Source organism: Cebidichthys violaceus, unplaced genomic scaffold (assembly GCF_023349555.1).
Source record: "Cebidichthys violaceus isolate CVI_PGR_0920_01 unplaced genomic scaffold, fCebVio1.0.p SCAF_3, whole genome shotgun sequence".
Taxonomy (NCBI): Eukaryota; Metazoa; Chordata; class Actinopteri; order Perciformes; family Stichaeidae; genus Cebidichthys; species Cebidichthys violaceus.
The window spans coordinates 6,395,060-6,536,025 of NW_027176483.1; the positions used below are offsets into that span (position 1 = coordinate 6,395,060).

The window sequence follows — 140,966 nt, forward strand, 5'->3', positions numbered from 1 at the left end:
GGAGACTGTGAAGCGGTTCACCCTCACAGCCACGTTGTGAAGACGGCGAGGTGAGAGACAGAGAGAAAAAGGGGGGTTGGCACTTAGCTTTTTTTTTTTTTTTTTTTTGAGAGTGGTTTTAAAAAAGAAAATGTAAAAAAAAAAAAAAAAAAAAGAAGCTGAGTTTTGGTTATTAGAGAGTGAATGCAGATGGCACAGGGGAGTTGAGGGCACAGGCTATGCACGGGCTCCCTGTTAGGTAGGGACACAGACGGCCTGCTCCAGAGGCCGCTTGGCCCACATTCCCGTTAGAGGAGGGCTCCCACTGGCCCCGTCCTGCTGGAGGAAAAATTTTTGCTGAACCTCTGTATCAGAGGATAGAGCACTGCCTAACCGCGGGGCGCCGGGGCTTTGGGAGATCGTGGCACACATCCTGAGCACTAGGGTTAGACTCTTACTCACAGTGCCACTGTGTGGTACCTACAGTAGCTAGCCCTAACATGGACAGCCACCAAGTAGATAAGACAATGATGGACGAGGATATGTCAAAAAAAAAAATACTAAAGAGGGTAGCAACAGGGTGAACAGGTCCCTTTTGTTCGACCCACGAGGGCTTAAACGAGGCCTTAACATGGACAGATGAGAGAAAGGAGTGATGGGAGGAGGAGTCTAGCGTCAATGATTGCTGAAAAAAAATATGCAATATTGTATGCGACTGTATGTGAGTGTATGTCCCAAAGTAAGGTGCTGCAAGACAATACCACGTACTGTAGTAGTGATTTAAGGAGCTTTCAGCCTTTAGGATTCGAGATCGACCTCTCCGACCACCGCCTTTTTTTTCTTTTTTGAAGTCTTAATTCTGATCCATATTCGCTCTGTCTCTCTTTCTCTCTCTCTTACACCCCCCCCCCCCTACCGAACCCCGCCCCTCCTGCTGTTCCCTATTTAACAGTATTTCACAAAAATGAACAAACTCATCCAGGAGAAGCCAACACAGAGTCCTACAGTGGGTTTTAACATGATGTTGCGCGGGGGGGAAAAAAAACGAAAACAAAATCGAGGCGCTTAAAAGGAAGTGAACTGTCCTCTGCAGGTCTGGAAAAATGAACCTTAAATAAAACTGAAAACTCAGAGCTGGTGTTTGTCTGCTGTTGTGTTCTCAGCACCCTGATTCAAACATGTGCACTTATAAATATTTAAACTTTAAAGTACTCACCACCATACTTTGTAAAACCCCTCAGGAAGGTCACTATAAATCACTCTTTCTGGTTCCAATGTCTTCCACTAGGGGGCAGAGGACTTTCTGTCAGTGATGAAGCGCTGCAGTCGAGCACACACACAAGGTTACACAGTGACTGATGCTACAGTTTCTCAAATCTACATGATTATTCACACTAGATAACAATTTCTAAATTTTTTAAGTATTTATTTGGCGCAGTAAATGCAACAATGATGCATGTAAGAATGAGGTGTTATCACATTGTTCGGTGCCATATGTTTGTCTCTCCAGTGGGAGCCAAGCATGTGTGCATTTTGCCGCTCTGCACTCTCTCAGGCCAATGCAGCAGTAGATACCTGCAGCACAGACTTCTTTTTTTGTCCTGTAGGTCTTCTGGCAGACGCAGGGAGGAGCACAGTTGATACTCGTATACAGTGGCCTCACTATTTCTACTGTTGGATATCTGAATCAGGTGACTCAATATACACATGATTTAAAATGTATTTATTTTTCATCTTTACAGGAAGCCAATCCAAACTTACTTCTGTTTAGGGCTGCAATTTAAATTTGTTTTCAATATTGATTAATATGCATGTTATTTTTCTAAGTAATCATTTAGTCTAGTCTGACTAATATGTTATTTGTTAATATGTTTCGGCTCTGGCTTTGATGTAGCTCGGCATGTGGGCAAGATAGACGACCCAGAACTGCCCCCTCTAGTTTCATTCCCCTTAGTTTCAGTCCCTCTGGTTTCAGGTCCTCTAGTGTCAGGCCCTTTAGTTTCAGCCCCCTCTAGTTTAATTCCCCTCCAGTGTCAGCCCCCTCTAGTTTCAGCTTCTCTAGTTTCAGCCCCCTCTACTGTCAGCCCCCTCTAGTTTAATTCCCCTCTAGTGTCAGCCCCCTCTAGTTTCAGCCCCTTCTTGTGTCAGCCTCCCTCAGGCCTCTGGTGCCAGGCCCATCTGGTTTCCGTCCTTCTAGTGCCAGGCCCATCTGGTTTCAGCCCCCTCTAGTGTCAGCCCCGTCTAGTTTAATTCCCCTCTAGTGTCAGGCCCTCTACATTACATTTTACATTACATTACATTACGGTCATTTAGCAGACGCTTTTATCCAAAGCGACTTACAATTCAGTATTTATCTACACACCGTAGACGGGAGCAATTTTGGGGTTAAGTGTCTTGCTCAAGGACACATTGACATGAGACTAGCTGAAGCCGGGGATCGAACCGCCGACCCTCTGATTGAGAGGCAACCCTGCTCTCCACGGTCACTTCTGTAGTTTCAGCCCTCCTCTGGTTTCAATCCTTCTAGTGTCAGCCTCCCTCAGCCCCCTCTAGTGTCAGTCCCCTCTAGTTTAGTTCCCCTCTAGTTTAGTTCCCCTCTAGTTTAATTCCCCTCTAGCGTCAGGCTCTCTAGTTTCAGCCCCCTCTGGTTTCAATCCTTCTAGTGTCAGCCCCATCTGGTTTCGGCCCCTCTAGTGCCAGGCCCATCTGGTTTCAGTCCTTCTAGTGTCAGACCCATCTGTTTTCAGGCCCCTCTAGTGTCAGCCCCATCTGGTTTTAGTCCTAGTGTTAGCCTCTCTCTGGTTTCAGGCCCCTCTAGTTTTAGGCTCCCTCTGGTTTCAGGCCTCTCTAGTTTTAGGCTCCCTCTGGTTTCAGGCCTCTCTAGTTTTAGGCTCTCTCTGGTTTCAGGCCCCTCTAGTTTTAGGCTCCCTCTGGTTTCAGGCCTCTCTAGTTTTAGGCTCCCTCTGGTTTCAGGCCTCTCTAGTTTTAGGCTCCCTCTGGCTTCAGGCTCTCTGGTTTTAGGCTCCCTCTGACTTCAGCCTCCCTCTGGTTTCAGGCTCTCTAGTTTCAGCCCCTCTAGTTTAATTCCCCTCTAGTGTCAGGTCCTCTAGTTTCAACCCCCTCTGGTTTCAGGCCCCCTAGTTTCAGCCTCCCTCTGGTTTCAGGCTCTCTGGTTTCAGCCCCCCTCTCCTGGTTTCAGGCCCCTCTAGTGTCAGCCCCATCTGGTTTCAGGCCCCTCTAGTTTTAGGCTCCAGGTGCAGAGGAGGCTCTAGCAGAGAAAGGTGAGTGTGTGCGAATAATGCAAGCAGGCAGCAGATTCAGGAGCTGTGACAATGAGTCAGCAGCAACACAGATGGGGGGAGGGGGGGGGGGCTCTGCTGAGAGTGTTCCCAGACCAACACACACTCATGCAGACGCTGCACTGAAACATAATGGAGGTGTCTTTGCGATGATGCATACCTGACAAGAATAGCATCTGTTTATTTTTCTACGGCTACAGAAAAATAACTCCTCTTTTGGCCAAACTCTGTTATTTAGTGCACTGTGACAGCCAGTGGTGCCTTGAACGAATGATTAGTTTATTGATTCCCTTGCTTTGCTGAAACTGCATATTCATGCTCATTATCATAAGGGGAAGGAAAGGACTGTGGAGTGAGGATGAATGATGAAGCAAAAGAGGTTCGATAGAATTCATTGAGACACACCATCTTTTATTTGCATATTGCAAAGACTAAAATTAACTAAACTTGACTAAATTATTATTTTTATTTTAAAGCAGCAGAATTGGGATTGCCTTTAAATGTCTAACTAAATTATGCTGAGTATTTAGAAATAAATGTCTACAAGCAGCATTTAGCCATGGCCAGGTGTTTCATCAGAACAAGCAGAAAAAAACCCTGATTTTTCACTCTGTCCTCTGCAGGGGTTCAGTCTGTTAAACTGCTGAAATCTTGCTTTCCTTGAGGACTGCGGCTATGAGGGCATGTGGAGAGGGCAGAGAAGCTGAAGTGGCTGCCTGTAAGAGTGAGCTGCCTGTGCTGAGAGGCATCGATGGATTATGAGATAATACATAACAATGTATCGCGTGTAGGCGTTTAGCGTCTCGTTCAGTGACATTTTGCAGGAGAATCAGAACTCTCAGGTGCTGCTGTATTTTGTTCACACTGGAGATGAAGAAAGGCTGCCTTCAGCTTCTTTCCACAACAGATCCACACTACCACTCCTCTGCACATATATTATATACTAAATACTGCAGCACACTGTACAAAATATTGTGAGGAACAGTCAAGGAAAGCCTGAGTTGCAGTTTATACTTTCTTAAGGAACTGCAAGAAAATGAATTGTTTTGAAAGACGTTGCAAAAAGCAAGCCTTAATCATATTTTCTTTGGACTCCCCCCTTACACTTAAAAAAAACAATATAACCTTGTTGGTATCTCAATCAATTACTTTAATTATTTGACGAGAACTGACATTGTTTGCCTCTCCAAACTCTTTTTTGTATTTGTTTATTTCAAATGCACTGACTGTTTAAGGACTTTCCATCTTGCTTATGAATATGGACAGCGATGTAAGCAACTCTGAGACTTTATACACGCACAGCAGGGCTTTGAGCTAAATGCTAACATCGCAGTGTTACAATGGCAAGCTAACATGCTAATGGCATGCAGATATATTGCTTCCCAGGTAATTTAGCATGTTAGCATGCTAACATTAGCTAATTTGCAATGAACACAAAAGTATGGAAGGTAAGAACATATTACAATGTATTTGAGGGGGACAGGAATGCCAACTAATCACAACTTTTAACTCAGCTTTGTGACTAAATAGCGAGCAATGTTAAAAAAAAAAACAGAGGCACAGGCCCTGTGCAGCTATTTTTCTTTATCGTACCCAAACTGACAAAAGTTTTTTAGGCAAGCAATCAGCAATCCAGTGGTTTAACTCCAAACCTTCATGAGTGTCCCTGAGGACAACCATAACTTACATTTTGAGGTTATGTGGTGTGGTTTTCATATGTCAATATCATGATGGTCTATGAGCATATATATGTATATGTGTATATATATATATACGTATATATATATATATATACGTATATATACGTATATATATATATATATATACGTATATATATGTATATATATATACGTATATATATATATATACGTATATATATATATACGTATATATATACGTATATGTATATATATATATATATATATATATATACGTATATACGTATATGTATATATATATATATATATATATACGTATATATATATATATATATATATATATATACGTATATACATATATATATACGTATATATATATATACGTATATATATATATGTATACGTATATATATACATATATTTTTATATTTATTTATATATATATTTATATGTATATATGTATTTATATATATTTATTTATATATATTTTTATATTATATATATAAATCACTGCCAGTAGGCAGAAGGGGCAACTCTCAGCAGAAAGCACTCTCTCCATTTATCAGCCTTTGACAGGCTCTCTCACCAGTGGAGCTGCCTGCACTGCAAAAAAAAAATATTAGCAAGAAATTACCATTTTGACAGGTTATGTAGTCTCATATTAAGCTATTAAAACTAGAGCTGTAACAATTAGGGAATTCATTGATTAGTTGGTGTTTTAGTATCTGATTTATCTTTGTTTGGTTTTTTGGTTAACAAAAACTGAGATTGTTCTGTGGTTTCAGATTATTTGTTGAGAATGTGCTGCCTTCCATCCTGTTGAGCGCTTTTTTTAAAGTTTTCTTATGTTTTATGAATTTAATTATGAATTGATTGTCCACGAAAATAATCAGTTGCTTATGATTAATGGAAAAACTGCAGTTAGGTTAGTTAAAGCTGTAATTACAAGAAAAAAACATAACTGAAAAATGCTAATAGGACTAAGGAGCTTTTTATCTACATTTTCCTAAACTAAAAAAACATTAGATTATTTTGCGTTATTTAAAGACTGACTGACTCAATAAGGTGGATATTTTTTGCAGTGTGCACACAAGCCTTTACCGTAAACTCCACCATCAATGCAGTTAATGTGTCCTGACCAGGAAAACTGACATGCTTCTCCATCATCATACAATATGTAATGGTTCTGCTGTATGTAGTGCAACATGGACAGTGGGTTTTGTCCAACAATGTCTCTGTGTCCTCAGGAGAAAGACATATCCCATGCATGTTTTATTTTCCTTTTTTATACCTTTTCCCTAGAAGACGTGTTTTATATCTTTTCTTTAATCTGTACAAAAACTGAATGGCAAGTTGTGGTTTTATGGGTTATGTGCCACAATCGTTAATAAGTGTCAATTAGCTCTTTAGACTAAATCAAGCTAGCTGTTTCCCTCCTGTGTCTGATCTCTGTGCTATGCTAAGCTAACCTGCTGATGGCTGTAGCTTCATATTTAATTTACAGACACGTGGGTGGCATCAATCTTCTCAAATAACTCTTGCCAAGAAAAACAACTTCCCAAATTGTCGAACTAATCCTCTAAAAGATCATCAGTAATTTTGACTTCGCATCAACTACTCTTTCTAGCATTACAGTGACCTTTGTTGGTGCTGCAGACTACAGTCAGCAAGTAGCAAGGCCCTCGTGCCTCATGGTGATATCCTTTTGTGGTTTCCTATTTGCCAGTTTCCTCTGCGCGCTGTGCGGTGATGTAATTGAAGCAGGAAGGTCACAGTGCCGGTTTTTGTTGATGTTAAGTTTTGAATTTTCTCCCCCAGACAAGCACGCTGACACTGCACACTGGGCAGGAGGAGCATGTAAACTGAGATCCACATCGCCTGATACCACAAGGACACATCCAGACTGAGAGCTTTGATAACAGATTCTACCACGGCCGGAGAGATGGTAGGAAAGAAAATGTCCATTAACAAGTAATTAAGTGTCAGTACGTAAAGGAGCTGTATACAACATTTTCATTAATATAGCAGCAAACAACTATCTGATATGTAAAGATATAGTGGAGAAACATCTACCTGAGCAGAGAATGAAGTCACTCTCCCTCTGTGTGTGTTATCTGAGCTTCCCCCTGAGGTGAAATGTTAATTAGGAAACACCGGCCATGTTGAGAGCCGTCAAAAGGAAATAAAAATGCTCCCAATCTCGGATCTTGCATCTTTAAATCTTAAACCAACTGAACAAATCTACAATTAGGGTGAGATGTTTGTGCTTCTTTAGTTTTCTGCTAGATGATTGGTTCCAAAGATGTGCGTTGATCTATCCACCACTTTGAGCCAGGCAGGAATATCTCAACAACTATTGGATGCATTGCTGTGAAATATTGTACGCGTAAACGTTCATGGTCCCCAGCATGGATGTATAAAGAGAAGTGGATACAGTGTTGGAGGTGGGCTCCAGTTGCTCAGTCTTGCATGAAATCAAAATAGCTCGACTGCAGAGTGATAGAATTCACCTGATCTTCCACTGATCTTCTTTTTGGTGTCACGGTATGGCAAACAGACAACAGGGGATGGACCCAAATGCAGACAGACACCGGGAGCAGAAGGATGATAAACAGTAATTTTAATAAAGACATGTCCAAAACTAAACGTATATGCCAGGTGAGTCCAAAAGTTAGAAACTGAAATCCAAAAGACAGGAAATCAAACAAACACAGGACATAAGAGGAAGGGAACTTCAAAATAAAACAGGAATTTGGGCCCAGTGGCATCACGTGACAGACCTGGACGTTCTACACTTTGGCCACTATGAAAATGTGCTCTTCCTGTGGGCTTGGTCCCCAGAGGATCCTACTGACTTTGTTGATCCTCTGACTTTTCCTCTAGCACTAATATGTGGTTGACATTTATGTTTTTGAGTGTGTCTCAACAACTATTGGCTGGATTGCCATCAAATTAGGTCAAGACATTCATGTTTCCCTCAGGATGAATTATAATACCTTTGGTGATTACTAAACCTTTAATCTAGCATCAAATCATAATTTGGTTTAAAAACCTGCAAAACTAATATTCAACAGCCTCAGCTGTACTTTGTGTGATGCGTATTAACAAATGTTAGCTTTCTAACACACTGAACTAAAATGGAGAACATGGCAAACGTCCTACCTGCTAAACAAGTTGGCATTGTCATTATGAGCAAGTTAGCATACTGATGTTAGCATTTAGCATGAAGCGCTGCATTCCCATAGTACAGCCTCACAGAGCTGCTAGCACGGCTGTAGACTCTTGTTGCAGCGCTGCTTCTTTTCATGGATGAATAGATGGTCTCATCAGTTTATAGATTGACTGTTTTATGGGCACATGGAGGGACGTTGGACAATCAGACATATCAATGCTTGTTTATAGTTAATGTACTCGGTCATGCATTATTCCTAGAACACGATGTGATGGCAGCCACTACACCACAGGATGTGTGAGTGTGTCTACGTCAATGGAAATTGGATAAACTGATAAAAAGATGAGTGGGTAATTCAGGATGAAGTCATTCTTTTTGATCCTTCCACCAACACCTTCGCCGGATTGTATCATCTACTCCGAATCGCTACAGTGATGTAGGGCTGAAGAGGTACATTTAACTGGCCTGAGTTTCACAGAGACCATTTGTGGACTTCCACGAGGATGAGGAAATTATGGACGTGCCCTTAATTATTAAACAAGTGTGTCAGCAGCCTGGCCTGATGGAGGTAATGCAAAGAGGAAGTGGGCCAGAGAGAGGGCCTCGGGGATCGGGGGGGATAAGAGAGGCGGGTGGGCTTGGACCTGGGGGTGGGGTAGTGTTAGGCCCAAGGGCTTCGGCTCAAGCATGGGAGATCCAATAATGCTGTCAAAGCTATTCTGCACATTGTTAACATTCAGAACCCACTCTATATGAGGCGGTTAGAGGTGGACTACTGTGCATTTGGTTTTACACAACGATAAAGCCAGCACCAGAGGACACTTGTGATATGATATAGAGTAATGATATGATACTGTGCATGCACAGCTGATCAGGCCACAGTGAAAAGGCCCTTGAGAAACTTTTTGGATGACATCAACAGGAATGGCATGGCATTTTGTACCAGGGATATAGGATGGGTGTCTATCTTCAAATAAATCGATCGGGGAATATCAAGTGAGCCTGACGCCTGACGCAGGCAAATCGGCCATCCTTTTTGTGTGTGTGAGAGAGAAACAGATTGAAAGACAGAAGCAGTGAGGGAATGCGCACATGCAGCTGCTGTACATTTGCATGCAGGCACGGCTGTAAACATTCATTCCTTGATTACAACACACAGCTGACGGCTATTGTGTTCAGGCAGTTGTAAGATAGAGCATGGAGGGCGGAGGGCATTAAGCTCGATGGAGGCCTACTGCACCACTGACCGACAGCACCTCAATTAGTCCAATGCGCTGATCAGGAGCTACCAAGACAGCGGCTTAAGCCACAGTTTCAATTACATTGTTTCTCATTTGTGTGTGAAGGTTGACACCTGGGTGCACAGGTTGTCCCGAAACGTCCAATGAACGTGTGCAAAGTCAACTTTGAGTATATGTGATATTCTGTTTCTTCTTGTTGCAAAATAAATCCATCAAAAGAACCATGGATGATCCCATGTTTAATCATTGATCTGACATGCTTTATTACCACTTTATCACTGTGTCTTCTGTTTTGGTGCTTGGCAGGTAGACTGAAAACAGCTGTTTGCTGCTGCTGGGGATGGTGTTGATGAGAGCAGGGAGACTGAACCAACGCAGGAAAGTTGAAAACAAAACAATGAGCCGAAAGACGCTACAGCTTCTTAGAGCTGAGTCTGGTTGTATTTCTCTGCGGATTTGACTTTCACATCACACAGTCATTTATTCCTATGCTGATATCAAAATAGTGATTAGTGCAGCTTTAAAAAAACAAAACAAAAAAACTACAAATGGTCATGGAGGACATGGAAGAAGTAAAATGTATGCATGTAGACTGCTGTCTGACCGGCATGGTTGGATGTTTGAATCCCTGTGTTTGTGTGTGCATACAGGTAAGTGAAAGATAACAACACAGAGAGAGATAACTAATAAAAGCAGGTGTGACATCCTCTATAAGACTGAGCTCCTCTTTTGTACGATGCTCTGTAATATTACGGTCCAGTGAAGCTTCACAGCACTCAGGAGAGGGAGAGAGTGAGAGACAAAGACAGACAGGCTCAGAGAGAGAGAGAGAGAGAATGTGTGTGCAAGAAGAGTGGGACCGGCGCCAGCTCACCCCACCCTTACCGCTGCTGCCTGCAGAGTGAGGAGTGCTGCATTTCCTGAGGGCAATGCAGAGGACAAGGAAGAAGAAGAGGCTCACTTCTGTTAAGGTCACCGTACAGCGAAACATAGAGCCGGGCTGCAGACAGCAGAGAGCCTGCGGCGGACAGAGAAACTGAGAGGGACAGAGACAGATGGACAGATAGAGAGAGACACATGAGCTGCAGCATTCAGCGCGAAGCCTCTGCTGTCCAATGTTCTCCACAAATATTCAGCTTCACGCCATCACAGGACAGAAGTGGGAATGAATCATTTTCACAACCCAAAAATTGTGCCCACTTCTTTCAGTTTCATCGCTCGACTGCTCTGTGATTAGATGAGTTTGTTGGTTCGCTGTCTCAGGGTTACTGCCCTCGACAGCTGCATGTATTTAATATAAAATAGAGACCTTCTCGTGTTGCGACTTTATCTGACATGTTGTCAAAATCACACTCTTCTTAGTGTACAAGATGTTTTAGAGTATGCTTGAAAAGGTTTTATTTTAAGTAAATAGATGGCAAAAAACTTAACTCAGTATCTCAAAAATACTCAGAAGCAACTATTTTGCTACTCAATTTCAATAATTTTTTTAAGCAAAAATCCCAAAAGTTCCCTTACCAGCTTCTCAAATTTGAGGATTTGCAACTTTTGTTTGTCTTATGTGATATATCTTTAGGTTTTAGAAGAAAAAAAAAAGCAGTTTAAAGATGTCAACTTGGGCATTGAGTTATTGTGATGGGAGTACTTCACTATTTTTTATAGCCCATTAATGAAGTCATTGTTAGTTGCAGCCCTAATAACTTCCTAATCCCACACTTAGCAGATGCACAGCGCCTCAGAGTCATGCTCTAATGTTTTTAAGCATGTGTCCGTGTGACTACAGGAGGAAGCAGAGAGTGGAGCGGAGCTCTTCGTGCCCCTGAGGTGAAAAAACTCGAAGGGAATGACAGAGGTAAGCGGGCGTCCCCTGGGACAGGAGGATTAGTGTGTAACCATTACCTTTGCCCAGTGAATCACTGCTAATGGCTTCAGTGAGAGGGTACTGTAGCACAGAGGTAGGACACATTTAGATTGAGACCTCAAGTTCTGCAAGAATACACACTGCAGCATATTTCTGCAGATGTTTTGATTTGTGTGGGAATTTTGTGCAGGTATACACCCCCAACCCGACCCGAAATGAGCATACACCAGCAGATCCTTAAAAATTTATTGAAGTTAATGTAAGATGAAATCATAAGTGATATAAGAAAAAATAAATAAATAACCCTTGCATAGATCACAGACCATGCCTTTGTCATCATCTGACAAACTGAACACATTGTAGCATAATCCTTGGTAAACACAACATGACAATGACGGCTGGATTAGGTAACACAATCAGAGTTTGGTTTGCTTGAGGATGAAAAGAAGAGCAGAAGAGTTCAACAGTCCTTTTTGCGCTTTGCTCCAAAACTTCCCCTACAAGCAATTAAATGTGCATTCTTGACAGGAAAGACTAACTCATAGCCATCACACTTCTAACACAAACACAATCTTCTCATCGACAATCACCTTTGGCGAGTGAGGTACGCGACATCCCAACATTTGATCCTGTTCAGTGCCTCCTCAGCAGGCAGAAAGCAGTCCTACATCAATGCCTTTAGCAAACAAGAATGCCTTGAAGCCAATGTAGTACAGAGGAGGGTGTGTGGCACAGGCCCTGTTTAGACATGATGGGCATGTTTCCAACAACACAGTATCACTACAGTCTAGACTGAGATAAGAATGGGCAAAATGTCACTTGAAAGAGCATTTCAGTCCAAAAATAGAGATAGAGTTTGAGAAACTAGCCCTTAATGTCCTTGCTCACATTCAGAGCCTAGCGAGCACAACCCGAAAATCACACACGGACGCTGAGCACGGCTCGGATACCCAACGCCGTCTTAGTGATGAGGTCAGCGCTAAGGTGCTTTTAAGAAATCCAGCAGAGGACAACTTTCGAACAGGGCCTTACAGGAAGCCTTGGTGCAGATGAAAGCAAGGGTTTCTTTTTTTAAATGAGGCAACTGTACTAAAGTTGATCCACAGTTTGAAAGGCAAAACTCATGCAGTCTTCTATCGACCATGCAGTTTTTTGCGATTAGTAGGTTTCTGTAGAGATACATTATGCAGCAGGTTCAGCAGTGGAGATTGGAAAAATGTGAACATGGTGTTTCAATGAATCCTTTTTTTTTCTTAAAAACAAAAAGACAAACAATGAGTTTTTTTCTATAATACTACACTTCTTGTCCATACCATTAAGTGTATAGCAGTTGATCATAAAACAGTAGTTTCATTATCATGGCTTGCCAGTGGAACATATTGTCTTTGATATTCCAGTATATGGCATGTTCTTCCTAAATCAATCATGTTACAGTGCCACCCAAAAAAATGGAGAAAATAAAAACATACATTAAAATTGTTTTTCATACGTAATTGCAGTATATAGTGGTTACTTTTTTCTATCTTATTGTAGCTAAATTGCATTTTGTTGTCATGACATTTCATGTTTTTTCTTATAGTTTAATTAGGTTAATGTCGTCATTTTATTTTTTTTAGATCTTCTCACTCGTGTTTGTTTGCAGAAGCATTAACATCTAACAGTAAGCTAAACAAATTAATATGTAAAACAATTTAGGCACCTTCTCTGACTTTCTCTCAGACAGCTGATCAGTCCAGTGAACTGACGATAGATCCTCTCTAAGTGCATTATGGGCTGTTCCTTTGGGACTGTGTTGTACGTTCGACTGAACGCTTCAGCAGCCTTTGTTCCTGACTGCAAAACTACTCCAGTCCGACCCGGGTGGTTAATGGGGACTGCCACTATTACAAAGACTATATTTGGACTTTTCACGGGTTTCTCTCAATAAAATGTCAGCCTCTACATTTGACCCCACGGACCGTACAAAATCACAGAACAGAGGGTAGTTGGTTGGTACATAAACAGCCCTGTTGTGAGTTATCTGTCAAGTGATCGCAGTTTCTACCACATTCAAAATAGATTTGTTTTCCTGTGTCATTTTTTTTTTTACAAAAAGCATCTAAGAAACAGTTCAGTTCAGTATTTGTTATTCTATTGCTGTTAAGAATGCATGTTTCTGTTGGGTAATTGAATGCATAGCACCTTTCACACATGCCCTCACAGCGCTGCTAATGTGAGGGGTATCATTTGTATTTTCTTCACCTCAATTTCAGCTGTTCTCTGCAGGACATGTTACACACATCACTGCTTTCAAACATCAGTTGTACAAGAAACTTGTGAACAAAGCGAACAATTTCCTGATAGCTGCATTAATAAGACTACTATAATTTTCTTGTATCTATATATAGTAATATAATATATGGTATTGGGTATTATTGATGTCCTTCTGTATGAGAAACCCTACACAAATTGAAGATCCCTGACACAAATGTGTATCTTTTTTGCTCTCATGATAAGTGGCTGACATCTAGCAAGGCTGTTGAATTTTTACCTCGCCTGAGGCAGACACTCTTCAGCGGTACAGTACAAAGATCAACCAAATAAAATGACAGTGCCCTAAACTAACTAACCAGCCACCAATAACAAAACAGGAACAAGGATTAAAGAATGGAATAAGTCCAAGATAACATGTGATGGTATCAAGACAACAATGGTAGTCCTGTACTAGCACCACAAAGAATAGCCATTGCACCAACAGAAACAACTATATGACATTCAAGTAGCACTGCAGTGGAGCTTCTTTTTTTTTTTTTTACAGGACCTTGTCAGTAGAGTGCTAGGTAAATAAATAAAAAAAATCATACAGTACATTATAAAAATCTTACTATCATTTGGGTGCATTCATCTCAATAGTGAGTGTAGATTGATGTACAGTAGCTGGAGATTTTCAAGTAGTCATTACAATTTTTACAAATCTATCTGCAGTCAGTCTGTTTGGAACAATATGCTGAGAAACAATGCACTACATATGAGTAAGCACAGTGAAAAATAAATATCTCACTGGCAGAAAAAGAAATGGTTCAAGCATCAAAACAAAATGATTGTGCAAAAAGACGGGCTGCACTTTGCCGTGCATCATAATGCCCAAGGATTGCAGGATGACAGATTTAAAAACAACAACAAACGTTTCCACTGCCTTATACACATATCTGTTGGAACACATTCAGGTGACACAACAGTAACTTTAGATACCATTGTTTTCAAAGAAACCAACATATAAAACAGTCAACCTCATCTCGATAGGAGAGTCAAGCAATCTCTACAAACCCTCTACATATGAATGTTCTGATTGTGCGTAGCTTTAAGTGAACTGAAGGAGCGGGGTTGTGGTACACTACTTGCCCTAAGTGCTTGTGTAAAGGCTATGCTTTGGGACTCTCACATTCAATGTTGCATGTCTGCAGTTTACACTTAAGGTTCCATTTTGCATTATGGTATAGTAAGCCCTGCATTGAAGCTTGCAGCTCTGCAGCAAGTTTGCAATGACCTCACTGAGGTAGAGACCCTGAAAGGATGCATGGTGCACGAACAAAAACTATAGACATAAATAAAATATGTTTAAAACATATGGATATTCCCTTTTGAATTGGATTGGTAAACATGCAGAGTACAATACATTGCTGCTTAAGGGCATAATTAAGTGCGTGACGGCATGAAAACTGGGTTGTGCATAACAGCCATGGATCATCTTTTGTCTTTGTTTTTTACCACAATCACCTGCTGTATCAACCTTGTTCATGTGGCATCATTAACATCATAACCAACAGTGTATCAACACTAGAATAGAAGGTAAACCAGCTCTGCTCAACCTCACAAATCCCATTGTACACAGAGGCACTTTCACTGGTCCTGTTGGTGAAAGGGATAAAGGCACTAGCAACTAATGTCAGAATAATTCTCTGTAATATGAAGTGAAACTTGGTATTGATCCATTTTTAGTGGATTCCAAACCAATATGTACTCAAATTTGATGTGGAAATGGAAGCATGAGTAATGATATGTTAACTTTTCTTGTTCAAAGAAGGTCCATGCACTGCACTATTGACGTAATACTGTAATTGGTGCTTATTATAATTATATGCATTTTTGATAATATTTATTTAGTTTCTTTGACTACTTTTAAATTAGAAACTCTGCATCCTCAAGGTGGGTTTGGATATATTTGATCGCAATTTGGAAACATCCAGAATTTGATTTCCTTAGCTTCCCTGACAATAGGGCACTGCAGAGTGCCTGAATTGCAACAAGCTGAATACTCATGTCATGCATTAAATATACCAGGATACAAACGTACCTTAGTCGATAGACCATAATGCAGGTTACTTTTTTCATGCTATGATCTCATTTATGTACTGTTCCCTTAAGATTTAACATTCAATTTCTATACTTCTAAATGATTAGCATTTTAAATGAAAAACTCATCCAGTGCACTTGTATGAAAACAGATGAGAAAGGGGGGGAAGGGATGGAGGCAGGTATCCAAAAGAACATCCTTTCCATTATGTGAGATATGTCTCGTGCATGCCGATATCAAAATGGAAAGTCTCTAATCATGCTCGTGTGAAGCTCACTTTAACATTGTGCTGTGTTGCATCTAAAGGGCATGGCATTGAATCACTTGGTGATATCACAATTACAGCTTCTGCTGGAAAACAGCAGCATTGCGGATGTCCGTGAAGCGAGTAGATCACCATCTGTTTACATCCAAACCAGAGAGATCAGTCTTCCTCCTATAAGGTGCTTTGCTGAATAGTAGATATCCTTCGTAGGGAGAGAGGAGGGAGGAGGAGGGAGTGAAGGTGGGGGGGGGGGGTCACCTAACTTCTTGGCGCTTACCACTTGGCTGCAGGTGCTTGCATGTCTCTGCAGACTTTTCTGGTGCATTGTGCAACTTGCTGAAATGTTATCTGTACTCCATGCATAAGATTTTAATCATCACTCCGTCGTCTGATGAGACAGTGTGTGCTCTGCGTCCTCCAGGGAGCCGTGTATATGCGTAATAGTTGATGTTTTCTTTTTGATGTAACTATATAGTTGTAGGATCAGAAGAATTAATTATTCTATCTACCTGTCATATACTCTAAGAGCTTTGATTTCTCTGTTTCCTTTCTACGTAGCTGAGCATAGTTGTCGGCCTAATGCCATAGGGCGCTTTGGGGAGGTAAATGAAGCATTCCTAACTGATGGTCTACTCCACATATGACAGTCCCATAGAGATCCCAAAGTTCCTAACTAGTGTCTAAACATCTGTAAGCAGCTTGCTTTTATTTACACAGTTTTGGTTGGCTATAGTGCAATTGCCAGTTCTGAGGTTTGCCTCCCTAAAGTTGTCGATGCTATTGTTTATGTCTCCATCAATCTCCATGTACTCTGACTTGCTGACGGTGGATGAACTACGGCGGCTGGAGTTGGTTTCAGAGGGGATGTTGGGATTGCTGACGTTGAGCAGCTGGGCCTGCTCCTCTCCCTCAGTCTCCCTGTGGTAGAAGTAGTTGAAGTTGGACACAATGACAGGCACTGGGAGCGCAATTGTCAACACTCCGGCGATGGCGCACAGAGATCCTACAATCTTGCCTCCTATAGTGACCGGGACCATGTCCCCATAGCCCACAGTTGTCATAGACACAACAGCCCACCAAAAGGCATCCGGGATGCTGCCAAAGTAGGATCCTTGCTCCTCTGCCTCAGCAAAGTAGACAGCGCTGGAGAACAAGATGACCCCAATGAACAGAAAGAAGATCAGCAATCCGAGCTCTCGCATGCTGGCCTTGAGGGTCTGCCCCAAAATCTGCAGTCCTTTGGAGTGTCGCGACAGCTTGAAGATCCTGAACACCCTGACCAGACGGATCACCCTGAGTATGGCCAGAGATGTTGCCTGCTCCCCCACTCCCTCTTTTTCTGGATCTTCGGCCAGCTCGGTGCCGAGCGTGATGAAGTATGGGATGATGGCCACTATGTCGATCATGTTCATCATGTTCTTGAAGAAGGCCGGTTTGCTCGGGCAAGCCAGAAAGCGTACAATCAACTCAAAGGAGAACCAGATTATACAGAGAGTCTCAATGACGAAGAAGGGGTCAGTGAGGATATTTGGCTTATAATAAACAGTGGTGTTCCCAACTGCCACCATTCGGCCCCTTGGGTCCTCTTTCAGCTGTGGTAAAGTCTCTAAACAAAATATGACTATTGAAATCAGGATTACCATTACAGACACTATGGCAATCCCTCTCGCTGTTCCTGAGCTTTCCGGGTGCTCAAAGAGGAGCCAAATCTGACGCTGGAACTCCTTCTCAGGTAAAGGACGCTCTTCCTCCCTGATGAAACCCTCGTCCTCACGAAACTTCTCCATCGCATCCACTCCCAGCTCGTAAAATTTGATTTCTTCTGAGAACATATCCAAAGGGACATTCACTGGTCTTCTCAGCCGCCCCCCAGACTGGTAGTAATATAGGATGGCATCGAAGCTGGGGCGGTTTCTGTCAAAGAAGTACTCGTTTCTCAGAGGGTCAAAGTACCGCATCCGCTTTTTGGGGTTGCCCAGCAACGTCTCTGGAAACTGGGAGAGAGTTTTCAACTGTGTCTCAAACCGGAGGCCAGCTATGTTGATGACCACCCTCTCGCAGCATTCGTGGTCATTGTGGTCTGGGGGGTAGGTGTCCTGAGGGTGTCCCGGGACAGCCGAGGTCTCGTCCATGTTATCTCCTGCTACCACGGTCATTTTGGGAGGAGGGAGAGGCGGAGGGGAAAGAGGAAGAGGAGGAGGAGGAGGAGTTGTGGATCCCGGTTAGTCTGACTGAGCAGGCATTCAGGTTCGGGACAAATTTTCCACTCCTCAGCTTCCCACACCCCTTAAATTGTCAGAGACGTCCCCAGATACGAGGGGGGCGGTTGGCTGCTTTGCCTCAGTGCGGCTCCACTGCGGTTCTCGCTGACTTGACCATTGCTGCTCTCCAGTGCATCTGCTGCTGTTGTTACTGCTGCCTCTGTCACCCGGAGAGAGGGAGGGAGAGAGGGAGGGAGAGAGAGAGAGAGAGAGAGAGAGAGAGAGAGAGGAAATAATGGAATCAAACAGCCAAGATATTTGCTGGCTCAGCATTTTTTGCAGTTTATTTATTTATTTACTTCTCTCAACCTGCCATTAGTGTAGTTAGCCAGTAGTAAAGGTAAAAACACTACTCCTAGGAAGGAATTTCTATGACTTTTATATAATAAAGACATTTATTATATTTCTGTTATACTAGTAGACGTGACTATGATCTCCTTGCACTATAGTATTTTCTACATTCCTATAAGTCATTCTGGATATTTTATCCTGTTTTTCTGATTCACATATATTATATTTATGCACTTTAGTTTAAAATATTGTGGTTTTATGTCTTAAAGGAGCATGACAATGGTTTATCCTACGCCCTCAAAGCATCCTGAACTATGATGTGACGCATAACATCTGCTACAACTGATGTTTATACATGCATACAGCCTATAGGCCCACTGCGGGGCAAACATAAGTAAATTACTAGTGGATCTACGAGATAAAAAAACATTGCAGTCGCTGTTTGTTATCTTCACGTCAACAGCAGCTGTCGATTCGAAAATGTTCTAACCGATATCATTATTGTGCAAGTCAGCAGTTTCGAGGCTTACCGTGGGCTGATCTTGAAAGCTCTTGAATGCGTCCTTTCCTCGAGTAAAATCATCCAACAGCGGGGCAGCAGTGGGTGTCATGTGGCAACTTTACATTGCACCTATACTTAAAAAAAAAAATAAAGCCTAGAGCCTTACTTTGCTCATCGCCAACCTAACTGTGCCCTCCACAAAGTGCCCTTTAAATACAGACGGTGAAGCGAGATGAGATAAAACAAGATGAAAATCAAGTGAGTAGTGAGGAAAGCCTGAGATTAAAAGGAGTAAAAAGAGAGAAAGGCAAAGCTGCAGCGTCGGTAGGTGCTTGCGCGGCGGCACGGTGGTGTGAACAGCTTACAGTATACCGCAGGAGAAAAATCTTGCGCTGCAATTCAGGGGGGGGAGATACATTAAGGGGCAATAAGCGAGCCCTTGACATTTCCAGACATCACTGCATCAGCAGAAATCTGCCGCTTTTTGCGAGTAGACAAGATGACAGGCGGGACGCGTTTCCGCGCGGCTCGGAGGGCAGAATAAAAGAAATCAAAAAATGGATAGTTGAGGGACAGTCAAGTGCAGCAGCGAGGTCCAAATGTTTTCTCCACAATGTCAAGCAAGTTTTGCTGTGCATTTTACATGCAAGTGCAGGGGAGGTGAGGGAAAAGAGAGGAGAGGGGAGGGAGGGCAGCAGGAGAAGGAGGGAGGAGGAGGAGTTGGAGGGTTTCGACGCAATGCAGACCGGCTCTACTAAAGCACGCCGCCAGAAGTTCTCCACACACCACAAAAACAAGAGCGCTTGTGTGCCAGCACTGGCGCAATAAGACTGCAAAGATGGACAGTTGGTAACAAATCCTCTAAATCTACATTGGATAACATTTGAGATGTTTAATAAAGCAGCCTCTCTTAAATTGGTGAGAGATTAAATCAGCTTTTCATTCCATCACTCCAGTTTCTTTTTGATTTATGACTTTTGCGTCGATATCTGAGTCTATGTGAGAGGTTGAATCGCTTTACTAGTATGCAACGATGAAGATAATATCATCCACAATGTGTTTGCAGCCCGCATAGCTATGACACATAACATCAGGGGAGGTTGCACACCCAGTGTCTGATACTTTGTGATACTGACTAAGTTATTGTGTCTTCTCAGCCTCCACTCATCGCTGCATGTGGCTCCAGAAGTCCAACAGATCTAAGACGAATGCAGGAATTCTGGCATAACGCTATGCAGAGGACGGGAGGTCAGCTTCAGCACCACGGACAGCGCAGATTGAGTCACCTCATAAAGAACTATCCCAAAACAAACAGCAGAATATACTCAAGTCATTACGATACATCATAACAAACAAGTAGTTTGTGCATATCAGACTTCTAGGGGCCTGTCTGAAGGTTGATAGTATTCCGGGGCCTAAAGACGTCTGACTTTCTAAAAACACATTTTTAACACAAAATCAGGTCATCAGACCTGTCAGACTGTCTAATTCGTTAAAATGTGCCTCCAGCCAAATAAATCCCCCTGCATTTGTCACGATGACAGTTTATTAAGTTAATTGGTTTTGTGGCAAGACAACAGAACGTCTGGTTCTGCGCCTTTTTCAATCATTCAGCATGCACCAAAAGTGATACAGTGTGGGCCTATACTAATTATTTGGTAATAGATTTGTATTTATTTTCTTTTTTTTTAACACAAATGACTTGTTTGCCTTCAGCAAGTCTGATCTGTGGAGTGAAAAACAACGAGTGGTATATTTTCTGATTCATAATTTATTTATAAAATGATTAAGTTAAGTTCACATACATGTTTAAATTAGAAAAATAAATATTTTATTACATTTAAAATTCACAATGCATTCGTGTCATGCAGACGTTGCATTGCAATGTCTTGGGCTATGTTGTCGTTTACATCGAGCTGCAATGCAATCCGAATGACTGTGACAACACATAGGCAAGTTGCGATTCCAACTTTGCACTAAAAGCTGCATTAGGAGAGGGGAAATTCAGAAATACAAAATCGCAGTATACACAAGGCTTTTTATACAAAGAAAGCGTGGTCATTAATAAAGCCTACACAAAAAGAATGTCGTTTTTTTTACTACTGATAAACACATTGTCCATTAAGGCAGACTAAACCGTTTCAAAGCGTTTCCTCATGAGGTCTCTGTAGGCTACAACACTGGCAATAATGCACAAATATCAGCGAGAAAATGATCCAATAGAGAAGAAGAGAATCCCACGTTTGTATTTTTGTAGCGACTCAGAGGGGAGAAACTTCAAACCATCCTCTGCCTCCTGCAAGTAAGCAGAAAACAAAACCCACTATCCTAACAGCGAGAGAAAGCAGCCAGACTTCTGCTGAGCTTTGTTAACCATCACAAGCATCCGGATGCATACAGAGTCAAATAGCATGATCTCAGGGGCTTATGCCTAAACCAGCCAATGCCAGCTGCAACAAAGATACTCATGCTGAAGTATTCATTTTGCGTACAGTAGAGCCTGAGCAGAAGTGTTGTCTGCAGGGATGTTTGTCCTCCACAGAGTGGCGCTCGGAGCTCATTTGTTCTGATTAGATTTACATTTTACAAGCTCCAAAGAAAAGTTAAGTCGGAGAGGTTTTCTATCGCTCATTAGTGAGCTGTGTCTCATGAATATGAAATAATCGCAGTGCGCTCCTCTACGCAGAACTGGTCGTCTGGTGCGTCATGTGCCCTTTGCCGCACGGCTGATCTCTCTACTTCTACTTCATTCAAAGCGTCAGTACTTTAGGAATAGGTTATGTGATCTTCTCAACTGTAGAAAGGCGAAGTTGGGTTCGTGCGTTAACACCAGCTTTTTAAAAAAAAAATGTATAGATATATTTGTCTTAACTGAGAAATTAAAGATGAAAACATCTCCACATTTATTTTTCAATTTCTCTTCAAAGATTGAGAAGTTTGTTATCGTATGGCTCAATCACTGCTGATGGTATTTCAAATATTCCAGGTGGGGGTTCTCAAATGCTTTCATGTGAGGACTCACACGTATGACGCTTTGGTGCACAGCTCCCCAATTGATTTTTACCCAATTGATTTTCTCTTGCCATCTAGTGAATTAAATTTCAGGGAATTAAAGCCAATCCTCATCTTGGTGGGGGTGTAGGCTTGAAGATCTGGCGTTCCACTTTAGCAACCATTGTAGACAGCTTGCGTAAAAACAACTGCAGCATCCAACATGAAGGAGCCTAACTTGTAGGCTGTGTCCACCGGAAGACAACTCACCGGTAATAAGTATTCCAAGGTGTTATACATCTGACAGTCTCCCTACGTATGTCTCCACTGGGGTTACGTTTGGATATGTCAAAGCTTCCAAGTCGTCGCTTCCCTGGGAGGACTCCGTTTTGGACAGCGACTCGCTACTTTTGATTGAATCACATTCACTTAAGGAGGGCTGCTGCTGCTGCTGCTGTCCACATGTCACGTGCACGTAATTAACATTTTCCTCGTCCTCGTTCTCTCTGTGGTAGAAGTAATTGAAGTTTGACACTATGACAGGGACAGGTAAAGCTATGGTTAGCACTCCGGCGATGGCGCACAAAGATCCAACGAATTTCCCCCCAATAGTGGTGGGAAACATGTCTCCATATCCAACTGTGGTCATTGTCACCACAGCCCACCAAAACGCATCAGGTATGCTTGTAAATACAGACTCGGGGTCTTCTGCTTCTGCGAAATAAACCGAACTGGAGAATAAAACAACTCCAATAATCAGGAAGAATATGAGCAGTCCCAGCTCCCTGAGGCTGGCGTGCAGCGTTTGGCCGAGAATCTGGAGACCCTTTGAGTGTCTGGAAAGTTTAAAAATCCTGAAAACACGGACCAGGCGGATGACCCTCAGTATGGCCAGAGACGCAGCCTGCTGACTGCTGCCCTGATGCTCTGCGAGATCGAGGCCCAGGGTGATGAAATAGGGAGCTATAGCCACAACATCGATCAGGTTCATGATGTTTTTAAAGAAAACTGCTTTACTGGGACAGGAGAGAAACCTCATGGTGAATTCAAAAGAGAACCACACGATGCAAAGGGTCTCCACCATGAAAAACGGATCCGTAAACGGACTGGGCTCTTGGCCGTGTGCGCTTCCATTGACGGGACTGTCCTGCACTGGGGGGACTTCTCTAAACTCCGGTAAAGTCTCCAAGCAGAATATAATTATGGATATCAAAATAACCACAACTGACACAATGGCAGTTATCCGCGCAGGTCCTGAACTCTCTGGATACTCGAACAGGAGCCACAGCTGGCGCTGATACACGTTGTTGGGCAGCGGGCGGTCCTCTTCCCTCGATAAACCCTCATCCTCTCGGAAAAGTTCTATGACCTCTTCCTCGAGTTCGTAAAACTTTAATTCTTCCAGGAAAATATCCACAGGCACACTCACTGGCCTCCGAAGCCGCCCTCCTGACTGGTAATAATAGAGGACGGCATCGAAGCTCGGCCTGTTCCTGTCGAAGAAGTATTCGTTTCTCAGCGGGTCAAAGAAACGCATCCGTTTACGCGGATCTCCCAAAAGCGTGGTGGGGAAGCGGGAGAGGGTCTTCAACTGCGTCTCGAAGCGCAGACCTGAGATGTTGATGACCACCCTCTCGCTGCACTCTTGGTCCGCTGGTTCCAAGTCGGCGGCATCTTGCAACAAAGGAGTTACGACCACAGTGTCGTCGTGGTTCTCCTGGGACACCACAGTCATCTTTTTACCCCTCCGAGGGTAAATCCGTCACTCACCTCCTCTGTGTCTCCCTCTTGCCCTTTCGCCTGTGCGTCCTCCCAACTCTCTGTCTCATGCAGCCGCCTGAGACTCAAATACGCAAAAGTCCCCTCTCTTGTTTAGCTCCCCAACCGTTTTGTTTGTTTTGTATCCAAAATCGTTGTGCTGTTGTTGATTTACACCGTCCTTTTGTCAGATTAGTGCCTCTGAACTCTCAACTTTCAATGGTGCAGACAGATCTCCACTTGCTTAAGCTATTCCGATGGCTATGGCTATCATATTCACACCATTTTAAACTCCAAAGCCCTCCCCAAGTTGGAAGACCAGATGACATTTGCTGCTGCTGCTGTCCCTCTCACATTGGCTCGCTTCACTGTAGCAGCGCAGTGTTTTACAAGTAAATGGATAGCCTTACACATTTAATCTTTTTCATCTTGATTGCAAGTTAATATCCCACATCAAAGTCTTCAGTCTTGTTTTGTTCAGAGCAAGGTCCAAATACGCTTTCCAGATCCCGAGTGGAGTCAGTAATGAAGTCTCTCACCCTGCAGGTCCCTCATTCATGAAATCATGGGGCTATTCTCGTCACAAGGGGAACCTCCAGGACCCCACCGTGTGGGTCACAGCCCCCAGCCCTCGGACAAAGGTGAGAAATAGATCCAGCTTGTTAAGGTTAGCGGGTTGTTTTCTTCCACAGCTACACATTAAATGTGTCTTGAAATAAATAAGATGAAATAACTTGAATGCACTGAAGCACGGGGCCTCGTATAACCAGGAGCCCTTCTGGACCCAGCCAGTGGAAACTGCTGGCTTGACTGACACTTGAGTATACCAGAGAGGATGGCATCTTCAGGAAGCCGCATCCAAAATAACACTCACCATTCATAGCACTTAAAGGGCTCAATTGTACAACTTGGAAGATGGGGACCCCCAGAAGACCAGTGACCCGGCCCGGGGGTCACTGAGATATACTGAGGTGTAAAAAACAAACAGCTGCAAGTACTTCAAATCTTATTAGTTCCTTATCAGTCCCTGCAAATCCTCTGCAGTCCAGATGTCCAACACAAGTTATATTATTCTACTCCTGAAGATTGAATGATAAAAAGCTTAGAAGAAGTGGCCCGGGTGTACAGAATGAAGTTACCACAGCATTGTGATCTATTTATAGCCAGTTTCATTGCCTTCATAAAGCTGCATCAGGTATGTCAGTCACTGCAGTTGTAGCACAACAACAATAGCACAAGGGCGCTAATCAGTGTTGCTAAAACCAACCTGGACGGTTTGCATTATTACGTTGATGCATGCAATTTTTGGCGGGTATAACATGCCATCACAAACTTTATGTCAGAGAGAGTTTTTGTTTTGTTTTGTTTGCGGTCAGGTTAACAAGCACGGGTCCCCCAGAGGAGCACAGTTGTTTTGGCCTTCCCATTACTGAACAAAGGGTTGGATGTCAGAGTCAAATGTCAGTGTCAGGACACTGTGCCGCCTGCTGCTAATGTGTTAGCATATAGCCTTCACCAAATGGCATTCTGGGTCAAGCCAAGGTGTCAGGCCTTGACAGTAACCGAGGAAACAAACAATAACAAACAAGCTGAGGAATGGACATGTGACTCTTATTTTCGGTCAGACAAAAAAGTAAAATGCTCAAAGGATTTAAGCTTCATTGATCTGTCAAAATCCAGTAACCTCCCTGTGCCACCTTTATTCATCATTTTTCAAAAGGAATTCATACATCTCATCTTTGTGGGATCAAAAGTCTTATTTGACTGCATTATTTATATAATCTCTTGATTATTTAACAACAACATATGCTGTATACATCATGTGTATTTGTGGTTGGGCTTTGCAGTTGTGCCTTCCATAAAAATCCATACATTTACATATGCGGATAGATATGCATGTACGTGCATACTTTACACTGCATGTAATGAGACGTAGCCTGGGAGACACATGCCATAACGTCTGCAGGATGCATGAATGCTGACAGCGAGGAACCTCCCTTCGTTATTAATGGCACGGCCGATGAATGCAGGAGACCCCCATGGAAACAAGATACTCTGGCTTCACTCCCACCAAGGAATCGTCTGCTTTCTCTGCGTTCTTCAGGGCGAATGAAAAGTTGAGAAAATCAGCGATTTCAACTGACATTTATCTCATCCTGACTTGATAATTGTGATGATGATAAACACATTAAACAATCTCTACTTGTCACAATAGCATACTTAAAAAGATCAATTATGATAACAAAAGTTGTTGACTTCCCAATTATCAATTATGTCAACATCATAATTAATTATAATATGAAAATTGTTCTAACAATGTATCGTTTTATGCTCAGACAGTAGGAAACACAATCATGTTATTTCTTTTGAAGCCGATGTTTATTAGCATTTTGATGAATTGCACGTATTCCTCTGTAGCTTGTGTTTGTCTAAAAATAGACAGAATGAGGTTCCTTCTTAACTCATTACAGACGTGAGGTAATCACAGTAGCAACTTGTGTCAGTGACTCCCCCTTGGCTTTCCTCCGCCCGAACCCCAGGCCAAATATTTACAAAGTGTGTGTGTATTTCTGTAAGTGTGTATCCGGCTTAGCCAATAGTACGATTGGTGAATGAACGCATGTGCGTATAATGTGTGTGTGTGTGTGTGTGTGTGTGTGTGTGTGTGTGTGTGTGTGAGAGAGAGAGAGTGTTATAAATTGAAAGAGGAGTTTTTAGAAGGTCAGCCGTGCTAGTCAACAGCTCCTTCGGATCACATCGTTCTAGTGCCAACTACTCTGCTCAAACTGAAATAGGGGGCGTTTGACCGTACGCTCTGTAGGGCTGGTGATGACAGCGTCTCAGACACTGGAATGAGTCTATAAAGGTGGAGCTATAACTGGAGGCCTCTGTGATTCAAGAGGCTTTATATTAACTCTACAGACTTACAATAATCCAAATAACATATTACAAAAAAGACTAATTAAGATGTAAGATGGAACATTTGTCAGTGATTTAGTGATTGTCAGGTCAAATGATTTCTAAACAGCGAGGTTTGCAATATGTTTGCAAAATATGACGTCATACGCCATGAGGCTATATAAATCTGTCTATAACTGTCACTATCTCTGGGTGTGTTAGTACTCTGTGGTTGTGTGTGTGTGTGTGTGTGTGTGTGTGTGTGTGTGTGTGTGTGTGTGTTGCAAATCATTGAGTTTTATTACATTATTGAATTCTACATGATTCTTGCATCAATATGATGAAGTGCTTTTATTTGTCAAGAATTCAAATTGCTCGATTAGACAATTTATTTTATTTTATCCATTAATTAATTTCTCCACAGATGTTTCGTAAAAAAGTAATTTATCATTGCATTAGCCGAATTGTAATCTTGGAACCCACCGTCTGATGATTGGATAGCTTTTTATTCGCTAAGAAATAAACTGTTAAATTAATGTAAAATGGCCCCCAGAGGCTAAATCATCATCACAACAATAGCTGATGGGTTCTTAGATTGATAATACAGTCAGAATTAATACATCTTATCAGAAAATGTAAAGTTATACTGTAGAGCGAACTTTATTTGGATTACAGCATACATTTTAGTCTTCAGTCATCAGCCAGTGCATATGGCTGAGACGTGAGGAGCGCGTGCAGCTAAATCTAATCAATAGCATGAAAGCTTTTGCCTAATAGAGCCTATAAGCAGTGTCTATGCGTCCTCATTACTCGCTCTGCGACTGAGAGGAACACACAGTCTCCTCACCCTGAGGTGTCTGAACCCAGGACTTCCACTCTAGAAAGTGGATACCTCATGCAGCCAAGCTCCTCGCCAGTTACTAGGTTTTGATATCAACCAATTTTAGCCTGCTGCCATCTGAAGTTAATGTTCATGTTTTTGCTGATAGGTAACAGGACATGAGGCGAGAGATGAAACTGGATACCTCAGATCCGGAGGGCAGGGTTCCTTGGAATTACCTCTGCATGTCCACATCGGCGCCTACATCGGATTATCATTTCACTCCTTGATCAAGCCGTTTCCTTTTTTAGTAGACAGTGTCGTCCAAAATCCATGCCGGGAGCAACTGCAGGGGGGATCAGTTCACAGGAGAACCACACATGGGTTATTAATCAAGGTTGACTAGAAAGGCCACAAAGTTAAATTTTTATTGGTAACTTTGTGTTTACTCTCAGACTCTCCTCTCGTGTGGCATTCGGCACCAAAAGCCATGAGGTCCTGTCGACCTCTATCAGTGTCGATTTATGTGTGTGTAAACTCTCGTCATTCTCAATGTGCTGTGCAAGATTTAAAAATACACAAGGATAAATACATATATTCTATCTATTTATTGTTGAAGTCACTTATCAGGTATTTATCTGGTTCTCAAATGGGAGGATTTGCTGATTTTCTCTGTTTAAAATCATTGTAAATTAAACAGTGTAGATTGGACAGAAAGACATCAACTTGAGTCTCTGGCAAGTTATAGATAAATTAATCAATGGCATAGAATAATCACTAGTTTCTGCCCTGCTCCCTCATGCTGCTTTGAGTCAGCACTTACATGACTGGGTCCATGACACTAACTAGAGCTTTAGTCAATAAGATAAACAAACATTTTTTTCCAATATGCTAAATTTGTAATTTACACTACTTATTAAAAACACTATTAAACCTTACAATAAATGATTTACTGTGGTTTTACCTGCTTGATGAAAAGCTATAAATACCAAAGGAACCAGGTGATGTTTGTGATTTTTAATAACATACTGTAACTATACCATCACTGTCACACACAGTAGTCTCCTACAGATATGAAATAGATTTTCATGCTCTACTGCACTTCCTGACTGGTTTCTTTTTTTGGCAAGCTGCTGAAGACTTTACAGCCAAATCATCCTAAAACATTATGCCTATACAAATAATTTAATTCGAAGTAAGAGCAGGTTTTCCTTTTTTTAAATTATTTTCTTTACAGGAAGAACCATATTTACACTGGCACTTACAAGGCCTCCCTTGTTCAGAAGCTCAGAAGTTTACTCAGTGTTAACTCAAACATTTTTTATTTTTTTGTAGCTCACCTGCCATGTTCCTACATGTCACAGTGAGCTCTACAACGTAAACAGACTGCTGAACCTTGATATTAGGTCACGCTGAAGCCGGCGCTGACCATGGTGTCTGATAGCGTTTCTCAACCCATAGCTTCCTAGAAATACTTGTGCCTGCTCATTAATAAATCTTTTTTTTCCCCTAATGATCTCAGACAAGGTCAATTCAAAGCACATGGGTGGATTTTTAAAAGAGCTGAAGTTTAAAATTAATTTCTGATTGTTTATTCTCAATAGCTGCTGCTGCAGGGGACTTATTCATTCTTTTTTGTTGGGCAAAGAGGATTTGTGGGTTCCCATGCATCCACTGGTTAACTGGTTTCGTGATGATGACAGCACATGCTGAGTTGAACTTATAATAAAGGGTGCTGCTGCCAAAATAGTTGTCATACTTTATTTTTCTTCATCCACAACAGTTATCTTCCATAAGGTCCCTACATTTCAGTCAGCATACAAAGAAAATAAATGAGAAGCCTACATGAATATTCAAAATATAGCCTTAATGTGTTTATTATTGAGATCTGTATTTCTCTGGAGAAATCTTCCCCATTATGTGCTTCAACGACTATAAATCCAGCACATTATTGATTTATATCAAGAAATTGTACTTGTGTTTGTATCTGTATAGATGCTGTATTTTCAGCTTTCACCAGAGCTGTAATTGAATCCCGCTCAAAGAGCAACCCTCTGCTGTGGAACCTTAGACTCCTATAAATAAACAGGCAACACTCCTTCAACACTTGCCTATATGGCACATGGAATGATTAGCTCATGGCAAGAGCCCTCTGATCTTACAGTATGTAGCCACAACTATTTTCTGTCAGCTATGTGCATTGCTTAACTCGAGTAGTGTGTCAAGAATCTGGTCTCTTGAGAATTCACAAAATTTAGTTAGCCTATACTGTACATTGACCTTATATACATTTGTTATTGACTGTTGCTGTATATAGTGTTGAAGTAGCTAACAGGGTAATTTGTTAAGAAAAACACATGTATGTAAAGGTAATATGTAGGTAGGTCTATAAGGATGCAATAGTAACCATAAAATGAGAATTTGGCTCAACCACTGGTTGTGGTGCACTTAAGGCCTTAAAGAAAGAGAGAAAAAACAATTATCTTATCAAACTAAATGAAATGTATTTACTGTTCATAACTATACAGATAGTTGTATTGTAGTCTACACTTGTTGTACTATTTGAAAGGATTGTCATGTCATTTCTATGGAATAAAGTACCATTGGTTTCATTCATATTTCTGGCCACCTGATGAATTTTGTCCAATATTCACCCACTTGTCTCTTGGCATCAGAAATGTAGCATAAACCTTAACTAGCTTGACTCTATTGGTAGATTGAGGAACCAAAAGAAGAAGCTTAAACATGCCAAAACATGCCAGAGACGTTGCTGGTTTATTCTAATGTTCTGTCACTGGTCATGGTGACCTTTGACATGTCGGCTCGTGCCATTAAAGGCTGCGTAAAACAGTGAGTGCCCCTCTGGATCGCAATTGCGCTGCGATAGAGGTAGCTTAGCTAGCTAATGTTAATCATTTCAAGTGACTAGTTAACAGTTAGGTTAGCTAAGTTAACGTTTGTGTTTTTGTATGACTAAACGTTGGTAAATGTTAGCGATAAGCTAGCACTGCTGCTAAAAACGGACTGAGATTTGAAAGAAGACCTATAGTTACTTCCGAAATGGACCTGAGGACAGAGGACGAAGTTGGCGAACATGTGAGAGATGGACAATGTCAGTTGAGTCGTCTGTGGTGAAATACCTCAAGCCCAGTGGGGATATATTATGGTATGTATTATGTTGCTTGCTGAAATGTGTGTGTCCAAATGGAGCTGCCGATGTTTGTGAACACACACTCGGCATCATGGACAGGGCTTGCCAAGGTGCTTGACACATTTGGAATTCATTATTTCACACCATTAGTTGTCACCATTAGTTTGTTGTTGTTTAGTCTGTACAGAGGTCTAATAGTAGTCACTTGTTTGAATGTCTTTGTCCTTGGCTCGGTTTTTAAGATGGGCTGTGTAATCGATGGGCCGTGAGTGTGAAAATTGGAAATTGAAAATTGGTTTTAATGAGTTATTAGTTTAAAAAAAAAAAAATGCTTCATTCTTTTTTGCATTCCATGTCATGTATTTGATACATTGCTATACCTTGAACATGCTTTTAAAAGTATTCTGTTGATGTAAAATATAATTCAGTACTGACCAATACTTCATATATAAGAGCATAATAAGCTGGATAATAGACATTACATCATATCTTTATGTATCTTTGTGATCTGTGTATTTGACATATCACATATCGTGCATTTGATACAGAAGTTTCACTCGGTTTTCTTTTGAACAAGCAAGTTTGTGATAACCAGTCTATACTGAAAAAAAAACAACAACAAGATTTCTATGATTAGAAGACCTCTGCAGTATTAAACACATGTCCTCTAAATATCTAAATATCTACTTTAAGAGGTATACAACCACATCCTAAAAGAAATGGCCTGGTATGAGGTAAATTCATCAATATCCAACGTATCTCAATAAATGGATTCATGAGATTGTCTCTCAATTCAACCAGTATGCTATATGATTTTGAATATATATTGCAATGCCATAGACATAGCTAATTATATCTTTTCTATGAACACTGCAATTTCATTAGCATCTACCGTAAATCTAAATGTGTTTCTGAAATGGCAAGTATGTATACATTCTCATGTATAAGCAAGCAACTTACCTCGTGAATTAAATTCCTCAGGCTGCATATATTTTGATGTGAAATTTGTTACCCTTTAGTCATGATAAGAGTGATGATAACTCATTCTTATCAGTGTCTATACAAAATGAACAATCACAAGTATTAAACCTGTTAAACAGATGATCATGCCTCGGGTCTCTCCACATCTGTCCTTGGTTTCACGATAAGACGATCATAACTAATAACTGCATAGTCCCTCTTGCTTTATCTTGCTGTTAAAAGAGCAGCACGTCTGTGGAAATCTTGTTAAAGATGTGACTATTTTTAAGGTTTTCCTTTACCTTAAGATGCTTTCTTTAAGGCACAGAAACTGAACCACAATTGGCCTTGGCATCAACCCTAAATCTCCCATTGCTGTGTGCACATTTGATTTCTATGCCGCTTGCATCCAGATTGAGCTTTGAGGAGAATAGCTCATGGACTCTTGTCTAGGTCTCATCTACATTATCAGGTTTTAGGCCTTCAATGACCTGGTTGCTCCTCAGAGTTTATTTATTTAGAACATCCAACTTCTCAGAGAAAGACAATCCATTTCATGAATTTGTTTTTGGAGATTAATCGCCTCTTTTACTTAACCAAATTGCTCTTGGTGTGATCTGTGTCTGATTGCGAATATTTCAAATTGATATTTCATTTTTTAATTTCATACAGCAGAGACTAAAATAATTCAGAACCAAAAGAGTCGTTCATAGGGTGGTTCACTTCGCTAGCACCAGGTGAACAAAAGAAACCAGGTCTGTCCTCCCTCTTAAAACTAAACAAATGAAATTAACAAATGACTTTCTGCCTACAGACTGATGTAGTTGTACCTCTTTGTACAGTCAGCACACATTTAAATCTCCAATTTTAATTCTGCATATTTATAACATGTAATGCGTGTATTACAAGGAGAGGAACAATGGTAATATAAGTACCTAACTATCTTTAGCAAACATACACATCGTGGTGTCTTTAGGGTAGAGCCAACATTTGGGCTATAAAAATAATATAAACCCTCTTTATTGAGCATGATTAAACTGTACCAACATTGTTGAAAGAGTACACTTTACACACTTTACACTGTGCACTTTTGCTTATCGGATAATACATTATAATGATGCACAAGAAAGTGTAGTGATTGTCATTTTAGTAAATGTCGATCTGTCTCAGAATGCTGCTTCATGTAGTCGATGCATAGGGTCCAGGCCAAGGAGTTTTAAGCAACAAAGTAATTGAATTAGCCAGCAGACCCAGCAGATATTTCTCCGACCATTATAGAATTTGTTTAATAGTTTTCTTTGCTGGGTTTTCCTGACTCAAAGGTATTGCTGGCAAACGCTGTCGTAGCATCAACTTAATAAAACTCTCTCAAGGAACATGATGACTCAAGATACTGAGGATGTGCAGGCCCAAAGAACAGAATATTTAGTATCTGATAGTTTGATTCATTAGGATGCTACGTACATCACCAGAAGACATCAGCGATAATAGACAATTACTCTGCTGCCACCTTGAAATTCCCTCCACATGAATCGGTGTAATGCAAAATTGAAAGTCAGATGATGATGACCCACTTCAGCAAAGTGAATTGGTTTATTTTTATTGTTATAAAGGATGCAATGAAACATAAATCAAATATAAAATCATATTACCTCAGAGTATTCAGAGGTAATGGATAGATGCCTACATCACTCAAGAAACATCACATGATTATTGCTTTAATATCACTTGGTTATCAATTGCTACACTCTGAAGTACATTCAGTAGGTTCACTTAAAGCACATGTTCTTTATTGCTTCACCATATCCGACACGCTGATGGTCTACAGATGACGGTCTGTATGAGTCAAGCCAGCTGTGCTTGCTGTACGCTAAAGAGAAGGCCAAAAGTCAGGGGGCAAACTGACAAAGGGGGGGGGGCAAGTTGTCTCCTATTACTGCAACGGCCGCCTGAACTCAGCCAGACTTCTTATTCCCTTTCCCAATCTGTTTGCTTTCTGTGTAACAACAACACTTGCGCCATGGCCCTCTACTTACTCCTCTCCCACTCCGACCTTTAGGCTTATAGCTGCCTGAGAAAAAAAAAGTGGGAAGTCAGGTGCGTGCGGCTAGTGAGCAAAGAATGGCACACTGAAGCTAGTGGTGTTGCTGTTGATCCACCCAGGGGACAGCCACCAGGTCCTGGGGGATTAAGCTAAATAAAGAAGCAGTCATCCCTAAAACACTTAGTGTTGACGGGCCATTTGTGTTGTTTTTTTCTAATGTTTGATTTATTAAATAAGCATGTTATAGAGCCAGCATCAATATCTGACTGGGTGGTGTTATGTTATGTCCCATTGAGTGCAGCCACAATATCATAACATAAAAAATATTATATTCGGCTGTTAGGAATTGTAACTGTAAAAATATAACTAAAAGAAAGCATTAATAACGGTATTTACAAGAGCACCGCCCAGAGACAGAACAACTGTATTTAAGGGAAATATCTGAACAAAATCACACTTACAGTCCCTGAATTATAGTTGACTCCAACAATACATTTACAGTTCTTGCATTACAATTGTTAATTTTTCTGATGATCCTTCGCCATCTCTTTACTTTGCATGTATGCTCTTGCGCTTGTATCTTGCTCTAAAATTACATTATTACTGATCAATGTGAATAATAAATAGAAAACATGCAATAATACACTGAAACTAGCACTGAAACAATCACACTGTAAGCAATCAGAATCCTGGCATTCTGGCCAGTGTCGTTGAAACGTCACTTTTGATGGCTCAATAAAATGGTATGAAGGCTGAGAGGCTGCAGCTTACCCCACGGTTTATCGTTACTAGTTATGTAGTGTAATACAAGTGGATCATATAGCTCATATTTAATGGCCGCCCTCTGCCAAGGTGACTAAACCTACTGAATGATTTGTTGTTGCTTGAAAGAATAACTACCCGGGGAAAGTTTATTTGTCATATGAGTATTTGTGTGTTTTTTTGTGGCTGCGCTCAGATTTTCAAATATGATGGAACATTGCAACACAGCGTAGTACAGCTTTTAAATGTACCGTTGGTATGAAATTTACTCAGGAATAGGAATATGTCAGTAGACCCACGTCTTTAATACAGTAAATGAACACAACGTCAGATAGACCTGCTATCCTGTCACGTAGCGCAAATGTCAAGGATTTTTTCTTGGTGGCACCCATGAAAACACAAACGTACTCAAACATATGTGACACAAAGACACCAGAACCTCATATATTTTGTAAATTTAAACACAGCACAAAGAGAAACGACTACTAAAACTACTCCAGCATCAAAATGCAAACATTTGGAAAGTACAACGTTGTATTCCTGTTATTGTGGAAAAAAAAATGTATTAAAAGAAAAAGTCTGTTTTGTGCTATAATAACAAAACTCTCTTGCATTTGATTTTGCAGTGATTTTTGACATTCAAATAACATGGTTATTTTAAATGATTACAATAATTGTTCCCCCAACAAAAAGGAATTTATCCAGCTACAATTGTCTCAGAAGACTAAAAACATTACTTCAACGAGCTCTATACAGAATTCAGAGCAGATCTTTGATTTAGGGATTGCCTCTACACAGCTCTCAACATAACAATGGCTAAGCCGGCAGCTAGCAGCTAATGTTGCTAGTAGTTATCGTTGCTTACAGCAGGAAGAGTGCAAATAATCTGATTTCGACATTTATACCTCAGATATGTTGGTAAAATCTGAAAGTAATCACAAAAACATTTGTATTATTGTATAAAGCAATTGATTTGTATAGACAATAAATATAAAAGAGTGTCCCTAAATGTCACCAACTCATTGCTCGGCTGTCTTTAAAAGCTGTCTGTGGCGACGCTGATGACCTGTGGCTGCACCCTGTTCCTGTTACAGCTGAAGAGCCAGGCTGCCCTCCTGTGGCGGTAGCGCTTTGACAGCAGCACATAGAGCACAGGGTTGATACAGGGGTGCAGGTACTGCAGCACAGTACAGATGAAGTAAAACATCTCCCAAGCCTGTCCGTGGTGATACTGCCCCAGGTACACACACAGCTCCAGCACATAACCAGGCAGCCAGCACACTGAGAAGGTAGCAGCAGCCAAGAACACCATGACAGAGGCACGGCGGGTGTTCCTGGCACTGGACACCGACATTACGGGGCTCTTGTGGAGAAAAAGAGCCAGCCGGACATAGTTGAAGGCGATGACTAGCATCGGAACAAAGTAGTAAAGTACAAACTGGCTCAGCACCACTTGGTAGTGGTGCTCATGAATGGTTGGAAGGCAGAAGGTGAAGTTGGCCAGGCTCGGGCCCAGGCTTTCTTTTGTGGCAAACATACGCAGCGGCAGGCTGATGAAGAAGCTGAGGGCCCAGACCAAGACAAACATGAGGATGACCAGGTCCATGGTTGGCGGCTGGTACGGGTTGGTGATGATCATGGCGCGGGTCATGGACACGGCACACAGCGAGTAGGTGCTGGCCGCCAGGCTGAAGGCCAGCAGGAACTGGTAGACCTTGCAGGAGGTGTCGCCTAAAGGCCAGGTGTAACTGACGGCGGAGTGTAAGGTGAAGGGGATGAGCAGGAGGGTGAGGAAGTCGGCCAGAGTCATACTGAGCAGGAGGATGTCGAGGCGGTTCTTGCGCAAGGTGTTGTACTTTGCAAACAAAGAGAAGACCAGCAGGTTGGCACAGAGCCCAATGCCCAGGATCACTCCACAGGTACAGGCAAAGATCAGCACATAGGTATTGGGAACAGCCATATTATCACTTGGCATCACCTTTGCAATATAAGAACAAAAACAAACATTTATTCATTCATGTTTAAGATTAGTTGATTGTCAAAATAAATTGGCATCTTTTTTAATATCAATTGTTTCAACAAAAATTCCAAACTTTTGCTGGTTCCAGCTTTTCAAGCTTTTTTTTTCTTTGTCATATACGATAATCACCCTAATATTTTGGGTGTTTTGGCTATAATTTGAAAAGCAAGACAACATATGTCATATTGGGCTCTGGAAAAAAAAGGTTATTTTTTGCTATATTTTGTTGTAGCCAAAACAATCGTTTCATTAACAAAATATAAAAAATTAAAAAAAATCATTGTAGCTCTATTTGTGTTATGAGCGAAAGAGGAAAGTTACATTTGTGTAACATGTCCGCTTTGTTTCTAGCATGGCTAAAATGATAAAGAAATATTCTGTATGTATCATACTGTCACCAAAATACACATGACGCAATATCACCAAAATAAAAGATACATGGTTTTTACATAGCAACAGAAATATAGTAGTCTGCTAAGATACAAATCTTTATTTAATTAACATTTTGACAGCTACTCTTGTGTAAATATCTAGAACAGGCGTGTGTCGTACTAAAACGGTGCCAGCTGTAATAGTTCTCCATCATTTGGACGCACTCACCATCATCGTTCCAGTGGTACCTTCAGGTTCATGTTTGTGAGTGAGCTATCCTCATAACGTAAACTTCTGTTTCACTGGTGTCCATCCTGTTGAACTGGACTGACAGAGGGAGAGGTGGCAGCCTCTCAGGACTCATTACAAAGTGTGATAGGTGAATGTGGAGGGAAGGAAGGCAAACATCACTTGGGTCAAATTGATTCTGGTTGACTTGGTTTAAAGAGAAACGACCTTAGACCAGCTGCTCAGGAAACAGTGATATATTATACATGCCTGTTTTGTTATTGTTATTAGAGAATGTGTATATTTTAGTAACTTTAGTAACAGCTACACCTGACATAGGGAACCTTTTGTTGAACTATATCAGTCTTTTTAGGACTAAAAAAAAACATATTGACCGAGACTGTGTGTCTATTTGTAAATATTGTACTGACCTTTCCTGATCTGTTAAAGCCTCTTTATTTTGGGGGATTTCATTCACACTGTATGAATTATATTTAAAAAAAATGATCACTCTCCAAAGAAAAAGGGACAAATCCATTGATCCCGATTACTGTTCCTCCCCTTCTCTGGAGATATTAATGTCTCTCTCCATTGTTTGATTGATTTCTTCAGCGTGCGCTTCGGGCTCCTGACAGCGGCTTTATCAGGCTTTCCACAGCATTTATGACTCTGTGTCAGCTAATGGCCTTTGGTGTATACTGCTGCTCTTAGCACAGGATATAGCTGATGCTGATGCATCTGCTAACCCCTCCATTACCAGTGTCTGTGCCATTCAGTTAGCAGCTGTTAAAAATGCCACATGTTCTCAAGTGGGACATTAACAGCTTCGTTGTGCTCTGTCCGCGCCCCAAAAGTGAACAGAAATATTGACATTGATATTTGCCTTTTAATAGTCAAGTTAAAAAAACAGTTTTGACCCAAATCTTGAACTTCTTATTTATTTCTCTAGAGCTCTTGGTCAGGCTAAATGTCATGATGAAATACACAAACCAGGACCTCAAAAATGTTAAGGATTCAATGATTTTCTCAAAGACATATCAGCAGGACAGATGGGGATTGAACTCAGGCTCATGGTCATTACATCCCCGTTAGCCCTTTTCTAACCTTTTCTATTTTCAGCCACTGATTCTTCATGACGAGGCACACAGGTCTCCTCATAATCAACTTAAGATTTTAGGGATACAATGGGTATTTGACCATACTGCAGATCAGTACTTTTTGTATTACCTTGTCATTCATATACTTTTATGCACAATAATGCTGAAATAAACAGCCTTCTAATCGATTAGTTGCTCTACAGGAAATTTAACTGTCACCTTTTTTGATAATCTATTTTCAATCCAGTTGTTTGAATCACTTTTTAAGCAAAAATACCAAACCGTTTACTGGTTCAAGATTCTTAAATGTGAGAATTTGCTACTTTGTCTGATATGATTGAATACTGAATATATTCAGCTTTTGGACTGGACTGTACAAGTTATTTGAAGAGGTCACATTCTGTGAAATGATGATGGACAGGCATTTTTATTATTATATAGATAAAAGGATGAATCAAAATAATCATCAGCCTTAGTCTCTTCCATATCATTGCCAGGTTTGTGAGGTAAAATAGGCAGTTGACTGACTGATTTGCAATCAGTATATTGTTGCACTACATCATTTTATGGATATTGCTCTAGTAAGTAATAACAAACCTTGCATTTAGTTTATCACAAAAATACCAAATATGCAATCATGGAGAGTGAAGAATTCCTGACTTGTCTTTTGGGTTACAAGGCTAACTATATATATATATCTTATTGTATTATATTATTACGACATGTATTATATTATCACAAATTACAATCTAAGTGATGTTTAGCATTTTTGCTTGACTTAAAAATCACTAAAAAGGATCAACCTATAAATATTTGCTTTTAATAATTGTAGCCCTACCTGTCGTTTGGCTTGCTGCGGTATTCAGTGTTACCAATATACCGATTACTTTAGGCTAATAAATCAAATAAAAAAACTTTTCATTTCTAAAATACTAAGCTGATGTCGGCAGATGCTGCGATTATGAACTGAAAAGTGTCTGCTCCGTACAGCAGAGAGAGTAGCAGGAGTCACATTTCACTTATCACGTGAGAGTTAACCCTCAAGATGATGGTGGAGGAATTGGTGTCAAAGTGAAAAGCAAAACCCTCTGTTTGGCAATATAGTAGTAGCAGAGCAGTAGTAGTAAGAGCTCTACTGATAGTGATCGTCATAGACAAATATCTTTTCTTGAAAAAAAATCTGGTGTTTTCGGTAACACTAATGAAAATGTCCTCACAGTGACTTCTCTACCTGTCATAAATCATAAGCGGCACATTTGAGCCACATATGGCTTGTGAACAAAGACGCCATGAGTAGAAAATATTCTAATGGCTACACTTTTAATGTTTGATTAACTGGAAACATGTACAGTATGCCCTCAGTGCATGGTGAAGAACATTAAATGAGTCTGACAGCCCCTGACTTGGGCTTGTTCTATAAAAATAAACTATGGTATGAAATGGTGAGAGTGGATTTGATGAAGCATCGAATAAGTTACAAGTCCATGGGGATCTAAGTTTGGAAAGGAAAGCAGGACCATCAAAAAGAAACATCAAAATAGAACTCAACCACAAAAGAACATGTACAGGTTATAACTAAAGTGCATTATGGAATTTAGTCAGCAGCACCATGATACATTCATAAAATAAATACACACTTTCAAAGTGAAATAAATTATTGCAGAACAGTTCGAACAGATGTATGCAGTGAACAGTTTCTATGTACAATAACTAAGTTCACGATAGTCAACACGAGAGCCAAAACAAAAGTAAACCATTTTGAAGTTACATAATATTCAGGCAATAAATATTTCCTCCAATGATCTACTCGTGCACACGGTTGGTTAGAGATGACAACATTATGGCTTTGTTTTGAAGTCAATCAAAGTTACAGAGGCCTACAGATGTTCCAAAATAAATATGGACCTAAGAAGATGTTATGAAGATAATTCACAAAAACTTTGTGATCAAAAATATAAACAGCAAAATATTATCATACAAGCACAAACCTAGGGCGTATAATGAAGTGACTGAGTCAGCCATGAGTAGAGTCTCTCAGATCCCAGTCTGGCTGAACCTATGTCAGTGTCTTAGTGCAGTACCATTCAAAAGCTATTAGGAGTCTCTTAGCCAGGGCGCTGCGTCCTTCATGGCTCCTTTGTTGTGACAGACCGTGCCCGCCTCCGCTTCTTCTCGCTGTCTCTACGTCGGCCTAACCTCGCCTTTTTTTTCCTCTTGGTGGCCACTTTAAGTGGCTGGTCCTTATAGGCCAGAGCCTTGTTGGTCTCCTGTGGCAGGTTAGGGCCCTCACTGTCCAGCCTGAACCCGTCGGGGAGGTCCTTTGTGGCCCCTGGGGGCTTCTCATGCAGGGCATTCCCACTGAAGGTTTGACTCTGGGTTCTGCTCTGCACAGGTGGAGCTCGCTCATCGGCGGTGTGCACCTCTTCCAGCAGCTCATGCAGCCACATGCGTCGCTTGAACTCCTGCAAGGAGCGGCCCTTGTCATGCATCAGCTGGGCGTGGCTCACTGACCTCTTCCTTATTGCATGAAAATGAAGAGACAGATTGAGAGTCAGATTAACAAGGGAGGTTGCGTTAAAGATAATAAATAAATCCTAATGCTACATTGTGCATGAGAGGAGAGCAGCACCAAGTTCTCTTTTCCCTAAATCAGTCAGAAATCTATTTTAATTCTGATTTCTCTGAAACTATCTGTGAAACAATTAAACCAGAAGTCCTCATTTCAAAGTTTGCACCAATAAAATCTGACGATTTTCTTTTCTGTCTGCATTTTTTTGTAATTTCACGATACACCACAGTGAGCTTTTGTGTGGAGCCGTGTTAGAAGACGTGGAAGCTTAAATGTGGTCAGGCTCCAGGAAACCTCAGTACAGTAGGTGGCAGCATAAACAAGTTTGTTAGAGCCACCACTAATCTTAGCTCCAGACCCCAAAAAGCCAGAGTTGAAACAGAGAAAACCTCCTGTACCTTAATTTAACATGATTAATAAACTGTAGATGTGTTTTCTAATCCAAACAGAAATCTTTCAAAAGTATTGCTTCGGTACTTTTAATTATCCATTTTAAACCTCCATATTGCCTAACATTTCTATCACTTTTCTATTGTCGTCAAACTTGATATAAAGGATAACTCACGTTCTGCTACTAAGTGCAGCAACTGGTCTCCCATCAAGAGTCACTGGGGAGCACAGCAAGAACACAGCCAGACTCCACTGATGAAGCATGACTATAGAGCACATCCTGAAGCACAGGATCTGAAGAACACAAGAAATAGTACATCAGTGACTTCAAGGAATAAAGTGAAACTTTGTTTTATGAACTGTCTACTATTCAATAGATTGTCAGAAGCAGTGTAGGCAGCTGGAAAATGACACAGTTCCTGAGTACGTGAGATGTCCAAGGCAGCATTACTTGTGCCAACAAATAGTTCATTAAAGTAAAAGAGAAAGTTAGACTTACATATTTACAGTGAAATCCACAAAAAGGTCAGTCTGGAAGCTATTAAGAGATGAGCTTGTTGCAAAAATTGATTTACAAAGTAAAAAGAAAAATTATTCTTCCAAATACAATCTGGCCAGTTCAAAACGTGTGTCCAGATCGGTGTGCAGGCAGCCTGGGGAAATCCCCCTTCACTCAGCTCCATTCATTTGCCTCCCAACAGGGTGGGTTGAGCTATTTATTTCTCCCCAGCGTCCCAATTGAAAGAGAGATAAAGATGGAAAGAGCAGCAGCAGCAGCAGCCCATCAGCTGCGGAGCTGCCACTCCACCCAGTGTTGCAGTAATCTCATGTAGCGTAATGATGAAGCATCTTCTCTGGTGGCCGGAGCCGGAGAGCAGAGCTGAGAGGTTTTTTTTTACAGTCCAGCACTGTGTGAGTCTGTCTGAGAAAGGCACAGTGAGAAAGTCAAACTCCTCTTTGGGTGAAGAAGAAGGCACTACCTTAGCCCCTACCCATTAAGTCCAGTCCTAACACCCTCCCTCTCTCCCTCCCCACAGACCTTCACACACACACACACACACACACCTGCTGTGACAACAAGGTGGCACCCATGCAACATCCAAAACACCCCACAACCCACAACAAAGAGTATACTTTACACAAGTACATTTTTAATCAATTTCAAATCATTTCAACTAAATCAAGTCCACTAATTATTTAATCATAAAGAGGTCAAAAAATGACAGGTGTGCACCAATGGAGGTAATCATGGGTTACCAAGCAGAGCGTATAAGGGGAGGGGCAGAGTTACTCCAAAGTAAACAGCCAGGCCTGACCACATTCCCAGGGGAGAATGACCATAACCTCAGAGAAACCCAACCCACAGATTCTCACTGCAGACCATTCAATTCACCTCCACTCCGCCTCAGTAAACCAGCTCACCACCGAATGGTTACAGTGGGCTCTGAGGCATCTCTCATATCCAGCTAATAAAAAAAGTGGAGGAGTTTGCATTGAGACAGCCATACACACTCCCAGGTTCACTGTATGTTGTATGTTTAGGTCTCGAGCATTCAGCAACATTTGTGAATTTACTAAAAACGTAATAAATTCACACATTACAGGTCGGTAGTCTGATATAAGAGGTAGCTTGTGTGTGGCTAAAATTGTTTGTATTTTTAGTAGCACATTGATTGACAGCACTACATGACCAAGTGTACAAGTATATGCAGCAAGGGCAGGGCGCTTTTCTTTTTTTGTAATATCTTGTAATGCTTTACAGTTGAACAGGAAATTAATTTCAAGTATTGGTGAAATTTGAAGTTTTTGACATGTTGGTGGCAACAGATGTAATCACTGAATTTATCACAATTCGTCCTGGGGGGTAACATAAATATATGTACTAAATTGCATGGCAATCTGTCCAGCAGTTGTTGAAACATTCAAGTATGAACTGAAGTACTTGACCAACCGACAGCCTGTTACCATCCTTAGAGTCATACTGCTAATCAATTACAACCTGCAATGTTTGATCTTAATCATTTTTTTCTTGAACTGACGACCATATTTTGCTCCACTTGCGCAACTTTGTGATCTTGAATCTCACAATTGACAAATAATTCCCACATCTTTCATGGTAGGTACAATACGAACACGTTGATCTGGAGTGTGTTCAAAATGATCCATCCGCAAAATGTAATTGGACTCAAATGAACAATAACAACAAGAACATGAACATGACAGTCCCTATGTTGTGGTTAAAGTTAATTTAGGTCTGGCAGCAGATTGTTCTCAAACCAGTGAAATGTTCCTGTGATTAATTGCTGGGTCATGACCCATCAGTTATTCTTCAACTGATGGCTCATGACCCAGAAATGAATCAAATGATTCTATCAAATGATAGTACAGCCTGTGCTGATTCAGGAAGTACTTTTGCAAGGAAATTCTGCCTCTGTATAAACTACCATTGTTCTCTTGATTTTACTCAACACCATTTCTTGTTTGTGTGGCTCTAGGATAAGCGGTGCTGGTCTGGTCAAGACTGAAAAAATATATCAAGAATCATTTGATGGATCGCCTTGACATTGTGTACAGACATTCATGATCCCCAGAGGATGACTGACTTTGGTGATCCCCTTCTCTCTTTGTTTGTGCTACCAACAGGTTGACTTTAACTTTTAGCAAAGTTTGTGGTCCCCGGAGGTTGGATCCTGACGAATTTTACGATCTTCTGACTTTTCTTGTAGCGCCATCCACAGGTCAACGATTTCACTTAGCATAGCTCAAAGAAAGCACCACGGTGCCTATGTACAGTACATAGCCATTTCATATCTTTAAGGTTTTTTAAACTTATGAATTAATGTATTGCTGAATATTTTCACTCTTGATTATTTTGATTCTTGTCATGTAATACTTAGACATAGTTATACTTATAACATAGATACACTGTGTCTTTGCCTTTTTTTTAGGGAGTCATAGTTAAAATTGTTTGTGAGCTGACTAAAATGAATACAGTCCATTCAAAAATCCGGAGTCATTTATGTGGTTACTGCACCTACTTACACTGTTTTACTGGATGGAATAACTTGCATTTCTCCTCATGAATAAAACCCATAAATTATTTCTGTGAGCGGTGATGATTAGTAGAATCACTTCAGGCTAGACTGTAGACCAGTTGGTGGTAAATTACTTAATAGAGGGCTCAGTATTTTACAAGCAGTCATGATTCAATTCAGCAAGAGGTCCAGAAGGGGTTTGGGGCAAATATATGGCAGACCCCCCTGCTGTCTCCAAAACTCAGCTTTCTTCTGTTTCCAGCGAGTCTGCCTCAAACTTTGAACACTTTAACATTCGGTAGGGAAAGAAATACCTCATTTGATTCCATTCTGCAAAGACTTTACCTGCAAAAAAATATTAAAAAAAAAAAAATCCCATTTCCTGGCAGACAGCAGTGAAGGGAACAGGAGCCAGGAAAGCTGCTTTTGATTCATGCTAAATTGCACTCTCAACACAGAACAGTATTCCTGTCCGTTTTTCATCCTTTTCACACTGCACCTACTTCTCACATACAGAACATATACACACCCACCCTCCCTCCTCTTCCAAGCATCCAGCTCACACACACACACACACACACACACACACACACACTCTGCATCCAGAGAAACACCCTCATTTCATTTATAATTTCAGAGTTTGGCATCTATTTTTGGATGTGTTGTACCCATTCCCTCTTATTGGCCCACCCAATTATGTCATAAATCTTAGCTTTAGTTGCAGCAACAGTTCCTGCTTTTGTTGTGGGGTAAAATTCAGAGTGACCATGTACTGGGCATGTACATTAGTCAGTGTTAATTTCCACACAAGTCACATTCTGGTGCTGTCAGCATTCTCTATTATTTTATTCCTACAGCACCACTCCCCTTTTTAATTCTGAACACCATTCCAGCTCTAAGTGAAATTTACGGTAAAGTGAAAAGTGAAGACATGTACACTAAAAACATCCAAAGTCTGTTTAAATAAATAATTATTCACAGGCGTACATGTTAAACATGAACGTATATAACACCTTAAATATCATCTGTAACAATATATTTAGCGGCAAAGAACAGAATCCGAGGTTTTACAGTGTATTTGATAATGGTCCCTTTATGATGCACTCAGGGCTTTGATGGCTTGGCCATTTGTTCGCATGAGAACTTCAGGTTTGTTATCCTGGAAAACCTCACTTGAAAAATGACTTCTGCAGAGTTACTTTCCCCTCATAATGGTTTTTCAACGATGAGTTACTGTACAGGCCGTTTCAGTCATTTCATTTGAGGCATGCTTTATAATGTCGTATTGTGGGCAGTTGGAAGAGTTTTTTTTCTTCTAATCATTCACACCTTCCAATCATAACTGTCTTCCTAGAAATGCTCTTTATTCGTCTTTACCTTTTTCTGGTTCAGCTATTTTCAACAGCTCTCCTACTGAGGCAGCGTTTTCTTTTTTCATAAAAGCTCAGGAGATGAAATGTAAAATTGATGCTCTCTGTTTTCTTTTCGGTTGGTGGTTTATTGGTGCTTAAAATGTGTCACATTAAAGTTAGACGCTCCACAGTGACGTGAAATCAGCAGTGGAAGAAAAGAGCTTTTCATCAAACTAACTTTCAGACACAGCAAAGACCATGAGATGTGATTGAAAGCTTCAGAAAAAACTAAAAGTAAAAGTAAAAGAAAGTCATGATTATATATTTAACATGCATATTGTGACAATGATTACATTTAAAACGTATACATATATTCTTATACATTTATTCGAGCAGCTGGTAACAATGAATATTTGGCATTTTTGTTAGAAAAAGTATTGAAATTATTCATTGATTATCAAAATAGTTGCCAATTCATTTTCTGTAGTTCAAATAATCAGTTAATAGTCTTAATTGTTTCGGCTTTATAATGTTTAAAGAATTCATAAAGAATCTGTAACCCACTGAAATTTTGGATATAGCTCTAAGCTATTGAGAGAACATATTTCTCACAGTTAAAAACAATAATGTTTAGTACAACATTTTACATGTTCACATCCATTATATTGCACACATTTAAATTCACAAGTTTTGAGTCGATGTTTTCAACTGCAAAAGCAGACTGCCACAATGCACAATGGATAGTTTAGTCAGGATGTCAGAGAAGGGTCACCGCTCCACACTTTAAGAGGCATACATCCTGAACATTACCTAATTCCTGCTCAGGGTTACCCAAACATGCCCTCCTCCGTCACGCATCTACTTGATCTGAAAGTAGCTGCAAGATTTGTCTGTTTCTGTTTCTGCTGCCTGATATATGATAATCCTCCTCAGGTAGCGCTTTGGGGCTGATTTCTACTTTATAACTAGATTATGTTTAAACATTAACCATAAATGTCAAGCTCCTGGAGACAGTGAGACGGGGAGGTCCTACTAGGACAAAAGCATGTTGTCCAGACTCAGTCTAGAGCACAGGTACATTAAATCATTATTTTTCAGACAGGAAATATCTGCCACTGGACATTTTGCCTGTAAAATGTATTTCTAGGATGAAATGATTCCTCCTTGCTCTACTCTGATCGGAACTGCGAGTGTTTTTACACTCATCTATTCAATGTTGGAGCTTGTTTCTAGTGAAAACCAGTAATGTTGTTCATCTTATGTTTAAACTGTGTTTGATCATGCCCAAGATGTGATTCAGAGTGATTCAAAAAGCAGAAAAACAAGTCCAGAGCCCAAGTCTTTGACCTGGCCTTATAAGGTGGCCACCACATTAGCATTTCTCTCTTGGCAGATGTTTATGGTTTGGTGTCTGACTGTGGACGGCCTCTCTGCAGTGGCCCTGTCCTCCAGGCTCTGGGGAAGGGGAAGGGGGGGGGCTAATTTCTTACCCTTTAACCCCCCCCCCCTCCCAACCTAAACCACAAGCTACCCCGTGTCTGATGCCCCCCCCCCTCTCTCTCCTGACCTCAGACCAGCTGAACACAGCCTGCAACCCCACACAGTTACCACACAGCCACCACCAATGGCCGCCACCCTCCTGCCCCTGACCTATCACCCAAAACATTACCATAAACTTCTGCCCCGCTGCCAAGCAACACACACACAGCAGAGCTCACAGTCAGACTCTGCACTGCTCGTCCATGTAAAGATAGCTCTGTCTGAGGGCAGAAAGTGGAGCTGGTGTAGAGGGGTAAACGCTCTCGGTTATGATGGCGTTTTACACGCAACATAAAACCTACTGTGGTGTTTTATGTTTTGTGGCTTGTGGTGATGCCGTGGCATTGCCTGTGGAACAGACTTCTGCCCTCTGCAACAACTGCTGTGCAGTATTTGAGGCTGATGAAAAATGTGTCCGCCGGTGTGTCAACCGCTTTGAAACACGCCACAAGTCTGCGTGCTCCATGTCTTTTACACGCTTGACAAACCGTGCCATTTCGCGTTGCCTCAGCCTCTGCGAAAATTGGAGAATCAATAGAGGTCTGATTGAGAAGACCACACACACATGGTGTTACGGTAATGACGGGCCGAGCCTGTTTGTTTGCACAAGTGAAGAGCAGGCTCAAATCGTTAATGAGTGCTTTGCGTCCAGCGTGCAACCACAGCTAAGCCAGTGGGTCAACAAGGTTGGCCAAACTAACCACTGTGTGTGTGTGTGTGTGTGTGTGTGTGTGTGTGTGTGTGCGCGTGCGTGTGTGTGTGTGTGTGAGAGAGAGAGAGAGAGAGAGAGTGTACATGTTTCTGCATGTCCTTGAAAAGTTAAAAAAAGTTTACATACAGAAACTGAAGTAATATTATCTGAATTTTCAGACTCCCCTTGTTTTCTTTGCGTGTGTTAAGTTGTTCTTACATCATCTATAAGCACTCGCTGTAATGTTTCTATATTTAACATCACTCTATATTTACTTGTGCTCTGACACACAGACACAGTTTTGTTTTCCCATTGAAAAAAAAAAATGCTTCACTTGAAATTTCCAAATCGTTATAATGCGCGGTGTGAGCCAAGTGCACTTCACCAGCTCAAAGCTGATCCATTTACTGTAAACGAGCTTGTCTCTGTTGGTTTCCTGACCAATTACTGTACAGTGAACTTAGGTCCTGTATTTATTTATCCATAGGTTATTTTAAATGGACTGCACTCAATGCAGAGGCCTTGTTGAGCGGTCTTGTCCTCCCAACCTACCATGGGACATGCTAGCAGTGCTTGGCAGACTGACACGGATGCTGAAGGCAGCCTCTGGACAGCCTTATCCTGCGTGGAGCGAGGCCACCCGCCTAGTGCTCACCAGGGCACAGTGACTGGCACGGCGTTCTCCGGCCTCAGTTTTTACCTCTCGTTTTTCTGTTGCTCCAGGAGAACTGGAGAACACTGTGGACTTTTTTAAAGCTGTGTGAACATGAAAGGATGTCAAGGCCAACAAGAGAATAGGAAGCCTCATACTATGCTTGATACATTATTTAGCAAGAATATCTTTAAAGAGACATCCCAACGAGGGGATCATTAAGTGAGTTATGTCTTCATCTTTGTCTTACAGTGTAGACAAGTGCATTTCTGTGGGTTTTGACTTGGTCGGACAAAACAAGTAATTTCACTACAACTTCTACAATCTTGGGCATTTTCGGACTATTTATAGACTGAACGAGTCATTCAAGAATATAGTTAGATACATCAATAATGAAAATAATTGAATGAAAAAATAGAACAGTTTTAAGATGTCTAGGATGTCCTAGTGCCACAAAAGTTGATAAATCCTCTTACAGGTGAATCCTAAAAACAAGATGAGAAATAACACAATGAAACTGGGACACTAGCAGCTAGTGGGATAAAGAAGTACAGCACAATGTAAGTGTTGTGGCTGTAGCAAAGCAAAAAGAAGGAGCCAGACTCACTGGTGCTAAATAGAGGAGGGATATGTCATCTTTCATCATTTATTATTAATTGGTATTTTTCACTGTGCGGTCTCGTTTAGCAGAGGTCTCTTTGTAAAAGGAACTGTTACATCTGCACTATTCAAAGATGGGATTTGTTATTTTATTGAAAATGCATTCCAGTCGGTTTATAAATGTGGTGAACAGTTACATCATGCTCTTTTACAGAGTGACACATATTTGTTTTATTGAAGACTTCACCAAACACAGACAGACAGACCTTTAAAATGACATGAGGTCTGTCATCGAAATTGTGTTTTTTCCTGAGAGACATAATAAATTAGAGCAGCACTTAAAGCTTGACCAAATATGAGAGGACACGGTTTAAGGAGTATCTATGGCTCTTCACATCTACACTAGACATAACATTCTGTAAACAAGCTTCTTTTTTTTTAATGGCTAAAAAAGCTTCATCTGAAAAGAAATGCAGTGAAAAAACTCTTAGAAACAGAAACAGGAAAAATAAAAAATATATCGACTTTTATGTCTGACAGTAAAGTGGGATAACGAGTTAATTTTTACTTTTATATCTTGTAGCTTTGTATACGTTTGTATAACTGTACTACTATAAACATTGAGGGTCAGGCTCAACAGTGTACAGTAAAAGCACACAACATACAGGTCAAACGTCACGTTCTGTCTGAGGAGCTGGGAAAAGTACACTGAGCTTGTGGGATGATAGTATTTCAACACAGGCCACAGCGCCACATTTATGGATTGGTCCTTCAAAATTGTCAGTAATGTTCCCTCTAAATCTTAACAAGGCACAGTTTTAAGAGGTGTTGTGATGAAAGTGGTTCTGTAATTCTATATTTTTCAGAATGGGTTCACACAGAGAAAAATATCCCCACCCTCTGAGCAAAAACTCTAAAATAACTTTTTCTTTCATAAATTGAAAACATGTGCGCGGCCTTGATGATGTAAATGTTCAAAAGTGTTAATTCACTAATGAACACTGAGTCCATTAGACATTCGATTACATACTAGATAAATCAACACGGAGTGTAATTCAAACACGGGTTCTGGCCAGGAGGCTTGTTTTCTGTCCGACTGTGGTTTTCCAACAGTCTAAATCCATGAAGCGGATTTGCTCACAACAGCCAACATATTTCTCCAATCTGCATCCCCTTGTAAAGCAAAGGAAGGAAGGAAGGCAGAGCTCACAACTGTTGGTTTTGTGCTGCCCACGGTCTCGCAACCCTGTAACATAAGGCCAGGCTTTCATTGCCTCTCCACTGCGTGAGCAAAAGGGAATTAGCTTTTAAAAGTTTGTTTTGTAAGAGTTGTAAATAAAGCGGCACTGATTCAGACCTAGATCCCCCTTTCTCTCAGATGGGGTATGGCTTATGTGGGTGGCTTTGGAAATACTGAGGCATGCTGAATATGTTTATATTACACTGTCCCCAAGGAGAGTTGAGCTTTTTTGGTGCAGATGAATTACAGGGGGAAAAGAGCTGTTGTAGGCCTTTTAAAGTTCAGTGTTAATGGTGGGAGTGAAGTGGCTGTGTAGGTGTGATGTGTTCATTTCACAGGTCGCTGGTATTTTTGTCCACGACGAAGAAGGGTCAGGGGGATTCCCACACCAGCTCAAAAATGATAGTGTCTTTGCTGAAGAGTTTAAAGTTGTATGTAAAAGAGGTCCTGATTCTACAGAGCGTTGCAGCATCTTCCAGCTCATTGTTTTGGTTCTAGGGCCGACAACAGCTGAAAGTTAGTTAGTTTGTCGCCTGGCACATAATTCCTGTATAACCGCAACATGCTATTTTTGCACAAACAAACAAGATATAATGTGTTCATTATTGAGCTTTAGAGGTTATGATAGGAGGATTTCATTATCTTTGAGTCGGGCTAGCTCTTCCCTGTTTCTAATCTTTAAACTAAACTAACTGTAGCTTAAAATGTACTGTGCAGACATGAAAGTGGCATCAATCTTCTCATGAAAATGAATAAGCATATTCTCCAAAATGTTGAACTATTCATTTAAGGAGTTGGTGGAGAACAAAACAGAGCTAAAAGAGAGGGAATAGTGGACTTGGAAGGTGCAAGATCCGAGATTGGGAGCATTTCGGTTGCCTCTCAACGGCTCTCAACATGTCAACAGCGAGCCGGCGGCTCATAGCTAACAGTGCTTATAGTGCAAACTACGGCGAAAGTGCCGACGGAGCTAACAGCTTTTACCTGAGGTGGAACCGGAGGTTGTTTGCTAGGATTCTGTGACGGTCAGGGGCGGCATTATCAGCTGTAACCGCCGTATGAGAACAGTGCAGAGCAGCGGCCAAGAGCTAACCATAATTAAAACAAATTAACTTGTTTTTATTTGCATTGACCAATCCAGTCTTTCCCGTTAGTTACCTACAGTCTAGGTAGATCCACATCTGCCCGGGAGATTCAACTCGGCAGATCAGAGACGGCCGTTCGGTGTGAGAGGATCCTCTCCCCTCGTGTGCCTGATTTGTCACAGTTGTGTTTACACCTTGCGTCAGTGAATGCAGGTTAATGGTATTTTTTATTAAACAAAGGCCAGAAAAGAAAAAAGTACAAGGAAGGTTAAAACAGTAAAAGATGTTGATGGATTTATTTTAACACCTCGGCAGCTGTAGATATCTGATCCCAATCAGGACTTTTCATGTAAGAGCACACCAGCTCCCTTTCTCCAGTAATGAACCACAGAGAGAGCAGTTCTGGGCTGTTTGAATGGGAGCGTGTGTGTTTTTGTGTGTGTGGGCGAGCATGCCTGAGGTTGCTGAGCCTCGACCTTCTCCTCAACGTTAATAAGGACTTCCTTCCTACCAGACAGAGTCAAACACCTGATCACTTACCGAGGAGGACATGCCCACGCATCCCTGAGAGCTGGCATCCTTCAGCCACTAATGGACCCTTTTACAGCCAACTTCATCGAAAATATGTGTGCGCATGTTGGCAAAGGAAGGTTTTGACCCAGCCGTCCAGACGAGTTAGCTAGCTTTAAACATTGAATTAAAACTGTCACAAGCATCAAAATGTCTGGTTGTTGCATGTTCGGTTGTCGGAATCGATATTCCAACAGCGGACTCAAGTTCTACAGAATTCCAACAAGAGTCAGCTGAAAGTTGCTCATAGTAACTTAAGTAAATGGTTGGCTTCGATAATAAACACAGAGGAGTATGTATTTAAAATTGATTGAAGGCTTTTGCGAGGATACCTACATGTTCTGTTCGTGTTGTCAACAGCTGCCGTCAGACGCATTTGGTTTAGAGTCACCAGTTAACACATTCACGGCGGCGTCAACTTGTTTAGGTTGGATTCGCAATCTTTGGCGGTTAATTCCCTTGATAAGCTATTGCACTCCGCCGTGCTTCCTTTACCAAACGGCGTGCGCATGCTCGCTTACGTCATTGTTGTTTATCAAACTGTAAAAGGATCTCAAAGGGTCGGCCTGTGTTCTCTATCTACCCATCAATCAGAAGTTCACATGCCGGACGTCCACACACAAATCATGTTTTCTCTCCGTACTTCACCCATAATGTGTGAGAGTGTGTTTATGTGTAAGATTAGGAGTTCGATATAATGGGTGGCAATTAAATCCAGAAATAATCGATCTCATACACACACCATTTCAAAAATTACAACTTTTTCTCCAATGGCAAAACAGTTTGGCTTCTTTTAAAAAGTGTTGAGCCAAGATACACCAGGTGAAATGTGCATTTTCATGATGGGCATAACCTCTTATTTTTTCTCCTTACATATCCGGTTTTGAAATGTTTTTCCCCTCAATTGATTTAGAACGGCTTGTCTGAGATTTCAGCCCAGACGCTGTCAAAGAATCACTTGGGAAAGCAACAGACAAGTTTCTGATGCTCATGTCAGGCATGAAAATATTTGGCTTCTTAATGTCCCATTTTAGTGTTGACATAGCAGTTGTTAGCTCTTTATTTTAAGGTAACACTGTACATTTACTGAAGTACTCTCCTAAAATTCCTTGTTTTTGTTGTTTGTGATCATTCATTTGGCGCAGCGGTCACTGCTGTGGGCAATCTGTTACTAACATTTGAGTTTCTGGTGCTGCTCCTGCTTAATATACATTTTCTTCTTGTATTTGTTACAAATAATCCTCTGTTTTGTCCTCCAGTAGTACAAAAATCACTTCTCTGTTTTTCCTCATAAAAGACCATTGCCTTAAATCAACAAGCAGCTATGTGGCGAACTGGAAATGATCACATGAAAATGTCATGGATTAGATCCCTCCCATTTTTCGTCATGGGGCGGGTGAAGCTACGCGTGGTATAGAGCTCCGTAATCCTAGGGTTGGTGTTTTGATCCCCGGTTCTTCGTGTCAGTCACTGAGCCAAGACCCAAAAAAATAAAAAATGTAGGCAGCTTTTGACAAAGTCTTTGTCTGCCAAATGAATGTCATATAATGTAATGTAGACATCCTAAATGTGACATTTGGGCTGCATTTAGGGAAAGCATTCAATACCTTTAAAACTGACTGGTACTTCCTCTTCTCGACCTACAATGGAGACATATAGTATATTACAGCAAAATAGAAAGTTTATTTACTTTCTCCAGTGAGTCTAGAGAAAGCATGTCGACACTTTGGAAAGCATTACAGACCATACACATGGACTGAATTTCGAGTGATTCCCTTTAGGGGGCCTTTACACTGCAGTTGGTTAATCCTGTTTGCCCCAGGCTTGGTACGTGCTCCTCTATGTTACAGCTAACACCACAAAGCTCAGTGGCACGATCAAAGACAAACAAAACTAATCTTTATCGAGCTCCAATTCGATAATGCAGTTTCTTTTTGAATATCCCCCTGTGTGGGTTTTCCACGGTACAAGTCTGAACAAATTCAAGCCCGTCTATTCGACAGTGCTCAGGTCCTCAGCTCTGTTTGATTAGGGCAACACACAGGAGGTCCACTGCCACGGTGTTTTCTTTACCTGGGCCCATAACTCTTAAAAACACACAAACACTTGGGTTGTAAATGACCTGTTCATCACACAGTGACAGGAGAGGTGATTCTGGACTCTTGGTGGGCCAGGTGTGCAGATCAGGACAGCTGTGCCGTGCCAAGACCTGTTGGCATGGCGACGCGGGACCATGGAAAGTTCTGGAATCTGTCGCTGCTGGCAGGGCCGAGCTCCTGAACGGGACGGGTGTTGGCTTTGCCTCCAGCTGTTTCTTTACAGACATGCTGAACGCCAGCAACAGCCAGGGGCCAAGATCAGCCCAGCGAGTCTGGCCACACACAGGCCACTTACACACACACACACACACATATATGTATATATATATACACCCCACAGTTATACAAGCACACACAAACAAACAAACACAAGCATTTTCTGCAATAAGCCTGTCTCTGCCAGAGCAACAAAATGCAACAGACATATTTTCACAAATCCTTGTTTTATTCATATTCCGACATCATTATTAACTAATGTGTCTATGTACATTTTATTTGCAGTATGTTCTTGTTTTTTTAGGTCCTTTTTCATCCATTTTGGAATTAGTTTTTCATGTTACTTAGTATTTTTATTTCAATAATCCTTATTTGTTTTATTTGTTCTACTTTTTGCAGTGTTGGCTCCCAGGTTATATAATATTGTCCCTCTGAGGGAGTTTTTTAAGTCTCATCTCAATACCTGCTTATTCTCATACATTTTATTGATGCTTTTTTACCTTTTTGTGTTGTTATTTTTTTATAATTCTTGCTTATTCAAATGCCCTTTAGCCCCTTTTTTGTGTTTGTAAAGTACCTTGTAACCCGGGTTTAAAGTGCTGTATAAATAAAATGTAACCTATTTTTTTTCTTGCTCTGTGGCGTTTGCTATGTATTTGGCCAGCAATTTGAAGGTGTGGAACCAGGTGCTGTGTTTGCTGCTGTAATAATCTAATCTTTTCTATGATCACATAATGAACAATATGCTTCTCTGTGTACAGCTGTCTAAAAAAAAAGACTATAATAAACACATTAGTAGTGTGCCACTCAGCTTTGCAGCACTAAAAACATTCTTGGACAAATACTTTACAGATGTTATTTTTTTTCTTTGAAAAAATATACAAAGCATACCCTTCCAGTTCTTAACTAATTATAATGTGACAATATATACACAGTACTAGAATGTTCCCAGTGTAGCTCAGTACTATCAGTGGTGCTTGAAAGGTTTGATTGAGGAACCTTTGAAGGTGGTGTCAGTGAATAATCGCTCTGTTGAAACAGCCCCACCACAGAAAAATAAACTTGCCATCTTTTGTTTTCCTTGTGTGGTCGCAGGTAATTCATTGAGTAAAGAGAAATGCGAGGGAGTTCTTTCACGGCTTTTGTTTGGTAATTCATTACGATCTTAGGAGCGGGAAAAGTGGCTGCGGAAAATACAATTTATTGAAATCTATTTCAGTGGTAAAGTTGGCCGTGTTTCTTGGAGAGTCTGGCCCTTTTTAAAAACTCGCACAGTGAGTTTTGGTCAATTGAGGAGGTGAACTGCTTTTGTGGCCGTGCTCAGAGGGAGGAATGTGTAGGTTTGCGGTTGGTGGAAACCTGCAGTTAGAGGAACTGGTCCTAATGGGAAGGTATAGACTGATGAAGTGGCCAGCAGGGCATCAGATTGACAGTTTGACAGCACAAAACCATTAGTAGTACATAGTGTTATGAAGTGCAACGGTTACAACAATGCTACAGGGAGAAATCCAGTAGAGGAAGAAGATACCATGTCTTCACTAACCGACATCTCAGTTGTCCATAATGCATTGCAGCTGCAAGACTTGTTTAGACCCAACATGCTTATTGTCTTGCGTTTGCTATCCTATCACTGTTACTGTAACTGGCTCTCTAAAAAAAAATAACAGCAGAATGCATGACAATGTAAGATATTCTGGGAAATGTAGGGAATCATAAAGAAAGTATGTCTCAATAATATGAAAGGTAGTTTAAAGTGAGCCTATGTAACTTTTGCAGCCGCTGCGTTCATGTCATATCTGAGTTAACATAAATATGTGAAGCGAGTCGGGAGAAGAGCAAAAACATCTTTTCCATCGAGAAAAGCCTTCAGTGTCGTTATTTGTTCTTCTTTCAATGAAGAAATACACTCCAGTTCTGTTATAACTGATGCTATTGCAGCATCTACGGTCATCTCTTTAGGAGCACCATTGTCGCCTCTCCATGTCATCACGCACACACACCTACACCACGCCCTTAGCTGCCGGTAGCTCCTCACAGGATGCTTGAAGCCCGACAAGATTGGATTTTTCCACCTCAACCTGCTCTCCTTAATGACAGCCAAGCTTTTCATTACATACGTGGGTGAAAATTTCTATGAGAATGTGAAGAATTATTTGATCACTCGTCATTGTCGGTTGACACAAGTTTTGGCAAAAATCACAACCAATGCTGGTTTCAGTCAACGCTGAAGCTGCAGTTGCTACAAGCCATTCATCATTTTTCCTCAGAGAAATATGCAGATTTAAGAGTCAGGCCATTTCTATAAGTTGACTTACAACAACCTGTACAGCTGCGTCAATCTCATTCACGCTTGTTACCATTTTTGTAAAAGGGTTTCAGGCCCTTTTTTTCCGACTCTGGCACATGAAGGTGACGACGCCATTCTCAATCCCGCCTGCAAAGCTTTTATTGGCTCAGAGCCATCGATGAACACAACACCAGACCTTTTTGAATTTCTGAAAAAAATGTAGACAGCCATTCAGAGGGAAACTGTTTTGCTGCTTTTCTCTCATGCATGGTATCACCAGTAGGTTTCGGGTGTGCAAAGTTTCACTTAAAGCTCTGTCCATCGTCCAGCAGCTCAATAGCCTGCTGAGATGAAGTACGACCTGAGTGACTGAAAGCCTTCCTCTCCGCTGTCCCTCTCACTGGGCACAGAGTGGGTGGATATGGTTAGCTGCAGTCATAACAAGCATTTTTCAAAATGAGCTTCATCTGATGACAACCTCGGACATATTGAATGCCCGACAGTGTTTTTCCAGTGGAAGTCTCTGATGATGCTGTCCAACAAAGACTTTTCTCTATAACCGTATAGAGAGAGGAAATATAAAAAAAACATGTTTTTGGAAATGGAGCAGACATCATGCCGGAGAGCAATGTTTTAAGCATCTCGCACACAGCTGGACGTGCACGGCTTCCTCGAGCTGCTACAAAACTTTTCACCGAATCCACCCTAAATCATTATGTTGTCACTTCAATTTCAGTCTCGCATATGGCATTTTATGTCTTAATGCATGTGGTTACTACACTTATTACTTCACCAGAGTGTGTCCATCAACTCGCAAAGCTTCACCAATAAACTAATTTCCATTTGCTGTCTACTGCTGGTTTTGTAAATGAATCTGGTGACTGCCAGCACTCACACAACCCACCCATCTGGTCTCATTTTGACACCCGAGGTTGCCATCGTGTAAGTCAGAAAAAGTAAGAGCTATAGAAAGGTGACAACAGTTTTCCCTCCTAGTTTACCTCCCTGTACCACACTGAGTCTGACAAGCTGCTGAAAAATAAGACCGGGTCACATTTCAGCCTCAAAAGAATGTGCATGGGCTGTGAGTAACCCTGTGGTCTGCCTTGGCATGTTTGGTCTGGCTCTTCATTATATCATGTAGTGTGCCATTGAGGACTGAGGGCACGAACACCAAAGAGAAGTGCCGAGGGCGTTCCTACTTTGGACCAAAATTGACGCCACAACCTAATAGTAGCACTGTAATCAGTCTCCCCCCTAATATTAGCACCATGACTTTTTTCTCTGGGGTGGCGGTCGGTGTGTTTGGCTCAGTGCATCCTCTTTGACCTTAAATTCAGTCCTGTCGCTTTGTTAAGCAACTCTTGGCATAATCAGCAGTCAGCACATTAATAAAATTCAACATTAACCACATTTTTACCTGAGGATAATTATACCAGTGATTTCAAAAGCATCCTCAATATGTATAATACATTTATCCTTCTTAAATACAGAGCAGATTACTGAATTGATCCGTTATGGTCCCTCGGCATGTAAGATGCATTAACTTCTTGAGCTCTTTTTGCCACATGGTTTTATCATTGAACTCAGGATGTCTCATGGATCTGGTATTTTATCAAAACCAGAAGTGTTGGCGATGGCGGGCTGAAGCAGGCACAGAGAAAGAGTCCAGTTACACAGAGGAATAAATTACGTGTCCCAAAAGGACTGGACATGGACTTTAACATAACTTGGACAATGCAATTGAAATCAGTGGTCACACTGCAGCGTTGCCTTCCACTATTGCACCTGTGCTGAATTTGCAGGAAAACTCACCCGAAAGAGAAGAGCTTGTCAATTAAACTAGAATCCGATCTGTGGTCAATCAAGCCACCCAGTATGCGCTCTCACTGTGAATTAAAATTAAAATTGATATCCCCAGCAAGGCCAATGTTTTTGTTCTGCCACTAAATGTCGGCGATTTATCATTCAAACATCCCAGGGTTTTGTGTAGGTCCTTTTGGACCTCAGGTTCAGTGGGTTTGATGCTCAGCCAGTGACAATATCCAATCCATGCCAAGAGTCCAAGCTGTGAACGCTTGTCTGAGAGTTACCGTAAATCCTTCTGCTCGCACCACTAAGAAGCTCAGAAAGCCACAGTCCTGCTATTTGCCACCCCTGTGGTCCTTACAGGTAGCCACTGAGACTCCCCAAATTATGATCTTTGTGTATAGGGGAGCAATGCAAGAACAGAGCTCAATGGATAAAGGCCTACCTGTTGCCCCTTATTTTCCTCCGTGGATAAGGACCGGGGCTGTCAGTTTTCCTCTGCGTTGATTAATCTGGCGCTTTATTGGATGTGATCCTGATGATTAATGGCATATTATCCTGGAAAGGTTGCCCTCCTGATAAAAACTTTGAGATTTCAGATATTTCCTGATTGAACCTGATATTTGTGGCTGTTATTCCTCAACTATTGAATGGGATATATACATAATACCATCTGCTCAATTAACCATTTACACTCACTCATCTCACTGTAGAAAATACATTAATTTATGATTGGTCTAATGTCCCGATTGCTTAATTTAATTTAAATTGATTCATTTTAAATATATGAATTATTAATTTAAGGACATTTTGCTGTGCATATAAATGCCTACAAACTTTTAGTTCCACCTAAAAGACACTCCAGGGAGCATTTCTTCTGATCCAACCATAGTAACTTAAGTGTAATCATTGTTTTTTTTCTATTTCCCCTTGATTGAAAGTTACACCTTTCCCATCTTTTAAAAAAATCACTGATGAAGTTCAAATCACATCCATCACAGCTTCAATTGGATAATAGGTGATTTATGTTAGAGATCCTCTGTCCTGATAGATCTCACTTGCAAATCATCATGAATAACCATAATTCCAGTAAACATGATAATGTTCTTAATTTAGACTTCTGTTTTTTTCAGATGGAAAATGATCCGTCAGAGGGGTCCAGAAGGTGAAGTCCAACACTGCCCCCACCAGGAGTTCCCAGCAGGGTTCTGGGATCACACATCAAGGTCTGTCGCTGGCCCTCGACCCCTGCCGAGGCCTCTGTGATGGGGAGGAGCCAAGATTGAGTGGGTAGAAGGAGACAACACACCATAGCTGTGTGCAACTGCACAGTGAGTCCTTTCGCGCGTTGCCATGCTGTAGCTGACCGCAGGATTGCAGTGTTTACTTAAGAGCCGGTGCATAAGAGAAAGGCGGACCACCGGCAGTCACCACCCGCCGGGCCCTGGGCAGGACCTGGGGCTCATCTTTGTTGAAAATGGCTCTGGAACCTGCCACCTCCCACCGGGCTGGCCTATATTTAGCAACAAACTGAAAAACCTCTTCATTCTTAAAAAGCTGTTTAGGTTTCCATTGAGAAGGAGGTTCAGAGAAGGACGGGTGGTGATGCTGTACTTCTGTGGTCTGAGAGGTGCTTCTCTTTGCCCTGGACTCACCTGTACAAGATGTTTATGTTAACAACTTACCTAGGATGGAAATAGTCCATCTCCGAAGGACAGCCAAGTAAAATGTGGTAAAATAAGAAGACAGGTCCTTGGATCCCCAATAAGAGACATTGTTAGGAAGAAGGTGTTAAAATCTGTATGTGAAAAATACAAACACGTGTAAGCTCACTGGCAATGCTCCTAGTTTGTTAGCCGAGATATAAATTGATATTGACACTTTCTTTTGACAGTAATTAACATGGAAAGTGACTACTGAGACGTTAAGCTTGTTAGGGTGCTTAAAGACAATCATAATTAAATGTGAAATAACTCACAATATCTGAAAAAAGTCAAATAAGATTGCACTCGTACTGCAATACACGGTACGTACTGTATGTATGCAGGTGTAGGAAAAACAATAGGAATTCACATATTTTATTATATTATAACAATGTAACAAATTGTCCATACACTGAATTTACAAGCCTTCTTTAGTCAAAACTAGCCAATTCGGAAATCAACAACTAAATAATGTGATTTTGTTAATGGTGCTACTTTTTTACCACAAAGGATATCTGTCCTAACTCCAGGTGTCTACTTTCTGGTTTCTCAAACTTTTCTTTTAAACATTTCAATGTTGAATATTTGACTACTTTTGTTAAAATGCAAAAAAAAAATCAGGTTGCATGTTGCTTTCCTAATGAGAGTGAAGATTTGCTGACTCTTTTCTGTTTGCGTGCTGTTCTCTTCCCACTTCTCAACTTCTCATTGAACTCTGGAGGAGGGCAAATCCAAGAAAGGACATGCGTAGTCAATGTTTTCATTTGCCCTCATATATTCCTGAATAGTGAAACAATCCCTCTTTTCATGCCCATGGTTTCATTTAGTGGGTGGCGAGAGCACCACTATGATTGAGGATGAGGGAGCTGGGTGATTTTTTTTTTTTTCCAAGGTGAGCACCTCATGGGAGATGACTGCTCGCTGCCATTAGTTTAAGTGCAGGAGTGTCAGTTAACCCGACACTGGCACCAGGAATACTTAATGCCAGATGGAGGGAGCTGTCCTTGAAGTCGTAACAAGCAGAGAAACAAGCGTTTATTCAGTGTGAGAGAACATAGAAAAAATTGATAACTTAGCAAGGTTACCACAAAGTGTACGTTAAATCCCACATAGGAAAGGGAGGGATAAAGGAGATTGAAGGGGGTGGGGGGGGGCAAAAGTCCAAAGTGGATAAAAACACAGTTTAGATGTTGCTGACTGTAATTTTTGATTGCGTTCAAAATATGCAGGAATATAAAACAAAGCAGCGGTTGTCACGCTGAAGGGTCCAGCTGCTTAAGAGGTGTCAAATTATTGTACCTCAGCTGGATACATCGGTGTTGGAAGCCAGGGGGTGAGAAAAGAGCCAAACCCAGCAGACTTTGGCACATTTGTCCTTCACCGCTGGCACGGATGAGCCACGCTGTGAGGCTTCAGAGCATCGATAGACCCCCACCGTTTTACTACCCAAAGCTATGAGCTGCTGCAGGAGCCGGACCATGAAGACTACCTCCTGGAAGGACAGTAAACATGACGACAAGTGCTTTTTCCACATGATGCACCACCTAGTCCACTGACCAAATAGTTGTGATGTAGGTCCAGCTAAAGAGCAGTCTATTCAGGCAGCGAGGCACCATGAGGCATAAAAGTTTCAGTTTTCAAGATTGAATAAATAAGATCATATCGGCTTGAAGTACCAGGTTTTTGGGAATGTGTCCTGGCTGCAGTAAAGACCGAGCTGAGAGCTATTACTTAAAATAACTCGACACCAGAAGGACCTCAAATCCACCAGTAAGGAAATTACAAACACAGTCATGTCAGTCTATGGAAGCACCTCACACAAAGGTCCCCAAAGAGCTTTCTTGTTGTCGGCTTTTATAAAATCCATTCCCTTTTCTTTTTTGGTACTTAATTGAAAATTGAGCTTGAGTCCTGCCAACGATTGCAATAAAATGCTGAATACACTGAGCTGTTGGCATGTTCCCTGATCTGGCACTTGCACACAGGAGTGCTGCTGAGTCTCTGTTGATTGTCTACTTCTCATTCATTAGGTACGGTTATTGCTGACGCTCCTGAACGGTGACTCCTCACTTGAGTGAGGGGCCCGTGAGCTCAGAGCCCAGGCATCCCGGAAAGAGAGGAAACCGTCGAGGGGCACGGCGATGTCACAACCGACACATCACAGGAGGCTTTTGAGAAGCCTTTGGCTCTTCCCATACCGGTCCGGTACCCGTGTTCAGCCATGCGTACAGAAAAGCTAAGCAGAGGCAGTTCTGTTGAGAGAGTCGGCCAAGTTAAGCACGGAAATATGTCTTTCCTGTTAACTCAAGAGTCTGGCAGTCACCTGTGTGAGGTCGCCCTCCTCTTTTAGTCGCGAGCCACCGGCCGTTCGGTTCAGCCGTGTCAGGCACGTTAACAAAAGGTCAACCTAGTGAGTGAAGTCAAATATGTGGTTTTTGAAATGTGACATTGTGTTTGCAGAGTGTTATGACATTATATTCCACTGTGTGTCATTGTCTCTTTGCTAAGAAAATGTTCACTTTGCTGGTTGTGTTGGCTGAAACAAATTACCTTATTTTCTACCTAAGTGTAGAGTTCCTGAGGGCCCTGTCATGGGGGAGCCAGGCCTGCGCTCATGAACAGTGGATGTGTTTCTGTTTATGCAGGGCTGGTGATCGTGTTTGGCGCACAGTAGCTTATTAGCACATGCTCGCCTTTAAACTGCATTAACTGTTTTTTGGCCACATGGGAGCAACTTTAGCATTCGTTTGAGATTGTGTTTCTGGCCACCTGATGAATTTAAGTCCAGTATTGTCTCTTCTCACCTGCTAGCCGCTAACTGTGTTTCTCTGTTGTTTGGTGTTGAACAGATAGTGAACAGTGTGATTTTAGAGCTGTTTAACTGACAACAGTTGCCTATTGGGGTTTAAAATGAGGGCTCCGTGGAGTCAGGTGATTATGGCGGATTTGTCACTATGAGCGACTCCTTTCTCAGTACACATAATAATTTGATCCATTGCTAATATTGAAATGAGTGATTATAGCAGCTTTAACTATGCACACAGGGTCCATGATCTCCTGAAGTGTGAAGTGTAAAAATCTGCATCAGTGAAGCTCCTTTTGCGTTGGAGTGCATTTGCAGTGGCAGAAGAGGCACTTTCAGTAGCTCTAACAGATCAAATTTGTCTTGATCCTTTTTATGTCAGTGCATTACATTTTGAGGAGATGGATGGCCTATGTTGTTTTCCTCTCAGTGATCCAACGTGGCATCACATGGGTGCCTCACTGTGGAGACTCGGTAGAAATTCTTCATGCACTACATGAAAGTTCACACACAGCAATGTTTGCCTTAAGTTCAGTGAGGACACGAGCAAGTGTGTGTCTGCACTCAATGGCCAAATAAAACGGGAAAAGCCTGAATCATAATAGTAACGCAAATATACGGAGGAGTACTTATGCTACAAACAGGCAGGTGGCCAAATGGGCATCAACAAGGACCAGGGAGGGGAGTCTCATTTTTCCTTCAGACAGAAATGTCTACAACTAAGTGTGTGTCCTTCAAGTAGAATTTGGATTGTCAACAGATGAAAATATACTGTGTGAGCACTACAAGATGGCTGTTCTTAGGCCAGGACACACAAATCTCAGCTCCTGTGAAATACACTGCTGACACTGCCTGCTCCCTGCCCTCTGTTATGCACAGGAAACTGCCCAGGACTTGATCTCAATTAGTTTGGCACTGTGCTAACATCCTCTGAGGTTTAGAGATTGTTGTCATTAGTGCAGGAAGACTCACCTTTTTTAAGTTTTTGGTTGGTACAACAAAATGCTCTGCTAATGTAAAAAGTCTTTCATGGGAATTTTGTCAAACAAAACACACTTTTACATAAGAAATTATAAAAGAAAAACATCAGAATGTTTAGTTATTGTGTAAATCTGGACCAAGCTTCCAGATTCATATCCATGAGGTGACGAGGGCTGTGATCATAGTGCTGAAATGTCATAACTAGGTAGGCTATAACTAAGTATGTGTTGTGTTGTGTCAGTGGAATTGGATCAGACATCCTCTGGGTGGTAAAGGTTGACTTTTCCTAAGCTACTTCTGTGGTTGGCTCAATTGGGATTTAGAAATGTTTAAAATCCAAGATAAACTTGACCGAGGAGTCTGTGTTCAACATTTTTCTAAATGATCAGAAATCCCCTTTTAGAACATGGACGCTTTAGTTTGAGATGTGCTGCGTTTTCCAAACAATCTAACATTTAATGATTCAATCCAACTTTCTAACTGCAGGCAGGCCTTTATTTTCACATAAATAGCTTTTTTTTCCTTTTATAGTTGTTTCATTTGTCCCCTATACATTTTTGCAATATTCCATCAAGAAATGCCGTCGATTAAACTGACTGTTCGACATCAGATGAAGCAGTTCTATTTTCAGTGAACTCATTCTGAAAATGTGAATGTTGACGATTAAAGAGCGGGCTTTGATCATTTTTCAGAGGCCATGACTGTTATGCTTAAAGAGGCACTCTCTATGTTTTTTGGCTCACTCCTTATTTTCTGTATAAATTACATACAAAGAAAGCTTAAGAGGTGTTTCTCAAGGGCTCAACATTTTTTATGCTTACACTCCATTGGCAAATGTACTATGGAAAAGCTGAACTATACTTGAAGTGCTGTGTTTTAGTGTGGTTTGGAGCTGAGGTGGGGATCAATTGCTTGGTTTCTGCAGCAGCATCCCAGAAAGCCCCAGAGAGGCCGGTCTGAAGGACAGGTGGGGAGCCACACAGTGCCACCTCAAACCACTGTCCCCACGACAGGAAGGGGGAGGCCTCACCGCAGGGTTAGAGACCAGCATGCCCAGAGACCCAGGAGAAACCCAGGTGGTCAAACACTGCCATGTCTGTCTGCGAGTGTGTAGGGCTGTAATTTGCAATTATTTTCATTATTGATTCATCAATCAATTTATGATTTAATTAATAATTTAGTCCACAAGATGTCAAACAATACTGGAAGATGTGCCTGGCTCCAGAACTCTTGAGTTACTGTCCTCATCTTGTATTTGTTCAGCTACAGGGTGAAATACAATCGCAATATTATCAGGCTACTACAAAAAAAGTTCAAGTTGACAACTTCAAATGTCTTGTTTCATCCGAAAACAGTCTGAAACACAAATATTTGCAATTTGCAATAATATAAAAATAGACAAAAGCAGCAAATCCTCACATTGGAGAAGCTAGAAGCAGTTTGTGCTTGTTGAGGGGGGACTGGAAGAAAGTGATTATTGTGTCATCGTTTGCTTTTCTGTTTCTCCCTGTGTCCTTAATTTTATCATTTTACTATTGACCACCTCTGTGCATCTAGCTGTTCCCAGGTCAAGGCTGAATAGTGATCGTGCTGATGCAGCCTCATCTTTGTTTCCTTCAGCTTTCCCTTGATTTTATTTTGTAGTTTGTACACTTATTTCTTCTTCTGTCTCATAACCGTATCCTGCTTGCTGCCTGGATATTGAACAAGAAACCTAAAATAAGACTCAACCCTTGTCTCTTTTGAATAATGTGGCTCATGCTGCCCTCCTCTGTTACAGAGGCAGACTTCATCTCTGTGACCTCACATTCACTCAATTCCACACTATAATATGAAAACCATTGGTGAAGCTGTAGTTATTGTTATTAACTGCTATCTGTAACACACCATTTATGCATGATACAAACATGCTACATGCTGAAACTACCGGTTAACACTCACTGCTATTAACTCGCCATTAACATTGTCTTCTCGTCACGCAATGCGACTCAAATTCATTATTTAAACTTGCATTTGTCTACGTATCAAAACAATAACTTCAATTACGCAACTTATTTCAAACAATAGTGTAAATATCTGCAGGATTAACGTGAAGTCGTTGTCTGTAACACGGCCTGCTTGTTTCTTTGTGGCAGCGGCCTGCACGCGAGCCTTGGCTTTCAAAGGCAGCCAATCAGAGCGCAGCTTACTGGGTTCTTCCACCCAATAGCGGGGCCGGTTGTTGTTTGGCCCTGTTGCGACCGCGGACAGACAGAAGCAAGTGGACCGGGTTTTGAAGCTAAGCTAATTTAATCACATTGCAGCTAGTTCATTTTGATTGTTTGCATCGGCTTCCGTTTGCAGCACGCGCGCGTATCCGTTTGCGAAAAATCAGATGTACCTGTGAGTGTTTTATCCAGCGGGCTAAGAAGCAAACACGCGCATTTATTTTGGTAAACCGCGTCTGTGCTCCTAGCTGAATTGGCGCCAGTCGTGTTTGACAACAGCCGCTATTCGGTCACGTTCCCGGTGTTGTTGTTGTTTTTAGCGGGTCTTGAGTGAACGAGCTAATTTCCGTTAGCGGGAAAAAAACAAAAATTAAGAAAGCGCAAGATAGCTAAAAAATTAAAGTTAAACATGGCAGATTTCCTCGAAGATCCGTCGATTCTCACGAAAGAAAAGCTGAAGAATGAGCTTACAGCCAACAATGTGCCACTTCCAAGCGGAGAGCATAAGAAGGAAGTGTACGTGCAGCTGTATCTGAAGAAGTTAACGGCGCTAAACCACAAGAACAGTCCGTCTGTAGACACCTTCTCCAGCGACGAAGAGCTGCCTGCTCCCGTGGTCTCCAACAAGAGTCGATCTGGAAGAGTAAGTTTTGGTTAATTGTTGTTGATATGATGCTGGGGTCGCCTGTGTGTGACGTTATTGATAACACGTGTAAGTTATGACTTGTATGATAAATACAATTATTATTTCTGCAGAAAGCTACCAAAAAGACAGACAAGCCTCGCACAGAGGAGGTGGAGGTGACAGATCTCACTGATGAAGATTTGAAACGACAGCTGGAGAAACATGGTGTGGACACAGGACCCATTGTCGGTGAGTTCCTTCAGGCCTGTGTCACAAAACATGAGACATTAGATTAGGTTGAAGATGTTCAAAGATGCATGTAGAAATACATTTATCGGCGTTATTTATACATTTAGCAAGAATCTTTAAAAAAAAAATTTTTTTTTTTTTCTTGACCAGCTGTTAGACAAAATATAACATATTTGTAAATACTGGTCCCTGAAGCATTGTTGTTTCCAAGTAATTGTGTTTAAATGACTTAATTGAACAAAATATATACATCCTAAATAAATATGTAATTTATCCTATTTTTGCCCCCTGTCCTCCGTTCAGCCACCACCCGTAAGTTGTATGAGAAGAAGCTGCAGAAGCTTCTGGACCAGCCTGCAGCTGAACCTGAAGCTCCTACAGACGTCACAGCTCTCCCCAAGGCAGACAGCAACCAGAACGGCAACACCAATTCTGACCAGTACAGTGACAAGGAAGATGGTGAGCTTTGACCGCACATCACCTGTGAGCTTTTTAAAGTTCACATCACTTACCAAGTGCCCATAACGTGGCCTGAATATGTCAGTATGTTGTCTTTTCTTAAGTGAAGTTACCCAGGTCCTGATTAAATGTTGTGAAAACACAGATTTTTGTACCGATAGCTTCATGTTTCACTGTTGTGTTGATGGTGCTTGTATTGTTTTCAGAGGAAATTGCTGCCCCTGAACCTGAACCAGTTCCTGTGGTGGAGAAGCCCGTTAGGAGCAGAGGGAAAACTCCAGTCACCGTCAGAACCAGCAGCAGACGACAAACCAAGGTGAGGCACATTTTTGCCATTTCCAATCTTTGTGATGGGGGTATATTCTAATTTTGTATTATAAACATTTTTAAATATTAAACTTGACAGGTGGTGGAGGAAATTATTACGGAAGAAACTCCTAAGAAGGCCAGCGAGAGTGTTGTTGAAGATATCCTTGCCAACGAAATAAACACACCAACAGGCATGAGGTAATGGGCACATGAATCATGCGCTGCACAATTTGGATTCAAATGTTAGCGGACCTTGGATTAAGATATATGTTTGTGTCGAGTCTAAAAGTTTGATTTGTTTCCCTGATCAGTGCGACCTGCAGGCGTCCCATCCGAGGGGCCGCTGGTCGACCATTAAAGGCAAGCGAATACTGGCTGGACGAGTCCCGTTTGCAGCACAGCGTCCACACCGACACCCGCTCTTACTCCGAGTCTTTATCCAGGGTGGGCGTCTCCGTCTCCTCGAGCAAAGCGCCCGCCCGACGAGGCTTCCTGTCTCTGTTGCTCAAGCTCCTGCTCCTTGTTGTGGTGGGTGGTTCTCTCTTCTATGCCTACCAGAACCTGGATGCTGACAGCATCGACGCCCTCAAAGGCCTCCTGGACAACGCCATCGTCCCCCTTCAGGGTGTTGTGAACAACGCAGCCACCTACCTGGGCATCAGCAGCAGCGGTGCTCCAGAGGGCGCCGGTAAGTAAAGACCCTCAGCAGTCTCTCCCCACGCCGCCGCCACCTCCACCTCCCTGCCACAGCACACCACAACTCACGCAGCAAACTTGGCTCACCTCTTCTTTTCACCCACATGGTTGGACAAAGGTTGCAGATTTAATTGGAACGCTGAACTTTCTCCTTTCTGGACTTTGGCTTTCCTCCCACCACAAGAGGAAACGGTAGCTTCTGGATAACACTGTTTTTGTGGCAGTCAGAAGAGACTCATTTTACTGTTGATTTTAATCTGTGAATCGTTTGTGTCTCTGTGTGTATTTAACCCCTTGTGTGTAGAAACAGGTGAAGAATGGAGAGGCCAGTTTGTCCATGCATGGTTGTAGTTTTTGACGGTCATACTGTAGTTTCTAACTCTCTGTGCCAGGTGTTTTTTCTGATGGTGAAGTGCCTGGACACTCTTAGCACGTAGTGCCCTCCCATTTTCACGCACAAAGCAGTGCTCCTACTAATACCAGAATGTTAGCTGTGTTTCTGTATGAATTTCTAAATTAGCTCTGTAGCTCTAGAGTTAGGTAGAGTGATTCATTCTTTCTATGGTGCTCAGGTTCGATTCAGCTCAAACTTTTTAATGTGGTCTGTGCTGGGAGGAGACACGTGGTGTAATCAGGTCGCATCACTGCATGAGGAAAATCCGCCCACGTTCAGGTTGAGCTATAAAAACCGTTTCAATGGCTGTTGATCACTGCTTGAGTCATTGTATATGGGGCTCTATGACTAAAATTATGATTCTGTGTATTGTTATCCAGATTTTTACTGTTACAGATTTGAGGAAGGATTTGCTTTTAGTATCATCAGTTTACAAACAAAATGTCATTAAACCAGCTTTTTAGTTTTGATTATCTTCCACCTATTTGACAATTCCGCCTCCTTAAGGAAACTAAAATTGCGGTGTTCGATCATGGATTATTGATTAACCAGTCCTGCCGGTGTTTCCATTTGAGTTTACAATGCTTTGGGTTTTAGTGCTCTGTTGTGCTTTTTTTTCTGTTTGTATTAGATTTCTGATCCTTCAGTCCTTATAAGCAGGATTGGCTGTTGCAGTGCACCCACATAGCCCACCTCACTGACTGCATGTGTCCACACACATGGAGAACGTTAACCAAGTTATTCTCTAAAGAGAAGAATTCTCTTTGACTACTTCTGCCTGAGCAAATTCCCACGATAAAGAGACGGCGTGTTTACCTGCTGGGAGAGAGGGTGTCGGGGTGGGAGGATTTCTGGGGCATCTTTGTTTCTATTTTGATATTTTTCTAAAAATGGTATGTTCAACTTTTTATAGCACATTTTAAGCTAACATTTGAAAGCAATATGTAATACATGAAAGTGATACTGTATCTTAATTTGAATTTTGCTGACTTAACTCAAATGAGTCATTAACGGGCAGCTCTCCCACGACGGACAAAAAGGACAGGGGTTATGTGGGTAAGGATTTTGAATCTGTTTATTTATGATAATGTAGGCAGTGTATCATAAAATAAACGTGGCTATTACCAGACATTCCATTTCTTTGTCTTCTGTAGCTCTGTTTGGGCAATGCCAGTATTTTTGCATGTTTTTTTAACTATTTTATCGCAACACATTTACAATGCTACAAATATTCACAAGCAATCCATACTTTTTAGAGTTTTAGAAAGTCTTTCAATTAAGTCACATAATCAATATTGGGTAATGTAGAAAATGTAAATCTGTTGGAAAGTGATATTTAGTAAAGGGAACATTTGCCATGTGGATGCCCAGTCAGTGTTGATGTTAAAACAATGAAGTTCAGTTCTTTTTACTGGTATCTAGAGACGGAGACTAATAATCTAAACTGAAATGGTTCCTGTAGTTCTTCCTTCCATCCGCCTACATCACTGTCACGTTAAAAGACGGCACCAGATGCATATTTTGCAAAACATATTTTGCAGCCGCTATATCATCTTACTGAGGAATTTATTGCTACAATTGACTACATTTATCATCAACGCTGATTGAAAATCAACATAAAAGCTGGCAAATTTTCACTTTAACATTGGTTGAAAATAACTCTGTCATGTGACTTGACTCAGTTAATATTCTAAATACATTTGTTTTAAACGCAGCTCCCCGTCTAATAATCTGACACCTAAGGGTAGAGGTTAACGTAAACCCTTCCAACAATACAAACATTTAAAATGCTGACTCGTGTTAGTCTGCCAGCTGTTGGAGGAGGTGACTTGACTGGTTGAAGATGCTTTACGGGAAGAAGAGTTTCAATTAAGTTTCTCACTGTGCAAATGTTCCTTCTATGCTTGTGGCCTCTGTACACTTGAAGGTGACAGCTTGAGCAGGTAAGTCCCTCCAGCACCCTGCTGTTATCCCTGTCCCTGATAGAGCGCATACACTGCTGTGGCTTTCATGTTAAACTCCTGGATGCTGTTAAGTTGCCTTGCCTGCGCTCCTACAGCAAGAGGTAAATGTAGTCGTTGCAATTTTTAAAACCATAAAATTACAATGTTTATCATTAAAGCTTCTGAAAACCAATTTAGGCCATGGAACACTAAATTGACCCAAATTGATTATGTTCTATTTTTTTTGTTTTGGCCATTCCTGAGTGCAGCCAGTGGCTGAACAATTTCAAATAAGCGTAATGAGGAGAAAAAACATTTAAGGCTTTTAGTCTGTATGTTTGAAAGATGTTTATCATATTCTGAGGTGGATGACATGATTGGCTGATTGTCAACACACGCTAATACCCAATATGTATTTACCACAAAGCTAATGGTGATGTTGAGCGTAGCTGCCCTTCACAGCTAATCAGATGTCTCTCTCGAGTTTTTCCCTGCATTTGTTGTGCTCCAATTTTGATTATCCCTCTGCCGGCTCAGTGGTGCCTGTGCTTTACGAAGGAGGAATGCAGCGCAGCGTTCAGTGTCCTCAAGAGGCTCGGATTTAAGGGTGAGTAAGTGACTGAAACCTGTTGTCTGTGGTAACAAAGCCAAATCAGACACACTCCCTGATATCAATCTGTTGTGGAGCAGCTCCTTGGCTCTGAAGTGCTGGAGTCGTTTTCATGTGAAGCGGTCAGCTCGGCCAAGACACTGCATGGGCCCTTCAACTGGAGACTGTGAGGCAGGTGCTTATTTGAAAATATATATGTGTAACATTGAGTATGAAAAATAAAGTTGTTTTCTTTATATGGCTTTGCACAAAAGGCATTATTATAATTGTCAAGTGGTATGTGGGCTAGTTTTCTCTAAACTAGCTTTCTTTTTCTTTCTTTTCTACTAGGAAATCTGTGCTGTTGTTGGTGAATGTGCACCAGCTGACTGAGGTGACCCTTGGAGTGCCAAAATGAGACTTTGCAGGGGATGGAGAGGCTTAGTCAATTAAATCCAGTCGGCTGCAGCCTGACAGCACAACAGGAAGAGGAGCAGGCACACAGGACCGCACACCAAGGTTCTGACTGACTGACGTGTTGAAAAAAGGACGAGGACTTGCACTCAAAGTGACCAGACCCTCAAGACAACAGGTGAACAGCCATGGCTTCCTTTGTTATGTGGACATTTTAAACATCTGTAGGATGCACACAGATCTAGACTGGATTTGATTGGATGTTGGTTTGGATTTGTCAAATTGTGGTGAAAGTTCTGCTGTCCAACCTTTTCTTTATAAAATGAAAAATAATAGTTTTGTATGCATCCTCTTCCTGCTCTTCATGCTCTGATGTTGCAACACCATTATCAACGTTAAATGATTTACACATTGTATTCTCCCTGCAGTGTAGAAGTCCTACTGAAATTGACTGTTCTAGTGCTTAATGTGTTGTCTGGCTACTGTTGTCTGTGTTCAAGTTCAAGGGAGACTTAACCCCATCAGTCAAATACAAATATTCGACAGGTTGCTACACAACAGCTGTGTTATCTACAATTTTGGTTTTAAAAAGGCTAATTCTCTGATGACACTTTGGTTCCTCGATCATTCAGGTACCAACCATGTTTGTATTTTGCGTCATTAAAAGTGTCACCACTGTGACCTTGCAGGCTAAGCCACCTCATTAACCAGTCGTGTTTACATGCTGTGAGTGCACAACGCTTTCTCTTGGTGATCCAGTGTCACTCGAGGCTAATGAACGGACACTTTACCTGTGCACTTTTAATGCTTTTTCGTTCACAATAATATGATTTACTTCATTTCAAGCAGTAATCTTGTGCACAGCCAACAGTTGGAGAGTGCCTGTTGTATTATAGTATTTACAATTTGCATCATAAATGTGCTAAAAATTCAGTGGCAGCGAGAGCATACATAATTCAGATTATTACTAAACAGTGGCAATAACCTATCCGTATTTATGGGGAGTAAGGATTATGTAATATACCGCATCTATTCAGAGAGAATTTTATTAAAATGATCTGTAAACTTCTTCTTGCACTGTATATGACAGAGGTAATGTATAATTGTTCTTTAGAGACATCCTATTAAATGCAAGGTTAATGTTCATCTGTAGTTTGGGTACAGCAGATGGCAGCAGCGTTAAGGGATTACAGTAACTCCTTTAACAGTCTGCAGTCACTCAGTCAAATTGGGCATCCGATTATAGTGCTCCGTCCTCCATTTGGGGGGGGGGGGGGAGCCGGCCCTGAGTCACATGTGCTCCGAGCTGCAGCTGACCGGATACCTGCCTCGATTGTCTGGTTTGCACAACAGTAACTGTGGGATGTGGATGTGGATTCAGGGGGAACGCAGCTCTGTGGGAACACACCTTAGGTATCCGTTCACTTTGCCATGCTGGTTACATGTTGGTACTTATACCTCGCAGCTCGGAGCCTCGCCAAACAATGCAAGTATTGCTGCTGGTTTTTTGTATCTGGGTGCTTGTCATTTCAAGGTGAACTCTGCAGAAAGATGTGTGGGACAAAATGCTCTGTCAGTGTGTTTCCTCATTTTTTTTTGTGATGTAGATGACAGGGAAGTCATGCTTGCATTAGTGCTACTGAGATAAATGTCTGGCTTAATTTTTAATCCCTCTACACTCAGAACATAGAATGTGACGTCCTGAATGCAATATTCATGAAGTTTGAGCACGCAGCTTTCTGGATGCAGGACTGTTTCCCTCAGTTGCGTCTGTCACTTGTCTACAGTCAACACATTTTTTTTGACCAGGAACATTCTTCTCTTCCTCCCCATCTTCATTTTACTCTCCTCAGCGCTGAACATGGCCTCAATTCTGCAGAAGCTGATCACCCCGCTGTACAGTGGTCCTCCTGAGCCCCCCAGGAATAAAGTGACAGTGGTGGGCGTGGGCCAGGTTGGCATGGCCTGTGCTATCAGCATCCTGCTCAGGGTAAGAGCTCCACTGGTTTTGCCTCAGATTACCTTCACGCCTGCTGGTGTCACAGGATGGGATAATACCCAGGATTCTTCCAGGCTGACACCGGATTATTACTGATCTCTTGGTGTCTGATCTGTTATCCCTTCGCTGTCCTTATTGAGGGGTGGTGACAATGTAAGAAAAATGTATTCGTCACCAAAAGCTGTCGCTCAGTATGTAGAGTGGTCTACAGCTGAAATTGGGCTCTGTCGGTGCAGTAGTAATGGCAGTAATTTTTGCTTATTAACGGACTCCCCAATGTGTTGCAGGAGCTGTCTGATGAACTGGCCCTGGTGGACGTGATGGAGGACAAGCTGAAAGGAGAGATGATGGACCTGCAGCACGGCAGCCTCTTCCTCAAAACCCCCAAAATAGTCGCAGACAAAGGCAAGTCCACGCCTCAGACATTGTAGTGTGCAGCTAACTGGCAAGCATTGTGACTGAACCATTTTGGTCCTTTGTTTAGATGTCCTTTGTTTAGATGGGAATTTGAAAAGTGAGGACACTAAACCATTATGACTACTCCTTCTCTTTCAGACTACTCTGTGACAGCGAACTCCCGCATCGTGGTGGTGACAGCTGGAGTCCGTCAGCAGGAAGGAGAGAGCCGGCTGAACCTCGTCCAGAGAAACGTCAACATCTTCAAACACATTGTCCCTCAGATCGTCAGATACAGCCCCGACTGCACCATCATTGTGGTTTCCAACCCAGGTACTCTCCAACGCGCATTTCTTCATTCATTTTGTTCTCTCTTACCCACAGACATACAGTATGCACCCTCTAATAATGATAACACTCTTTAACAGTCGATGTGCTGACTTATGTAACCTGGAAACTGAGCGGCCTTCCCCAGAACCGCGTCATCGGCAGCGGCACCAACTTGGACTCGGCGCGCTTTCGCTTCCTGATGGCTGACAAACTGGGAATCCACCCCAGCAGCTTCAACGGCTGGATCCTGGGAGAACACGGAGACACCAGTGGTGAGGATCTGTTGGATTTCTTATTGTGTTATTGACATATGATCGTGCAGACTGTGATGTGTGGAGCATGTGGACGAAGGTCAATGGTGTCAGCATGTGTTTCTAGTGCCTGTTTGGAGCGGAACAAACGTGGCAGGAGTCAACCTGCAGACGTTAAACCCGGACATCGGCACTGACTGTGACGAAGAGAACTGGATGGAAACACACAAGATGGTGGTGGACAGGTGGGCCACAGTTTCTTGACTGATATGTAGTTTTAACACCTCTCCATGTAATCATACTCATATCTAGATATTTTGGTTCACTCTTCTCACATCTAAAGGAATAATAACACTCGAACATTTTCATCAAGACCTTAAATAATCATAATTTTCTTCTTTTAGGGTCTTATATATAATAAATCATTTATCTATATGGTATTTCACATTAGTTGAACTTTGTTATCTGAGTTTAAGTATTATAATAATTGTCAAAAAAATACTATTGACTATTGATTAGTTTGATCCATATTGCCCTCAATTGTCACCTGTTTAAACTAGTATTGTATTAGTATGAAAATAGGACAGTGAAAAAGTGATAAATTCGAGGACAAGACATAAAAAGTTCATCATGCATTCAGACAAAAATGTCCGTCACCCCTAAATGTCCTGTCCTCTCAGTGCCTACGAGGTGATCAAACTGAAGGGTTACACCAACTGGGCCATCGGTCTGAGTGTAGCTGACCTGACAGAAAGCCTCATCAGGAACATGAACAGGATTCATCCTGTTTCCACCATGGTGAAGGTAAACACACACACACACACACACACACACACACACACACACAGATTAATTTTCGCTTAAGACAGAACATGAAGTGAGCTGTATCTTATCTCTAAACCGTACTGTTGCCTACAAAAACTATGTTGTTTTGTAGCAACATGCATGTATCTAAATCAGTGTCACTGAAGTACTTTTATGTTACTTTTTAGCATAAATATTTTCTGATTGATTTTTTTTTATTATTTTTGCAAGGAACGTCAGCAAAGATAGGTTTTAATTTGCATAAATTTGGATTGTTCATGATTATATTGAGTCTAAAGTTTAATTTGTAAAACAAAAGCTGAAAGCTGATTAAAATACAATTTTGAAGATAATTACCTATTTTAAATTTGAAATATAAATTGCAGTTTTACTTATTCAAACTCAATTTTCTGAAATCTCATTGAGCTCTCAGTGACAAACATTGGAATTTCAATTTAATATATTATATATATTTAATATAATTTGTTATATATATAATTTGTAATTTGTTCATTGAAGTGTGGAAAAACTTAGTTTGAAGCCTTTGCATTCAGGTTAACATTTTGGGCTCTTTGAAGCTTACTGTTTTTTTGTTCGGCCTTTTCAAATTTAAGCACAAGAATTCACATTTCTGCTGACACTGCGTTTTTTGTTCATTGTGTACAGGGCATGTATGGGATCAGTGACGAGGTGTACCTGAGTCTGCCCTGCGTGCTGAACAGCGGAGGTGTGGCCAGTGTAGTCAACATGACCCTGACCGATGACGAGGTGGCCCAGCTGCAGGCCAGTGCCGACACGCTGTGGGACATCCAGAAGGACCTGCAGGACGTCTAACTGAACAGCAGGGGGCGATGCAGCCCTACCCTCCTGACGTATTACCACTCTGCAGTCACTAAACGCCACACAGCGCCACCTTTCACACCTTCATCCCACTGCCCTCTGTAGATTCACAGGCCTACGGGAGTCTAATCCCGTCAGATGTAGCTGTAGGTGTCAGTTAGTGACATTAACTGAGTGAAATGCCGCTCTGACTCATCTGCCCTCGGCTGTTTTTGCAGTGTGGGACCGCGTGTCACTCATGTTGCTTTGGTGTGTAATAAAGCAAGTTAGTTGTCGCTTGAACAGTAAAGTGCCCTGGAAGTTGTATCTAGAAGGTTACAATGACAATTCAAACAAATCCTAAAACAATGAAAGCTCCTGAGGTGATTTTATCAGGACGTGGGTGCATTTTCTGAATCACAGCCCTAAAGTCAAAACATTTGTTGGACGTATTATCACAGAAATGAATTGCTTTAATGGATGAACTCCTAATAAAAGCTTTAGTTCAAATCTTTTGATTAGTTGAGGTTTAGGTATCCTGGAATAAAAGGTTTAATATGGTGCATGATGGTTGCATAATATGAGGGCGTGTCTTGCACAGGTAGTTCTGCACACAATGCAAAGAAACAGCCCACAGATAATTTGATATTTCCTTCCACATTTATTGGATCTTCATTGTAAACAAATAAAAATCAAGCCCTTTAAAGAATGGTCTGGTGTCAAAAAAATCATTATTGTGCAAGATCTTTTGAATGACAAAATGTAAATGTTCAGCTGGGTTCATTCACATGTGACCTAGTGACGATCATGGTGAACATCTTCCAAAACTAAGAAGCTGTTTAATTAGGAGTCATACAAATACACTTTTATTCTGATTTATGTCTAAAAACAGGATTAAAGCTCTTCTCAGCTGGTGACCTTTCATTGACTCAGCCACGAGTTCAGGCTGCCATTTCCAATAAAACTCACGGGGCCACCTCTCTCAGACAGTGTGTTGATGAATGACTTAGTGATGTTTAGCATGGTGTTAATCACTGTGTGGTGTGAATTACTTAATTGTTGCCCCAAGCTGACACAGACTTCTTCTTCTTAGTAGATAAATTGTATGACTATGAAAGGAAATCCTTCAATGTTGAACACACAGCTCACTGACAAGGCAAGAGAATGTAATTTATTTAGCATGTTGGATTACAGGTAAACTCAAACAGCGACAAGTAACAAGTATAAGAAAACAAAATGAATACCAGAATGCAACAATAAGACATAAAATACAAATAATATCTTCACACATATTTCAAATTCAGCTCTTGTTCATCCTGGTATTTATCTGGATTGCCTCCGCCTGAGGAAGAAAATAGATTTGGATGTAAATCTTTAATTTGCTGTGTTGATGATAACTTTCGGGGTTTTTACCTCCTTCAACAGCTCGCTGCAGAAGCTCCAGAAGAATGGAAGACAAAGACAGTCCGGCTCCATCACTGCTCTGGTTGTGAGTCACTGCAGACACATTTAAAAAGTAATAGTCCGAGTATATATGTCCTAAAAAAGTGTTTATATTGAATACTTTACAAATACTTTATAGATCAGTAAAATCAGTACCCATTAACAAGAGCACCTTTTGGGTAAGCAAATCGTGAACCGTCTCTATTTCTGGTAGATATTTAAAAGTCAAGTTATCAAGTCTGCAGTTATAAATGTCAATAGGTTGTCAATAACTGCTTGTATCATTTATTTACCAAGTCATCAGTTACAAGTTTTAAACCCTTTATAATGTGTCACTTACTAGAAAGTGGAACAAGCTTTTAAGAGCCAAAAATAATACTGCACCACAGCATGCATAATATTTGTATTGATTTGACATCACGTACTACACTCACCTATAGTGTCCCCTTCCTCTCTGCTGGTGCGCCGCAACACTGAGCGGTGTCCTTCTGTAAAACATCAACATTCGACACAGTTCTCTCTGAATTTGACAGGACGGCTTAAAACCAGGAAATTCAACAGTTTCAAATGTCCTCTGCAAACTCTTACGTGCTCCTTTTAGGTATAAGATGGCTTGAGGAGTCCAGTTCCTCCTCTGATGCAAAAAAAATCATAGTTCATCTCATCATTATATTGCTTAATGTGTTTGTTTAAATTTAGCTTAAAGAGAAACAAAATCTACTTTCACCCACCTGTGGATCTCCACAACACTGAGCAACCAATGTCACCACAAGCAAAGAGACGATTAGAACCATTGTTGAACTCTGTAACGACATTTAGTTTGATTAGAAATGAAAAATAAAAACAAAAACATGAATAGAACTTCTAATAGAAGAAGAGTAACTCTACAACCCCACCACCAATTCATAAATGGTGTATAACAAAATATAATGTAGTTATAGGCAGATATAAGAATATCTTAAGTGTTTATTAATGTACAGTATTTGGCAAAATAAAAATCCTATGAAGACATTTATATTATATCTTCAAATGTATTTTACATTATTGTCACTTATCTGTTTATACAGAGTTGTAATGTACGTGTAAGTACATGAATAAACTGTTATGTCTGCTTACATTTACATTACAGTGTTAAAAACTGTTCATGAAATGCACTTACAGTAAAGTATTACTGTTTGAATGTACATTTCAATTATAACAAATATCTGGCTTCTCATATTTTAAGGAAAAGTGAAATAGTGCAAACAGACAAAAACAACAACTAATAGTATTAATAATAATAATAAAATGACTACTACTAAGAAGAAGAAGAAGAATATCTTACCGTTAATTCTATGTGTAGTGCTCTCCTGCAGGCTAAATAATTGTGCTATGATTTCCTCTGTCACTGCTACGTTATACAAACGACAATGCAAATCACCTCATTATACAGCGTCATTGATGAGGCTAATTAGTACCTCAGTTGGTCCTCTCGTCATATTTCCATTGACCAGAGTGACAGGTGTTGTTAAATCTGTCACCGCTCATTAAGCACAGGCAGACGAGAGAGATTTACACTTTTTAAGACTCTCATCAGCAGCGGTGTCTCTTCACGAGGTCACCGCGTGATGACGACACCGGTGAGATTTTATGAATGAAAGTTGACTACTCTACTGATGACAGCGTGTCAGTAGAGTACGTGGGCGTAGACACGTGCATGAGGCCTGAGGATGAGGAGGAGGAAGGTAGCCTGACAATAGTTCAAGTCCTGCACTTTTCATTGTGTACTTTGTTGTAATTTGATTGTAAATCCAAGGTATTTTTACTGTAATAGTTATCCTGGGTGGCATATATCTCTTCTGCAAAAAAACATAACACAAACTTATAAAAGACACTTTATTCCAAGTATGCACTTACAAAAGTTACAGTAAAACATCTCCATAGAAAGCATCTTAAATCCACAACTGTTCCGGTGTCTTTGCCCGAGTCACATTTAGCTCAACATTATTTATTTTTTAATGTACAAAAGTCCAGTAACATTGAAGGACTCATAAAAAAAAAGAAGCTCTCAGTTCAGGCACACAATCCTGAGGAGAGGACGCTGCAAAGAGCACCCGACTCTCCGCTGAGTGAATCCAGTGGTCCCAAGTCATCGGTCCATAAATATCAGACAGGAATGATACAAAATGGGAGACCTGCTTCCAGCTTTTAAAATAATAGTTGAAAAAAATCTCTTGGCTGTCAGATACAAAACATTGTATCTCGTCAGTCAAACATCCACAGATGCACTTTGTTTGGATTCACAGTTCTGAAGTGGCAATGACCAAAGTATACAGTATCTATTACAACTATATGATAAATACTGACGCTCTCCTCCGATACAAAAACAGTCCTCTGTTATACCATATTGTTGCTCTCACCAATTTTATCCACCAGCTGAAAGAGAATAAGACAACAGTGTTATTTATAAGCTGCAACTTGTACAACTCATACTGAATCAGACAAAATAAGTTTAAAGCTCAGAAGAAGAAAAGGAGAAAAAAATCATTTGAAACTACTGAAAAGAAAGTTTTCCCTGAAGGCGCAATGAGACATTAAGATAATTACATCACTGATAACTGATCCTGGACTCCAACAGTCTTCCCTGACAACAGACTCATTGTGTTCAGTACAACAGAGACTCTGTCCTCAGACTGTCAGCACTCACTCACACGTTGGCTTTAGTTATCGTCAGCACAGTATGAGAGAGAGGGCTTCTAAGTTCATTTGTAATGACGTCAGTATAGCTCCAACGATAACTTTATGAATGGACAAGTTGAAAATCAGTACAGAAAGTCAATCTACAACTATTTTGATCATTTATTCATCATTTTGGATATTTTTCAAGCACAAATTCTTACCAAATTCTCCGGTTCCAGCTTTTAAAATGTGAGGATTTGATGTTTTTTTTAATGTATGATATTACTATCATATCACACTGAATATCTTTTGATTTTGGATGACAGACTATATGAATACACCACCTCAGTAACAACATTTTATTCAATGTATTTTCTACCAAACAATGAATAATAATGAAAATAGTAATTTGTTCAAACCCTAAAAGTGAACTACTAAATTCATTTTTGTAACTTTTTGTCTTGGCGGCCTAACTTTTGGGACAGCAGTTTGTAAAGACAGTGTTCTAACTGTCAAACATCGTGTTGTTGTTGCAGCTTTTGATACAAATGAACACATAAAATAACGGAAACAGAGACGAAGGTGACTAAATATTCTGTGTGATGAATCAGCCGTCTGAAGCGAGTTTAAAAGCCTGCATTCATTTAAACGGGCATTCAGTTTTCGGCTGATTGCTCGATGTGATACTTACTGCACTGATCCCTGGTAAACTGAGCAAAGACCCGAGCACAGGTACCCGTCTCATGAAGCCCACCGCCACCGGGAAGAACCCTCTGTTAATGAGAGAGCGATGTGAGGCCAATAAATCACATTGATTCAGGATATTGATGGCAATGAGATTTAATTTTCTTTCTGTTTGAGCCGACCTGAATAAGAGGAAGAAACCGTAGATCTCCAGAACGACTCCAACGATCGGCCAGCCGATGAGAACCACCAGCACTCCTCCGAGGAAGAAGCTGGTGGCTTTCACTTTGTGTCTCTGGAAGAAGAATCTGAACGTTCGCTCCAGGCCGATGACGAAGGACAGGCCCGAAACAAACAGGATCTGCACAACGAGCAAAGACACACAACGTGACCGCAGGTGAGGGAGATGTTTGACTGTCATGCGACGTGATAATCGTCTCATTGATCAACTCACATTTCCAATGGCGAGGAGAGCTTTATCAAAAAACAGCATCATCCCAAAGAAGAGGAAAAACACACCGAACCCCGTCAGGCCCATCCCAATTTCTGTGAGAAACAAAACAGTTATTAAAATATGTGGTAACATGAAATAAACTGTTGGTGAGATTTCCATGAAGAAACCCAGCTAATAAGAATAAATATGTAATACAAATACAAAAGAATGTGTGAATAATTGTATAAAAACATATATGGATTCCAGTATTCAGGAGGAGTGCATTGGTCTCCATTCAAGAGCAATATTGGGTTTTCTAAAAGATCTTTGCATCTATGTGACGAAGTACATTTTTCTAGAATATTCAATATACAACGAGAGATGGCAATATCAAATATATCAAATCAGATACACTGTGATAGATCATGTTATCTATATTGCAAACTCCTAATTCAGTGTTTAATGCTGAAACAACAGGCTAATTGTTAATTCAATTCCCATCAATAAATGGTTATCAAATAAAGAAAAGGTAAATCGTAGCACTTGCTTGCAATTCCATTGTGGAATTGAATGGAACAATGTTTAAACTAGTGACGTAGGTAATTGATGGTAACTAATATGTTAATGGGTTGTGTTTTAATAAATAGATTATAACAAACTAATTGATAAAGTGAATGCATATAAAGGGAAGTATATTTTAATAAAATAAAGGAGTTATTTCTCAATTTAAAACCCTTCACAGTGACGTACAGCTACATGACGTAACTACAATCTCAGCCAATGGTGTTTGAGCTGCTAACCTCATATGTTCAGCTCACTAACCGGGTTTTACGCAAAAAAAAAAAAACAACGATAAAAGACACGGAAAAACATCAACCGATCTTACTTTGTGAATCCGTGAGTGAAATCATTGTGGCGGCAGCAGGAGATAAATATTTATTAAATAATTAAACAACACGGAGCTCGTGAAGGCTCAAACCTGCTGCTTTCCGCCGTTAGAACAGTAGCAGCGGTGGAGGCGAAGCTATAGCGGTTCGTTACGCCACGTCGTCCGGAGACACGCACGTATTCTACCGAAGATCGTCTATGTTACAGTGGTTGGTCCAGCACGTGGTTGTGTTTCTGCTCCTCAATGTTGTCAGCACAACTTTAACGTACTTTTACTTTGTGCTACTTTTACTTTACATTGGTACTCTATGGTTTTCTCTATCACTTTCATTCTGTACATTGCACGTTATATTCTTTATGTCTTTCTTTTTGCAAAACAACTGTACAGCTCTTTACAAAAACATAGATGTATTTTGTAATATTATTATAAATTATTATTGTATATCATTCTTATTTTTATTGTACATGTTTCTATTTTATTTTTGATGTTTCTTGACTTTGCAGTACTTGCTTTCTACCTTTTTTTACTATGTTTATTGTTATGCCCCAAAACACCAAGACATATTCCTGTGAAAACCTACTTGGCAATAAACCTGATTCTGCATTTTTCCTGCATTATTTTGTATCTGACAGTTACAGTTGTTTGTTACTTTGCTGGTTTACAGTAACTGCAGAACGTATCAGCTTAAAAAATATGATGCACTATTATAGAATATGCCTCCCTGACATTATATAAAGTAGTTAACATTGTCTCCTTCATGATCAGCTACAACATTACAAATGCTGCATGTATATTGATGTACAGTATAATGCTCTGTTCTGATTATTTTGAGTGCAGGACTTGTATTTCAGTACTTTATTTTTAAATTGTAGTGTTGCAACTTTTACTTACTCTAAGACAAAGATCTGATCACTTCCATCACTGGTCATAACGACAGATTTTCCATTAGATAGGCTATGGATTAAAACCAACCCAACAGAAAAAATATTAAGATCTAGTCAGACCAGTACTTAAGACAGTACATTTTCACATTACATTTAATAAAACTCCCACTTAAGTGTTTTATCGGCAGTAGGACTGACACTTGCACATGAAATTCTGCTGTTGACAAATTCGCTAATTAATACAACATATTAACAACATCTACTGCTGCTCATAAAAATGCCAGTTTCTGTTGTGTTCTCTAAATGCAGTTGGCTACATCTCCAACAGTGAAATCACAGCACGGGTTTATGCATTTGAATGTCAAAGCACTTTGTGAACTCTGTTTTTAAAGGTGCTATATAAATAAACGTATTATTATTATTATTATTATTATTATTATTATTATTATTATTATTATTATTATTATTATTATTATTATCATTATTATGAGTTGGGACCATGGACATAGTGTGAGAACTGGATTCTGGCCTTTTCATTACTACAATCACATGTGTAAAAACACACTGTAACATTAAGTCTGAGATCCTTCACAGTCTAGAGGTTGTTAACGGTCATAGGTAAATAGATTTCTAGCTTTTTAAACAATGTCTGCTTTTAAACACATTGTGATGTATAAGATTGCACAAAATAACCATATATAATATGCCCATTCAGGGTCACAGATGGATCCAAAATGTAGCATGTGTTATTACAATAATACAATAAACACGCTGAGTGTCTGATAAACCTCTGACCCTTTCTAAGCATGGGCTGATTTACCAGTTAAAAACTGAACCTGTTTCTTAAAATACCTAGAGATTCAAGCAGAGTGAGAGCTCTTCACATTTTTAAAGGCAGTACTGGTCTGCGCATGCACGTCCGAACGTTTCTGTGCGTCACAACTGCGCAGTGATTGCGCCATTTAACACATTGATTTAAGCTTTCTGTTCGTCATTCTCCACATATTTCACTAAAATATGCATCTAATGTTATTGCTCACACAATATATGTATTTCATTTTTAATGTTGCCTTAAATACGGATACTATTAAGAACACTGCGTGCCTTATTCTCCCGATGTCAGAAAAGAACTACAACTCCCAAGAGCCCACGCGATAAGGAAACGTTTCAATTTCAGATTCAGAGTTTGTGTCGAAGCAGAAGATCTGCTCTAAGATAAAATACGCTGCGTGTTTGCAAATATGCACCGATTTGAAATCTGCTTTATCAAGTGACACGTTTTGGTCTCACCAGTGAGCCATCATGGGGACTGGTTTTGCTATTGCTCTGGTGTTTGTCGGATGCTGTAGCAATGTGGTGTCTCTCGAGCTGCTTGTAAGGTCAGTGACGACCTGACTTTCCTGTTTCCACAGTTTTAACTTCGCACTGTACGAGTGTTTGTTACTGTATCCAAATGTGAAGCGTATCTGTAGAGCGATACATTCACACATTAACAGAGGTGGAAAGTAACTACTAGGGTCCTCATGTAACTGTCATTAAGTAGCTCTTTCTTCTACTTGTGTAAGTTCATGAAATGCTCTGAACTGACTGCTACACTGTTGCTATTTTAAAGTATGATAAGAGACAAGTTAATTCATCTCAAATGTTGTTGTTTTTTAGCCAAGATGTTTGATATATATTGAACATATTTGTATAAATATACAATATAGACGACTGTATGTTTAGTCCATATGGTAAAGCAAAAGTAATACATTCATGACTTAAATAGAATAAGGACAAATGGGAGATATGAAGTAAAGGTGAGTGCAAAGTTCTGGTGATTTGATTATTATTTTGTATTATTTTATGGGATCCTCATTCACTTCTGCAGGGAGCTAATGAGGTATGCATGCCGTTAGGCTACAAATAAACTGTTTTCTTTTATCTTTTTCTACATTTTTCTTGTTTCGATCCAAAAGATATTCCTCAGACAAGTGTGAAAGTAAAAAAAAAAAAGGTCTTGCACCAGTATCTTTGCCTATAAGTGTGCACACTTGCTCCCTCTTTCCTCATTAGCTTCTAATCGTCCTGGGTGTCCAAATAAATCAATACAATTGTGAAAGCCAAGGTCCAAAAGAAAAATGTTAAATAGAGAGAAACAAAGCTAATCTTAATACAACACTACCAAATCAATAACAACACAAAACTATCAACAATTTATAATACACTGTCCCAATTATCCAACAGAAATGTAAACACATTGCCCTTGCCTGTTTTAAAGTAGTCTGTGTTTTGCAACTTCATAATTCATAATGAAATCACTTTAAATCTTTTAAATGTGGATATTTTCTGTTGTTTTGTCCTTCAGACAGTTTCCAGGATGTGGCAACATAGTCACCTTCGCTCAGTTTTTATTCATTGCATTAGAAGGTTTCATCTTCGAAACACACTTTGGGAGGAAGAAACCAGCGATCCCTGTAAGGTAAAAACTCTTCGATCAGGGTTCGAACTTCCTGCAGCAGAAGAATACGTAGAACGGACGCTAAAACAAACCTGTAATTGCCTTTTTTTCCAGTAACTATGTGATCATGGTGACCATGTTCTTCACAGTCAGTGTGATCAACAACTACGCTCTCAACTTCAACATCGCCATGCCGTTACACATGATCTTCAGATCGGTAAGAGCTGTTGTTTCTCCATCACCTCCATCCATCGCCTCCACCTCGGTGTGATCCATGCCTTTTGTTTCTTTGCAGGGATCGCTGATCGCGAACATGATTCTGGGAATAATTATCCTGAAGAAAAGGTACGCCAGCTTCCTGTGACAACAACAATACTTCAGAGCTTGTATGGATGAAGACAAGTCTGCAGGTTTCAAAGCGTCAAGGTTGATTGTGTCTCTCTTTCTTCTTCTTCCCCTGCAGGTATTCAGTGAGTAAATATCTGTCTATAGCTTTAGTTTCTGCCGGTATCTTCATCTGCACCATCATGTCTGCCAAACAAGTGGTGAGTCCTCTGCAGAGTTGCTTTATATTTCAATATAACAATGCTTGATGATTAAGTGTCTTTAGTGTCAGGTTTTTACGCAGTAATTTCGTCAATCCACGATTATATTTGTCTTTAAATACGCCATGTTGACATGTACATTTTTTTTAATGTATTTTGTCATTTTGGTTCTGCAGAATGTGGCCAATGAGGGATCAGAAGAGCAAAGCTTTCATGCCTTCATGCGCTGGCTTATAGGTGAGTTTTCGGGTGCCAAACACTTCATATTAACATGTCAGTTGGAATAGGAGTCATTTTCATTAACAATTTAGCATTGCTAGCTAAACTAAAGAGAATGTAGCTTTTGCTTGATAAATGACCATGAAACAGCAACATTAAAATGATGCCGTACAAGTATTTTTATTTGTTGTTGTCGTTGATTTCTGTCAATTCAGGTATTGGCATGCTGACCTTCGCTCTGCTGATGTCTGCGAGGATGGGCATCTTCCAGGAAACGCTGTACAAGCAGTACGGAAAACACTCCAAAGAAGCTCTCTTCTATAATGTGAGCGTTCTCTCTGCTCCGACATGCAGGACTCTGCATGCAAGATTCAGACGTGATCAGGGGAAATTCAAAGCTTTATTTGAGCTAGGAGGAAATATTCCCTCTTGGGCATAAATTATCACTTCAACAGCTGTTGATCTTTCTCCTGTCTCTTTGTAGCACTGCCTGCCTCTGCCGGGCTTCCTGCTTCTCTCCACAGACATCTACAACCACGGTGTCTACTTCAGTCAGAGCAGTGAGTGCCAACGATTCATTCAGGAGAGCGAACGCTTTGTCTCTTTACTCTCAGATGTAAATAAACCTCTTCTCTTTCTCTTTCTCTTTTTCTCTTCTCTCTCTTCTCTCTCTCTTTCTCTTTCTCTTCTCTCTCTCTCGCGCTCTCTCTCTGTCGGTCTCTCTCTCTCTCTCTCTCTCTCGCTCTCTCTCTGTCTCTCTCTCTCTCTCTCGCTCTCTCTCTGTCTCTCTCTCTGTCTCTCTCTCTCTCTCTCTCTCTCTCTCTCTCTCTCTCTCTCTCTCTCTCTCTCTCTCTCAGCTCCTACAGTTGTTCCTGTGGTTGGAGTCACTGTGCCGCTAATGTGGCTCTACCTGCTGATCAACGTCATCACACAGTATCCTGTAAAACAAAAACAAAAATATATTTATTTTTTTGTTCTGTAGCAGTTATTACCTTATTACTTATTGATGCCCAACCTCCACAAGATGATAGAAATAACTGATTTCTACTACTGCTCTCAACTGGCGAAGTAGACACATCCAACATGTGACGAGAGGTTTGCAAGTAAAAACAAAAAACTTCAGTTCACAGTAACGAGTCAAGAAGTTAGGGCTGCAATCAAACTCCAATGCTTTTGTTTTTGTTTTAGTTTATTGATGAGGAATTAAATGCAACTTTAGTTTAAATGGCAGGTTATTTTATGTTCTCACACTCTTGTTACAGACTTTAACCATTTTTTTTCAGGTACGTGTGCATTCGCGGTGTTTTCATTCTCACCACAGAGTGCGCCTCGCTGACCGTCACTCTGGTGGTGACCCTGAGAAAGTTCCTCAGCCTCATCTTCTCCATCATGTACTTCCAAAACCCCTTCACCGAGTGGCACTGGGTGGGCACAGGGGTGGTCTTCCTGGGCACTCTGCTGTACACGGAGGTGTGGAGCAGCGTGCGGGCGGCTCTGCGTGGACCCGATGTCAAGGAGAAGAAGGCAGATTAAAGAGACAGAAGAAGAAGAAGAAGAAGAAGAAAGGACTGGTGGTGGAATAGAAAACAGCTGTGTTGGACTTAGAGATCGTTATTGGTTGACTATTCCGCAGTGATTTTATACAGTTGTCATTTAGTTTAGGGCGTAGTAAACCTCTCTCTCTTACACACACACACACACACACACACACACACACACACACACACACACACATTATGCAACAGTTTAGAAGATGAGGCTGGTGACCTTCTATATTTTCTTTGCGTTAGTCTGTATTTAGGACCGCAGACAGACAGTCAGCGACTAGCTGGTTAACATAATAATCATTTAGCAGCTAAAGAGACAAATATTTCCCTCCAGAGTTGTTTGAGACCAAACACAGAGCTCAAAGAGAGGGAATATTCAACTTACATTCATCAGGTGGGCATAAACACGACTCCAAATGAATTATATTTATTTCAAACTTTTGAAAGGGAGAATTTGCTTAAAGGTTCTCTATACAATATTCAGAGTTTTAATATAGCAGCAAACAACTATTTACAATGGTTGTCGCAGAATAGATAAACACAGTTAGCTCTTACAGTAGTGTTGTTGTTTGCACTGTTAGCACCGTTAGCTTCTAGCCGCCGGCTAGCTGTCGCCATGTTGAGAGCCGTGTGGAGGCAATACTCTGAATTTTGAATTTAGCACCTTTAAAGTAAGTTTATCGATTTGGGCTTTGATTTGTTGTTTCTGATCTTTCATGAACCAATTGAGATCAGCAGATTAATCGATAATGAAAATAATTGTTCAATGCAACCTTACTGTACTGCCCCCAAGTGGCCAAAAAATGCAGCTCTAAAAACTTTAAATAATTAAAATGAAACAGTTGGGCGCTGTAGTTTCTAGCAAACGTTACTCAAACTGTACTAAGTAGAGCAAATGCTCTGCAAATGCTTTGGGACTATTTTCAGCCGTGGATTAATACACAATTAGTGCACTAATGAGTATATACAGCAGCAGGACGTGTTTATAATTGTCTAAAAATAAACTGCAGTGCCCAAGTTCATCAACATGTCATGTGGCTCATCAATGAGTTTTTATAAATAAATGGAGCTCTACAGCACAGAGGAACAAGTTGCATCAGACTCTGGCTCCTTAATATACAACTATAATAATTTAAGAATATAAATGGAGAATATAGAATATCACCAACACTATTCTTTAACTTTAGTACCTCATTACCATTCACTGATGCAAAATCATGGTGCAACTGTTCTTTTGTCTTAACATTATTTTAATATTTATTTTCTTAATGTGACAGCTAATTTCCTCAATATTAGCATTGATGCTAATGTTCATCAGTATAGGATTACAGTGAACACAATAATGCGAAGCTGAATACACAAAATACTATTGTATTATATGAATGTTTAAGGTGCTGAATCAGGATTATTTTGAAACATGAATGTACAGAGGGATAATTTATGGAGATCATGTTGTTGCTGTATTTTATTTCCCTCGTGTGTTGAACTGCCTCAGGTGTATCAGATCATTATTTAATCAATGAAAAACATCACATTGTACTGTACAAAACGTTACACTCCCTGCCCGCTGAAATTAAAATGACAACCTGACTATAAATATGGATTCTCTGTATGGTCAAATAATTAAGCATAAGTGCTTGTTTATAAAGAAGAGGTCAAAAGTAACTAAGTACATTCACTCAAGTACTGTACTTGGTATTTCTGTTTTAAGCTCCTTCATGCTTCTACTCTACTACATTTGTCAGGGAAATATTGTATTTTATGCTCCACTTTATTCATCTGACAGCTGTAACTACATATCAGATTCAGATTATTTAGACAAATTATAATTAACTAATAAATTATGATGTATTATTATAGATTAAGCAACCCAGCAGTAAATAAAGTATTGAAGCTGCACTTTTACCAGCTGCAACATTAAAGTGACGCTTACACATAAATGCATCAATAGTTATGATACAATAATGTAATATATTATGAAATGGGCCAATATGCATAATGACTACTTTTACTTTTTAAGTATATTTGGATTCTAATATGTTTGTACTTGAAGTAACATTTTGAATCCAGGACTTTTACTTGAGTATTTCCACGTGGTTGTGTACTTCTTCCACCACTGGAAAAAAGTACAATGGATTTTTTAATTAGTTTCATAAATGTTGCACGTTGGGACACGATGTTCCTTTACGTTGCATTGCCTTTAAAGTGAGTCGACCAATCCAGAGAGGCCTTGTTCAGCTGCATCCAATAGCAGCAGCTGATGTTGACACCCAGCGGTGGGAAGGGCAGATTGTTACAGCTGATCATAGAGTTTATTTCACTGAGCGCAGACACACGTTGTGGATTCAATATTTTTTAGTAAGCACCCGGTCCTGATAGTGCGTGGATGGGGGGAAACAGCCCGAGTCACCTCTCTCGTGAGGATGGTGAAGGCGGAGGAGTTAGTTTTGTGAAGGGCATTCGGGTGAGTGAAAGCTCAGGGAGAATGCATGGACTTGAAGTGGGAGAAATTCAAATATATTAGTGCAAACTGTTTCTAAAGAGAGACCGTCGCTGCATTGTGCACGTGTTTTTAGGTTTTTTTTAATCTGCAATCGTGGCTGATCTTTAATTCTGTGATTCTGTGATATGTAATCCATAAGTATTGATCTCGCCCTCATGTTTGTTGTCACAACACAAAGTCAGGGTCTCTCCTTACGACATAGTCTGCTCTGCTGTTGGTGTTGAATAAAGAAAGGACATAGTCGGTTGTCCCATGAAAATTATAATTTTTTTACATTTGCTCAAATGATCAATTATATCATGAATATAACTACAAATATTATTTATTTATATTTTTAATAACGTGACAAAATGATGAAAGTAGCTTTACTTCTGTGAATGAACTCTTAACAATCTTCTAGTTATTTTTAGGCAGTTATCAATCTGTGACATCTGTGACACTATTGGTGACCTCATGCAACATCTAGAAAACTCCAAACTTTTATGGATCAGGTAGCCAAAACATGGGTTGTCCTTTTCCCAACTGCTTTTCTAATAAATAACAAGAATTTGAGGTAGTTCATATAATTCAAATATGTGATTGTGACAAAAAACATGGAATATTATTTCCAAATTTTGAAATAATAATCCATGTTTTTTCTTATATCAGGCTTTCAAAACTGTTATTTTTCCTACGAGCTCCGCACAATAGCTGTTCTGTAGCTCCTCCTCCTAACTTTAAAACACAAAAGTAGAAACTGGACAGAAACAAAGCTGCAAAAACTGAATTTTCAGACCCATTAGATAGATAGATAGATAGATAGATAGATACTTTATTCATCTCCAGGGGGACATTTGTATGTTAAAGTATATATCTATCTATCTGTCTATTACAGCCCAAAACAAAATGAAATCAGGCTGCTGAAGCCAGAAGAAGGGAAAGAAAAACACATTAGAATAAGAAGAGACGCTGATTAATCCGTATTAATAAGTGTTTGTCTCGTTTCTCTTCAGCTGTCGGATAAAGTGATCCACCGGATGAAACAGTCTTCAAACGTCGTTCCTCAGGTCTCACAGGGTGGATGTCCTAATTTTCACTCACCTGAAACACAAACACCCACTCCAGTTCTCACCCCCTCTGTCGAACACTTGATGCCTCTTCTGACGCCTCCTCCTTCGTTCATCACACCATCCACACCTCCGTCAGCGGAACCTTCTCCTGCTGTAAAACTCGTTCCTCCTCCTCCTGTAAAGTTTCACTCCCTGCCTCCTACCTCTGTGGAGCCTGCATCCCCGCCTCCACCTGTAGAGCCAAAAACTCCACCTCTAATTGAGCCTGTTGTCTCAGACGCCGCTGCACCCACTCCTCCTCCTCAAGAAGCCCCACCCACACCTCCATCAGTGGAACCTCCTCCTCCTGTAAAGTTTCACTCCCTTCCTCCTACTGTGGAGCCCGAAGCCCAGCCAAAAACTCCACCTCTAACCATCCCTGTTGTAGAAGCCCCTCTTCCACCTCCATCTACACTTGAGTTTGAATTGCCTCCTCCTCCTCCACCAGCTGCTAGAGAGCCAGTAGTCCTGCCTCCTGTTGAATCCTTCATCCTACCTCATGTAGAGCCAGAAACCCCATCTACTCCGGCGATAGCAGAACACGTCTTGGAACCTGTTGTCCTACCTCCACCCGTAGAATCAGCTGTAGCTCCACCTGAACCTTTAGCTTCACTGCTGCCCTCTGAAACACCTCTAACTACTATTGAACCTGCTGCTGTCACTCCTTCTGTTGAATCTGTTATGATACCAGTGGAAACAGTTCAACCTCCACCCACTGTTGAATTTACACCGGTTGAACCAGTAACACCAACCTGTCCTGTTGATTCAGCTCCAGTTGAGGCTCTAGTTTTACTGCCGCTAGTGGAGACGACTCTTGTTGAAGCTCCAGTCCCGCCTGCAGTAGTTGAAAAAGAAGTGCCTCCTTTCCTGGTTTCTGCTGTCGATCCACCACCTCCATGTGAACTGGTTTCACCTCCTCCGGAGCCGGTGGCAGCACCCTCTCCTCCCCTAGAGCCGGTGGCAGCACCCTCTCCTCCTCCGGAGCCGGTGGCAGCACCCTCTCCTCCCCTAGAGCCGGTGGCAGCACCCTCTCCTCCCCTAGAGCCGGTGGCAGCACCCTCTCCTCCCCTAGAGCCGGTGGCAGCACCCTCTCCTCCTCCGGAGCCGGTGGCAGCACCCTCTCCTCCCCTAGAGCCGGTGGGAGCACCTCCTCCAGAGTCAGTGGCAGCACCTTCACCTCCTCCAGAGCTCACTTTTGAAGAGCCCCCCCCACCCTGTCACTGTGTGGAGCTGGCCATCATACCGACTGATGTACCAGTAAGTGAACCCTTCGTAGAGCCTCTGGCACCACCTCCACCCTCTCCATCTCCTCCTGCTGAGGAGCCCACCCTAAACCTGTCTCTGCCCCCTGTTGTTGAGGACGAAGTACCTGCTGTTGCCTCAGCAGCGCCACCTGCAGCAGGTGAGCTGATATCACCACGAGAAAGATTGATGGGACAGTTTGAAGAATCAACTTCTTATGCTTTTTTTTTCTCACAAATGTAATATGTTTACTTACAGCTTCACCCGTTCCTCCTGAAGTGGTGGAGGAAGAGTTGAGGCAGAAGATCAAAGAGGAGATGCAGATGAGTCTGGAGGAGGAAATCAACCAGAAGAGGCAGGAGCTGCAGCGACAGTAAGGACAATTTACTTATTATTATCATTATATGTGTGGGAAGATTTTTGTGTTCCTGTCTTTGTCTGAGGAGATGAAATAAATACAGATAAATTCAGGATCATTTTTAGTAAAGTAGTAAGTAAAGAAAGATGCTTGATATACATGAAGCTGAAACGGTTATTGATTTAGTTGATTAGTCAATTGATTAATCATTTAAAAGTGTTAAAAAAATTCACTGATTCAGTCTTCTTAAATGCGGTTATTTGCTGACAGCAAAATTGAATATCTTTTGTTTGTGGTTGAACAAAACATGGAATTTAAAAACTCTGGGAAAGTTTTTTTTTTTCATTTTCACAATTTTATAAAATACAATTATTGACTATTTGAGAAAAATAATCAGCTGAATAACCGATAGTAAAAAATGATCTTTAGTTGCACCTCTAAAACGTAGTAAAATACATAAATATCAGTGTAGTAGAATAGTATAAAGTGAAAGTAGAGCAAACCATAATAAAAGGAGGTATAAAATACAATTGTGGGTGTAATCACAACTGTAAAGAAAGGTGCATCTACGTTACGGATTATAAACATAGAAATACAAAGACTAACAATTATTTTCAGTATGAGTTAACCAGCCAAAAACTTTTGTTGATCGATTGTTTCATCATTTTGCGTATGAAAATTGTGAAAAATGCTCATTTTAATTTCCCAAATCACATAAAGATGTTGATCAATAGTTCAAAACCAAAAGATATTCAGTTTCCAGTCATATGAAGCAGGAAATCTTAATGAAACTTCTGTCTATCAACTAATCAACCTACCATTCACTCCAATGAAATGTATGAAGGATGCATCGCTGCTTGTAGAAAGAGTAATGAAATGTGATCTTTGTGAAGGCTGGAGGAGATGAGGGCTCAGGCTCAAACAGAGGCCCAAGCAGCCGCTCGGGCTCAGGTGGAGGAGCAGGTGAGGAAGACGCTGGGGGCGGAGAAGGCGGCGTACATAGAGAACCTGACAGACTCCATCATGAAGGAGCGAATGAAGACGGACGACGAGAGGCTGATGGTGCAGCTTTATGTGAGCGCAAGAAAAACATGAATTGTTCATGTCGTGTCAGGATCTCTCTTGTAAATGTGAAAATCTTTCCTCTTATTGTGCCTCTTTCTCTTTCTTGCCCTCTTGTGTTGTTTCAGCGGATGGAGGTGAAGGTAAGACGGGAGAGAATTTATACGTGCATGACTCACTTTTTCCACTTTCATTCTGCTCTAATCGCACTTGAAATCACAGCTCTGAAGAAAAAAAGCCAGTTATTACCCGTGTGGAAAAAGGATCACGGCCTGCAAAATATGAATCAATAAAATGTTGTATTTGCATGAATGTGGCTGGTTTAAGAGAGGTGATGACATCAGCAAAACATTTAAAACTCCCACAGGCTCATCAGCTGGAGGAGAGGGAGAAAGAGTTGATGAAACGAGACACTCTCTACAAGGAACATGTCGCAAAACTTGAGGCAAAGGTGAGAAACATTTTGATTATTCCTCATCAAGTTACATTCAAGCCCTTGGAAACTGGTTTAAATCCTATTTCATTTCTTGATAACACTGAATATTTATGACTCCCCCCATCGGCTCTACGGTGCTTCATCTGTTGAGTTTCCGCTCATTGTTTAGCTGTCGGGCTGCAATTTCACTCTTGTGGTTTACTCTCACTCTCACTCTCTACCTCTTTGACAGTGCACTGACTTTTACAAAGTGACTGCTGAGAGCTTCCAGAAGGGCAAAGAGGAGACTCACAACCGTTTTGCGTAAGTTTGGAGTTTGAACATTTTACAGGGCCATGGCAGCAGGTGTTACCACGGTCCATGGACAAATATAATGGTATTAACTACCAAACTGACATGATGTTTGATATTTGAATGTCTCTCTCAGGCGTTTCGACATCCAGCCGGTGTGCGGTGACTTGCAGAGTCAGATTTTGAAATGCTACAAGGAGAACACGGGAAAGACTCTGTCGTGCTCGAGCATCGCCTCGGCCTACATGCAGTGTGTAGACAACGCCAAGAAGGTGCAACTCAATATACTGTCTATACACATCTACCGCTTCCTCACTGCCCGTCACTAACAGTGAGTTGTTGTCTGTTGTTTTAACCCGTTTCTGTCCTCTGTGTACAGAATAAATTGAGCCCTGGAGGTTAATGTGGACCACTTGATGAGGATGAAAACATCTGGAAGCTTTACTGCCGCAGCAAAGACAAGTTGACCGACAGAATTCGACGAACAGATGAGTCACAGGAGAATCCACTCCAGCCTTTTACATACATCTGGAAAAACGTGGTGACGTCATGTTTTCAACCTCTCGGGTTCTTGGGATCATCTTAAAACCAATTGTGCCACAACAATAACAGATGGATCAATTCATTGTATGTGCTCGTCTTTGTAAATGAGGTGAAGCACACAAAAGGATCAAGTTTAACGTTTGAATTTAAGTAAAGTGTTTGTGTGAGATATATATGGAACGAAATCCTGGTGAATCAATATGTATGTGTGCCTTGAAGTTACGAAAGCTAATTATCAGATTTCAGATGCATGAAAGAACTGTTTAATGAGCAGAATGTGAAGTAACAAAGACTTGTACATGCTTGAGGTTATTGATTCTGTATATAAATTATTTCAGAAGTTTGTTTTTTTCTGATGCATGCAAAGAAAATTAAATCAGTCTCAATAAACTTTGTTGTGGAATCACATAATGTTGTAGTTTGAGTAAAAGTGCACAATTTCTTCTACAGGATATGCATTCTTCCTCATTACATAATTAAGACAAAGGACTGAACCTTACCTTTATTTTCCACCATTCACAGAAGTTGTGGAATTTATTTCAGGATTATTATGGTTACAAGAAATCACTGGAATACGCCTTTAATCTTCCTTCTTCGATTTGGTTTTAATCATAAAACAATATACCAAAACATATTAAAATAAAAATGTGAGATGTACTCTATATGTCAAGACAAAACTATATATAATAATACAAAATAAAAAAGTAAACCATAAAGAGCATGGAGTACAAACAACATGTTATGCATGAAATAATGGAAGGTATGTATATTCATTTAAAGAAAAACTTCACATCTGTAAAGGCATTCTTAGTTTACTCACCAACCAACCACTTTAAGAAGTTTTAGGAATATGTGCCTCGCTCAAGGGTACTTCAGTGGTCAGGACTCACACTGGGAATTTTCATGAGAACATTTTGAATGGTATACAGTATGTAAAGGAAGATGGAACACTGCATAAATTAAAGAGATTTAACTTATGAAGATTTCCGCCTAATCCAAATGTACAATTTTAGATTGAATATCTCTTTGAAATGATGCTATTGCTGCTCAAAACCTTTGGCAAACCATAACACAACATCTGAACATTACCTGTGCGCACACTGCTGCTGATATGCTGAACCAGAGCAACGCTGGAGAGGTTTTAGTTGAGGCGTGTTAAGGTGGAATCTTCAAATTGTCATTTAGGTACATTTAGGGACCATCTGTGCCATTTGCTTTAAAAATAATTTAATTTAATTTACATATCACTAAGTATTAATTCTATCTGAATACAACTGATTTTTTTTACTTTGTTTTGATTCAATCAGAACTGAATACATGTTCCCATTCAAAGAAAACCATCACCCATTGGTCTATGTGGGCACCTTGCCTGTCTTGAAAGCTGAAAACTTAAGAATGAGTGCAGCACCACAGTTCAGCCACCGGATGGAGACATACATTGTGTTATCACATGGAAGACTGGCTTTTCGATGCTGGAGGAAGACAAAGTGCAAATGCTCCCCCATAAAACATGATAACAGAACTCTGGAATTTACTCAGAAATGAGACATTAGAGAAGCCATTTGCAGCATTGATATCCCCTCAAACCCAATTTTATCTATAACAAAACCGCAAAAAGGTAAGACGTAGTTAATAGTTATGTCTGCATTAAGTGAAGTTCATTTTTGTCTTTAGTCTTTACTTTGAATCACTGGTGGAGCTCAACATCAGACAGGACACTGATAACAACAATGTCACCGGAGGAGGTCCCTCAACTTCAACTTCTGCTGCTGCTAAGAACATTTCCTTCCTCATCTGTTATTGACTTAAGATAGTCCCTGTTTTCAGAGTCACTTATTCACCATTCTTCAAACAGCTGGTTGAGTTCAGTGACTTCCTTTTAGCTTGTAAATAAGAGTCTTAGTTGCAGCAGTAAAAGATTGTATCTCAATGAGTGGAAGTATTCAGTATGTGAATGCAGCAAATCCACACTATACAAAATATTCCTTTACAAGCAAAAGTCTGACATTCTAAATGTAGTGTACCTTTTTTTTGCATGTTATTTTTTTCATGTTTCCTATGCTTGAGGACCGAAGAGCCTATTATTGAAAAATGCTTGAGCTATAAAAGACAACCTACTGCTCTTCAACCTACTGTTTCTATTTATGATCTTGAAAAAACTTTCTTTATCTTTTCAAGATAGCTGCGTTTGTGTTGTAATATAGGAGTTTAGGCGGTATTTTAAAAACCAAGTGATCATGTTTGTTATAAGTCACAATATTTGCCTCCGAAATATAGATTAAATAGAAGTATAACATTAAATACAAATATTTAAAGTACAAATGCATGACAAGTTATTTCAACACTAGTTTTATTATCCAATCTCGTGTCTTCGCTCCTAATTTCAGTAAAACCACAGTGCTGTTAAATCGAGGACTTGCGTGTCTGTTAGCATGTGAGTGTTTGTCTCGTCTAATTTTAGCTGCAGCATGTCCTGTTCTATATGAAGAGGAAGTAAGCATTTGCATGGATGTGTGGCTGCGTGTGTGTGTGTATGTGTGTGTGTGTGTGTGTGTGTGTGTGTGTGTGTGTGTGTGTGTGTGTGTGTGTGTGTGTGTGTGTGTGTGTGTGCAGACATCCAAAGAGAAATGCTGGGTAAAAACTCTAATTTTGGCAATTTGCATGCAAGAGGTTAAATTAAAAAATGACATGTTTATGTAGGTTGAGAAAGTGCCACAGACATAAATTGAATATTGAATGGTTGTCAAACTAAAAACAAGGCCGCCTCTGTTAATTACTAAAATATGAACATTTTAGAGTTAACGGTGCACGAAAACTACAATTTTTTTATTTTCAGTCTTACTACTCATTCCCGATATTGTTACCACATTGTTTCATGTAAATTTCTTCACAAAGGACTTTCACAAACAGATTGGATTGAAGTAGATGTGAACATGTTTATTTTGCCCTTGCAGCTTACATCCTCATCCACTCGCTGCACAAGAAAAGCCAGGAAAGTAAAACAGAGGTGAAGCTGTGGTCTGCAGACCAGGCCAGACCTGACGTCAAGTTCTTTCATTAGCCACAGTGGAAGCAGCGGCCAAACTCACCAGTGTTTATCTGTGGCTTTTTGTGTTCACGGAGTGGAGTGTGAGGGTAAACATTATGTAATTGCATTTGAGTGCATCCATGCCTTTTGAAAATAGCACTACTCCACATGTATCTGTGTTTTTTTGTCTGTGTTTGATCAGTTTTTACTATCAAATGAGGTACAAACGTTTACTGCAATGAAATGCAAAAATGGTCCTTTGTGAGCTCTGTTTTCCCAACTCGAGAAACACACCATTTGTATATGGATTAAAGAACAGGCTGCTGCTTTTTCTTATTTCACAGCATTCATGGATTGATCACTGACTGGATTGATTCATTGTAAATTCATAGGCAAAGTTAACTTCAAGCTGCTCTATTTTTTAACCAAGATATATCAATATTTTTTAGCATTGTGTCAGGTATTCATGGTCCCCAGAGGAAGCAATACGTCATTGTTTTGGTTTTACGTGCTCAAATTTACAGTTGTAGTTCACTCTTCAGAGCTTTGATAAAAGCACTACCTGTCTAGCACCGAACTACAAAGTTATCAACTAACCGCTAGCTGGTGAGTGAAGCATTTAGCTGCTAAAGATACAGACCTGTTTTCTCTCAGGAGTTGGTGAAGACTGCAACAAAACTAGGAGAGCAAGTATTTAGTTTACATTCATCAGATAGATAAAAACACAACTCCAAAGTAATGCTAATGTTGCTAGTGTGTGCTTGATGTATAAATAAGTGACAGCTGTGCTAACGTGTTCACCATTTACTGTACAAGTCAAAGCTGTGCGTGCTTCTGCTGCTCCCAAGTGGCCAACAATAATCACTTAATGCAGATTTAATAATAACAAAAAGTCTCATGTTCTGGCTCTTTGTTCAGGTGGTCGTCCCGTCCTGCTCTTCCTGTCGTGTCACTTCACTGCTGGATATTTTCACATCCATGGTCATCCAGACCCTCCAGATTGTAGTCAGACACTCCATGTGCTCGGAGTCTTTCGTCCATCAGGTGAGTGAACAGAGGAGATGACTCTCACAAACTTCCTCCCCCTCAAGCTCCATGGTGTTGAAGAGATTCTGGGTGTTAGCCAGGGCCTGTATGTGGATCTGCTCTGGGTGGACTGGAGTCACCAGCACTAACTGGCTGCTGTCTCTCCTCCCCCTCCTCCTCCTCTCTGCTTCAGCTGTTACTGCTGAGAGTGGGGTTATGTTCAGTTGGGAACTTGAGCCGAATTGGCGCACCTAATCTTTCCTTGCACCACATTAGTTCAAACTGCTCATCATCAGTTCTGGGCCCACACTGCAGTGAAGGTAAGCAGGCAGCCAAGGCTTTTATCTGTTGAGTAAGAGCAGAAGACCTGAAGTTTGACACTTCCATCTTAATGATCCTTCTCCATAAATGGTAACCATACATGGTACAAAATCTATTTGCCCAGTGTTCATTAGTCTCATATTGAACATTTTTACCATGTTTTTTTTAAATATTGCATCATACCCAAATAGTATGCAGGTGATGTCATACCTGTAGTTTCATTCCTGTGGATTGCTGACCTGTAAACAAGTTTCAAATGTTTAAGAAAATTAGGGGGGATTTTCGCACACTAAATATTACTGTGTTTGAGATGTTAGCAGTCTGACAAAATAACACAAAAACAACAAGAAAATTAGGCGCCTGGGTGGCCAGACTCACTGTCACCTTATCACCTACTCAATGTTTTCAGAAATAACACAAAATAACTCACAATACACTGACATAAAGAATGTTGAGTATCCAGCAGCATTACATCGCAGCTTATCATCAGAATGTAACAGCATGAAGGGCACATTGCTCTTTTGAAGGGAAACTATTCATCTCTTACACTGTCGGTTTGGGAGGTTTGCATATGGCTTTGCTGAAACAACAAAACAATGCTATGAAGCTGCAGGGCTGCATGTACATCATAATTATCATAACTTTATTGAAGCATAAAGATCCAAGTATCAGAACCTCACAGTATCACATACTATGCAAGTTTATAACGGCTGCATTTAGCTACTATTCGAAGGCATTGAGTTTGTCGTTATGCAATCCTGTCCTTTCGTTGGTGGTGCTATAGTGATTGTTACCAAGGACGCATCTGAAGCCTGCAGGCGAGTAGGATTGTTACATAATGCTGCTTTTTTTTGTGGATTTCTCTTGTCGCCTTGTTGTCTGCTGAACCTGAGGGAGAGTTTGACGTCTGCTGAAATATTACCACAACAATCCCGCAGGGAACAGGCCCTATACACAGTGAGTGCAACAAAATCTACTTGTAATACACAGAGACGTACAGTAGCCATGCACCAGTACCTTTTTTTGCAACCAGCAATGTGTATTGTGTCATTTTTTTCACATATATTTGAAATATTCTCCTTACCGCTCCTCTTGTCTGCATATCACTCCTGTGACAACCGTCCTTTAGCCTTCACCCACCCTATCAGTGATTTTCACACACACACACACACACACACACACAAACACTTTGACACCACTCTCATGTTTGTGCCTAAATAGGAAGCTAGAGCTGCTATCTTTTCTTAGCCATGGAATAGAAGCAGGTGTTAAAACATGTGTAAAGTGTAAAAACAACAAGTGGTTGTTTCACCAGGGGTTTTGTGCGACAGGGTTGTTTCTTAGCAATGTGCCGTGACGTCCTGAAATCTGTGCTGGTTGCCTGGCAATCTCACTGCGACGTCAAGACACGTCACAAAACCACAACTAAACAAACAAGACATAACTTGTTAATCAGTGAACTTTATAGCTGCTGGTAGGCAAATATTGTTACCTTTGGATGGAGCCAGGGTAGCTTTTTACCTTGGTTTCCTGTCTTGTGCTAAGCTAAGCTAACCAGCTGCTGGATGTAGCTTCATATTTAACAGACAGATATGAGAGTTAGAAAGCGATGTCTTATAGCTCTAAGTTCAGCGCACACTGAAGTTAAACTGAGCTCTTGACAGTTCAGCAGTCTCGATATAGCTCAAGTCTGTATTCTGGTTGTCAGAATTACACAAACATAGAGAGAGAGAGAGAGAGAGAAGAAGAAGAAGAAGATGTGAAGAGAGGAGAGATATTTTCAGTATCTGAGTCTTTGTAGCCGAGTCGTCCTCTGGTGAGGGGATCTTACAAAGAAGGTCAGGATGTTGGGTAGCGGGCGGAGGCCGGCTGTGGGACTGTGGACATCTAGAGGGGCATTCCTCGCGATGCTGTGGCTGTGGATTCACACACAGCTGGAAGGATGCCTCAAAGGGAAGGAGAGGAGGGTGGGAGGTCAGAGGACAGGAGAGTAGTAGCAGGTGCACACAGCGCTGTGGGAGGATGCTGGATGACTGACAGCAGGATAAAGTGTAGATATTGTTGCTGTTGTGATGATGAGGAGGGTTTTTTGGGGGGGTTGAGAAGTTAATGTGGCTCAGCCCGCACAGCCACTTCCTTTGGCATCTTCATGACAGACAGATGAAAGGAGCGACTCATCGTGTGGTCAGCTGACTCACCATATAGGAACGGATACTGGGAAATGAAGCAAGTGCTGGATGGTGGGTGATTGGGGAGGGGGCTGGGCTTATGTATGCATGTGTATGAGTGCGTTATGCCTTTGGTGTTTGACAGAGGCACAATTATTCCATTTCCTGTCACACCAAAGGAATACAGGGTGACATTCCTGCTCAGTGAGTCGCGCCCTCTCACCTGCCATCACCATACGGATACGATTTCATCTTTCCCTTTCCCCCTCAGCCGGGGAGTTTCCCAGCTTGTTTGCTTTTATTCATGGAGGAAGTTACAGAGTTTGTATAAGCTGCGTTGTTCTGCCAATAGTTGGCTACAAGTTGCAGCTTAGTTTTAAAAAAAACAATGTTTTCTCAATTAAAGGTTAGGAGTCTAATCCAGTCATACATGAGGGGAAACCGTGGGGAATTTCACAGCATTTTAGAGTTGGTCACTTACGATCATTCAGGAAATAAATCAGGAGGATTATATGGATGACGTGTGTTAATGGAGTAAATTGCGTGCTTGCGTTGGCAAGAGAAAGGATGCTTTGTCATGCTGGGTGTGTAATGTTTGCATGTGTTTTTGGGAGAGAGAGTATGCGTGGTTGATTATGATTGTGTTTCAAAGGCTTACCAAACGTTACTATCTTCGCTGTTTACATCCTCAGAACTTTCTGTAAATCTAGATATTAATACAGGGCAGACAATCTGCATGTGTGAGTGTTGTTCTCTGTCTGTGTGTGTGTGTGTGTGTGTGTGTGTGTGTGTGTGTGTGTGTGTGTGTGTGTGTGTGCGTGTGCGTGTGCGTGCATGCGTGCATGTGTGTGTGTGAGTGCGTGTGTGCGTGCGTGGGAGCCGATGTTGACTCACAGTTACAATAATGACTCTGGCAGAGCAGTTGGATGAACAGCTCACGCTGACTGTAAAGAGCAGAGAGAGAGAGAGAGAGAGAGAGAGAGAGAGAGGGGCTGTGCTCTCTCTGGCATCTCCATCTCATAACTCTTCTGCTGCTTCGTGTGTTCACACACACAAATACATAGAAACACACACATTCATACAACCATGAGGACTACAGCACCTTTAAGGTTCAGTATAATGCACTTCAGTCGGAGCAGTGGAAGTGTGAAAATGTCTCCAGGGAGGAAATAAAGCTGTGTGCGGTAGGTGGCGGATGATTTGCAACAGGTTAGTGTTCTTGTTTATGTGTTTAGAATATCCTGTGTTACAAAGACAAACATGCTGTTTTTACTTACACACTCTTGCTGCTTCACAACTTAATAATTTACCATTTTATGGGGTGTTACAGAAAGTGACTAGGCAGTTTCACTTTCTATTTTTGAACCACAGTCAGTCATCTATAGCCACGTCTTGAAAAACTTGTTAGGCTTTAAATGCATTTTTCTTCAGTAGCATTTCCTGGAAAAGGAAACAACTCTTCCATGTAGACGATGAACACATTTGTGCTGATTGGGGGAGGAAATTAATCTGCGATCTTTTCAGGAGGAGATCCAGCATGAAGGTTTGTTCTCCGATCTTATGATCTCAAATGCAATGGCACAAAGTCTCAGATGTATTCCTGCTGTCTCTTCTCAGAGAAACACGTTCTCTCTGTCACTCTGCACTCACAGACAAATGTGATGCCACTTGGTGAGTCTGTGAGATGGATTTTTCAAGGCTTAACATCCTTCCTTTATACTAAATCATCGTGGGTATATGTGTGTCCGTACAGTCTTTATTTTCACTCTAATATACAAGTGTTGCATATGTGTCTATCAGATGACCACTCCTGGATCCTGTCCTACATTGGTGCAGGTATATATATATATATATATATATATATATATATATATATATATATATATATATATATAGCTGTAATATACATTCCCTAAAAACCTCATTCTGTCATTTATATCCTGCGTGATAAAATCTTTGTTTGTCTGCACTGTTCTCAACCAAGGCCAGACTAATTTAAAGCAGACTCCTACTCATCCTCCAATATAAAATAGAATTACATTTATTTCCATATTTTGACATAAGTAATTCAGTTTCTGCTTCTTTTATGCACTTGTCTTCATACATAACCATCACCGTGCCGAGACAGGTGTATGATATCTTGAACAGGAGATGTGTCTGACGCTGCCTCTTCAAAAGCCCAGGAAATATTTTCTATGACTCATCTGTCACAAGGTTGATTGCTTTAAGTAAAGTTATGTCAGCACACGACGCACATCTCAGTTTGAGTGTTGACAGCATAGACTATGTGGACAAGGAGGTGACTGACTTTAGTTTATTGTCCTGTAGTGAAAGACAGTTTGGGTTGGGTTTCTGATCGTAACAGCGTCCTGTAGATTCACTCTTCCTTTAAAGAAGTATTTGCTTCCTTGTTGAGATACCACTTATACCACTGTCCATTTCATGAAGCTACAGCCAGCAGCCGGTTAGCTTAGCTTAGCATAAAGCCTGGAAACAGGGGGAAACAGCTAGCCTGGCTCTGTCCAAAACATAATCGACCTACCAGCACCTTTAAAGCTCACTAAAACCACAACATAATTTGGTTTTGTACGGATTAAACAAACAAGAGAAGATCGAGAGCTTCAGAGACAGCCAGGCTACCTGCTGTTTCCAGTCATTATGCTAACCAGCTGTTCACCATATCTTCATACTTACAGACGTGAGAGCGGTATCAAACTTTTTACATAACTCTCGGCAATAAAGAAAATAAGTGTATTTCCCAAAATGTTGAACTCTTTCTTTATACTGAAGGAAGCAGGACTTCTATGATGACGTTAGTATGTGTCTGCATGTCACAATAGCAATACTTTTTTTTGGAAGTAAATCATCTCAGCATGGTCCAGCAGTAATTTTTTCTGCTTTGCTGCAAAACATTAAGTGCTGTCTTGGAGGGTAAATGCTTCAAATAATTGTTTTAAGTCACCCAAAGGTCTGGCTGACTCAGGTTCCCCTCACCTGCTGAACTTGAAACTGCTCAAATTCTTCAATAAATACTTCAGGAACCTGAATATCAATGTTCCTTTACTTGGGTCCACAAGCCTCCATGTTTATGTCATGATGAATAGGAGACCTTTCCACTAGATTCATTCCTTCCTTCCTCATCTCGCTGCCTCACGAGCACATGATTGCACATATTCATAGTGGTTATTCCTTCCGCCATGAAGCATAATTGCTCTGCTCGCCCTAGCCTTGAACTCACTGAAGCATGCTGAGGAGCATTCAGTGCGATACGAGTATGAAGATGCAACGAGAGACACACCACCTTCAGGAAGAGCTCAGAGGATCGTTATGTTGCACACATATCTTCCTCCGTGACTCTTCAACTGACTCACTCCTGAGTCTCTGAATTCTTGGACGCTTGATGACTCCAGGCAAAAATATTTGGAGTGATGAGAGATAAATTGATGACTACAGTTTCTTCGGAAACCCCTTGAGGCCTCTCTCATTTAATTGTGGCTCAGTCATGGTGCCAGTTTGGTAATGCAGAGCATTTGCCATCAAACCCAGAGGAAGTTAGAGTTTAATTTCCTCTCACTTAACTCATCCAGGGTTGTTTTGGTGTGACGTGGCAAAGATTGCACTGCGACAAACCTTCCTTCCTGAATGGGCACATGATTTATCTTTATTTTTTTGTCACTGCATGTCATTTTTATGTTTATTTAGATGGGATTTGGCCCATGAACGTGGTGGGAAGGAAGGGGAAGAGGAGGTGTGATGAACAGTGTGTCATAAGATAAACCTTCACCCCCTTCAGCTCCTGTTCAAATGAAGCCATCTGGAAACAGACATGAGTCATAGCATTATTATTAGACCTGCTAGACCTGGTACCTTTATGTTGCACATTTAATGTCAACAGAATTTCTATAGCTCAGACTATAATGCATTTGTGTCCACTTCTCGCTTCTTCCTGCTGCAGTTTCTTCTTTATATTCACCAGTAATGTCATAACACTTTATTTGACACCTGTTTAACCCTATATGGCTTACCTGAATGGAGGATTTGTCCTTGTAAGATGATGACTGATGTATTTCCCGGACATGACATGAGAGGAGCATTGAGGCGTCCATCCTGCTTCTCCATCAATTCAGTTTGCTGGTTTTTCCAGCACCTTCTGAAACAAGCTTGTTCACTTTTTTTCCCAGAATCAGAGGAGAAGATCAATACCACTCTTATTTGTGTCTGTTCAACAGGAAGCTACAGCCAATAGTTTGTTAGTTTAGCTTAGCATTAAGATTGGCTACAGGAAGACACAGCTAGCTTGGCTCTGTCCAAAACTCATTAATTAACACAGTGAGTGTTACCTTCAGACAGAACCAGGCTTCCAGTTTCCACCTGCTTCCAGTCTTTATGCTAAGTTAAGCTAACTAACAAACTAGCAATGAGCCATAATACGTTGATATCCCACAAAATGATTTAGTATGTTATCCATGTAATCATGAACAAGGGGGTATAAAGACCAGGAGTGGATTTGGATGGATCCAACAACAAGCGACCTTTTAGCCAGGAGACCACAGTTCGTTCCCCATGTGAAAGAGTTTATTAAGATTTATTTTTCACGTAGCTTGCATAACGTAGTTATGGCACTTCTGTGGTTATTTTAACCCAAACAAAGATCTTTTCCTAAACCTAAGAAGTGTTGTTGCATTAACCTAACTGAGTAGATTCCTGTGAAGACAGAAGTTTATTTTTAAAAGAATGTATGCCATCTTTTAGGCTAAGTAGCTGCTTGCTGTAGCTTCATGTGAAGCTTAAACCATGAGAGTGGTATCAATCTTCTCATATTATATTAAGCAAGAAAGTTGCTTGTTAGAAAAAAGTTAGAAATTTCCCAAAACGACAAATTATTCCTTCAGAAACACTCTTACCGATGCTAAAATGTCATCTCAAGCAAAAATGACTTTTCCCCCAGAAGTATCCTGGTGTACAATAGAAACTATATATGATTGTTTTTACTATAATGTATGTTTGTGTGAGTTTGGTCTCTTTAGGTGGAGTACCAGGATACACGAGGGGGGTTCCCTCCAAGCTGGTCTCTACAAAAATATCCCTTTGAACTTCATGAGGTTCACTTTAAATATTCTTCCACTGGGTCACTGGTTTGGCTCTGGCTTTCCATGCAACCACACCCTCTGCTGTTGGTTTGTAGAATGGGCCATCGTGCAGCAAGAGGAGCAAACACAGGGCAGCCTCCTTCCTCAAACAACACTTTTGACCTACATCTGCATCCACTTTGCAGCAGGAGGTTGACCAGTCCATGTGACACAATATCAGAGATCTCTTCTTCTGTATCCAACATGTCTTGTATTACATATCTCAAGCACAATGCACTGTCTATAAAACCAGAGGACTGCACTCAGAAACTGATTTCATTTGGTGACGTAGATGTTTGTATCCAGTCTCTAGCACCATATGAAATCAGTGTTCTGGGAGGTGGATCATCAGCATGTACAGACGCTGTACATTCATACACTGAAATATGAGATGTTTTTATAATTCCACGAAGTAGGCCAGATTTGTATAAATTACTGTTCATTCACTAACTGGTCACAGCTGCTCTCCTGCTTCTTGTTAACTCTTTTTTTCCCCCCTCTGTGTCTGACTCAAACTTACTTTTATCATGAAACCACATTCATTGATAAATTCTGAAACAATTAGCTTTGTTTAAAGACAAATGGGTATGATTTTCCTGAAATAAACTGTGTAGACTCATACAAAAAGAATCCCTCTCAATGATCGCCAACAGTGTGGCGATGCGTGCTCTCTGCCTGTATTTTCTCTTTTTTTTCATTTTGATTTGTTCCGGGCGTTTCTATAAAAGCACATTACCACGATTCTTCCATCAGATGGAAACATAGAGGCTGTTTTCACATGGACGGCTGAGGATTCGCTCTTCGTTGCTGGAAGAAGGCAGAGTGAGAATGCTCCTCCATGACATGCAAATGAACACAGACATATCTCACAGTAACTGTCACAGATGAAATAGGCGACTTTATTTCTTTATGAGCACTCAAGGTTTTCTAGATTCAGCTGAAATCAAGTGAATGTCTGGATTTAAAGCATCTGTCTCATTTAATCACTTAACATTTTTTTTGAAAGCCTCGTCACCCCTTTAATGTATTTAATGGAGCAAATGAATAATGTATAAAATGTTGAGAGTGAAAGTTTCATCTTTTTCCACAAGTCTATTTAGTTTTTGAGCTTTTGATCACACAGTTTGCCCAGTTGTCATGGAGTTGTCCCCGATGGTTTACAAGGTAAGATTAATTGTACTGAAAGCCTCGGAACAGCTACTGAATGGTCCTTATTCATCTTTCAGTATGAAGGTTAGGGTATGTCTGAATGCTAAATAAAAATATATATTTAATTAATTTGATTTAATACTCTTGAAAGTGGATCCGACCCCACAACAGCTACTGCATGGACCTTGAGGTGAGATTGTTTCATAGATCCATGTGTTTGTTAGATTCTGTTTATCCCATTCAACTAAAAATGCACAACTACAAATGTTATGGTTTCTGTTCAATACATAGAAATAAAATATTCTATTTCCATGCTACAGTCTTATTGTGTCACCCTGACTTCATGAGGACATCTTAGCAGTCACATCTAGCACCGCATTTCATGTGACTGACAGGTATGTTGATTAAAGTGGAATGGATGGACACCTTAAGGTGATGTTGTGCTCATGAAGGACAGCACTGAGGGGTTCACCGTGACCTGTTTGACGGGCGGTCGGTCGAAGGATACGGTCAAATGGGCTCTCTGAGTAACCATCAATCCTGATCCTCATTTGGAGGTAACAAAATTATGTATTGCGTGTCAGCAGTTTTACCTTGAGATGATATGTTTAATAAAAAGCCATGGAATTTGTAGGGAATTAGTGACATCATAGTTTTCATCCAGTATTTTACTTACATGGCCTTTATACTGAAATGGAGATGGAGTTGTAGAGTATATATAAAATGCAATATGCATGAGATGAATTTACACGCAGGCATCCTGATATAATATTTATATGATAACATGAATCTTCATCATATTTACTTCCCTGTCTCGGCCCACAAACACACCAATATATTCAAATGAGACATTTTACTCTTTTCCTCACTTCATGGGAACATCTACTACATCTACTACACACACTGCATATGGCTGCTGAAATCTCAGAATGAGAATCAAATTATATTTGAATTGTGTTGACACGTACAAGGAACGAGTAGCTTTAAATATACAAAGGAGAAAACAAACATGTGAAACATCAAATGAAAACAATGGTAAGCAAACATAAAAAAATATAGCTGCTATTTAGCAAACAGGCAAGTATGAGGATAAATATATGCATAAATAACATTTGGACAAAAAAAAACATAGCAGCCATATACAGGTCAAACTATTATTGCATTATAAAAGCTGTTGGTCTGGCTGTGCTAAAAATGCAGACATTTTTGTACGTATTTGGGGCAGGAAAATATGATTAAAGAAATTATTATTAAGTATTATACACACACACACACACAATCCTTTTTTATTTTATCATTATTATATATAAGTTATTATATGTTTTACGGTTGGCTTGTTTTCCATTATCCTCCCGCTTGTAACAAATGACGTATGTATGCTACATTCAAGGTCCTTTTAGTCACACTGGCCACTCCCACCTCACGGTATCACAGCAACGGAGCTCTGAGCCCTCTCCTCATTGGTCCATATCCAAGAATCCGCCATATTCAAACTTCCGCCGTGGTGTGTGCGCTCTGTTGTCATCGATCTTCTGCTTTCTTTGTACACATCGGGCCAGTTTTCATGCGTCTGGACTTAGTCTTTTGTTCGCAACGCCATCAATACGCCTCGATACAACCGATCTCAAAACGAAGCGTACTGTAAAATGGAAGAAAATGAAGACGTTAGCGGAAGGACGGGGGGAAAGAAGAAGCAGAAACTCCGCAGGATGTCATCGAGGACGTCCACCACCAGTGTCATGAGCGCCGCGGAGCTGTCTCCTCTAACACTCCGCAGAAACAAGAAGTACGTAGATCAGGCCAGATATATGTGATATCGTTATATTTAATTATTTATGGATGTATTTATTTATTCTGGAGCTCTGATTGTTACGTTATACGACTTCAGCACATTGTGAGCTAACGCTGGTTAGCCGACTGTGAAGGGAAGGGCTGTTATTGTAACTGGCACATGATGCCTTCAAGTGCACCTCGGATACTTAAGCAGCGTGTGGTGGCACTAAATATGCAATATAAACGAAATGTACGTTATAACATAATGAACGGCTGTTTTTAGCTAGAAAATCCACATCTTGCAATCTGCCGGTTAACATATCACTTATGAATACAAACTACAGTTATAACTAAGAATGGAAATATGATCAATTATGGCTGCAACTAATTATTATTTGTATTATCGATTCATCTGTTGATTAATAAAGTATGAAAAAATGGCCATCATGACTTCTGAAATCCCCAAAAAGTTGTATTCGTAATGCTTGTATCTTTTGACCAAACTCAATGATGTGAAAAAGAAAAAAAAGCTCAGTTTAAAAGCTGCAACCAGCAAATGCTGAATTGTAAATGTGGCTTTCTTGCATGATACATTGGTAGATTACCAGTCACTTTTCTGTTGACTAATCTTTTCAGCACTGTAATCAATGGTAGAGTAAGTTAGATGCATCAATATCAGATATAATTTCCTCAGTTCGGTGGAGTTGGTATTTCCATGATTTCTCTGCCTGTATTATAGGTATGTCATGGTAGAAACAGTTGTCATTGAACAGGCATGTGTGCATAGTCAGACCCGTACTGCACCTGTGTTTGTTCTTCAATACTGCAGATAGGGTTGAGGAAATACTCAAATACATTGCTGCATTCCCAGGATGTCGTCATTTCTGATTACAAACTGCAAAACAAATTAAATAATCTTTTAACTTGCATAATTATTAGCTTGTTATTAATACTCTGCCTACACATTTACATGATGTTTGCCGACGGCTTGCAGATGAATGCAACTTCACCAATTATTTTTCATCACTTTCCTCTGATCTTTCACTCTCATATTTCCGTTATTTCCAACATGACTGGAGGGCAGAGGGAAGGAGTAGGTTTTACAGCAGTGTGTTCAGCTGACTTTGGCCTTGACAGCACCCTCAGGGTGTCATTCATTAAGAAGAAGAAGATATTGTAACTCTCTGTAGCTGCATTGTTTTATCCATAACTGACTTTTTTCCTGCAGCAGCAGAGAGCAGTCCGGCTCCCTATATGGTTCTACTGACGTCCCTCAGTCGTCATCCACAGCGTTTCACATAATTTAAACATAACAGCGACTGAAGCAAAAATGGCACACAAAAGGAAAAAGGCATTCATCATGTTAACAAAGCTGAAATGCTCTTTTGTCGTGTTTGTTTGCCTTGATTTGCTGTTTGTGGTGAATTTACGCTGCTCTGTCTGCACGTATGATCAGATTCCGTATGTCTTTTTATCAATAGAAGACAAAAAAACATCCTCAGCAGAGTAGTAGTCAGTCTCTCTGCAACAAAGTCAATACAACCATTGTGTTTGACCAACGCTTATTTGTCTCATTTCCTGCAGACCTCCTCTGCAGAGAGGCAGCTCCTTCACCTTTCTCACCCCTGGGACTCCGTGGGATTTCAGTCTTGTGAGTTGATGTTGAAAACACAACACCATCATGTTAGATTGCAGTGTTCACATCTGCGCACATATGATCTGTTAAAGCCATACGTGACTGTTTATTCAGGAAATATTTCTAGGCTGCGATCCTAACATTTATATCAGAAAATGTTGTTACAGACTTGTAATAATAACCAGTTTGTATTCTTATGTTGCTACAGAAGAGAAAGCGCAAAGAGAAGGAGGATGACACAGTCAGTCTGTCCAGCTTCGACCTCAAGGTGAGAGTCAAGGCAGAAAGTCTAGTGTTGCACCCTCGAACGTGTCCTCACAACAAACTTTAATCCCTCCTGCATGACTCAGGTACTCGCCACAGACAGCCATGAGTGCGCTTGTGTGTTATGAGCTCAGGATAATCCCAGTACGCCTTTCACTGGCACAAGTGTCTGTCTGAGGAGATGATAATGGTGACAGAAAATCCTATCCTTGTCCCTCAGTATTATCACAGTCTCTTGGCTCTGCCAAAGTGGTTTAATACCTTTTTCTAAACAACATCAACAACTTTCAAGTCCATTTTAATACCATGACATTAAGCTTGCATAAAAGTCAGCTATGGTGTTTGAGAGTGAAATAGTATTTCCTGATTTAGAGTTGTTTCTTAGTGAAACAAAAGCAGTGCTTTATAATATAGTAAATACATATTTGTAAGTAATAAAGGAATATCTGTCATCTAATTTCTGCAACTGCAGAACAGCCTTTTTTTATATCAGGCTTTGAACAAAAGGTTTTATTCCCAATGTGTGATTGCCTTGTATTTAACAATGCCTTGGTATTCAATACTACAATCTACACATCAATACAATCAAGTTAAACTGAAGACAATTAATTTCCTTTGATTCCCAGGAACCCAGTAACAAGCGTGTCCGACCGCTGGCTAAAGTTTCATCCCTCGTCAACTTGATGTCTCCTTCAAAGAATGGAGCAGTGCGGCGCTTTGGTCAGACCATCCAGGTACATGCCAAACTCTAGTGGCACTCCCTCCACAAATTTACATGGTAGAAAATTTAAATGAGTAAAATTTGCGTTTGACTATAAAATAATAATTGTTTTTCTTCTCTCTAGTCAATGTCATTACGTGGGGACAGCAAGTCACCAGGGATGTCCCTCAAAGCTAGCAGCAAGGCAGCAGGTCCCACTCCCACCAAACGCAGAAACAGCACGCTGTGGTCGGAGACACTGGATGTCCATCAGAAGAGCACGTTCTCCACTAAAGAGATCAAGAGACAAGAGGTTCTGCAGTTCAGTCTTTTTAAAGTTTACAGCACAGTCACCTTAAAAGCATGGAGGGCAGGAAAAAAATAACTTCTCCTGCTCTGGGTTCTGTTGTGTTTCTTTTTCAGGCCATTCATGAGCTTTACAGGGGAGAGCAGGATCTCATAGAGGATCTCCAACTTGCACGGAAGGTTAGAAAAGTCTTATTTAATGTTACACAAATAAACATTTATGCTCCCTTTTTATGAACTTTCTTTTGTGCTCACAATGCTGCTTTTCTCACAATTAGGCATACCACGATCCGATGCTAAAACTCTCCATCATGACAGAGGAGGAACTGGCTCACATTTTCGGGGACCTGGATGCATACATCCCCTTACATGAGGGTAAACTACCAACAAATGTTCTTGGACTTAAACTTCTTTACAGTTGGCGCAGCCAGTTTACTTTGGGCTTCATTGGACAACATTTCCTTAACAACCTTTCAGCATATAATTGTGGTCTGGCAGAAATCCGCTTGGCTCTGCTTTCTTGCGTTAGAAAATCTATCGTGTGACCAGAGACTTTGGCCAGGTCGTTTCAGAGATAAGGCGTGTCTATTGGCTGTTCAAATGCAGATGTGCATGCACATCCTTTCGGTGAAAGGGACGGTTGCTATACCAGCATTGGAGAGAAATGGTTGCTAATAGTTTAGCCTTCTTCTAACCATAGCTGACTGCGGCTAGCTCATTGCTGCAGCTAGCTCACGGCAACTCAGGGCTACGGTTAGCAGAAAGCTAAACTATTAGCAATGTTTTCTCTCCATCCCTCTAATAGTTTTGCCTCCAGTGCAGGGCAATTTTGCCAAATGATGCCAAAAATAAACTGCCTACCCAAACCTTAAATGATGCTTGAAGTGTTTCTGACTGTTTGTGCTTTTTTTTTTTAATAATCTGCAGACTTACTGATGAAACTGACGGAGGGAACTGGCCCCGATGGAACAGTAGCTCAGATTGGACAGATCGTTATTGACTGGGTGTGTGTTGATGTTCACCTTACACACATTAGCTTCAGATCGATTTCAGCATGCAAAAAGATTGTAACTTTTATTGTATCTTTTCAGCTGCCTGGTCTGAACGCTTACAAAGGCTATTGTAGCAACCAGCTCGCGGCCAAAGCCCTGCTGGACCAGAAAAAGCAGGACAGGCGGGTCCAGGACTTCCTGCAGCGCTGCCTGGAGTCGCCCTTCAGCAGGAAGCTGGATCTTTGGAGCTTCCTAGACATCCCTCGATCACGTCTGGTGAAATACCCGCTGCTGCTGCGAGAGATCCTCAAACACACTGCTCCTGATCACCCAGACGTACCCAATCTGGAGAGAGCTGTATGTTATCCAAATTAGATGCCTTTGCAGTCACAGTGTTTCTTATATTTAGCTGCTATATCTGATAAATAACGTATTACGCTATTATTTCACTGATGTCTTGTGTGTTTTATCAAATAACCAACTGATCGGTCTTTATTTATTTATGCAGATCACTATAATCCAGGAGATTCTGTCTGATATCAATGTGAGAAAAGGGGAGTCTGAGTGTCAGTATTATATAGACAAACTGGAGTATCTGGATGATAAGCAGCGGGACCCTCTCATAGATAACTGTAAAACCCTACTTTGTCACGGCGAGCTGCGGAACAAAAGTGGCTCGGTGAGAATTAGGATTACTCTCCTTATTATGACCATCCACATACATTTTGTCTGTGTTGTATCGTTTTATATTAATGTGTTTCTTCACAGAGGCTGCATGTGTTCCTCTTCTGTGAGCTGTTGGTTCTGACCCGACCCGTGACCCGGAATGAGAGGAGCTGCTTCCAGGTGTATCGACAACCCATCCCAGTTCTGGATTTGGGTCTAGAGGACCTGCAGGATGGAGAGATCCGCATGGGGGGCTCGTTCAGAGGGGCTTTCACCAATGGAGAGAAAGGTGGGTTGAGTTGAGCTCTACCTGCTGGCTAAAGACTAACAATCATTAGTTGCTGCCTAAATGTGGAAGTAGGGTAACAAATGAGCATTTTCCCCAGGAAGTACATGCCTCAAGGGCTTTCTTTCTGTCTGCATTCACATGCACATCACAGGATCATAAGGATGAGACATAAACATGTATAAACAAAAGGTCAAGGAAGATGGGCCTCCTTCTCTAAAACCATGTGGACTTAAATGTACTGTTAAACCTGCATCAACTGACTTGTATGGCCACATTCAGTAGACACAGAGCAACATTATTGCTCATTCACAGTCTTGTTTTAGGCCAACTGGTGAATGTGAGTCTGATTAAATAAATAAGATGCTACATAGAGTGAGATGATTAATCCCTGTTGGTTCATCACTACCAGAGACCTCTTTCAGATTATACATAATCATATGATCAATCCTTAACTAGAGAAGCTTTAAATACAATTTGCAATGCTGAGTTGTGCTCTTAAACAGTGTGATGCAGAAATAGGACTAACAACTAGATGGAAAAATATGTATAGCTGCACAATCCTGATGGCAAGAAATAAACTGTTTTTGGAATGACGTACCATTGTACTAGATTTTTGTATCCCACTTTGCTGCTTGTTGTTCAGTGGACTGCATCTCTTTTCTTTCTGTGTGCCTCCAGCCAAGAACGTTTTCCGTGTGAGCTCTCTGGATCCCTCCCACGGCCAGTCCCACACCCTGCATGTCAACGATGTCTACCACAAGCAGCAGTGGCTCAACTGTCTGCGCACCGCCATGGCCCAACAACAGGGGGCTCCACCCAGAGTTCAGCAGGGAGAAGCTGTCAGAGCCAAGCGCCGCTCCTCCACCATCTCAGTCACCACCTCTGACGAGGAGGCAGACGAGAACTGCCCGCCTGTCTGTGGCCCTAAACTCAGGCCTCAGACGCTCTCCAAAACCAGACTGGACCAGAAGTTACAAGTCTCACTAAAGAGGAAGGAGACTGGAGTGTAGACATTTAACCCGGCAGCAGGTTCCTCTTAAACAGACACATGTAGGCAACAAGAGTCCAGGTCTGTCTTGTGTCTGTCAGTGAATCTTCATGCAACCACTGTTTTTATGCTTTTACTTCATCACTGTAGCTGCACTGAACGTCTTTCCAATCATTTCCGTCCAAATGTTTTGTCAAATTTTAGTCTTTACAAAGTGTAATTAGTTTACAAAAAAAAACAATGTGTCAGTGTTACTGAAATGTATGTTTATTCCTGCTAATTGTGTGTGGAATTAGGGTTTTATATGTACTTACATTTAAACAGCTTTATACCACTTGTAGCTCTTCAAGTGTAGTTTCAACATTCCTTCCAGTGTCAACACTTATCTTTTTTTGCTGCAATCAAAATGTTAATCTATATTAAAGATGTATGTAGATGTAAGCGCTATCGGTGTCAAGATAAGGGATCAAGGAACTAAGACACTGTGGTGGCCTGAGCTGTTAGTGCAGGAAGCCTTTGGGTGAAGAAGAAGAAGTCTATTTTTGAGATGAGATACAAGATAATGAGCAGAACATTAAAAAGAACACCGATCATGAATATGATAAAGAAAAACATTTATTGGAAAATCTAAATGTAATTCAGAGAAAAGTTGTTAAATGGAAAAAGATAAAACATTTAGTTTGATGTAATAGACTGAGATATTCACAGTGTTCCAAATCAAATACATTTTTGATGCACTGTTGCAAGCAGTATGCACTCAGTTGGGACATACTATTTCATCATAACATTGCACCTTGAACTTTTACCCACTTGCTCATATATCATCTGTGTAGAAGATTGTGGTTCAGAATAACCAGAAAAGCTGGTTTGCTTATGTGTGAAATGTGACGGGATTCAGTCGGACAGCCTGGTATATTTGGCATACTGCATTTGACGTACTATGTATTGGGGTCATGCTAGATCTTTTTCTGGCATACTAAATAGTGTGGTAGTATGGGTATTGGAATGCCAAAACATCCTCTCAGTTGTACTATGACTCCTCAGTCGCTTTCTTTTACTGTTGGCAGAGCTATTCAACAGTGTGTTGCAACATTTGTCAAGTAAACAAAAGCTGAAAAAAAACTTAAGTGTGCTCCTCCTTTTCTCTTAATGTCTTGAAATCCTACACATCAGTCATGTAGTTTTGTTCATTTTAGAATGATATCATTGTAAAGGTCATTTGATATAATGTCTAGAGACATTAGAAACCCATTAAAAAAAGAACCTCTTACTTATTTTCAGAAACATGTTCTACCTCCTCCCTGTAGTTCTTATCATCAAAGGCTGTTGACTGCTTGGACAGACTTGTTGATATATGATCTGCCCTCCATACCAATCAAGCTGGTTTTTGGCCTGAAAGACTTTGAATACTGAAGAAGCGGCTATGAAATGAGTCGCATTAACAGTGCTGCCTTTAAGTACTCGCAAAACTAGGTTTAAGTAAACTATATCTAGATATCTTGTGTTTTAGTTTCTACTCGCTGTAAAGCCGATGATTATCAACATTGGATGTGTCAAGAGTGACACGCTAGCACTTCAGATAAGAAAAGGAGATCCACTTTATCACATATGACTTCATCAGACTTGAAAAAGCAGTTGAGGAGCCGAAACTGGAAATGCACAAAGAGGAACTAACTCTTGAATTAATTCTGTCCTAGAAGACAAACCGCAAATTCTCGCTTGTGAACAGCTCTCAGAGGAAAAGAGATGGATAATTATATTCACCACATTCACCAGACTGCATTTGGGGGTGCAGGTGTCTAGAGAAAGATCAGCGTCATGAAGTTAAACCAACATGTCCACAGCAACCTGTGCATTTCAATGTTTCCTTTTACACGAGTTACCTGGCTGTTTTATTTTCCTACTGTCCTTCTTTTTCTTCTTCCTGGTGCCTGCTGGTCCGGCCACAACCCCAGCTGCACACCACATCGCTTACCATTTGACTGATAGGGCCTCTCCTACAGTGTCAGCTGCTGAACCTGCAGTATGTATAGCTCATTGTGAGGCACCAACAGTAACAGCTTTTCAACAACCTTGCTGATAGATAGCATGTTCCTCAAAAATGAATTTTCTGCAAAAGTAGGATGAACAATTTACTGCTGCCAAATGCAGTCTTTAAGGGTTTAAAAGGTATCAGTTCATGTAAAAAACACCTGGCATCCTTTAGCCATTGTCCCCGATTGTTATTTTTGGTAAGCATTAGCTCAGTGGACAAGGACAATATCTCCTGCTGTCCTGATGCCTCTCTTACAAACCTAACACCTGCTCTCCTGGAGGTGATCAGTGGAGACAGCTGGTGGTTCAGGTAGGATCAAATAACAAGCTCAGGAATCTGAAAGTTTTTAGGATTTTCAATGCCTCCACAGAACGTGGCTGTCTTTCTTTTTCACCAAATCGTGTGAATTCATCACTGTTTGTTTAAAGCATCTTTATCAGATACACATTTAACTTGTGGCCTGCATGCCAATTCAAGATATATTTCATACCTAGTTTAGTTTATCTTTTTTTAGCTCCTTTCTATTCTATTTTACCACAATCCTTTTATAAATATCTATATTTCTTGGCTTCTCTACTGACCTGCTTACTAGCTGGTTAATGTTTGCTTTGGACATAATTTGCATCAAGCCGTACCCTATGAAAGCAAAAACATGTCCTCACTCCATTCATCCATAAACCCGCAATGAAAAGCAGGAAGTTATATCGTGAGTAGGAACTAGTGTTACAGGTTGTTGTGGTTAGCCCGGTTGAACAGGAAGTAACACCGTGCTAACACTGTTAGCAGCAGTCTAGCAGTCGTGACGTTTTCTTGATGTTAAAGTACTGGATTTAACGCCTGTAACCTCACATTATTCGAGCACATTTGATTTTACATTTGACGTTATGCCAGTATTTTATTATTTGTATTTTTGTATATGTCCTCTCGAAGCCGTGTTTAGCTGCTAGCTAACGTTTGGCTAGCAATGTACTGCTATGGGTAACGGTAGAGGAAAGATGGGTTGAAGACAGGAAATACGTCATCAGCCTTAATCCATCCGATTATTTTGCAGGTAACTGCGAGATGTTTTCATGTTTTATTTATTCAGTTAACTGTTGAGTTATGTGAATCTTTAATTCAGTTTAACTTTATTTCCCAAGATGGTTTCGATGATTTTGTGTATCTTCATGTAGGCTACACTTCTTACACGTTTTAGTTTAGTTTAGTTTAGTTTAGTTTAGTTTATTTAAAAATAAAAATAAACAAACATAACACAGTCTGTTATGTTTGTTTATTTTTAATCTGTTAAACAGAGATGAATAATATTTCAGTGCAGGAAGACGCAAACAGCCTACTGGACTTATTTGAAGCCTCCACCTATATAATATTCAAATTAAAATATGACAATACATTACAGTCATTTAGCAGACGCTTTTATCCAAAGCGACTTACATTTCAGTATCTATCTATACACCGTAGGCACAGCTACGGGAGCAATTTTTGGGGTTAAGTGTCTTGCTCAAGGACACATTGACATGAGACAAGTGGATCGAAACTCTGACCCTCTGATTGAAAGACAGCCCTGCTCTCCACTTAGCCACGGTCGCCCCAACAACAAAATAGAAAGAAAATGTAATTGTGTCATATATTATGACGTCTTGTGGAAAACCAGGGACAAAATCCTTGCCATTCTTTACATATTTGGCCAAGCTGATTGAATGGAAATTCAGTTTTAAAGCTTTCTGGTGGAGAATTACAGCACCCTTTTAAATTGTTAAGTGGTGATGTCAGTCTGTTTTTTTTTGGTTATCTTTCATTTGGTTCCAGCTTGTCTGCCCACTCTCAGCATCCAGTATGCCCAACTGCCTTGCAAAGAGGATCTCAGCCTTGCTGCTTTGAGGCCTGATCACAGAACTGTTATCCAGCCATTTACGGATTTCCTCCTGCATATACACCAGTTTTGAAAGACCAAAGGGTTTTGGGGAAGTCTCTTCATTTTTTGTAAAGTTTCCAGACCTAGTCCCCCCTATTGAGATTACACCATTAACTGGACTTAAATCACTATTCACAGACATTAACCCATAAGAACCCATTTTTCCTTAAAGGAAAATTATAGGGGATATAAAACAGACTAAATAGACCACATGGAACACATTTCTGAAAATATTTTGTTAACACTACCCCTTAGTGCCAAAGATCTGAAATGTTACATACATGCCACATAGGGGGTTTACGTATAGATGTTTTCCTTATTTGAAAACCAATCAACTTGGCCTATTTAACAAAACAAAGATATGCTTTTTTATTTGCATTTCCACTTTTCTGGTTAGGTTTAACCAAAAAATCTTTTTCAGATTTGTTTTACAAGACAGAAATGTCTTCTCCTTGGATGATCTTCAGTGCATCCTCAATATTGAATCCTTTATTTTAGTCCATACTGCAAAATAAATAATGAAATTACTTTGAAACAGTATTTTATAATTTCATAATTCCTTTGACTAATAATTTAATCATTTTGGCATTTTTTTTGGTTTAAATGTCTTGAATTCAACAATAGAACATATTTTAATTAAAAATAATTGAATCAATAGAGTAGCTCATTACTATTTTTCTTATTGTGACAATGTCACATTGGTTTTTCTGAGACAATAATAAGTTTAAAAGCCTGATGTGACATATAGCCTATCATTCACAACAATATTTTCATAACTTTTTAGACATAAGTTAGTTTGATAAACATGGTTAGAACAGTTAAGATGTAATGTAGGACATGCTATCAAAGCATTAGAATTGTTAAATGTGTTGAAACTTGCCTTTAGAAACAAAAACAAGCATTTTTGAAATTAGCTAGTTCTGCCAAATGTGCTGACCAGCCAGGCAGCCATTTTGGAAGTGATCACATGACTTCTCCAGGATGTTCAGTATGCGTCACTTAGGGACTTTCAATGATATTTAAACTGTCTGTGACAATTGTGTCACCGTGGGTTCTTATGGGTTCCTCAATCTTTCTGAAACCCATCAGATTTATAGGAGTCATAACTGTTTATTTTAGTGAATAATCACCTCGACTGAAGAATTGGGTTTGCGTTAGCTGAAAGTGAGCCCTTCATGTCTAAATGGAGCCAGTCCTCTTCACAGAGTCCGCCATATTTCTACCGTAGGCCAGAATGGACAAACCAAACACTGGCTCTAGAGAGAGCATTTCATCAAGTTTTTACATTACCTGAAGGCAACTGTAGTTCTCCGACACACTTGTGAAAGATTGCAACCAACTGAATACCCCTCGACTCACTCCTTTTCAAAAAACGCGGTAATGTGAGCTGCCGAAGTCAAGTCTGGACTGAATGGCCTAATAACCATAGTGTCGTTTTGACAAGTGCAACCCTTTTAAAGCAACATTTTTCTGAAAGAAACAACCAAAACAACAATAAGCAATGTTGATACTCGTAGTTCAGCTACAACAGAAGACACAACACTGGAGAATTCTTTTTAAAATAGTCCTGTCGTGGTCTTTTTATTTACACAAATTTAATAGAGGTAGAACCATCTGTATTATTTACAAATTTACATTCAAAGTACACAGTTACATAATATATACAGTGACATAATCTTAGCAAACTACTTCATGTTCCCTCTGGTTTCAATTAAGTATCACAAGATCTATGATGAAGTCCCACTTACTTGGCCATGATGAGCTAGCCAAGTTCATGTTTATTTTAAGCTCCATGAAGCAATACTTATGATATTATCACTGATTCAGAGTAATGTGAAATTTTTCTGTGGCCAAACATTCTGGGAATGCATTGTTAAGGGCCCTAAGACACCCACTAAGGTGTGGCTCACGAGGCCTCTGCTCGGGGCGAAGGTGGGCTGAGCTGTGCTGTAAGTTATGTGAGGTCACGTTATCAGACTCAACGTAGTAATATGGAGGCTAAAAGATAAGACAGTCTGTACATATTCACACAGACAAATTGATTCATACCACCTGTGTGGGTTGTTACGGTATCTTGTCCTTCATGCAGACTGTATGGGTGAGACTCATCTACCTCCAGGAGCAGGAGGGTTTAAATGAAAATAAATGCTGGACTTAACATTCTTTTGGTGGCCTTAAACATAACTCCAGTGGCTGTGTAAGCAGGCAGTTGTTTACCGACAGGTTGGCCAGAACATCATGATAAGATCATGGTACGTGTTTCAGCGCTGTCAAATGTGCCTGGGCAAGCAGTCTGATTATTCAAGTTAAGAAATCTCTCTAGTCTGGAAGTGTTATGACATTTGATCTGTGCTGCTCTTCTGCTCTTCAACATCCTGTCATATGACTTTCCGGAGAGGGATCATAACTGGTCTAGGAATTAACCTTCTAAAGAGCTGTGCCTTAAGCTTCTCACAGGTGATTCAATTTCAATAACTGGAGGTGGCAAGTAAGACAGAAAACGTATGATGCGATTGGGCAAGTTCAGTTTGGAAACGACTTCCCGTGCTCTCCTGCCGAGAGCTCCTCTCACAGCCACTCTGCTGATCTGCTGTAGACTGAGAGGGGTGTCTACGGAAGAGGAAACAACAGAGATGAGATGATCTACATATCGACAGTGACAGGATGCTCGCTTAAAATAAACGCACTTACTTTCATAGAACTCAAGGCAGAGATAAGAGGTGGAGCCCAGACTGGTGTAGTGGATGGGTTTTTTGTTCAGGTTATCTCTGGCGTACACGTTCCCCCCAAACTCCACAAGTAGATCAATCAAGTCAGCTCTCTTGGATTTGGCTGCATGATGAAGGGCCGTCTCATGTAACTTGGCAGCATTCACATTTGCCCCTTTTGGGAAAAGTAAGAGAAAACTGTATGAAAAAGAGAAATACTTCTTGTTTGTAGCATTTGTGTTTGTACGCCAAAAAAAAATAATTTGACCCAGAAGACAAACTTGACCTCACCTGCATTGAGGAGAACTTTGGCGCAATCATAATGTTGCCTTGCACAGGATACATGAAGCGGCGTTCCATAGTGGCAGTCATGGGCCTCCATGAAAGCTCCTTGATCGATCATGAACTGAACACAATTGGAATTTCCTATTGGGAGAGACGGGATAAATAAAGTCAGTTTCCAAACACTGCTGGGAAATAAATCACAGGACATAGAGTCGCATAAAAGTAAGAGAAGCTAATGTAGATATGGTACTCCAACCAAAAATTCGGTCTTAAGTATCTAACACCCAATTCCTGTGGGCTTTAAAAGGTGGCTGCATTTCGTAGTTTCCTTCAAAGAGTACAGAAGCTGTTGTTCAGCATCAATAGATTTTGTCTGTTTCACTTTAAAGCTTTCTTCTTACTCATCACTTGCTGCAGTCATTCCAGTGTGTTCCAATTCCTAGGCAAGCATAACCAGTCCACTTTTGTCCCATAGGCTTACTGGTAGTTGTGTAATTGGTTTCAGATTTTTTGCTAGATCTTAAAAGGCTTTCAATTAATAAGCAAGAGCTCTGGTACTGCATTTGTTTACCCCATTTCTGCGCTCTCTTCCCGTTTTGTTCCACGTCCCTACCTCTGGGAGAAATGTTCCATTACAGGAGATTTTTTAAATGTTTAAACTTGTTACAACATGAATGAACTTAGCCTTGAGCTAGATGTGTTTCCAGAGCTTATTGAGGAAGAACACCGACTCCCTTCATGAAGGTACAGCCTGCTATGATAAACGTTTTATTGACTTTTCCCAGAAACATAACTAGTTCCCCCACTTTTCACCTATATTGACATGACACAAGCACCGTTTGGAAACAGGTTTGGCAATGCAAGACAGAGGAAACAAAGACCTCTTGATAATGAACAGATGCATGACTCAACATACATACATTCTTGTGCGATGTTGTATGTAACAAGACGCACCTCCCATGCAAGCCTCATGAAGTGGTGAGAAGGTAAACAGCGGAGGATTAACTGTTGCTCCGTACTCCAACAGCAGCTTGACACATTCAAGGCTACCCGCTGCACAGGCATCACACAGCGGCGTGCTTCCATCAATGTTACGAGCGTCCACCTGGAAGACAATGACACAGTCAATAAACAGAGTCCATCGTGCACTGATGAGGGAAGCCATCTCTGACACCATCTCACCTGTGCACCAGCGTCCAACAGCAGTCTGACGCATTCAGTCTGTCCCTGTATGCACGCCTCATGCAGGGGGGTGATGGAGTCTATTGCCACAATGTTAACTGCTGCACCGCCCAGGATCAGCTGCTGCAGCTGGAGGGCCCGGCCCTGTGCAGCGGCCTCATGCACCGCTGACCGGTCCGTCCAGAAGCCAAGACCATGAGCTGCAAATATGAGAAGCCAAACAATACTGAGCCTTTCTATTCATGGTTTTTACATTTTCTTAGGGTCCGTATGTTGAATTCTGATTAACAAAATTAAAAATTGGTCATTTCAACCATTTAAATACAGCTAAAATATAACTATTTTATTTAGCATCAAGCACAAAGTAGAGAAAAAGATCCACAATTAGCTTTTCTTACAATTCCTCATGAACATGAGACAAAAAAAAAGGTTTGAATACTTTACATGTTCATGATCATCTACATTACCTGGCACAGAAAAGGGGCATAATAAAATCACTCATGATCTAAACCATCACGAGCTACAGCACTAGTGTATTTGATTGTATTACATTGTAAGGTGTGTGTTACTGGCTCCGCTGATCTGAATATAAAACATTTCTTTAAGTATGTCACATTTGCTGTTAAAGAGCAAAGCTAAACTGCACTTCAGTTCGTGCTTGGCCTCCGCAACGAGCCTTCATAGCCACTTTAGGAGAGCATGCTAGCTCACAATGGCCTAGCTAAACGTGTGACAGCTAGCCACCATGAAACTAAAGCTAATGGAAACTCTTGTAGCTACTAGCAATGGGTGTACCAGCCACATCCGGTCATTCGGTCTTGGCTAAGCTACTTACCGATTTCTCCAAACAAGGACGGTCTGGTCCGAGTGATCTCCATTATTTCATGTTACCGTTTTTCTATTCCGTCGACCACAAAGACTTCAGCCAAACATGTTGTTCATTTTGAGGCAAAAGAGTAAAGACTGGAAGGGCTGCATTACCGTAAAACACGCGGGGGTGCTCAGTGAGAGACGCTGAGTCCGGTACAAACAAACAATAGCTATGAACTCTGGGAGATGTAGGCGACTGACTTGGAAAATCGAAAGACTTGTTTTCTGCATTCAAGTAAAATAATGGAATGCCATAAATATAAATACAAAGAATTAAAAAAAAAATGTGTATTCCTATTTAACAATGCAGAAGAAATTGGTAAAATGTATTCATTCACTAGCTTACCTCCTGGTTCATGGACATCAGAGCTTAACATGTTCTACCTATGAGTTAACCAATTAAGATAAAGCGTTTAACTAGCTAGAGCAACATGATACAAAACAGTATAGACAATGGAGTTTCTCAAGTGCAAAGGTAGGAATACTTTTTGTGTGTTTGTTAGTTTTGTGGTTAACACGGCTAACTCTAGCTAGTAACGCTACACTTGCTAATCCATGATGCGCTGTGTGGTTTTGGATTTTTTTTCTGGTTCTAACATTTGCATTTCAACAGCAACATCTACATTAATTTTATGTTGGGGAAGTGTCATTTTAAAATGTTGAAACAAACACGATGAGGCCTAGATTTAGCTGAGAAAGTTGCCAATAAAAGCTTTGCATTTATTTTGAGAGACAGCGAGATCCTCCTTGTGGCACTGGCACCACAGTGGCACTTCAGCGGCAAGCGTCAGTCAGGTGCCACAACTGAGACAAGCGAGCGGCACTCGTTCAGCACCCGTCAATAAGCTGCCGAGCTGAGCGGGTGGAGCCACATTTCCTGAGAACACCCATTGTTGTCACGATAGGATTGTCGTTACGTTTATGACCTATCGTAACAACAATGGGTGTTCTCAGGAAATGTGGCTCAGCTCGGCAGCTTATTGACGGCCGGGTTCCGAACGAGTGCCGCTCGCTTGCCACAGTTGTGACACCTGACTGACGCTTGCCGCTGAAGTGCCACTGACTACTCACTGAGGTGCCACAGTCCTGACGCCTGACTGACGCTTGCCACAGACTAGCCACTGCGGTGCCAGTGCCACAAGGGCGATCTCGGCCTTGCACCTTATTTTTGAGGGATCTCAAAACCCAATGTAAGGTACACAAATGTTATTGGACTGTGAAACTTATTGCAAGGTAACTCAAAGGTATTGCAAACAATACGGCTACTTGCGCGGTGCAGCTAAATATGTTTGGGTGTAGCCACAAAAGGCCCAGAAACTACTAGTCCCCCTTGTTAACCCATAATGCTTGGGCAGGTTCATGCTGTGGTCTGACAACAATTTTAGACCCATAATTCTGTGCAAGTGGTACATTAACTTCCCATCACTGAATATATTAAAAGAATATTAACCTCTCTCATCAATTACAGCACTTGATTGGTGAGAGAGGTTACCTCTTGTGACATATATTTAAAATATAGGTTTTATGTATTTTTGGCTTGGCAAGCATGTGGAAGTTCTCCTGGTCCTCCTTGACGTAATCTTTGTTGCAAGCATCAATATGAGGCTGTTGTTAAGGTTATAGTATTGTCTTTCTGCGGCATTGATCCCAGAGTCCCAGAGTGGACTGTACCAACACACTAAATGCTCCTATGGGTTCAGGGGAATGGAAATTGGGAGAAATGAGAAAACATTGAGAGGCAACACAAAAGCAGTTCAGAAAAACAATTCCCAACATGACTCTTTGGGGTCATTGTAAATTCTTTTATATAGAAGCAGAAATAAACCTGTTTACAGCCACAAAAAAACAGTTTGGCTCTCTATAGCTATTATCCTCATTCAATGCAAATGAATGGGGGGTAAACTTTTATTTAACTCATCCATGTAAATTATATTAAGACTTAAAGTTAGATAAATAAGGGCGTGTCCGCTTTGAGTGACTGTTGGGTGCCGTCTCAGGTCGCTCGCCATTAGCCGTCTACTCTGATGACAGGAGCCACCTACTTTGAGCTTCACAAGGCTCCTCAGACACCCATAGGAGACGTCACAGAGACTACAACCTCTCAGTTTGAGATGAGAGCCACGAGACTCAACCATACACCACAGTGGACTAAAGGGACTAAAACCGTGTATACATTATGTAAAGCTGCAAAGAGATTAATAATTAGGGGGCTACCTGGTTTTGACTTGGTTTGAGGATAGTAAACCATTTCATATTACACACTGATTTAAGGTCAACATAAAAAAAAACATTGTTTAATGGTGTTTTAAAGGGCATTAACTTATGGTGACCATATTTTCAAACAGGGATCCATAACTGCACATTCTTCATCCACACTTGTGTAGGTGTACTATTGTATATTGCGAACTAGCAGAACATGATAAACATCTATGCAAGCGCTGAAACAAATATAGCATTATTATAATTTTAATCGTGGTGAAAACTGGGACATTTTGGTGTTTTATAGATATTTGGGACATCAGGTCACCGGACATTAACCTCATACCAAGTTAGTGAGCTCTTGTTAACAAACAGAGGCAGAATGGTCTTTAATCCAAACTCTGTTGGCTCATGGTTTCTTTTCACAAATACTTAAATTATTATATCGCTAAATAAATTCATATAAACTAAAAGTTTGGTGCTGCCTCAATGTGAGTGTTAACAGTTGATCCCAACTTCCTTCTCAAGCTCTAGAGTTACAAGTAAAAACAATGTACATACTCTGTATTTATTATATAATCCACATTATAACCTTACACTACCGCGGGCTGTTAACGTAACGAGTAACGTAAACGCGTTTTTTTATTTTCAATGTCGGTTCGTTTATAGCTAGCAATCATTAATTATTCACTGGATAGAGGACAACACACACACACACACACACACACACACACACACACACACACACACACAGAGAGAGACAGAGGAGAAGAGAACCGCAGGCGCAGACTAGCTCCACCAACACGACCAGTTTGGTGTAGACTTTCAAGATGGAGGTTTCTCCTCGATAGGTTTCTGTTTCTATTTCGAAACGGACTATACACGCGCTGATCCCCCCTGTATGAAGATGGATGCTCTGTCATAACTAAAGATGATTTATTCCCCGATATGAGCGGTTTTAAGCGGACGTTTTTCCTCCTACGTGTTCGGACGGGTGCTTATTTTCTGTAACTTCCTGGTTGTCGCATTAATATGTCAGTTGAAACTGCGGCGAAAGCTCAAGTTACTTTGAGAGGTTCTCCCGGACACAGGACTACACGGGACTTCACGTTTCTATTGTAATGTTTAAGAACAACTGTTTTCATCGAAGGGCAAAGCGAGAACGACAGATGTCATAAGTATTCAGCAATGGAAAGTGGGAATGGTGGTGCCTCGAGTAAAGGTGACGAGCTTCTTTTTCTTCTGCTCTTTTTTTCCTCTGCTCTTTTTTTCCTCCTCTCCTCCTCGTGTAACGTAGCTTCAGGATTAACAAGAAATGTGGATCGAATTTGAAGTATTTGTGAGATATCCACCTCCTGTTCTCGTGTGATAAGACTACAGAAAGGACGCGTGGATACGGTGTCGTGTCTCAGTACAAAAAGTCCCAGCCCTCTGAAACTTTTTCCTTTTGAAGAACAATTTGCTGTAATTTCGCTCGTGTCGCTCGCATGTTATGCTAACGATTGTATTTTTTTTTTTGTCCACTTCTAGGTGTTTTAGTACCTGTCTCAGAACGGTCTGACGTCTTTCTAAACAGTATTTTGGCCCCACTTAAAACTGCGTACTTGTATGAGGAGTCGAGACGGTCTTTCAGGTATAAGTCCGCTGTGCTGGTAAAAAACCCAGCACTGGAAGAGAAGGTCAGTCCAAATCTTTTTTTAGACCGTCATCAAACATTAAGCCATGTGTAATGGTTAACCTGAAATATGTTTAATCATTAGTGGAACAGGTTTTTTTGTAAATATTCACATTTGATTCATGAATCTCTTCATTTATATATCAAATCCTTTTTATGTTAAAAAAAAACTGCTCTTAAATGCCACGAGGGGAACCTCAAACATGTCATGTAAATGACGTTTTCCAGCTTTCAAACTTCTTTCTTCTTTCACACCAGTACAATGCTTTCCGTGAAAAGAGACGAGAAGTAGGTTATTCAGAGGAGGATCTGAAGGAATCTTACGGCTTTTTGCTGTTTGAAGATATCAACCAGGTAAAACACCGAAACGCTGGCACACCTGAGAAAAGTCATGCTCAAACACATCCCAGTCGTTATGCTCACATCGATTTTATATTTGTATTTGTTTGAAGGCAAATGCACTGAGTGAAACTGGTGTGCCCACTGGAAACAGCACATGTACAACTCTGGGAGATCCCTCGAAAGGTAAATAATGTTGATTTATGTTTTTCCTCCTCTCACACGGCCACTGTGTCAACCAGTAGTGAGGTCACAGCGACATGTCTGTACAGAGAGCTCCACCACGACCAGCCTACAGGTCATATTACTACGCAGAAAACATCCAAGTAAACACTTGGAAACAACAACTGTTCTAAAATATAACATGCATTTACTTACTAGTCACTTGATGAAAACAGAAAGAATTACAATAAGACGTTTATTTGAAGTGTTAATTTAAAGTTATTACCTTTGTTTATGCATGCAGCTGGTCCAAAGTGTCTGGAACGTAAATGGAGCTAAGGAGAGGTCCATGTTGAGAGTCTGGTTCACTCCTGCCTTTGAAAGTGAAAGCAATTTAAAAAGCTGCATGAATGTATACAAATGAAAGTGGAAGAATTTCTGCTGTGAAACAGAAACTAAACGTTGGTCCACAGGATATGAATTGTGTTGAAATAGAAAGACGACGAATGCAGCGTTTGTTTTCTGTTTCCCAGTAGCTGTTTCCTTGTAACATGGATCTCATTTAACTGTGACACGAATTCCTAATGATGTTTTGCTTTTATAACTTCACATTTTAAATCTATTATCCCTCCAAACACTGTAATAAGTGTGGACATTCTGAGGTGTAATCATTGGCCAAAGTCCTTGTTTTTCTGTAAATGTTGGTATGAAACTGTGCATGAGACCGAGAGCTCCACTGTGTCACATGTTGTTGAATGTAGCAGCGTTGCACGAGGTTAAGTTGGGTTGTGCTTCACATCCCTGTCTGTTCTTGCCTGTACTCTGTTTAAGTTCCTGTGCACATTGCAATGCTGCTATGACAGACTTCCTCAAATACTGTCACATAACGGACGCATTTATCTTTAAACGTTACGACTGCATTGCCTAATGGCTGAAACAGACATTTTGAAAGGTTATACAGTCTTTTTTTTTTCTTTTTATTATGTCGCAACTTTCTTCACTCTGTCAGCAGCACACTGCTGGCGGGGGCGTATAACAGACACACCAAACCTGCCAAACCAGCTTTTATGTTTGACTCTTTGTTCACTCGTCGACATTTCAGATTTGCAACCTGAGAGAATTTACCTGAATGCGACCTGTTAAGTTTCTTATCTTTGCTCACTCGTATGTATTATATTGAAATCCTCACCACTATATTAAAATCCTATCATCGGGTGACCATTAGAGGTACGGTCTGCTGCTGGGAGATCACACTTTCTCTTATTGGAACCAATAAAGTGTGTTGATTTGCTGTGTAGAAACTAAGAATTAAGAGCTTTATTCTGAGTAAAAATTTGTATCAAAACTTTTCACTCCTTTTGGACTTTCTTTTTTTTTTTATCTTAAAATCTCTTGTTGGTGAGCGTAGAGAAACGTATGTATTATGGCCTATTCAAAACTGTACAAAGAGCTTAATGTGACCTTGTTTTGAGTTCACCTTTAGCTGCAGTGGGTGAGGTTCAGATGGCTGGTAATGGTATGGTGTGTCCTTGACAGCCGTGACACATTTGTCTTTCAGGGTGTGGCCTTGCTTCTCTCAGAGTGGCAGTTGGTTGGAAAGGCACTAACTGAGTTAATTATTACAGGGTTTTTTTATGATGCCCTGGAAAACGATCTATTGTGTGACCACTCCTGTATTTATTTTTAAGTGAAAGTTTTCTGTGTTTACTCAGGTGTTTACATATCAATGTACTCTGACTGTCTGGATCTTAATCGCTGGTATCATGGGAAGTCTGGATACATTGCCATCATCAGGCTGTCAAAGGTATTGAAAAAATTTAATTGTGAAACAATTCATAGAAATTCATAGAAAATTCATAGAAACAATTCATAGAAATTCATAGAAAACTCATAGAAAACAATTTATGAACAACATCATTGTCCTTTGTTGTTACCAACAGGGTAGAGTTAAAAATGTTTTGGAGAACTACACCCAGAACTTCACTGCGCCCACCGTGGGGTTTGACTGCCATGTGTCCGAACAGCTGCCCTCAGTATCTCCCAAAACCAGCTCTTTTCTTGCCTTTGAGAGAAGTCAGGTAGGCAGAAGCATGTAGTGGGTGATGGAAAAACATGCAGTGAAAATACTTTGTGTTGACACATCTTTGTGAGCACAATATTGAGTACCTAAATGCATGATGATAAGCGAAATGTATTGTTTTGTCCTCGCAGTATTACATGTATGAGCTGCTAGATGATGGAAGCAATGTGACAAATGAATCACCCAGCGCTGCCTGTCCTATTGCCGTTGTGTCATTTTCATATACGGACACCAAAGCAACACTTGAAGCAGCACAGGAGAACGGGTACTCACTCCAGCAACTCAAATTCCATTTCATACGAATTGAAAATAGTTCAGTCACGTTGATTAATTGTTTCCTGATTTCTCTTTTCAGTGAGGAGAAAAAACTCTGTAAGTAGCATGTAATTAATGGCAAACCTAGTGTTTCTCCATACTTATTGCTGTCAAACAGTAGTTCGGCACAATAAGCAACTCATATATAGCTACTGTCTAAAAAATGTCATTGACACAAATACATAGCAATATTCTAATACAATATTATTGTACCAATATCCATTGACTGACAAAGGAATGTTATATATATATATATATATTTTTTAAATGTTTTATTTCATGTTTTCTTTGCTCCCAGTTTGTCAATACTTTCCGTGGAGGGGTCAGCTTCAAATAGGCCCACAGTTCTATGATGTTGGGCTGCGATCTACAGCAGGGGCCTTGATCCCTGCAGTACTGTAAGTTAAGATGTGCACAAAGAAACTGCACATGCTTTTTATTCTTTAATGTCTTCTATAATTTAGATTTTATATCCTAACCTGTCTGTGCTTTGTCTTGTTTTTCCATTTAAGGCCACCAGTGGTTAAAATAGACCGAGCAATTTCCATGTTCAATCTGCGACAGCTGCTGCCAAGGGCCGTCTTTGAAACCTGCTTTTCCGGTGAAGGTGTGCTGTTAGAAAATAGTTGAAAAAAATCAGCCATACTACACCGGAGTTACATCTTCAAGGAATGTCTCATCGCAATTCTTTGACATTTCATTAATGAATTTGGCTTCTTCTTATGCTTTTTTTTAGTCTTTCTGGATGGCTTGTACTGCAGTCTGTGTGAGTTGGTTTCCTCTGAGGTGGAAGAAACCCACTCACTTTCTCTTCTTCTGCAGGAGATCAAGGAGAAAGATCTTGTGAGTTTCTGTTCATAATCCTGCTAGAGATTGCAGGGCTTATTCAGTCATTCCATAAAATGTTAAATAAATAGTCACAAATATGCATCCCAGTGAATTAGAGCCCAAAGTGCTGTTTTATGCGATTTGACTAACAGTGAGTAACTTAAAGTATTCCATTTAAACTGATATGAAATGCAGAAAACAAGACAAACCCTAACATTTGTACAATTGTTATGAGCAAATGATTGGTGTTTTTATCAAAGAATGGCAAACTATGAGTTGATTTTTAAAATTGTTCATCATTTTCTCTGTTGATTGTGCTACATTATAATGTTTTTCTTGAATTTGACTTGCTATCCAACATCCAAAAACTGTACCTGACAAACATGTTAATTCACGCACAGGCTCTCACTATTCAGCTGAATGATGGTGGTTTTCTTATCCTGTTGCATTCCACCCATTTCCTCACATATGATGGTAAGATATGAAAAGGATGACAGAGCACTATGCTGTCAATCTCACAACAAAACCTGTTGATTTCTATCATTTTTAACAACCATGATTCAACTTCAGATCAGCCGCACACAGTATCTTTGTTTTGTTTTCTTCAGATACTGGGTCCAGTGTGACTGATGTCCTGCAAGGCATGTTTGTGTTTCCAAACTCACAAGTCATACAGAGAGGTGATTACAGCATATGTTTAACAGTGGATGTTTTCATTTGATATGTTGATATTTTATGAATACAAAGCATTTTTAACAGTAACATTTTCTTGATTTTTTTTTTTTTTTTTTCACAGACACTAAATTTCGAGCAAAAAAGCATGCCATGTCATCTGAAATCCTGCATGTTCTACCGGTGCTAAGTTATGCAGAGGGGGAAGTTGAGAAAACACCTATTGACCCAAGTGAAGAGCTCTGTGAAGTCTTGGCGCAGCATATGCAGACTTATGCAGCACTGATAAATCCTGGGTTGGCATCAAGTCCCACGAGGGAAGTTAGCTTCTTTCCTGATCAGTATGATGTACCAGATGCCCACAAGCACCTCTACTCATCTCCGGAGTGGACTAACCGGGCATGGCAGAGCTTCAGGTCATACCTGAGCAAACCAGACTCTTTTCAACTGCCACTGTCCAAGGCTTCAGAAATCCTGGCGGCTGGACAAGAGGAGAGAATGGAAGACCTTGATGATGATGTCTACATCTGTCTGTCATCTCCTGAAGGGCCACCAACCAAGTCTGTTGGCATAGAGTCAGAAGACCAGTTGACAGGCCAGAGATCTCCTGTAAACAGTGAAACACCTGTGGACACTTGGGACGTGGAATCACAAGTTGACTTAAAAACTGTGCCTCAAAATGTTGTACCAGATGATGTGCAAGCTGGAGATGACACCAAAGACACGGGCAAATCTAGTCTGAGTGTGCTAATCAAAGCTGATGACATGGGGGCAAAAAATCACCTGACTCCTTCTACATCAGATGACCTTCCTGCAGAGCTGATTGTCAGCATCACTTCGGCAGAGCAAACTGTCACTGATGAGGGTTTAAGTATAATTAGTACCGTGTCGGGCACAAAGCGTAATGACTTTCAGCTTTCTGGTTTTTCAACAGCCAAATTGCAAACAGAAGGAGTGAACTCTCTGAATGATGAGAGTGTTACAACCAAAAAGGTTTTGGACTGCCCTGAGGCCAAAAATCTGACAAAAACAAAACGGAGGAAACTACGCAGGGGACATTACAAAATTCGGAAAAAGGTATCTAAAGCTTGCATTAAAACTCACAGTTTAAAAGTACCAGTGGAGGATGGCAACTTGAGTCAGAAGGAATACCAGGCAAAGGACTCATCAGGCCACCCACAGTTAAGTCATCCTTCAAATAGTGATCGGAGGAAAGTACAAATGCGAAAGTGCAAATTTAGACAACTATCATCAAAAACTGAAAAGGTGGGCTCTGCTTCTGTAGGATTAGCAGTACCAGAGGAGAAAAAAACAGAGCCTGGACAACAGAGCTTGGAAAGCACCATTTTTATGGACTTTGAAGCTAGTCCTCTGAGAAAGAAAACGGAGCGCTGGGACTTAAAGCCTGTCATCAGCGAATGTGGAAGGATCTTGGTTCCTCATGGCTCTGTAGATTTTGCTGATCAGATTAAGTCTTTAAAGGAGAAATTTCAATCGACAAAAGATGAACAGTGTTCTGAGAAAATGTTGGTGGATACCTCTGTGAAGGCTCATGACTCGGACAAAATGGTTCAAGAGTCCAGTCCTACTCCAGAGACAACAGTGGGCGAAACAGAGGCCACAACATCCAAGGATGGAGGGAACCATCTTCAACATGTTGTCAGTGATGTTAATCCTGAACACAGTATTTTAGAACCGGCAGGTGATGGCAGTAGTTCATTGGCTTTGAATTCAGAGAGTATTGAGGATTTTTCAAAGACTGATGGAACAGCAACTCCTCTCTCAGAAGCAGTTGAAGGAAAACGCGCTGATACCCTCTCCCCAGGAAAGATTGCCAAAAAGGGTGAATTTCTGTTGAGTAAATTAAAATCAGTTCTTCTACGAGGAAAGAGAAAAACTGATCTCCTTGTGTCAGAGAAAACAACGGCAGATACTACCCAATGCACGGAGCCCTGTTTGAAGAAGGGCAAAGTTGACTCACACTCTGGGAACCTGAAGAGTAATTATGCAATTATGAGTGTCCAGGACACCAATGTGTGTGTCAAGGAAGTTTCAAAGATGCTGTCAGTTGACCCTATTTTTGCATATGCATTAGGTCTGACCCCTAAAGAGCCGGCAGATAAGATACAGAAAACTGATGGTCAGGATACTCAACAAGAGCAAAGCATTTTAGGCAAACAACCTCAAATCCTACACAGGCCTTCACCAATCTTTGCGCGAAGGGGAAGGATTAAAACGCTCAAAAAGCATCAAGGCATCTCTACAGAATATGTTAAAAAGAAATGTAAGTCATATTTATTAAATTCTGCATGATTCTTTTGCATGATTTGTAACATCTCAGTATTGAGCATGACATCAAAACTAACTGACACCCTTCTTGGATCTGTCACCTCTGCATCTGTCCTCAGCATGCTATCGCTGCGCTTTACTACGTCTTTGCTGGTTCCTCAATTGATTTTGCTCTTCTCTTGCTTGTGCTGCATGTTGTCTATCTTTTGCATCTGCCCCCAAATGTGGTGTTGTTGGCTTTTTAAACCAATCCCTTTGTTTGAAACTGACGTAGTTTACACGTTGGTGACAGGTTTTCTAATAGTAATATATTAGTATATTTCAAATGCTTTCAATGTGCTACTTTTTCATTCTGTTACTCTTTTCTCTCTGTTTTGTCTTCACAGGGTGGTTGCATTTTCAAACCCCAGCTTGTTATGCCAGTGAAAAACTCAAATTCAAAGAGTGTACTAGGGATAATTCTGTCAGGAAGACTGTTAAGGAAAAAATTAACAGTGCTTGCTCATCTACAGATGCTTTGAGCTTACTTGCTGACTTGGCACTCAGTGCCAGTAATGACCAGGTTCCACCACAACCTGACCCAGCACTTGAGAGAAAAACTGAGACAAGTTTGAAGAACTGTGACCTTTCGAAAGATCTTACCAGTGCTGAGCAAGAGTCAGTTCTTCATTCTCTGCTTAGACAGCCTGCTGCTAGATCCATGCAGCCTCTTGAGTCTACTTCACCAAACCCTCTTGTGGAAAGCAGTGAATGGGTTGGTTTGGTATCTAAAGAACATGCTTACTCATTGCCCCCGTCTTCCTCTCTACTGTTGGGTTTGCCAGGTACACCTTTCCCGGTATCCCCTTTAAGTGGTTCTACCAGACTGCTGCGCCATCACCAGACAATGTATGGCAATGGAATTAAAACACTACACCCCTCTGTTGGCCAGGAAGACAGTAGTGAACAAAACCACAGGACTCCAGAATACCTGAAAAAACACATGGTACGAAGAAGAAAGTTCAGACACTCCCGCACCTTTGTTAACAAGGATGGCTCTATCCAAGTCACAAAGCAATGGAAAGAAGACTATGACTTTAATCTAGACAGCAAGTTTACAAATGACTCAAAGGATAGAACCATCGTTCGAGCCTTACATGGGTATGTATATTGTATTCCTTATTTATACAAGAAATATAACATAATAGTAAAAAATGTATCTTTAGACTTCACATTTTAGTGCTATAGGTTTGTATCTAGTTGACAAAAATGGGAAATATTTGGTAAAGTTGACTTTTAGTTCAGATGTGATTCAACTGAAAGAGCTAATTTTTGTGCATTTCACATCTTCGATAGCCCATGGGATTTCTCCCTGCAAGACACCAATGAAGAAGTGCGGCTCATTGTCCACATGTGGATTGGTCTGTTCTACAGCCGGTCAACAGACAGGTTCTTTCATGTTGACTCATACCCATGTTCAGAAGAGAGTGATTCTTTGGAGGTGTCCAGTGGAATGGTATCAGCTACAGCTCAGTCTGAGCTCAAGGCCAATACATTTGCTCCTTTCCCGAGTATTACAGGCACTTTGATTTCAAAAGATTTGGACTTCAGCAACAAAGATGACTCTATGTTGGACCAAGGATCAGGGATTTTGGACTTGTCGCTGAGAAACTCCAATGCAGAGATTGTCAGTCCAGATCCACAAGTCAACAGAAAAGAGACTTCTGTGTCCATTGATCGGAAAGAAGCAAGTGAAACATTAAACACACTCGAGTCATCCTTGGGACCACAGGAGGCAATCGCAAAACAGGTTGGGTTCTAATGTTAAATTAAAGACAAACTATTATGCATTTGTTTTTGTCATGATTTTCAGATGGTATTTACAATATAGATCAATTCAATTATCAGATTTGTTTGCTTGCCATGTGTTGGAGAAATTCACTCGAAGCCATTGTAAAAGTAATTATCAAAGGACATTTATTCTTGCAAGAAGGAGACAGAGTTTAAACACAAGTCATGTATCAAGGCTGCTCAGAGGTCTGTCTCTGAGTCTCTGATATTTATACTTCGGATAACATACAAGTGCGTTTGCACAGAATAATTTGCATAAAGCTACGTGGCATGTCTTGAACTCGCCCCTTCCGCACAAGCAAACGTCATCTTGACGTCGAGTAAGATATACAATTGCCCCCTACAGAAGGTCACAGTGACTGCTAAACGTGGAACATCTGAGGATAACAAGTGTGAAGAGAATTCACACAGGAGCCCCAGACTTCATGGAGCCTTGTATGTTAAACAATAAGAACAGATCATTCTAAAAGTTATTTTTCTCCAACACCATGCAGTAATAAACATACAATCAACAACATAATTTAGGGACTATCAATATAAAACTATTGAAGATATTAGGGTCAGATGGATTGGAAAATCCACAGTTTTTCTGGCATAGTGCTATGGCATCTGAATGGCAGTCACAAGCTCCCTCTGCAAATCCGCTCAGACTTTTTGGCCATAGCTCTTAACAGTTGTCTCTGTAATGGAGACTTTGAACAGGGCTCTCTCAGACCTCATGTCCCTTGGGATGCTGAAAAATCTTGAGACCCTGACAGACATCCAGAGTTCAATTCACCACTCCTTTTTTAGGTTTATTCTGTCAGTCTACCAGGTTCTACTGTACCACCATCTGATATAAACACTATGGAATGCTATTTGGCACTAAGAACAAACAAAAAGGGGGGCTATCCTTTTATTCTACGGGGATACTCCAACACATCAGCATACAACCAGGATGTGTGAGTATCCTCACATCCACAAGGCCAGCACCCTGGACAACTCCAGACAAGGAGAGTCCAGCTTCTATCCAGGAGCTGAGAAATGTTCCCAACCGTGTATAGTTCACAAAAGGTGAAATTCTACATACTGATTGCTGGTTTCAGTGGTTAGTGATCAACTAGACAAGGCCTTCACCTTTGCCTGCTGCCCAACTAACCAATGTTCTAGACCATTCCTTTCCTTGTGGTTGGTGACCCCTGAACAGAAAAGGACTTGCCTTGTTTTGGGCTCAGGCTGGCAAAGGCCCAGCAGACAGGCAATCCTGTAAACTTCCCTACGAGGCTTGGCTTCAAGAAGCAGCCCCATTTTCCATATTCCGGATAAGGTGATTATGTTCTGATTTGGCCTTCTCATAAGGTGGTTCATACCACTCCTTTTCTGGCCTATAGACATGGATCAATTGGCAATGGGAGAGCCTACCAAGAACTATTGTCCCTGACAACACAGCTCCCATGCAAACCCCTCAATCATCAATGCATACTCCTGGTAGATTATCTGCAGTTGATGTAAGGGTGAGCTTCAGAGATGGCCAATCACATCTTCCTTTAACCTTCCCTAATGGGCAGTGTAATGGGTGTCCATCCCACCTTCTACAGCACCCAATGGTTTGCAGTAGCAGTGTCTTAACATGTCCGTCTTGTGCCGCACTCTGGTGATGCACACATTCACCATATGGACTGCATACCATGCTGCTGCTGAACTGTATGATTGCTACAAGGATTTAACCAACTGACAGGGGATGCCTTTGTACATCGTATTTATTGTATTAGGGCTCTGTGTGATTGGTGGGCATAAACTGGATGAGTGGACAGAAATCAGGGAATTTTGTGTGTGTTTATGACTGATGCACCCGCATGGCAGGCAGCAACTATCTTCTTTAATGGACTTCTTCACACTAAACTCATTTGTATATCAAATTATCAATTTAATGGTGAAGTATACCTTTAATATTTAAATTAATATAAAGCATGTGTGGTTACCTTTCTAATTGTGATTGACAGTATTCATTGTTGAAACCTTAAAAAAGCAAGCGAAACACGGTTTTCAGTGAACCAAAGATATTTGTACTCGAAATAATTCTTATTCTGTTTTATTTTTATGCTTCCAGCGTTCCAAAAAGATGGTGCACTCCAGAGAGATCATTAATGAGATGAATGATGCCAGAAGTGCCGATGAAAATAAGAGGACTTGTACCCCATTGCAAAAAGCTGGGAGTCTGGAGCACACCAATGTACCATCTTGCAAAGATGATGGAACAATCATTTCTGTACGAGAAGAAATGGAAAGGGTATCTGTTCAGCCAGAAAACCATCAAACGGCTTCAGGAACTAGCCCTGTGTTACATGGATGCAACAATAAGAAGACGGATGTAAAGAATGGAATAGAAAATTCAGAAGCTACAGAGATGAGTTCAGTCCAAAAACATGGAAGGGATTCATCCAAATCTGTGACAGACGAAGAGGTAGACTCCAACAGAGAAGCGGGTGATGTGCTTCATACAGTGGAGCATGATGAAACTGAATCCAAAAATGGGGAAAGCTGGAAAGTGAAAGAAAAGCCAGACCAAGAAGGCAATGTAGAACCTTCTCCAAAAGGGAGTCATGCAAATGAGGATCCAACAAATGACGAATTGGGTATAGTGTGTAATGGAAAGGGTTTGGAAAATGAGAAGCAGTTACCTACAGAGGAGCCAAAAGCAGTTTCATCAGTCCAAAAACATGGAAGGGATTCATCCAAATCTGTGACAGGCGAGGAGGTAGACTCCAACAGAGAAGCGGGTGATGTGCTTCACACAGTTGAGCATGATAAAACTGAATCCAAAGATGGGGAAAACTGGAAAGTGAAAGAAAAGCCAGACCAAGAAGGCATAGAACCTTCTCCAAAAGTGATTCTTACAAATGAGGATCTAACAAATGAAGATTTGGGTATAGCGTGCAATGGAAATGTTTTGGAAAATGAGAAGCAGTTACCAACAGAGGAGCCGAAAGCAGTGTCATCAGTTCAAAAACATGGAAGGGATTCATCCAAATCTGTGACCGACAAAGAGGTAGACTCCAACACAGAAGCGGGTGATGTGCTTCATACAGTTGAGCATGATGAAACTGAATCCAAAGATGGGGAAAACTGGGAAGTGAAAGAAAAGCCAGACCAAGAAGGCATAGAACCTTCTCCAAAAGTGATTCTTACAAATGAAGAATTGGGTATAGTGTGCAATGGAAATGGTTTGGAAAATGAGAAGCAGTTACCTACAGAAGAGCCGAGAGCAGTTTCACCAGGCAAGGCTGAAAATGTGAATGAAGATGTGGATTGTTGTTCAGTGCACGAAGGTAAAGAGATGGAAGATGAAGATCACATTGGAAAAGAAGACGGACTTGATGAGAAAGATGGTTGGATTTCACCTATGGACACTGACAGTGAATTAAGTGATCAACCAGTACCTATGATATGTTATGGCCCAGACCCTGTAAAGACAGATTGCATCACAGAGAGTAATCCAGAACCACCATTGGATGAGCAACCACCTCAAGCTGACAACAAAGAAGATCCCTGCCATGATTTGCAGCTGTGTGCAAATAGCAGTGTGTTGACAGATGAACATGCCATTTCAGAAAGGTGTACTCATGCTCCATCAGAAATGGATCCTTTTTCTGATGAACCTGCAGTTGAGAAAAGTTCAGAAAATGACATTTGTTTGACAAGTAAGGTACATTATCAGAAACCAGCATTACACTTGTCTGATGACAACAAGTGCAAAGATGGGCCTATTCCCCAGACAAATGACAGTGTTGAAACAGGAAGCCAAAACAAAGTAATGGCAAATTTCAATCGGGGTAGT

General features: G+C 40.8%; 14 protein-coding genes and 1 long non-coding RNA gene across 19 annotated transcripts in view; 7 read left to right on the forward strand and 8 right to left on the reverse strand.

Annotated features, from left to right (window-relative positions):
• Positions 1–1,110, forward strand: part of cnot4a (CCR4-NOT transcription complex, subunit 4a) — a 9,337-nt gene extending 8,227 nt beyond the window's left edge. For both annotated transcript variants that reach the window (XM_068723302.1, XM_068723303.1), the window contains exon 13: positions 1–1,110. This exon is cut by the window's left edge and continues 900 nt beyond it. The gene's annotated coding sequence lies outside the window, so the exon portion shown is untranslated.
• Positions 1,111–11,442: 10,332 nt separating this feature from the next.
• LOC137881561 (potassium voltage-gated channel subfamily A member 1-like) lies at positions 11,443–19,447 on the reverse strand. The gene is made up of 2 exons (XM_068723549.1): positions 18,891–19,447; positions 11,443–18,229 (listed from the first exon to the last, which is right to left on the reverse strand). The coding sequence occupies exon 2, from the start codon at positions 17,962–17,964 to the stop codon at positions 16,489–16,491; it is 1,476 nt and encodes a 491-aa protein (XP_068579650.1). The 5' UTR covers positions 17,965–18,229; positions 18,891–19,447; the 3' UTR covers positions 11,443–16,488.
• Positions 19,448–22,145: 2,698 nt separating this feature from the next.
• Positions 22,146–23,588, reverse strand: LOC137881286 (shaker-related potassium channel tsha2-like). Its single transcript, XM_068723166.1, has one exon. It carries the CDS (start codon positions 23,586–23,588, stop codon positions 22,146–22,148), a length of 1,443 nt encoding a protein of 480 aa, XP_068579267.1.
• Positions 23,589–35,282: 11,694 nt separating this feature from the next.
• Positions 35,283–36,206, reverse strand: LOC137880967 (galanin receptor 2a). Its single transcript, XM_068722589.1, has one exon. The coding sequence runs from the start codon at positions 36,204–36,206 to the stop codon at positions 35,283–35,285; it is 924 nt and encodes a 307-aa protein (XP_068578690.1).
• A 3,117-nt stretch (positions 36,207–39,323) lies between these two features.
• On the reverse strand, positions 39,324–48,006 carry pthlhb (parathyroid hormone-like hormone b). The gene is made up of 3 exons (XM_068723494.1): positions 47,993–48,006; positions 41,098–41,202; positions 39,324–40,480 (listed from the first exon to the last, which is right to left on the reverse strand). Exons 2-3 carry the CDS (start codon positions 41,199–41,201, stop codon positions 40,090–40,092), a joined length of 495 nt encoding a protein of 164 aa, XP_068579595.1. The 5' UTR covers position 41,202; positions 47,993–48,006; the 3' UTR covers positions 39,324–40,089.
• Positions 48,007–65,831: 17,825 nt separating this feature from the next.
• tmpob (thymopoietin b) lies at positions 65,832–69,652 on the forward strand. The gene is made up of 6 exons (XM_068723722.1): positions 65,832–66,434; positions 66,548–66,665; positions 66,969–67,124; positions 67,331–67,440; positions 67,531–67,631; positions 67,745–69,652. Exons 1-6 carry the CDS (start codon positions 66,201–66,203, stop codon positions 68,127–68,129), a joined length of 1,104 nt encoding a protein of 367 aa, XP_068579823.1. The 5' UTR covers positions 65,832–66,200; the 3' UTR covers positions 68,130–69,652.
• A 1,912-nt stretch (positions 69,653–71,564) lies between these two features.
• Positions 71,565–76,761, forward strand: ldhbb (lactate dehydrogenase Bb). 2 transcript variants are annotated; one of them, XM_068722806.1, is made up of 8 exons: positions 71,565–71,647; positions 73,323–73,459; positions 73,756–73,873; positions 74,024–74,197; positions 74,293–74,466; positions 74,573–74,690; positions 75,126–75,249; positions 75,916–76,761. In XM_068722806.1, exons 2-8 carry the CDS (start codon positions 73,331–73,333, stop codon positions 76,081–76,083), a joined length of 1,005 nt encoding a protein of 334 aa, XP_068578907.1. In that variant the 5' UTR covers positions 71,565–71,647; positions 73,323–73,330; the 3' UTR covers positions 76,084–76,761. The 2 variants fall into 2 exon arrangements, with proteins under 2 accessions (XP_068578907.1, XP_068578906.1); XM_068722805.1 differs by lacking the exon at positions 71,565–71,647 and adding an exon at positions 72,818–72,955.
• Positions 76,762–77,351: 590 nt separating this feature from the next.
• LOC137881064 (spexin prohormone 1-like) lies at positions 77,352–78,305 on the reverse strand. Its single transcript, XM_068722784.1, has 5 exons — positions 78,243–78,305; positions 78,100–78,145; positions 77,940–77,999; positions 77,482–77,565; positions 77,352–77,410 (listed from the first exon to the last, which is right to left on the reverse strand). The coding sequence occupies exons 1-5, from the start codon at positions 78,303–78,305 to the stop codon at positions 77,352–77,354; spliced, it is 312 nt and encodes a 103-aa protein (XP_068578885.1).
• Positions 78,306–79,399: 1,094 nt separating this feature from the next.
• Positions 79,400–82,286, reverse strand: golt1bb (golgi transport 1Bb). Its single transcript, XM_068723243.1, has 5 exons — positions 82,173–82,286; positions 81,308–81,399; positions 81,036–81,214; positions 80,861–80,942; positions 79,400–79,926 (listed from the first exon to the last, which is right to left on the reverse strand). The coding sequence occupies exons 1-5, from the start codon at positions 82,195–82,197 to the stop codon at positions 79,888–79,890; spliced, it is 417 nt and encodes a 138-aa protein (XP_068579344.1). The 5' UTR covers positions 82,198–82,286; the 3' UTR covers positions 79,400–79,887.
• Positions 82,287–84,226: 1,940 nt separating this feature from the next.
• Positions 84,227–87,895, forward strand: slc35b4 (solute carrier family 35 member B4). The gene is made up of 10 exons (XM_068723911.1): positions 84,227–84,438; positions 85,407–85,520; positions 85,614–85,716; positions 85,795–85,844; positions 85,963–86,044; positions 86,221–86,281; positions 86,479–86,588; positions 86,748–86,823; positions 87,121–87,196; positions 87,547–87,895. The coding sequence occupies exons 1-10, from the start codon at positions 84,362–84,364 to the stop codon at positions 87,794–87,796; spliced, it is 999 nt and encodes a 332-aa protein (XP_068580012.1). The 5' UTR covers positions 84,227–84,361; the 3' UTR covers positions 87,797–87,895.
• Positions 87,896–90,083: 2,188 nt separating this feature from the next.
• On the forward strand, positions 90,084–95,744 carry LOC137881745 (uncharacterized). Of its 2 annotated transcripts, XM_068723828.1 has the most exons (9): positions 90,084–90,274; positions 91,306–92,803; positions 92,902–93,016; positions 93,895–94,075; positions 94,192–94,206; positions 94,431–94,514; positions 94,732–94,802; positions 94,927–95,062; positions 95,170–95,744. In XM_068723828.1, the coding sequence occupies exons 1-9, from the start codon at positions 90,197–90,199 to the stop codon at positions 95,191–95,193; spliced, it is 2,202 nt and encodes a 733-aa protein (XP_068579929.1). In that variant the 5' UTR covers positions 90,084–90,196; the 3' UTR covers positions 95,194–95,744. The 2 variants fall into 2 exon arrangements, with proteins under 2 accessions (XP_068579929.1, XP_068579930.1); XM_068723829.1 differs by lacking the exon at positions 94,192–94,206.
• Positions 95,745–99,614: 3,870 nt separating this feature from the next.
• LOC137881564 (uncharacterized) lies at positions 99,615–100,931 on the reverse strand. The gene is made up of 3 exons (XR_011103870.1): positions 100,793–100,931; positions 99,919–99,947; positions 99,615–99,732 (listed from the first exon to the last, which is right to left on the reverse strand). It is a non-coding gene; the product is annotated as an uncharacterized lncRNA (long non-coding RNA).
• Positions 100,932–109,646: 8,715 nt separating this feature from the next.
• On the forward strand, positions 109,647–116,876 carry LOC137881209 (neuroepithelial cell-transforming gene 1 protein-like). The gene is made up of 12 exons (XM_068723022.1): positions 109,647–109,940; positions 111,512–111,578; positions 111,772–111,831; positions 112,454–112,561; positions 112,673–112,840; positions 112,951–113,013; positions 113,112–113,208; positions 113,761–113,837; positions 113,925–114,182; positions 114,334–114,504; positions 114,594–114,780; positions 115,459–116,876. Exons 1-12 carry the CDS (start codon positions 109,801–109,803, stop codon positions 115,788–115,790), a joined length of 1,728 nt encoding a protein of 575 aa, XP_068579123.1. The 5' UTR covers positions 109,647–109,800; the 3' UTR covers positions 115,791–116,876.
• Positions 116,877–121,271: 4,395 nt separating this feature from the next.
• asb13b (ankyrin repeat and SOCS box containing 13b) lies at positions 121,272–125,550 on the reverse strand. The gene is made up of 6 exons (XM_068723023.1): positions 124,726–125,550; positions 123,891–124,090; positions 123,663–123,813; positions 122,715–122,849; positions 122,407–122,598; positions 121,272–122,325 (listed from the first exon to the last, which is right to left on the reverse strand). The coding sequence occupies exons 1-6, from the start codon at positions 124,766–124,768 to the stop codon at positions 122,135–122,137; spliced, it is 912 nt and encodes a 303-aa protein (XP_068579124.1). The 5' UTR covers positions 124,769–125,550; the 3' UTR covers positions 121,272–122,134.
• Positions 125,551–127,753: 2,203 nt separating this feature from the next.
• The window catches only part of tasor2 (transcription activation suppressor family member 2), a 19,247-nt gene continuing 6,034 nt past the window's right edge, over positions 127,754–140,966 (forward strand). Inside the window, exons 1-17 of one of the 2 annotated variants that reach the window (XM_068723019.1) lie at positions 127,754–128,181; positions 128,490–128,638; positions 128,893–128,988; positions 129,087–129,159; positions 130,848–130,939; positions 131,076–131,213; positions 131,347–131,480; positions 131,571–131,587; positions 131,829–131,928; positions 132,043–132,137; positions 132,267–132,373; positions 132,760–132,832; positions 132,967–133,038; positions 133,155–135,314; positions 135,706–136,459; positions 136,655–137,108; positions 139,239–140,966. The exon at positions 139,239–140,966 is cut by the window's right edge and continues 2,409 nt beyond it. In XM_068723019.1, coding sequence (XP_068579120.1) covers positions 128,148–128,181; positions 128,490–128,638; positions 128,893–128,988; positions 129,087–129,159; positions 130,848–130,939; positions 131,076–131,213; positions 131,347–131,480; positions 131,571–131,587; positions 131,829–131,928; positions 132,043–132,137; positions 132,267–132,373; positions 132,760–132,832; positions 132,967–133,038; positions 133,155–135,314; positions 135,706–136,459; positions 136,655–137,108; positions 139,239–140,966 — 6,276 coding nt within the window. In that variant the 5' untranslated portion in view covers positions 127,754–128,147. The remainder of the gene's footprint in view (positions 128,182–128,489; positions 128,639–128,892; positions 128,989–129,086; positions 129,160–130,847; positions 130,940–131,075; positions 131,214–131,346; positions 131,481–131,570; positions 131,588–131,828; positions 131,929–132,042; positions 132,138–132,266; positions 132,374–132,759; positions 132,833–132,966; positions 133,039–133,154; positions 135,315–135,705; positions 136,460–136,654; positions 137,109–139,238) is intronic. The other variant, XM_068723021.1, reaches the window with a different exon arrangement.

Bases quoted from the DNA above. Each gene is read 5' to 3' on its own strand.
- LOC137881209 (XM_068723022.1), top strand. From the start codon at position 109,801: ATGGAAGAAAATGAAGACGTTAGCGGAAGGACGGGGGGAAAGAAGAAG. The intron at 113,014-113,111 runs GTTAGAAAAGTC...TCTCACAATTAG, and splicing joins ATCTCCAACTTGCACGGAAG to GCATACCACGATCCGATGCT. The intron at 113,838-113,924 runs GTGTGTGTTGAT...GTATCTTTTCAG, and splicing joins GACAGATCGTTATTGACTGG to CTGCCTGGTCTGAACGCTTA.
- LOC137881064 (XM_068722784.1), bottom strand. From the start codon at position 78,305: ATGGTTCTAATCGTCTCTTTGCTTGTGGTGACATTGGTTGCTCAGTGT. The intron at 78,146-78,242 runs GTGGGTGAAAGT...TTTTTGCATCAG, and splicing joins AGTGTTGTGGAGATCCACAG to AGGAGGAACTGGACTCCTCA. The intron at 77,411-77,481 runs GTAAAAACCCCG...TTTCTTCCTCAG, and splicing joins GCAGCGAGCTGTTGAAGGAG to GCGGAGGCAATCCAGATAAA.
- LOC137880967 (XM_068722589.1), bottom strand. From the start codon at position 36,206: ATGGCTGTTCCCAATACCTATGTGCTGATCTTTGCCTGTACCTGTGGA.
- asb13b (XM_068723023.1), bottom strand. From the start codon at position 124,768: ATGGAGATCACTCGGACCAGACCGTCCTTGTTTGGAGAAATCG. The intron at 123,814-123,890 runs GTGAGATGGTGT...ATTGTCTTCCAG, and splicing joins TGTTGGACGCTGGTGCACAG to GTGGACGCTCGTAACATTGA. The intron at 122,326-122,406 runs GTAAGTGCGTTT...CCTCTTCCGTAG, and splicing joins CTGCCTTGAGTTCTATGAAA to ACACCCCTCTCAGTCTACAG.
- slc35b4 (XM_068723911.1), top strand. From the start codon at position 84,362: ATGGGGACTGGTTTTGCTATTGCTCTGGTGTTTGTCGGATGCTGTAGC. The intron at 86,045-86,220 runs GTGAGTCCTCTG...TTGGTTCTGCAG, and splicing joins TCATGTCTGCCAAACAAGTG to AATGTGGCCAATGAGGGATC. The intron at 86,589-86,747 runs GTGAGCGTTCTC...GTCTCTTTGTAG, and splicing joins AAGAAGCTCTCTTCTATAAT to CACTGCCTGCCTCTGCCGGG.
- tmpob (XM_068723722.1), top strand. From the start codon at position 66,201: ATGGCAGATTTCCTCGAAGATCCGTCGATTCTCACGAAAGAAAAGCTG. The intron at 66,666-66,968 runs GTGAGTTCCTTC...TCCTCCGTTCAG, and splicing joins GGACACAGGACCCATTGTCG to CCACCACCCGTAAGTTGTAT. The intron at 67,125-67,330 runs GTGAGCTTTGAC...TATTGTTTTCAG, and splicing joins GTACAGTGACAAGGAAGATG to AGGAAATTGCTGCCCCTGAA.
- ldhbb (XM_068722805.1), top strand. From the start codon at position 72,901: ATGCTGGTTACATGTTGGTACTTATACCTCGCAGCTCGGAGCCTCGCC. The intron at 73,874-74,023 runs GCAAGTCCACGC...CTTCTCTTTCAG, and splicing joins CAAAATAGTCGCAGACAAAG to ACTACTCTGTGACAGCGAAC. The intron at 74,691-75,125 runs GTGGGCCACAGT...CTGTCCTCTCAG, and splicing joins CACAAGATGGTGGTGGACAG to TGCCTACGAGGTGATCAAAC.
- LOC137881745 (XM_068723828.1), top strand. From the start codon at position 90,197: ATGGGGGGAAACAGCCCGAGTCACCTCTCTCGTGAGGATGGTGAAGGC. The intron at 90,275-91,305 runs GTGAGTGAAAGC...GTTTCTCTTCAG, and splicing joins GTTTTGTGAAGGGCATTCGG to CTGTCGGATAAAGTGATCCA. The intron at 92,804-92,901 runs GTGAGCTGATAT...GTTTACTTACAG, and splicing joins AGCAGCGCCACCTGCAGCAG to CTTCACCCGTTCCTCCTGAA.
- LOC137881561 (XM_068723549.1), bottom strand. From the start codon at position 17,964: ATGACCGTGGTAGCAGGAGATAACATGGACGAGACCTCGGCTGTCCCG.
- golt1bb (XM_068723243.1), bottom strand. From the start codon at position 82,197: ATGATTTCACTCACGGATTCACAAA. The intron at 81,400-82,172 runs GTAAGATCGGTT...TGTTTCTCACAG, and splicing joins TTCACTCACGGATTCACAAA to AAATTGGGATGGGCCTGACG. The intron at 79,927-80,860 runs GTAAGTATCACA...ATTCTCTTTCAG, and splicing joins GTTTACCAGGGATCAGTGCA to CTGGTGGATAAAATTGGTGA.
- LOC137881286 (XM_068723166.1), bottom strand. From the start codon at position 23,588: ATGACTGTGGTGTCCCAGGAGAACCACGACGACACTGTGGTCGTAACT.
- pthlhb (XM_068723494.1), bottom strand. From the start codon at position 41,201: ATGTGCTCTATAGTCATGCTTCATCAGTGGAGTCTGGCTGTGTTCTTG. The intron at 40,481-41,097 runs GTGAGTTATCCT...TCATGCAATAAG, and splicing joins GCTGCACTTAGTAGCAGAAC to GAAGAGGTCAGTGAGCCACG.